General features: G+C 49.4%; 2 protein-coding genes across 9 annotated transcripts; one reads left to right on the top strand and one right to left on the bottom strand.

The window, feature by feature from the left end:
• Window positions 1-35,946: 35,946 nt before the first annotated feature.
• On the top strand, window positions 35,947-115,053 carry LOC308258273 (transmembrane protein 72-like; the record flags this gene model as incomplete). Of its 5 annotated transcripts, none has more annotated exons than XM_080688707.1 (14): window positions 35,947-35,965; window positions 55,110-55,176; window positions 58,824-58,895; window positions 59,598-59,737; window positions 96,753-96,846; window positions 98,825-98,900; window positions 106,678-106,817; window positions 107,826-107,914; window positions 108,502-108,659; window positions 110,430-110,531; window positions 110,804-110,855; window positions 111,416-111,537; window positions 112,197-112,294; window positions 113,722-115,053. In XM_080688707.1, the coding sequence occupies exons 5-14, from the start codon at window positions 96,785-96,787 to the stop codon at window positions 113,780-113,782; spliced, it is 960 nt and encodes a 319-aa protein (XP_080544833.1). In that variant the 5' UTR covers window positions 35,947-35,965; window positions 55,110-55,176; window positions 58,824-58,895; window positions 59,598-59,737; window positions 96,753-96,784. The 5 variants fall into 5 exon arrangements, with proteins under 5 accessions (XP_080544833.1, XP_080544829.1, XP_080544830.1 ...); XM_080688703.1 differs by lacking the exon at window positions 35,947-35,965 and adding an exon at window positions 35,995-36,219; XM_080688704.1 differs by lacking the exons at window positions 35,947-35,965; window positions 112,197-112,294 and adding an exon at window positions 35,995-36,219 and having other exon boundaries at window positions 113,722-115,039.
• DEPP1 (DEPP autophagy regulator 1) lies at window positions 78,255-105,838 on the bottom strand (the record flags this gene model as incomplete). 4 transcript variants are annotated; one of them, XR_013961667.1, is made up of 6 exons in its annotated part: window positions 105,593-105,774; window positions 98,304-98,400; window positions 96,720-96,765; window positions 83,771-83,906; window positions 83,187-83,389; window positions 78,255-78,702 (listed from the first exon to the last, which is right to left on the bottom strand). XR_013961667.1 is itself a non-coding variant. In XM_080688711.1 (2 exons), exon 2 carries the CDS (start codon window positions 105,040-105,042, stop codon window positions 104,428-104,430), a length of 615 nt encoding a protein of 204 aa, XP_080544837.1. In that variant the 5' UTR covers window positions 105,043-105,069; window positions 105,593-105,679. The 4 variants fall into 4 exon arrangements, 1 of the variants encoding a protein (XP_080544837.1); XR_013961668.1 differs by lacking the exon at window positions 78,255-78,702 and having other exon boundaries at window positions 82,227-83,389; window positions 105,593-105,838; XR_013961669.1 differs by lacking the exons at window positions 78,255-78,702; window positions 83,771-83,906 and having other exon boundaries at window positions 82,227-83,389.
• Window positions 115,054-143,165: the final 28,112 nt, after the last annotated feature.

Here is a 143,165-nt window from a genome sequence, read left to right on the forward strand (position 1 = left end):
ATGATCACAGGAAGCAACTCTGTTGCTGGGAGAAAAAGAGGTGGGCTGCCTAAGCCCAGAGCATGCCCCGTTAGTCTGATGCCTGAAGCACCGCCAGAAGCTGGATTAGATCCCTTTCCAGTTCCCTCCAACTGTCTCGAGTCTTTGTTTCAAGACATCCAATGTAGGTTTACAAGACATGTATGACCCACTCATGAAAAGCCCCCTATGTTTGGGGCAGAGCTCCTGGATGAGTCCATGCTCCAGTTCAGATGTGTGGAATTAGGCAAAGCCCTGCTCATTCCAGTCATTGTAATGACCTGCACTGGCCAAGAGCCTCCTGAGAAACCTTGGACCTCCATGTCTTTCGGCTGTGAGATAACTAAGTTACAAGGGCCACAGATCCCCTGGGAAAGACAGGCAAGGAAGTTGCTCGGACCAAGAAGACTGCCAGTGGCACAGATGTCCTGGAGAGGCCAGGGATGCTCCTACCTATAGGTGCGTGGGTCTGCGAGAGGCCTCCTTCCTGAGCCTGCACCAACTGTAGGCATTACCAGGCAGCCAGTTCTTTTGTGGCCCCAGGGGACAGCAGTTCTGTGATAAAAACTGCACAATCTGTTGTCAAATTGTCTGAGGCTATGGGGGCAATGCCAGCACTAGTTCTGGATTGAGGAGCTGGGTTCAAGGTCAGAACCAGAGGAACCAAGCATGAGAGGAGTGGAGGAGAGCAAAGAGGCAATAATACCTTCCCTAAGCACTTCCCTTGTGGGAAGTAAGGGCTGTATTCCTGGGAGGGAACCAACTTCTCCTCACTGACAGAAGGCCCAGACAAACAGACAGACAATCTCCCAAGCCAAGCAGTGTTCACCTCTGCTGCTTACCTGGTTGTTGCTCAGTATTTGCCCAAAGAATGAATCCATGAGTGAGCAGATCTCAGCTCATCTTGAAGCCAACCATGTGGTCTTGGGCAACCATTTGTTCTCTCTGCCATCCATTTCCTCATCTGTAAAATGGACGATGCTTCCCTTCTCTGGGATGGCTGGGGAGATTACATGAGCCTCATGCAGGCCTTGCATCCAGGAGGTTACCAAGAAATGTCCATTATCCTCCCACCCCTTCCTTCCTGGGCACAGTTCACCCATTTACAAACAGGGCCCATTACACTGGATGCTCTGCCTGGGGCCTTTTGATTCTGATGTTTCCATGTGTGTAAGGAAGACCCCGGGTCCAGCCAGGCTGGCCACTGGGCTGCATGGACACAGAAGAGTCTTTATTCTAGCCAACTCTTGATCCCTCACTCTGACTTGGCCCTTCGGTGCTCTGGGGGCAAGAGGGGATAAGAAGAAAGGTCTTGAGGAATGCAGGGAAGGAAGAGAAGCCAGTGTCTGGATCATGTGCCTCCGGGCTACAGCAGGAGAATGACTCTCAAAACATTCTCCTTTAGCAGGAAGCAGAGGATGAGTCACGCTCTGACTCCTCCATGGGTTTCTTTGCCAAGGTCTGCAAATTGCTCAGCTAATTAGGCTGCATTCTGAACTCAGCTCAGCCCAATGCAGAGCCAGACTCTGGCTCAGGGCACCCAAGGCCCCCAGGCAGGGGATGCTCCCACTGTGGTCAGGAGAGTTAGTTGAGGAAATCTTGAGTAAAAAGGGCACATGGACCAGCATGGTTCAGTTTACAAAGGATTTCATCTACAATGGCTGGATTATTAAAACAGTGCTGTGAATCCAGCAACTATCACTTCTTTGCACAGAAAGATGATGAGTCGGAAAGAAGGTGGACAATCCGCATGGCTGCAGAGTGGGGTGGGGGAGCTGAGGCAGGCCAGGGGCCAGCAGTGCAATCCCCACTTCACCACACTGCTTTCTGGGGACATTATTAACACTGAAGTTGAGCTTACAGATAGTTTTTTTAAAGTTATCCCTGGATTTGGATATATGTAATACTTTAAACAATAAAGAATTTTAAAAATAATAATCTATCCTATTAATAAAAGTCTATATGGTCGTCATGCCCTCACGCCATGATGCCCTCATGCCACAACGAGCAATCACCAGGAGGCTGCGTGCGACCATTTGACCTTTTGACCAGTAGCTATGATGCACACTGACCACCAGGGGCAGATGCTCAACACATAGGCATGGAAACATGGAACAGACTGATGAATCTCAGAGGAAAGGGGGGACAGAGGAGGGTGGGAAGAGATTAACCGAAGATCTTATATGCATACTAGAGGCCTGGTGCACAGATTCGTGCACCAGTGGGGTCCCTTGGCCTGGCCTGAGGGGACCAGGCTGAAACTGGCAGTTCAACATCCCCCAAGGGGTCCCGGATTGTGAGAGGGTGCAGGCCAGGCCGAGGGACCCCACCGGTGCACGAATCTGTGCACTGGGCCTCTAGTAAAAAAAAAAAATAAAAGCTCTTCCTGGTCTAAGATGGTTTATAAACATCCCTGGAGACAATGGGAAAGTCAGATGAGCTGTGGGGTCCTGGCAATTGCACTGGCTCCCGGCACTGTCTGCGGGGAAGGCTGCAGTCCACTTCCACAGGTGTCCACCCACCCAGCTAGCAGACACGGGCACCTTCTGTCTATGAGACAATAGAGAGAAATGTCATTTCTGAGTGTTTGTTTCCCACCACCCTTCCTGCAGGCCGCCTCACTGGGAGAAAATCAGGAGTGAGGCAGCAGGGAACACAAAGAATAAAATATTCAACATTCAGTTGTTTTGAACTCTCAAACTAGGTCTCAAAACTCACATATTAGACAACAGTGAGAAAAGCCAAAGTGTTTGCTTTGCAATAGCCAAGTTGTGAGACAATTTTGGACTCTAAAGCCCCCACCACCACCCCTGGAAACAGGGGTAACTTCTTTCCATAGCAGCAGATTGGAGAGAAAAGTGGTGGGCCTGGCCTGGGGCCATGGGTAGGCATCGGGACCTGGACTTGGAGAAATAAGGAATGTGGGGCCTGAGGACCACACCACTGAGAGAGAAAGGGTCATCATTGAAGGAACCCATCCAGCACCAGCAGCCATTGGCTGAACAGTCATCTCCAAGTGGCCTGCCAGCACTTTGTTGAAAGGCCAGGTGATTGCTATTTCCACTCCTGTTGATAAGGTCAGTCTCATGGCAGCTGTGTGCAGGCCACACACACAAGTACATGACAGATGATTTCTGCCAACCCGTGGAGGCTTCGCAGATTCTCATCCAGACTTTTCCAACCCTCAGAAGCCCCCTGGGACTGAGGCTGACCCCAGGAGGCAGTGGATGCAATGGAAATCCCCCAGCCCCTGAAATTGGTGGGACCGAACAGCAGTGATCTTCATCTCCCTGTCCCTTCATGATGCCATTCTACCCGCTCCACAGCAGAGTGGAAGTCGCAAAGGTTAGGTCCCAGTGTGCGCACCTGTAAGACAAAGTCAGTGATCAGACTGTGTCGTGTTCAGCTTGAGTTGTCCAGTCCCTACCACATGGACAGTCCAAGGAAAACTGTCTGTCCACAGTCCTTGAAGGGGTCAGGGGCCTCAGTCATGTCCTAGAAACACAAGTCCCAGTGCTGGGGATTGGCCAGACTTCTGGCAACAGAAGGGGTAGTGAGTCTGACTGCCTGGCAACTTCTCTCTGAGCTGTCTCTTCCCTGTGGCTACGATGGAGAGGAGGTCATGGACTGCCCTGTATCCCTTTGTTCATCTTCTCAGATGCCCTTTGCAGCATTCTGGAATAAGGCTATAAATTCAGGCCAAATAGGTCTTTCCTTAGGACAGAAGTGCTGCTGATAAAAGATAGCAGAAGGTGTTAAGCACTCTGAAATGGGGAAGCGGATGCCTGTACATGCACTGGACTGGGTTATCCTTGGAAAAGGAAAATTAGAAGGAGTGCTAGAAGTTGGGAGCCCGGGGAAGGAAACACTGAAAGAGCAAAAGGATGGCAAGCCCACCTCCTGGCAGCCCCTGTGTGATTGGACAGCTGGGCCCAACCTGTTCTTTCTTCCCATCTATGGGAGTCCTGCAGGGTCAGGACACTACCGCCAGGACTGGAGTCTAGGGTGGAGAGGAGAGAAGAAAGGGAGCTGGTCTTCTCCTGATGGCTTCCACCATCTCACTGATGAGCAGGCAAGCCCAGCCCGCACAGAGATGGCCAGCGGACCAGGAAAAGGGACACAAAAGAAACAGCCTGTGGTCACACTGAGTCCTTGCAAATCCTTGCAGAGTCTGTCATCTCCATGAGAACAATACCCTGCCTCGCTAGGGCATTTACCCTTCATGTGCTGCTTAGGCTGCCGCTGGGCACTGTGATGGAGGCCTGAAGTGAGCTGACACCTGTGGCCTGCCAAGGACAGGCCAAGCCTAATCAATGTTCTCTTGGCTCCTTCACTTCACCTTCAGAACACCCCTGAGAATAAGGAGCTTTTCAGATAAGGAAACAGAGTGTTGGAGCTAGGAGGCAGGCCTAATACATGGGCAATTCAGGAAACCACATTTGAGCTCCTTCAGAGGAAAGCTCTTGCAGATCCTTTGCAAGTTTGAAAGTCTGTGATGTGAAATCTGTGAGTGTGTGCGTGCATATGTGTATGTGCGTGTGTGTCTCTATGTATGTGCATGTGAGCGTGTGTGTGTGTGTGTGTGTGTGTGTGTGTGTGTCTGGGACTGCAGATGTGAACAGTAGTGTCCTGGTTACTAAATGCAGTAAAGTTGGAAAACACAGAGGCTTCATTTCTAATCGCTCAGGGGCAGCCCTGCCTCCATGGAAATAATAAAGAACAAATGAGTGAGCAGAAGGAATTCATTTTGTCCAAAGGTACTCGGTGTGTTCACATGTTTAGCTGCACCACCTCCAGAAACAGGGGTAACTGCTTTCCATAGCAGCAACCCCAGACCTTCATCCTGCAGGCTCAGCCCCCAGGACCGGGAAGCCCGCCGGCAAGATAAAAACTCTTGTGCGCGCGCGCGCGCGCGCACACACACACACACACACACACACAGTAAGTACTCAGGGTACGTCCAGCCCTGATCTTAGCCATCTTCAGAACCCCCCACCCCCTTCTCTAGATTGATTATCTTTTATGATAATGAGTGGTTCGAAGGCCCAGAGACTGCAGCAGGGCCTCTGAAGAGCGCTCACATCTCCCAGCTGCCCTCCAGATGAGCGTGAGAGCCTGGGATGAGAAAGTGCTCAGATGCATCTGCGGGGGAGCATGGTACCCGACACATCAGCCAGAGCCAGGCCACTGAGGACGCAGCCATCCAACTCCCCAGCTGTGTGACCTGAGGCAGGTGCCACAACCTCTGAGCCTCAGTTTCCTCATTTGTCCTGGAGACAATAGTAATAGCACCTGCTTCCTAGAGTTGATGTGGGGACCCAGGACCGGGAAGCCCGCGGGCAGCCACACTGCAGGTTGAGTCTGGACCCTTTAACTTTCTTGGCCTTCAGTTTCCATGTAGTTGGGCCTCTGTGCACTGATTTCTTTTTTTCAGTTTTCCAAGTGCAAGTTTCCTGTTGGGCCTGTGAACCTTGCCCTTGGACCTCTGCATATCTGTCTCAGCCCCAACTCCACACACACCCTGCTCAGGGGTCGGTCTCATTCCCACCCTTGTTCATGAGCTGTCCATGAGAAAGATTCTCACAGAATTCATTGCTACCATCCCCCAGCGTAGGAGTGCAGGCCCTGGTCAGAGGCTCCTGTGGCCCCACACCACCCCCAGATAAAGAAAGAAGTAGGCCCAGTTCAGAGACTAAGCAAACTCTGCTATTTGAACTCCATAGGGTTTCAGTAACAGTGGCCCCTGGAGGAAGGCAAATTCTCAATGGGTCAAAGCGGGGTAAACAGTCCCCCCACCCCACCCCACATGCATCGTAACTTGATAAGGATGTGGGAGCTCAACAGCCCAGTAGGATGTGCTCTGAGCCTCACCCTGGTGGTCTTGGCCACAGGCCAGTTAGCTCTGCCCATGCGTCCACTTGAACACTTTCAAGCTACTGCAACTTTTTAAAAAAATGAACATATTTCTATTCTGTTTTGAAACCCCTTTAGTCACTTTCAAAATATAATATCAAAAATACCACTAGCAATAATAATAAAACCACAAATCACTGACACCTGCATACTAACACTTTTAATTGTGTTACCTTATCTACTGTTTTATGACATTAAGCAGAGGAGGAAACTGAGGCCTGGAGATAGACATGTAGCCAGCAGTTGATAGAGGCAGGATGCAAACCAAGTTCGGTCTCCAAACTCGGTTTTTCTGGATTATTTGTTGTCATCAGCTTCTCCTTGTTCTTCTACACTGTCCTCAGGAATGTGCCTGGAGCCACGGAGCCGCTGTCCCACCTGGGTCCAGGTTAGACTTGGTCATGGGCACCGGCCCTGGGGTGGAGTGTGGAAGAGAGAAATTGCGTGTTTTTCCTCCCTGCAGTGCAGTGACTAGCCACCCAGGGCTTCTTCTGAGAATCACCCTCCGAATGATGCAAGCAGGTGCCATCTGTGGATGAGCAGCCTCCCAGTCCCCAGGGGTCCTCCTGAGAGCACCTGCTTTGGTCCTCTAGGTCGTGACTTCCCTTTGATTTCTGTGCTGGATGTCCTGAGGGAGTCTCCCTAACTCCCCTCCCCCAGGCTCCTCCCGCATGGTTGAAAAGCCCCCGTCCCCTGTATCCAATCTCTCTGCTCCAAATACCGAATGCAGTCTCTTCCCTACGAAACCGAAACCTGCGCTGAGCCCCTCAGCTACAGTTCGCAGGGTCCTGGGCGCCGCCAGCTCAGGAGGCTGCCCCCGCTCCATCCTGTGCACTCACTGCAGATGCCCCCCCTACAGTTGCCCCCCCCCGCAGATGCCCCCCTTGCAGTTGCCCCCCGCAGATGCCCCCCTTGCAGTTGCCCCCCGCAGAAGTCCCCCCTGCAGATGCCCCCCGCAGATGCCCCCCTGCAGATGCCCCCCTGCAGTTGCCCCCCCGCAGATGCCCCCCGCAGATGCCCCACCGCAGAATCCCCCTCCTGCAGATGCCCCCCCTGCAGATGCCCCCCCTGCAGATGCCCTCCTTGCAGTTGCCCCCCCGTAGGTCCCCCCCCCCCGCCGCAGAAGCCCCCCCTGCAGATGCCCCTCCTGCAGATGTCTGCGCTCACTAGGAAGACTTCCTTGACCTAGGACCCAGTTAGGTCCTCTGGCCTCATGCCCCCGCACCCGCACACCAGTGTGTTGACCCTCCTTGTTGATGTCAAGCTCCATGGACACAGCGATTATTTGTTTAGCGCACCACTGTGCCAGCACATGGCCTATAAGTATATTTACGTGGGTGAGTAAAAAAATGAAAAAGTGTTGAAAAGCCTTTGCGATCATGAATATATGCAGCTGTCATTCATTAAGTTTGATTAAAAATGCTCATTGGAACTGACTCTGAATTGAGTGAGCTCTGAGGGATACAAGGTGAGCCTGCAGGAGGCCAGACCTAGGAGATGTGAACACGCAGGTATGAGCCCAGTTTCTCCTGCAGCTGGTGACTCCTGCAGCTGGTGACTCCTGCTCCCCTTGTCCCCCTGGGCCTGCGCTTGCTCCTGGAGGAGGGACGCTGCTAAGATGTCAGAGAGGGTGCAACCATTCTGTGTTCCGGGAATGGCTGATTTAGTTCCAGAATTTTCAACAAGAGTAACCAATTGATACAGTTCCTTGAACAGCCTCCTTGAGGAATGAGTTTAGGGCATGTAACTATTTTTATATTTTTCATCAATGTCTAAGAAAGCAAACACTTTTTTTAAATAAGCAGAGTAATTGTCCCGCCTTGTCATCGCTGCAAGTGGGGAGTGGGGAGCGAGCAGCTAGACCACCAAGCCCGACTGGGGCGGTGTCAGGCATTAGTGTGTGCAAGTCTGCAAGCACGTTTTTGAACCCTGTACAGCTTTGAGTAAGTCACACTGGAGAGCGAGGGAAATTGGCTTTCCCACGCGGTGTGTCATCTGTGGTCGGCCTGACAGAGCTGCCCCCGGCTCCCCTTGCCCAGGCCGCTGTGATCTGCTGCCCTCAGGAGAGTGTTTCGGGGGCTTTATTCAGCCCACCATCCAAGAAGCAATGCTGTGGGGCAGCAAAGCTTGGAGTGGCCCCAGGGCTGTGGCAGGACAGGAGTCAAGAACAAGAAGCAAGTGAAAGAAGCCATGAAAAGGGGTGGGGGGCGGGTACCAGGTTTATCCAGACAAACTGGACCTGGACCACTGCTGCCCTCTAGCAGACACAGCATCCCCCCTCCTCCTGTGCTGGGGCGGGGCAGGGGCGAAAAGGGGTAGGGAGGGGGGAGAGGAAGGGGAAGAGGGGAGGAGGAGGGAGAGAAGGAGGAGGGAGGGGGAGAGGGCGCGGAACAGGGAGCACACCCTGGAGCTGGGGTCCCCTCAGACCCTGCCACTTTCCTGCGGGTGACCTTGGGAAGTTATTTAAGATAGAAGATAGCCCTGCAGACGTTTCCTTATTTGTAAAGTGGGGGAAATAATAATTCTAACCTGTAGCATTAAGAGGCTTGAATGGCCAAGATCGAGTGGCAGGCACCGTGTTAGCCTCCCACCTGAAAGAACCAGGGGGAACTGACAGAATATCTGAAATAACAGTTTTTCAATACTCAAAAGGCAGTGATCTCTGAGAGTCAGGAAACAAGCGGTCCCTATAATTTCCCATGTCGCTGCCGGAGTCTCCAGGCCGCAGTGGAGCGAGGGGACCCTGGCACCGCTGACAGAATACACACGTGGAGGAGACAAAGCGGAGAGGCCACGGAAACCGGGAGCGACAGAGTACCTGGAGGCAGAAGGAGCTGCACAGAGGCCGCTCCGGAAAACCACCGGGTGTGCAGCAGCAGGCCAGCCCACGTGTGCAGGGACCACTGGAGCCCAGAAACAACGCCCAGCTTCCACGGGGCCTTAGCACCGTCTCCTCCCCCAGCAAGACCTAACACTCACAAAGCACGAGGCATTAGGCAGTCTTGCTTCAGGGTGAGGAATAAGTACCTCCAGAGTAAACTCGGCTCCATCCACCTAAGAAAGTTTAAAGGCTCGACCTGAAAGACAAACTGTTCCTAAGTAATTTAACTGCGTCCTAAACAAAGCTCAAGATATACACAGGAACACGAGAGTGCCCAGCACAGAACAAGAAAAAAGTAATAGTGCATGCCATCCAATAAAAATGGCGCACACGCAAAGGCAGGGAGAATGGCTGGTAGTGAAAACAAAATAGTGACACATCTAAATAGGTGTGGTGTGGATGAAGCAATGCTTGAATGGAAATGTATAGACTAAACTAGGTTAGAAAGGAAGAAAAAGAAAGCTCAAGTCTATAATCTCAGCTTCACCTTAAACAAGAAAAGAAGGACAAGTTAAAACCAAAGTAAGCAGAAGAAATGAAATAATACGGTAAAGATCAGTGCATAAGTCAATGAGTAGAAAACAGAACAAGAAAGAAAAATCAATAAAATTAAAAGCTGAAGATATTTTAAGAAGATCAATAAAATTGATAAACCCCTGATCAGATTGATCACCAAAATAAAGAAAGACTCAAATTACTAATATCAGGAATGATAACTAATACCAGTTATGACATAATTATAGATTCTACAAATGTTAAAAATAAAATAAGTGTATATCACAACAACTTGAGGGCAATATATTCAACAAGTTAGACAAAAGGGGCATATTCCTTGAAAGACATTATTGAGGCTCACTCAAGAGTAAGCAGATAACCTGGATCTATATTTTAATTGAAGTTTTACTTTAAAATCTTCCCCAAAGAAAACTCCAGACCCAGGTGACTTTATTACTAACATTTAAGGAAAATTGAATACCAATTCTACATAAACTATTTCAGAAAATTGTAGAGAAAGAAATCCTTCTCAACCCATTTTAGGAGGTCAGTATTACCTGGATACCAAAGCCAGACAAAAGACAAACAAAATTTTAGCAAATCAAATCCAACAATATGAAAAGATAATACATCATGGCCAATGAGGTATATCCCAGGGATGCAGGATTGGTTTATGATTGGAAAGTCATTCACTGTAATTCACCATATTTGTAAATTAAAAAGGAAAAACCATATAGGCATCCCAATAGACATAGTAAAATAATAAAAAGATTTTTAAAAATCCAACATTCATTTCAGATAAAAACTCTCAGAATAGAAGGAACATTCTCAACCCGATAAAGGTTGCAACTAATAGTGAAAGACTGAATGTTTTCGCCCTAAGATCAAGATCAAAACAAGGATGTTCATTCTTACAACTTCTACTTAACATTTTGCTGGAGGTTCTGGCAAACACAACAAGGCAAGAGAAAGAAGTTAAAGACAGTGAAATTGGAAGGAAAAAGTAAAGCTCTCTTTATTTACAGATGACCTGCTAACCTATGTAAAAAATCCAGCGCACTCCCCTAAATCCTAATATATAAAAACCCTGGGTCAAAATGACCAGTAAAGACGGAGGCTCCACCCACCGGAAGTCGGTCCTGCAGTCAGCACTGGGTTGCCGTGGCAACCCAGAGCTGACTGCTTCCACTGCAGGTGAGGTGCCCCAGCACTGACTGCTGAGGGGTTGCAAATCAGGGCCAGAAAGAGGCCTGAAGAGAGAAGCAGGGACTGATCCATTGCCTCTGTGGCAGCTTTTGATCAGCACTTGCCTCTCTCTTTCTCTCCCAGTCTGGCCAGCAGCCATGCATCCATTTCTCTCCAGGCCTCTACCAGGGCTGCTGATCAGCCCCGCCTTTCTGATCAGGCCCCTTGATAGGCCCAGAGACACTAACTGGCTTAGGAACCAACCAATCAGAACCAAATCTGGGTCCTGTGGGGAGCCAATGGCTGCCTAGCAGGCAGAGCTTTTGACACTGACTGGCATTGACACTGACCAATCAGAACCAAATCTGGGTGCTGTGGGAAGCTAATGGCTGCCTAGGAGGCAGAGCTTTTGACACTGACTGGCATAGAAATCAACTAATCAGAACCAAATTGGCAAGCAGAGGAGGGCAGTTGGGGGTGAGATCAGGCCTGCAGGGGAGGGCAGTTGGGGGCGAGATCAGGCCAGCAGGGGAGGGCAGTTTGGGGCAACCAGGCCAGCAGGGGAGGGCAGTTAAGGGCGATCAGGCAGGCAGGCAGAGGTAGTTAGGGGCAACCAGGCTGGCAGGGGAGGGCAGTTAGGGGTGATCAGGCTGGCAGGCAGAGGCAGTTAGGGGCAATCAGGCAGGCAGGCAGGTGAGCAGTAAGGAGCCAGCAGTCCCAGATTGTGAGAGGGATGTCCAATTGCCAGTTTAGGCCCGGCAGTCAGACATCCCCCAAGGGGTCCCCAATTGGAGAGGGTGCAGGCTGGGCTGAGGGAACTCCCCCTCTGTGCACAAATTTTGTGCACTGGGCCTCTAGTAAATAAATAAGCTAGAATTAATAAGCAAGTTTTGAAAGGTTTCAGGCTAGAGAATCAATATATAAAATTAGATTGTTTCATATATTCTAGCAATTAACAATCAGAAATTTAAACACAATGCCATTTACAATAGCATCAAAAATATGAAATACTTAGGTGTTAGTTAACCTAACAATATATGTTGAAGACCTATATACAATAAAATATCACTGAGAAAAGTTTTAAAAGACCTCAAAAAATAGAGAGATATATTGCATTCATGAGTCAGAACGTAATACCACTAAGTCAGTTCTCTACAAATTCTTCTCTCTATTCAGTATAATCTCAATCCCAATGTAAACCCAAAAGGCAGGATTTTCTTTTTTGTCAAAATTGAGACACTGCTTCTAAAATTCAGATCCATCTAAATAAAAATTTGAAAAGGAAGAACAAATTTAAAGAATTAACACTGTATGATTTCAAGAATTATTATAAAACTACAGTAATCAAAATAATGTAGTATTTGGGCAAAAATATAAAAATAGGTAAATGGAAGAGAATGAAGCATCCAAAGATAAACCTGCACTGAAAAACCGAAGTTTGACAAAGGTGCAAAGAACGGCAAGTCAATGTCAGAAAAGCAGTCTATTCACAAATGACACTGAAACAATTCGGTATTCTTATGAACAACAAGAAATTCTAACACATACTCTGCACCAGCTGCCAAAATTAACTCAAAGTAAAACTAAGAAATTTCTAGAAGAAAACATAGGAGAAACCATTTGTGACCTTTGGGTTAGGCAAAAATTTCTTAGCTGTGATACCAAAAGCATGACTCACCCAAAGAGCAAAATGATAAATTAGACTTCATCAAAATTAAACCTTCTCTTTTTCAAACACTACAATGAGAATGAAAAGGCAAGCCTCAGAGTGGGAGGAAATATTTTCAAATTATGTATCTAATAAGGGCTTGTATACAGAATCGATAAAGAACTCTAAAAAACTTAATAATAAGAAAGCAAACAAGCCAATTTTTAAGTGGGCAAAAGATTTGTAAGACACATCACCATACGATATACAGGTGATGAATAAGCACATAAAAACATATTCAACACCATTAGTCACTATGGGAATGCAAATTAAAGCCATAATGAAACACCACTATGCACCTATTTGAATCACAGAAATAGAAAAGCCTAATCATTCTGAATGTGGGAGAGGGTGTGGAAACACTGGCACTCTTACAGGGCCAGAGGGAATGTGAAATGATGCAATCACATTGGAAACATTGTGGTAGTTTCTTAAAAAGTTAAACATTTGCCTATTATATGACCCAGCCGTTCTGTTTCTAGGTATTTTACTCCAGAGAAATGAAAGTTCACGTCTATAAAAAAACTTAAGCATAGATGCAGTAAATCAGGTAAACCTACAAAATGTTAAGCTCCTAGTTAATACTTTAAGTCCTGTTTTAACTCCTGCCTGATGAAAGTAGCTGTCTTGCACTAAGTAGGATTGTGCGGGTAAGTGTGGGCTAAGTGAGAAAGAGTAAAGAGATAGGATTCTAATGCTGTTTGTATTAGAGTTGTCCAGAGAAACAGAGCCAGTAGCCAGTAGGCTAGAGAGGAAGAGAGAGAGAGAGAGAGGGAGAGAGAGAGATTAGGGAATTGATTCCCATAGCTGTGGGAGTGGGCAAGTCTGAAGTGTGCAGGGCAGGCTGGCAGACTGGCACTCCCAGCAGGAGCTGATGTCTTGGTCTTGACTTCCAGGACAGTCTGGAGGCAGACTTCCTTTCTTCCCAGGGGAAATCAGTCTCTTCTCTTAAGTCCTTGAGCTGACTGGATGAGGGCTATGCACATGAAGAGTAATCTACTTTACCCAAAGTCTACTTATTTACATCTAAAATAAACTGCCTTCACAGCAACATCTAGACTGACCCATAAACTGGGCAGCAGAGCTAGCCAGGTGGACAGACAAAATTATCCATACACGTCACATGGACCTGGAAGACAATATTCTGTACAGCAGTAAGTCTCACACTGACGCATGGATGGGAGGACCCCGGAGGCCTTGCAGAAGCACAGGTTGCAGGGGCCATCCCTGAGCTGCTGAGTCAGCAGAGCAGGGCTGCCTTTGGAACAATTGCCGGTGATGCTGACCGCTGGTCCAGGCACCGCAGTGGGAGAACCCCTGCTGCTTACTGGGATGGCTCCTTGGCTCTAAATGATGACGCTGAAGCATCATGAATAATCATCACGGAATTCATTTCTGATCTGCATTCTCTGTATAATCATTTGAAATTTGTTTCAACATTTACGTTTTTAATAAGAAAGACTTTCTTTTAACCCCTTGAAAAATGTCCACTCAGCCCCCGGTCCCCATAATATTACATTAAAAAGTTGTAATCACATACCTTTAATAAATGTATCAATTAATAATGTAATCCATTTAAATTGATTTAATTAATATTTCAAAGCGATAGAGGCATGTCACTACTCGTCAGCCTGGACCGGGCTCAAGCACAGTGGGAGGGCACTCGGAGTTGGGACGCCTGGGCTTGGCAAGGTCATGGATCGCACAGTTTGTAGAACTGATCAAAGCCAGAGCTGTTTTCATATCCATAGAAAGAGAGAGCTAGCTCGAGTCCTCCCGACCTATAACTCTTTCACAGGTTTTGTGCATCTTGCTTCCGTTCAGGACAGACATTCAGATTGTGCTGTTGGAGGGAACGGGCTGCTCTGTGAGGTGGGAAGCTCCTGGGAACAGGGAGTCCAAGCTGAGGACCCTCAGTGGGAATTTCGTAGTGAGGACTCGAAGAGCAGGTGAGTCACGTCCTCCCTCTCACATTGAAGCCCTAAATTCCAGCCCAGATTCCTGGGATAAAGCCTAAAAGACTAAATAAACCTTAAATGTTAGATGCCATTTTATTGTAATTATTAAGAATATGCATTATAAAAATGAAATGAATCTTGCTAGTGTATCTTATGTGCAGAAATTCAAAACCATGTCCTTAAAGCTGTTCCAGGGTTTCAGAAAAATAAATAAATAAGTAAGTAATAGGCTCTGCGCCTTCAGCAGAGCTGTTCCAATGTGAATTAATCTGGAACTGAATGTCACATGTAATCCTGCCAAGCCTTGGCAAGACCCCGGGCAGGAAATGGTTTGCATTCCATCAAGAAAAGCAGCTTTGAGGGTTGAGGGACCAGAAGCCCTAGTGAGGCCCTACCTGGGTGGCTGGACAGCAGTGTCATCTGGGTGGGCTCAGGGAGCACAAGTGAGATGGGGTCACCCAGTCTGAGTCCCAAAGGGAGTTTTGTTTTGCTGTGTTTCTATTGATTCATCACAGCCCTGAGACTTGACCTTAACCAAGCAGCCCAGGCAATGCCTGGTGATCAGTGTGCTTTAGGGTAAAAGCGAGGACTCCTATATACATACATGTAGGTACAGTATTGGTATATAAAACGTCCTTGGCATTGCTATGTACTGTATCATTTCCAACATGGTCACCTAGTCAGTAAGCACAGTGGAGACCGTGGCCCTCTCAGAGTTCAATACTGAACAGAGAGGCCACTTCCTATGCAGAGTAACTCTAAGGATCCCGTGTCCAGTGAAAGCAGATGCGGGGAGCTGGGAGCCGTTTCACTGATGGGAAAGCTTTAGGTCACCTGCCTAAGCAAGATGAGAATGACACGGATTTCCAAGCCTGCACCATAGTCACGTTTGTGGGTGACAGGTCCTTACACACAGGTGTATACACACCCATATATTGCAGCTAACTAGACCCAGCCCTGCCTTGCTGGAGAGTGGCTTTGTCTCATGAACCCTGCCCTCCAGCATCCAGGGTGACCATGCATGCTGATGAATGAAGAGAATGGCACTGAGAAGATGGTGGGCTTCTCCTGTGCTTCCGGACTGTTGCATGCAAACAAAGCCATCCCCTGCATAGCGGCATGTTCAGTGGGGTGATGGGCTGGGGTTGGGGGGACCAGCACTGTAGAATAACACACTTTGGTTTCTCCATGTGCCTCGAGAGCACATCCCCAGAGGCCAGGGTTTGCAAAGGTAATTCAGTTGCGGGAAGGTGAGAGGGGGGAGATCTGGGGTGTGAAAGGCGGTGGAAACCAGGACCTCTAGCCGTGGGCTGTGGGCCCTTAGAATGTGGAGGACCAACCATCGACGTCCCTGCCAAGGGGCCAGGAGGGGAGATGAAATCAGTGGACACTGGGCCAGAGCCCTGGCCTGGAAATGAAACCTAAGACCGCACCTTTGTGAAAGGTGGCCTATCCTCCCAGTCAGGGTGGTGCCTGACAAACTCCCAGTATTCATCACCAGTTCTTGTTACTCCCTTCAAGTAAGGGGATTGTGAAACAAGAGCGAGAGAATGCACTGGGCAGGACTTACGCCACACACTGGTGGGCCCAGGTAAACGTGGAAGAGCGTGAAATACCAACAACTCCTGCATCTGTGGAGACGCTGTCACAGTTTGGGCCAGTGGAGCAAACAGCCCTACTGGATCAGGGGTCGGCCCTCAGCCCCCCACCTGCTGAGGGTGCTGTGTCCTTTTGCTCCTCTAAAGTCCCCAACCCCGCCAGTGTGGCACAGGGTCTAAAAGCTCGGTCACAACTCTGCCCACCACAGCTCACAGGTATCTCCCAAGTAGAAAGGCCTCTGCTCCAGGCTGCCCGCCCCTCCTCCAGTGAGTGACCAGGAGGCTCACTGCTCTCATGCTAGTCCTCAGAGCTACTGCACTCCTGCATGGAGCAGAGACCACTGGGGAAGTTCCTTCACTGCAGCGGGAGTGACAATGCTCTGTGCCACCAGGTCCAGTGTCATTTCCATATTCAAGGGCACGTGGGAAGCTAGCAGTTCCCACTCTCCTTCCAAAATGAAGAAGCTATCGATCTTCTCATTAATCAGAGCAACAGGGAAATCAGAGCATTCAGCAACCTACAGTGAAGGCAGAACTGTCACTCGTGAGAGGCTGGTACTCGATCTGACCACAGCAAACGAAGTAGCTGCATCATTTTCAAATGTTTATTCGCAGGGCTGGGCCAAGATCTAGGAAATATATCGATGAAAACAGACCCATCTGAACTTGGCATTTTCACTTGATCTAATGGCTCTTTGTATTCAATTCACTAATTAGGAAACAGCAAAGAATTCCAAGCCATAGTATCCTTTGTCTTGCAGAATGGTTACAGGATTGCCAGATGGCATATTGAAAGGTATGACAAATGGAGGCAGGCCTGCAAATTAAATTAAACAAGGGTGTTTGAAGGCCAAAATCCAATGCTGCGTGGCAAGGTTTGGGTTAATAGCAGTAATGGAAAACAAAACAAAACAGCCCCTTGTGACCAGGTTGAGAAAACAGCCAGGTCACAGGACCTATTCCCAAGGCCCTGGAGCAATCAGTGGGGAGTGTGCTGGCAACCTGGGAGGGAGCACATGGTGACATTGAAAGGCCAGTGTGGGGGGTGGGAAAGGGCCCTGCGCTCTCCACCCAGCTGAGTGAGGAGTTGTCCCAGGAGGGGTCTGGGTGCACCTGGCCCAGGTGGAAAAGTTGCCTTGAGGCAGCAGCACCTCTGCCCACCGCAAACGCCTCCTTACCCAAGAAGTTCCAAGCCCTCACCCCCTCCCCTGGCCCCCAGAGCCTCAAATCTGGGATCCATATTCAGAGTCCACATATGTAGTATGAACAAAACACATGTGCTTTCTTTTTATTTGGTTTGTTTTTTTTAATTTTTTATTGAGTATTAGAGAGAGGAAGAGAGAGGGAGAGAGAGAAACATCAATGTGAGAGCCAAACATCAATCGGCTGCCTCCTACACGCCCCCTACTAGGGATCAAACTCACAATCTGGGCATGTACCTTGATCAGGAATTGAAACATCAACCTTTCAGTGCACAGGATGATGCCCAACCAACTGAGCCACACCGGCCAGGGAAAAACACCGGTGCTTTGTAAGCAGACAAACCTATGTTCAGATCTCAGTGCTGCCTCTTTCCAGCTGGGTCACTTTCTAGCTGTGATATTGATAAAGCCTCTCAATCTCTCTGAGTCTGAATCAATGAGGGAGCACAGTGACATCCACCTTGCAGTGGACCTGGAACAGCCTGGCACCCACTAGCCTTAGCTGTTTGCATCCCCTCCTATTCCTGATTGTCTCCAATTCCCTAGCCTGTCTCAAGCCCCTGCCACTTACAGACACTGAGGACAGGCCTGTGGCTCATTGCTCTCCCGATGCTCAGAGCACCTCTGGGGTGTGTTCGCAGAGAATCGCTCTCTGCTCGCACTAGCCACAAAGCTTTCACCCAAAGCTCCAGAGGCCACTAGCACAGCTCAAGAATTTCCCAGGAGCCACCTCCCACCCTCTGCTCCAAACCTTCTGGCTAACTCCTGTCTGGACTTCCTAGATTCTAGCCACTGCCACTACCTCAGATCTCAAATCTCCTCTTTCTCCCTCCTTCTTTCTTTCCTTCTTTTTGTATTTATTTTCCTCTCTTCCTTTTTTGCCTCTTCTCTCCCTTTCTCCCTTCCACTCTCTCCTTGTCTTATTTCTTCCTTTGATGACTGTTTGCATGGCCTTCCATGCTTTGATTTCATTTTACTCCCAGACACTGCCCATCACCTAATTCCCTTACTCCCAAATTCTTCACAAAACCCAGGGAAGTCTCGCCCTCAACCAGACCCTGCTCCTTGCAGCTAGACACTATCACACATCTGGCAACTGTAATGGCATTTGATTTACAAAAATAAAGTAGTAGAGGTGAGTTTGTTCTCTTAGTGAGACCCTAGACATCTGCCTACTCTGGTCCTTGTTCTTCAGCCCTCCCTTCAATCCCATGGGCCAATTCACATCCCTCCAATGCATCCTCTCCTGTTTAAATTAACAGATTAGGCCCCTGTTGCTTCCAACCAAAGAACTGCATGAGCTAAAGAGGCCAAGGCACCCAGTAAACAGAGAGAGGGGACACTGGCCACAGGGAACGCTGCCTGAGACTATCCCAGTTGTCACGGTGAGAAATGACTAGTTCCTAAGCCAAGGCAGGAGCAGTGAGTGTGCAGAGAAGAGGATTAGTGAGCTAATGAGAAAGCAAAGACACTAGAATCAAATGTGGCAGATGAGCCCACCACCAGGCCTCCGGTGGGGTGTTGGACAGAAGATGGGGCCCTGGCCAAGGGAGCAGGTGTGGGAGAGTGAGATGACATGACCGGTTATGGGCACAGAAGGACTAATATACCTGTGGAACACCCAGGGAAGGTCATTCAGGAGGCAGTGGCTTCTGGAAATCACCCCAAAAACACATTATTCCCCAAGGACGGTAAGGAGATGCTCCTGCCTGGTCTTCTGGAGAGCAAGTCCCCAGTGGGGAACTTCGGGACAGAGACAGAAACCCTCATGGGGAAGTCTGAAAGCCTGGCCTCAGGCAGGCTCCCCACCATCCTGTGTCCTCAAAGGCAAGCCACTTACTATTTCTAAGCATCAGTCTGCCCATCTGCTTAATGGGGAGAGAACGGCTTCCTCATTCCTGCATCGGGGGAATCGTGAGTGTGAGAGGGCTTATTGGCTGCTCATGGTCATACAGATTGATATTGTAGGCAAGGCAGGCCATGGGTGAGGTTGGGCCACTTTAGATCAGGATCAAAGCTGCAGAGATGAAGAGGAGGAAGGCGAGGGCCCTGACACAGGTGCATTTTATTGGGTGTGGCCTACTTAGAGCCACCTAGCAGAGACTACTTCATCCTCTTAACCAAACGTGAAAGCCTCACCAAATACTTGCTCTTGCTTCCAAGCATTTGTGGGTCCAATATTTCCCTCTCCAGATCTTCAGATTTAAATCCAAGCTGTTAAAGGCCGGTTTGTGTTGGTCCCTGGAATGGAACTGTGAACGGAAAGGGTTCAGGACAGCCATGAGGGTTCATAGAGGGCCAGGGATGTTCTTCTGAGACTCAGAGACTTCCCAGGCCCATGCATGGCAAGGAGGCTCTGTGGAAGTCACAGAGCAAGCAACAGAACAGATGGTACCTCTTCCTTCAGCCACTGGGAAACAAAACCATGGACTAGACCAGTGGTCGGCAAACTGCGGCTCACGAGCCACATGTGGTTCCTTGGCCCTTTGAGTGTGTCTCTTCCACAAAATACCATGGCCTGGGCGAGTCTATTTTGAAGAAGTGGCATTAGAAGAAGTTTAAGTTTAAAAAATTTGGCTCTCAAAAGAAATTTCAATTGTTGTACTGTTGATATTTGGCTCTGTTGACTAATGAGTTTGCTGACCACTGGACTAGACCAAGGTAAAGCTGCAGACACTCGAGGTGAATAAAAGGCATAATTGAGTGTTGTCACCCCCGAGAACTGTAGTGTTTTGTTGTGGTGTCTCATTTTCAGAACTATAGGGAAACCCTGAGAAAATGGATGAATGTAATTCAGGACACAGCCTGAGCATCCTCCACAAGGACAATGGGGACGTGGTCCTTGGGTGAGCAGGGACCAGCCTTAGGAACATTAACAGCCTAAGAGCTGCCAGTGGGTTCTGGAATACTGAGGCTGGGAAGACCCCAAATCAAGGCATCATCTGGACAACAAGGAAAGTGAGACAACCTGAACCAGAGGGCGGTGTTTCCTACACTGGGCTGCTGTACCGTCCGCACCCCGTCCACATGGCCAATGCCCACTTGCGAGACCTTGGACTTTGGAAAATTGACTTTGCCTTTCCCAGGCTCAATGTCATTTTGTCCTGAGGGCTGGGATGCACATAAAACATTGAGAAAGCACTGACATGTGGTAAATGCTCAATAAATTGTAGCTTTCATTTCCCTAAGGCCCCACAACCTGCATCTCGCAAAGCAGCAAAAGCCCAAATAGATGGAGTTCTCCTCCTGCTGCTCTCAGCCACCAGCAGGACTTACACACGTACTTTCCCAATCCAGGGGTCAACTTCTCATCTGCCAGCAAGTGGTGAAAACAGACGAGGTGGAGGGTAGCTTCTTGCAAAATCTATGGAACTGGAAGTTCATGATTCTCAATAGATGCTCATGTACCCGTGTAGTCTCAATGCAGCTGCTTTTGTGGGCAGATCATGAGAAGGGTCACCTCAGCCGTTCGGGTTATTGCCCAGATGCTCTCACAATAGAGTCAGCTTCACAGTTGAAACTGCAATAGACTCCAGGCTCAGTCCGAGAGAGGAAGTCCTGGACACTCTGGGAAAACATCAGTTCCAAAAATATTAATGAATATTTTATTATGTATAATAGTAATGAAGAGAAATGTATAAATGTCCCTCCTTCTTGTTGTTAGTACTTTAAAATGCATAAAATAGAAAAAAACTCATAAAATATTCTGACATTATCACTTCAGGGCCATTTAGTTTTGCTCATTGGTAGCATTCCCATCTCCATTGAGGTCTTCTTGCAAGACTTCTCCGTGTCCTCTCCCTCATTTCACAGGGACAGTTTATGTTGTCTGCTTCCCCCCTTGCTTTGTGCTACATTCTAGAATCCAGTCTTTGTAAGAGTCTGTCTCTAGAAGCTTAATAAATAGTGTCTGGCAAATCCCTGGAGATGGACACTCACGTCATGAGACTGCCGGGGTGGGGAGTCTTTTGTTTTACTGTTTTTAAAATGTATTTTTCAATTACAGTTGACATACAATATTATATTAGTTTCAGATGTACAACATATCATGATTAGACATTTATACAACTTATGATCGCCCCAATAAGTCTAGTACCTGTCTGACATCATACGTAGTTATTGCAATATTACTATATGCCCTATGCTGTACTTTATGTCCCTATAATTATTTTTATAACTGTCAATTTGTATTTCTTATTCCCTGAATCTTTTTCATTATGTCCACACTATCCAAAACAATCTACAGATTTAATGTAATCCTTATTAAAATACCAATGGAATTTTCCACAGAACTAGCTGCAAATAGAGCCCCCAAACAACCTTCACTGCTGTCCATCTGACCAAAAATTTAGGGTACCCATAATTCCCCCTCATGTTTGATAATTTGCTAAAAAGATTCACAGAACTCGGGAAAGCAACTCTACTAAGAAGTATAGTTTTAATATAAAGACTATAAATAAATAGCCAAATGGAAGAAGTGCATAGAACAAATAATCCTAAAATCTATATGGAACCACAAAAGACTCCAAATAGCCGCAGCAATCTTAAGAAGAACAAAGTTTGAAGTATCATATTACCTAATATCAAACTATACTACAAGGCTATAGTAATCAAAACATCATGGTACTGGCATAAATGCAGACACATAGATCAATGTAATAGAGAGCCCAAAACTAAACCCATGCCTATCTGTTCAATTAATCTATGACAAAGAAGGCAAGAATATGCAATGGGCTAAAGACAGTCTCTTCAACAAATGGTGTTGGGTAAATTGGACAGATACATGGAAAAAAAAAAAAACTAGACCCACTTTCTTGCACCATATACAAAAAATAAACTCAAAATGGATCTAAGGTTTAAATGTAAGACCTGATGCCATAAAACTAGAAGAAAACACAGGAGTAAACTCTTTAACATCACTCTTAACAATATTTTTTATATGTCTCCTAAGGCAAGGGAAACAAACAAATGAGCCTGCCGTTTTCAGATAGGCATCAGCACATTTCCCATGGCTCAGAGGAAGGCTCTCTTGTCATTCTTCAGTCTTAACACTTGCAGGTGCTGCCATTTAAAGGACAACTGAGAATTATGTGCAGAAAACAGAGGGGAAGTGGGAGAGGGTAGCTAAGAATCAGCATCTGTAATTTTTACTGGCGTCACATACCTAGTTCCATCTCAAGTTTTTTAATTCTTCAACACCAACTAGGGGGCCAACAGCACAATTCATTTCTGACTCCTAACTACCTGGAGCTAAAGCAGACTCGAGAGGTTGAGGGCTCTGTCCCAATTCAGATACCAGTTGCAAATAGAGCCCCCAAACAACCTTCACTGCTGTCTATCTGATCAAAAATTTAGGGTACCCATAATTCCCCCTCAGGTTTGATCATTTGCTAAAAAGATTCACAGAACTCAGGAAAGCAACTCTACTAAGAAGTATAGTTTTAGTATAAAGACCATAAATAAATAGCCAAATGGAAGAAGTGGGTAAGGCTAGGTATAGGGTGGGATGTGCAGAGCTTCCACGCCCTCTTCCGGCGCCACCTTCCCGCACTTGGACGTGTTCACCAACTGGAAGTTCTGATAGCCTTGTTGTTTCTGAGTTTTTACACAAGTTTTTGTTGTTGTTGTTGTTGATTTAAAGGTAGATATGACATTAAATCATGGTCATTGGTGATTGAAGTCAATCTCAAGTCCCTCTCTCCTCCCAGGAGGTCAAGGGGTGTGGCTGAAAGTCCTAATCCTCTAATCCTGTGGTTGGTTCCTCCAGCAACCAGCTCTCCATCCTGAAGCTATCTAGGGGCCTACCAAGAACTACCCCATTAGCATAAACTCAGCTATGGTCTAAATCAGGGGTGGAGAACCTTTTTTCTGCCAAGGGCTATTTGGATATTTATAACATCATTCACAGGCCATACAAAATTATCAACTTAAAAATTAGTCTGCTATATTTGGTCAAACATTTAATTAACTTACCTCTAATGCCTTGGCAGGGCCAAACCAAATGATTTCTCAGGCCTTTGGCCGGACATTCTCCATCCCTGGTAAAGGGACTCCTTATGAGTAATAAAAGACACTCCCATCACTCAGGAAATTCCACGGGTTTTAGGACCACTCTGCCAGTAACCAGGGACAAAGACCAAATATCTATTTCTTATTATACCACAACCAGAACCAGGCTGAAATGCTGGCACCGCCATACATCAAGTGACTGGCTGAGTGAGTCACTCATGCACCTTGAGCATTGGGTTCCTGGTCCATAAACATCCCAAGACCGTCCCCCCCCTACCCAACACACACACACACACACACCTACCTAGCAGGTAGGCTGCCTGCATCCAGAAGAGTGTGAAAGTGGCAAACAAGTGTGAGTTTAAAACTCTCCACACACATTAGATTCTATTTCATACCCACTAGTGTTGCTAAAAATCAGGACCAGCCAGAGCTCTCACTCACAGCTGATGGGAGTGTCGATTGGCAAACACATTAAAAAGAATTGTTTGTTAGTTTCTATGAAGTTAAACATTCATCTAACCTATGACCCAGCAATTCCACTCTTAGGTATTTACCACAAGAAATAAAAACCCACGTCCACAAAAGAGAATTGTACCTGAGTGTTCAGAGCAGCTTTCTCCTTTTCCTTTTTCTCCAAAAAAAAAAGACCTGGAAACAATAATTGAATAGGTAAAGAAATTGTGATGTAATAAAAAGGAATGAACTACTTGTGGTCCCTGAGAAACAAGATACCTACTTAGAAAGGGCTCCTGGGGCAAATGGGGACATATGTAATACTTTCAACAATTTAAAAAATAAAATAAAATAAACATATCCTCAGTGAGGATTTTAAATAAATAAATAAATATTTTTAAAAAGCAGGGCCTAGCAGCCATTTCTACACTGGGGGCTCTCAAGCAAACTGCACTTCACAGAGCTGCCTGCACTGCTCCTGCCATCTGAGCCAGCCCTTATAAGGGAGTTCCTGGACTCCTATCTCAAAAATAGGACGGAGCTTTTCCTCACTCAGTCAGAGCTGTGCAGCCATGTTACTGGTGAGATGAATAGACCTCGGTTCTTGTCTTCTTGAAGGAAAGAGTTCAGTTAAGAGACAAAAGGCAGCAAAGAAAGCAAGAATTTATTGGTCGCAGCAAATGCATAGTCAGGACAGTGAAACAAGGGCGGGCATAGAAGAAGCAACAGGAGAGCCTCGGCTGGGCTGCTTTGGTTCACTGGGAAGTCAGAGAAAACAGAGCCTTGGTGCTGCTGCCCATGGCTCCCCTGGCTGCAAGTCTCTGGGGTCCCTTAGAATTTAGGAGACGCATGCCTGTGGGGGAAGGGAACAGCAAGGTTGTGCTCCCCAGAAAGAGAGCTCTCACTGGGTCCTTTGCTTTGATGGTGTTTATCTCTCTCTTGCAAGTTGGGAATCTTAGGGGAGCTCTCAGGGGAGGATCTCAATAGAATATTCATCAGCTTTTCAGGTGTGTCTTTTCAGGGTCTTGGTCTCCACTGATTGGTCAGTACCAGGTCTTAATCAATGGAGCTGGTCCTGAGGCAGCCACAGCATCACTTGTTTGGTTTTGCTGCTTTTCTGGGCCTGCAGCTGAAATACAACTGAGGCCTCGATGTTATCTTAAAGGGAGGAAAAGGTCAGGGGGTCTAAACGCCTGAGCATCAATATGGGGTCCAACCCACATGACCAGTGACATGCTAGGGGAGGAGAGATTACCCTGGGGCAAGGCCCTTATTTTCCCAGTTTTTCCCCTTGCTAAGTACCCGGGCTTTCTGCCCTGGTGACCTTCTGTACCTGGCCCATCGTCCTTGCTCTGCTCCTCTCTCTCTAACTGCCTGTTACAGCTACATTCCCTCAACTTCTTCACCAACCAATCAGAGCAGCTTCATTGTGACCAATCAGTACAGTACCTTTTGGACCAATCAAACTGCAAGGATTTGGAATCCTCATTTACAAGAGAATAAACCAATCAGAGACAAGGGGTGGAGAACTGTGTCTATAAATCAGTTCCCCTCTGACTCAGGGAGTACACTTTCCCTTTCCACTGAAGACTACAGACTGCATTTCCCTGACTGGAGGGCTGGAGCTGAAACACTAAAGATATCTATTTCTCTGGAGCAGAGCAGGCCAGACCAGAGCATAGCAGACCAGTGCAGGGCAGAGCAGACAGGCCCAGACCATCAAAGAGCAAAGCAGGGCTGTCTAGCTGGAGAGGGACCTGGCCCCAGGGCCTCCTAACAGCCATGCTGTATCACAGTTGAGCTGTTTGCACTGAATAAAGTTTGCTTCTTCACCACACCCCATATTGGGGATTCCTGTGGGTATCCAATTAACACCAATTACCATCAGTTGACATACTGATATAAAAATCCACATGGATAAATCTTAAAATTTTAAGAAGCTAGACACAACAGGGTACATACTTTATGGTTTTATTTATATTAAATCTAGAATAGTTAAACTAATCTAGAGAGACAAAAGTAAGAATACGGTTGTTAGGTGAATGATTAGAGAAGGGCATGAGGAACTTCTCTTGGAGACTGAAAATGATCTATATTTTGTTTCCACTGGTGGTTACACAGCATATATAGTTATCAAAATTCTCCAAACTGAAAGCTTCAAATCTTTCATGTTACTATATATTGGTTGTACCTCAATTTAAACAATTTTTAAAAGCCCTCTTAGGAAGGATCATGGGCCTAGGAACTGCATTGAGGTCTCTGGCTAGGAAAAGGGGCCCCTGGGCTGAAAGCATAAATCCCATCTCATCCTACAGGCCAACCCTGAATTCCTGAGTTGAATTAGTTCCTGAGGACTTGCTGAGGAAGAGTTTCGATGTCTATGTGAACACAGGTCTAAACTTAGCTCTCCCTGATTCCTACCGAGGATTCTATAAAGTGAATTTCCTGAGTCACAGTCTTTGCCTGCCTTCCCCAGTTCTGAGGTCCTAACCCAGAAACTCCCAAGACACAGCAAGGTGTGTCATTAATCTCGGATCCTCCATGCCTAGCAGAGCGAAAAGACCAGAGGTGCTCTATAAATTCTAAAGTGTACTAAGTTGATAAATACCAAGGTTGGCTATAGACAACTCAGAAAACCCAACCGTTGATGCCACAGTATCCAGTTAGTCAAAATGCATTGACTGTATTAACCATATAATTATGGAGTTTCTGCAACCCAACAGTGGTAGGGGTGAGATAGCATTCTCTTCATGTCACATACCAAAGAGACAACAAATGCAGACCACTCGCTTAGCAGCTGTGTTCTAAGGGGAGCAGAAGAGAAATGGGGCAATACCTCTCTCTCTCTCTCTCTCTCTCTCTCTCTCTCTCTCTCTCTCTCTCTCTCTCTCTCTCCATGTTGATGGGAATAATCACATGTGTATTTTGTGAAAAGATCTGTAAGGGGGGAGAAGAGCAACTTGAGTTCCTTCACTTTACTTCATCTCATCCATTCCTTTCTCAACTTTCTTCTACATTGAAGCACAGGGAGGAGACAGAAGGGGGTGGGGGACACAACTCCTGCGATCCAAGATAGACTCCCGGACACATCCCTTAGGGAGGTCAGAGTGAATTGCCTGCACCCGGCCCAGCATCACTGTGGAAACCAATCCGCCTCCAGGAAATAATGAAAACTGCTAGTGTAGAGTGAACTAGATTTTTTTTTTTTAAAGACAGAGTTACTTGGGGCTTTAAAAGGAGTGAACAAGGGTTGATTTTAGTTAAGAAGTAAGAGGTCATACCATTCACCAAGGGTATGAGGATGCACAGAAGCAACTGCTTATAAATCTCATGTTGAAGTTGGAGCTCTCCACTTTGAGCCTATTAACAACACTCTGTGACATTCACGTACATGGTGTGCAAACATTGCCTTCTGATTGTCCAAGTTTAACCCCTCAGCCACATGAGGGAGACCCAATGAGGGGCCGCGCTTCACAGCAGCAGGAACATGATCAGCGTGACTGCGCTGCGCAAGAAATAGCTTCTGGTTCCAGCCACAGAGTCCTCCCATCTCAGCCCCAGGGGGAAGAGAGGAGAAGTTCAGCTGAACTTGTGTCCTACAAATGAATTACATTTATTAATTACAGGAACTTGGACCTTGAGAAGAGAGAAGGACCTTCTTGCAAGACAGATGACAAAACCATTTCATTAAGTAGAAATGACTTTGATTTTTAAAAGACCTGGTTACAAATTGATTCTTACAATGTCTTTTAACAAATATGTATAGGATACCTACTATAAATCCAGCATGTTAGCCACTAGACCAAGGGGACTAAGGCATATTAAACATGAAGCTCAGAGAACAAGGGTAGAAGACAGAGACACATAAATAGCTCAAACTGTTCAGCCCTATGCCTAGCCCCTTGTAAGTATTCAGAAACAGTAGTAGCTATGATGATGATGGTAGCAGAGAGGTAAGGGCAACCTTAGAGGTACAAATGAGGTTTTCTGGCAGCACAGAAAATGAGTGGTTACCCTGGCCAGCGTGGCTCAGTAGTTGGAGTGTTGGCCTACATCGTGGGTTTGATTCAAGGGCACATACCTGGATTGCGGGTTTGAATCCCGTCCCCAGTAAGGGCATGTGTGGGAGGCAACCAGTGGATGTGTCTCTCTGACATCAATGTTTCTCTCTCTTTCTCTCCATCTCCTCCCTCCCTTCAACTCCCTGAAAAAAAAAAAAATATATATATATATATATATATATATATATATATATATATGGAAAAAATATCCTCACTCCTTGAGTGAGGATTTTAAAAAATCAATTAATCCATTATATCAACAGCATAAAAACAAAAAATCACATGATCATATCAATGGGTGTAGAAAAAGCATTTGACAAAATCCAAGACCCATTCATGATGAAGGAAGGAAGGAAGGAAGGAAGGAAGGAAGGAAGGAAGGGAGGGAGGGAGGGAGGGAGGGAGGGAGGGAGGGAGGGAGGGAGGGAGGGAGGAAGGGAGGAAGAAAATGAGTGACAAGCTTGTCCGGGTGATCAGGGAAGGGCCTGTAGAATGAAGGTTGCTCAAGCTTGGAGGCAGAGAAAGAGACAAGATGCAGAGGGCCAGGAAAAGGTCTGGGCAGGCAGCAAAGGGCTTCTGAGGATGCCTGGGCATTCAGAGACTCTTTTAGTGGGTTGCGGGGATGGGCTGAGCGCCAGAATCTTGGCCCAAGGATCAGGCAGTTCACACTGGAGCTTGCACCATGTTATTGCTGTGAGCAGACTTCAAGAAAAGCTATGTTGTTTGTTTGGTTTTCTCCCTCCCAGGAAGGGGCTCTTTCCCCTTTGAACTCCGAATATTTGAAATGCATATCAGAGAAAAGGACAACTGATGGCAAAGAAAAATTCTTCCACAGTGATCTATACCATGCCAGCCATAAACCATGCCAGCCATAAACCCTACCAGCCCTTGGACTTCTCGTAACGGAAAACCACAGAATGGTTTCAAGTGGCATTTCATTGGATCCTAGGGGCTTTCCAAAACTAGCTGTGCTTTGCTTCCCCTAAATGGAAAGAACTGTGGGTTAAAGACTGAATATTGAGTGTGTGCTGCTTTGTATTCCAATTCCATGGGTAGCTTTTTCCGTCCTGGGATTCTGGGGTGGACCCTCCCTCAGGTTCTCAGACTCTGGAATATGCCTCTAGCACTTCCTTCCATCTGGATCTAAACCAGAGGACAGCTTTCCCACGTGCACACGCTCCTTCTCCTGAGATAAGGAAGTGGTTTCTATTTTTAGGATCAACTCCACTCAGCTCCTTAGGTGGCCCGAAGGTCTCTGGGGCCTATTTTGATGCTATGAGCAGCACAGCCATCCTCCCTGAGACTGCTTTATAAGAGGATGGGCAGGAGGAGGGGTGGGAGGAGGGGCAGACCTCTCCCTCTCCCCTCTCCTTCTGCTCGGTAACCTCCCTGCCTGTTCCACTTCCTACACTCACAAAATACATGCAGCCTGGTATGCATGTTACCCTGATGCGCTCAGGACTTCTTTTGTTCCTGAGAAGCAGTCAAGTGACGTCAGATGATGTATACGCTGTGCAGCAAGAGGGCTGTCAGACAGAGCCCAGGCCACGGGCCGTCCCAGCCACTCCAGCGCACAGATCCAGAGCAGGGTGCCTGCCTTGTGCTCTGCAAGGAGGGTGCGGAGGATGTTGATGGTCAGGCAACTCCGAACCCACAGAGAGAGCTCCCTGGACTGCGTGCCCACAAGGGCCCACAGGAGGCGCTGCCCTGGCTGCTGTGCTTCCATTACGCCTCGACAGAGAGGGGCCTTTGGAGTGGGAAGGCACTAGACAACTGCAAGGCAGGACCACTCTGGGGAGACCGAGGTTCTCAGCAGGAGCTTGTCAAAACCCAGGAAGAAGCCATGTGCACACTGATGAGGTCCTTTGTCACAACCTCAGTCAACACGGAGACCACCGGGGTGACAGGCAGTTTGGTGCGGGGTCCACGCGTTTTGTCCAGTAAGAGCTGATTGTTAAACTTCAGGTATTTTAAGAGCCGGTTGTTAGGCAAAGCCATCATTAAAAATTAAATTATATCCAAGTAAATAAATTATATAGTAAAGTGTAATTTTCAAAACTCATCAGGCTGTAATTAATCTATTACACTTTACTCTTACTCCACTCTTGATGTCATTAGCACCCACTGGGTCTGCACAAGGGAAGCCCACGTCGCGTGCTCCTGCGTGTCTCCCAAGCTCTGCCCCCAGTGATGTTGTGGAAGCTTGAAATCAGCCACGGTGGGGAATTTACACCACAAAAATGGCAAACGCTACAGGTAAGGGCATTGCTCCTGGACAGCAATTAATGGCTTGCCAGCCAGCACACTCCTGTCCGGAGCCTGGCGAGGGTTGCGTCTGCCCCTGCAGGCCCTATTAACCTTTGTGGGCAGTGCCATGGTTCATTCTGTCTCAACACCCTCTGCGTCTGGGATAGTCAGAGGGGGTGCAAAAGGCAAAGAGGTCAGCTAGCAGTTGATGGCACAAGTCAGAGCATAAGCAGGCAGGCCCTGGGGTGGCCACAGCCACGGGGGTGGAAAGAAGGAGGCAGGTGAGGAGAGCAAGGCCAGGGAGGTAGAAACGGCGGGGCTGAGGCTGCCTGGGCAGGGCTGAGAGGAAACTAGAAGCAAAAGTCGGCTCTGAGATTTTAAGCCTGTGTGGTTGGTAGATCCGGTGTCACCTGCCAAGTTAGAAGTTGCAGAAGGAGGCTAAACTGATGCCCAGGAGTGAGAAAGAGAAGTCCCTCTGAGCTGTTTTGAAGCAGAAGTAGCTGGTGGTGCCCAGGACCCTGGATCCAGTGTTGCAGCTCAGTAGAGGTTAGAGGACAGATGTTTGTGCCGTTGGCTAACAGGCCATCCCCCTGCTAAAGTTTTCACCTTGTTTCACCATCTCCAGTGTCAGAGCTGGGAGGGTGCTTGTGACACCCAGCCTCTCTCACCTCATTGTACAGATCCCAGCCAGGGGGTTATGGGAGGCAAGCAGACCCCACACCTGTGCCTGTCACTCCCAGGCCCAGCCCCGCAACCTGGATACCTAGTAAATGGGTAAAGACAGGTCTGTTAGGGGCAGCACTTGCCCCTCAGCAGGGGCAACTTGATTTGCCTGACACTGACAAGGGAGTCTGCTGAAGACAGGTGAGGGGTGCAGGTGAGCCCCTGGGGCTCTGGGGGCGGGGGAAGCACTAAAGGTGGACTCATCTACTGCAAGGGCGGCTGTGGCTGACCCTGGAGTCGGCTTTCACCTCCTCACATAGGCCTCGGCCTCCATGAGAGGGACCGCACGACCTTCCCCCTCTGGCCCAGGACTAGAGAGGCAGAACAGCCTGGGTCCACCAGGGATGAGGAAGAGAAGAGGGCACACCTGGCCAGGGACTGGGGTGTGCTGGGACAGGGGCAGGGCAGGGTAAGCCTGGAGGCCAGAAAGAGTCCCAGCCAAGAAAAAGGTGACTTTCAGAGGGAGCCTCACAGCTATCTAAAGGGGCTCCCATTGCCCAGAACACAGCTATTCCGAGGCCATTCTCCTGGCTTAAAGCATGAAGGTCACCTCTCGGCCATCCGGGCAGCCTGAGTGTTGGAGGACACAGGGAGCCCGAGCCTGGAGGGCAAGGCCCGTGTTCTGTGTCTGTGCCGAGAGAAAGTGACCAAGGCAGTGTCTGATAGGCTACTCTAGGGGTGGCTACTCCCACTTCTGCTACGTGCAGCCACACAGACCACACTGTGCAGTATGTGCATGCCAGGAGGGGTGTCATTGTAACACCTGGAGGCTGCCAACCACAGAGCATCATGAGGGAAACAGCAAAGAACGGAGACTCAGTAAAGGACACATAGAAGAGAGAGCGCATGCCCTGCTGCCTGCAGGACGATCAACAGAGGACAATGTTGCAGGGAGAGTTTCAAAAGGAAAGAGCAGTTAACAGTTCCAAGTGCTACCAAGTCCAAGAGATGGAGCTGAGTGACTGAGTGAGCACAGAGATTAGGCTGCCAGGTCTGGGGGTCAGCTGCCAAGCCAGCATGATCACTCTGATGTGGGCGCAGGTAGAAACCACATGTTAGTAAATAGACAAGTGAACAGAAAATAAAGAAATAATGGGAGGGAGTGGACAACTAGACCATTTTCAAAAGCCTAAGGTGAGAAGAGAGGAGAGACCACGTGTGGTTTGCAGGGAAAGCGGGGTCCTGCAGGAAAGTTTTGCCCTGGGCTACAGGGTTGAGGTGGAGGGGACAGTTGGAAGACATCGGTCCCAGGTCCCAGGGGACAGGCAAGAAAGCGCGTGTAAGGATAATCCCTCTGCCCCCGCTGGGAGGAAAGGACAAGCAAGGGCAGGGTGCAGCTAAGAGGAACACATGGGGTTTGCATGGTGTAGGTCTGACGTCTCCATTTTATTCCCCAGACACTGAGACAAGGGGTGAGGGGACAGGGAGATCTGAAGAGGTCAAAGTCTTAGACCAGCTCCAGGGATTGGTTTCCAGGGCCCAGCATTTGCTTTGAGTGACACCCATGAGCTTCCTACTATTTTGTGCAAGTTTCCTCACAGCCAGCAGATGAAGATTGGCACATACCCACACTTCAGCTTTCCCTGGCTTCTCAAGCTCCCAGAGCCATCCTGGCTTCTGGAATTTGTGTGCTACTACTAATGGTGCACCAGGTGTGGCCAGGCCTGTGGCGGCGAGTACCTGTGATGCACCCATTCACAGCTTCACCCCGAAGCTCCAGGCAAGGCCAGGGGAGAGAGGCCACCGGGCCAGGCCCGCATTCCATGGGCCACCACCCAGAGAAGACAGGGGAGAGCTCCCTCACATCACCACTGCCTCCTCTGATCCCAGAGCTGTGAGCAAAGCAATGCCCAGTCCTACCTGAAGCCCCACCCCCCACCCCCCAATGCTGTGCGCCAGGGCCACAGGGTGGTCTCCTGTCACTGGGCAGCTTTATGATGGACGCACCTGAACACTAGAGGGCGCAGCGGAGGGGTGGGGCTGAGGCTGCTGATCCCTCATTCCTGCTTTGTGTGAGTCTGAACGAATGCATGTAACCTGCCCTGACGCTGCGCCCTCCTCTGTAAATGTGGATGCTGTGAGGAATAGGGCGTATATCGCACTCTGCACAGCACCTGCAATGCAATCAATGTTGAGCAAACACTGGTTATTATGACTGTCACTGACATCATCACTAGCACTAGTTGTCACAGCCCTAGAAACAAGACATTTTATTACCAAGTGGCTTGGGTTCCTGTAGGTTTATTGAGTGGCCCTGCCTTCCTGTGGCTGCAGCACACAGACATGCTGGTTGGTGTACTGTGAAATGAAACCATACAGAGAAGAAAGCTCTGGGTGAGCCCTGTCATTCCAAAGAGTAGCATTCCCTTCATCCTGGTTCTCCATGAGGTCAAGGCCCAGCTGTGCCCCAGTTCGCGTGCTGTTGGCTGTGAGTGGATCCTGTGGCAACTAAAGCTATCTAGGTTGGCCACAGAGAAGTCAGTTTTCTTTGTTCACTTGTAATATCAGCTCCCATTTTCCTGGCGTCTGCCCTAGGCAGGCACCTTTGACACAGTACTTCTGACCCAGGAAGACACTCTGTAGAGTGTAGACCCATTTTACAAGAGAAGACTAGGTTGGAGGGAGGATAAGGAATGTCTCAGGCCACACGTGTTACCTGCCAAGTGAGCCTGCCCCTCCCTCATCTCCCCACACCGCTTCTCTGCCCTGGCCCGGCACCTCGGTGACCATGGGCAGGGACCAGAAGAGGAGCCAGGCCAGGGAGGAAGCTCCAGCCCCAGCCTTCCTCACCCAGGGGGTGTCCCTGGCCCTTCTCAGAGCACTTGCCTGGACTCTTTTAGGAATCACAGCCACCTGGAATCCAGAACCCAGGTCTGAACCCTGTCCACAGTCCCCCACCCCCCATGTTCATAGGGCTCCTGCGAGTCATGGCCAACCACTACAGCCCTTCTTACCAGTGGGGAATGGTTGTTAGGACACCTTCCCCTGCTTAGAGCTAAGTTTCCCCCATAACTCCTACTCACTAGTGCAAGTTTGGACTCGTTAGGACACAATGAGAACTGAAAGGACATTTGCTCCATGTAGCACCCGCATGGCCCATGTGCAGAGCTTCCTATGCTGCTGTAATCTCAGACTCCCTCTGCGCACTCAGAGTGTTTTCCACTCTGTGAGGGTTTCACACAGCCACCCTCAGTTCTCTCTTCTTCCCTCTGTCCTACCCCTTCTCAGCTCCTCACCAGCTCCCTGGGCATCCGCGGGTTCCTCTAGGAAATGCTAGAGAGGTTCTCTTCTTCCCCAGGCCCAGCAGCCGCTGCAGGTCAGACGTGGGTACCCGGGCGCTTCACCACCTCCACAATCAGCTCCATTTCAGGGCTTCTGGCCCTTGGCTCCTGGCAACCTTCCCTCGGGATTCTGAGAGGTCAAGGCAACTCGTGTGCCCAGCCAGGTGCCTCCTCTCCCTGCAGAGCTCCACAGAAGGCTGACAGGGAGGAGGGGTCATGACCTTGGTCAGAGTCTGCAGTTTCTTCAAGATGTGCCCTCTCTGGGATTTCACCACATTTGCTTTTGCAATACGCCCTCCTCTCCTTCCACCACCAGCCCCACACCTCCTCTTCCTTCTACTTAGGGGCAGCCCTGGTGAGGCAGGGGCACCCTCAGGGATGGAAGAGCACCCCAGTCCCCAGCCTCTAGTCCTCCACCTGGGCCCAGCGCGCAGGAAAGAGCTTCGCGAGGAAAAGGCTGTGGAGAGAACTCGGTTCAGGCACCACCCCCTGTGTCAGGAGAGATGCTTCCAGCTGCGATGAAGCCTAAGGAAGGCCGCTGAACAACACAGAACAGGAAGTCCAGCAGCTCCGAGCCCACATGCCAGTGTCTCTCCCCATCTCCCCAGGCAGGCTCCAGGCGCTGCTCAGGCCCTTTGCCTCAGCCCCTCGCCCTCCCATCAGGAGCTAGCTGCCCCTCCAGCATAGGTGGCCCAAAGGGAGGAGCAAAGCCTGTCCTTGGGCCTTGTTAAAACCGAGGTTCACTTTTCCAGGAGCCAGCAGCACATGCTCCTCCCAGACCATTTGACAGAAGTAGGCCATTGTCTCATTCCTAAACCAAAGCCACTGGGAAGGTGAGGCTGAAGCCAGACCGGCCTCCCAAAGCCTAGAGGGGCTCCCTGTCTCCAGGGCCAAAGGCGTCAGGAACAACAGCTTTGTGCCCGAGGATGAAGCGAGGGATGCTGCGGACAGCCAGCGAGAACGGGCTTCCGGGCCCCAGAGCCTCGGCTGCCCCCACCCCAGCAGCTCCATCTGTGTCTGTGAGGTGCCAGGCATACCACAGAGACCCAGGTAGCAATGTTTGGGGGAGGGGGTTCAGGTGCCGAGATCTGTGGAAAATGGGAAGTTGAGGATGGATAAACACAGTCTGCTGTTAAACACATTCAGCTAACCCAAGAAATAAATAGTTATGTCAAATCATACATTTTAAAACTTGCTCTTAAAGGTCACATGAGCCCTGGCCGGTTGGTTGGAGCATCGTCCCATGTACCAAAGGGTTGTGGGTTTGATTCCCAGTCAGGGTATATACTTAGGTTATGGGTTCAATCCCCAGTTGGGACGCTTGTGGGAGGCATCTGATCAATGTGTGTGTGTGTGTGTGTGTGTGTGTGTGTGTGTGTGTGTGTGTTCTCTCTCTCCTTCTCCCTTCCTTTCTAAAATCAATACAAACTATTTTTAAGGGGGTAAAGATTTCAGAAAAAGCCTGGGAGAAAAGCTAACATTTGGCATCATTCAATCTCTTACATAATTTAGTAAATTAAGAATTAGTGAAAGCCCACAATTGCCAACCTTTAGAAGCCGGGCTTCTTGGCGCAGCTCTCAGATCTTACTTTAAGAACCACCAATCCAGTCAAACCCTCTCACTTATTTTCTGCAAGTTTCTGAGGCTCACAAATACTTTTGTGTTTCTCCAAGGTCACCAGTTAATTATTGTCATAGCAACTCCCCTCCCAAAGAATCATGGTGATTTCCCACATCACACGTCCAGAGACGTGTCAGGAATAAAGGAAGGTCCCATGTGACGTGGGTCTGAGCTTAGTGTTCCTGGCCAGAATCCAAACCTGCCACAGACTCAAAGCTTTCTAATCCACCTATATTCCAAAAAATGGGAGCTTAGAACTCATCTCAAAGGGTGTTTCTGCTGTTGATTTAGAGACACATCTCTCTCCCACTCCTGCACACTGCCACCTCCAGACACCACCTCTTCAGACCCCGCAGTCTGAGGTCCAGGTGGGACTGTCTCTGAGCTGCCCAGGACGAAAGAGCCCAGGCTGGCTCCTTGGCGGGCTCCCTCCTCCCAGACAGAAGCAGTTGATTGCCAGCTCCAGGCTGCCTGCCTCCAGCCCAGCCCTAATCGGCCTGATCTCAGGCTGCCACTGGGGCCATGGCAGCTGCTGAAAGCAGAGGGGACATTTCTTCAAGGTAATGATTAAGCTGAGTGCTGGCAAAGGCACAGGCAGCCGGCAGGAAGGTGAGTCCTATTCACACCTTGACCAGGCTGCAGTGGCTGGGACTGGTTTGGGACAGCAGGGCCCCAGGGCACAAGGGCCCCAAGCTGGCAGCCACAGCCTCCCTGGACAAGGGACGTCTGAGAGCATCTCGGGCCAGAGCCTCTGCTGCCTGCCCTGCTGGGCCGCTGCCCTTGCCCCAGCACCATGAAGCTGCAGGTGTTCTGGACGGGGCTGGAATACACCTGCCGGCTCCTGGGCATCACCACGGCTGCAGGTAGGACCCCACCTCCCTGCTGTAGTCCTCTGCGTGCTGGGCAGAACAGATGGGCTGGCCCAACAGTGGAAGCCAGCTGGCTGGGGATGAGCAGAGGCATCTGACCACATCTGCCCTTCACTTTCTTCCCCAAGACCCCCAAAAACAGTGCTCTGCAGGGCACAGCGGGTGCAGTGGGGTCAGCTGGGGAGTGGGAACCAAGGGCCTTGGGAGCCTTCAGCCTCCTCATCTTGGAAATGAGTGGAGGGTCAGCCCCACCTTCTGCAGGGCTGCTGCGAGGGGGCAGTGGCTGAAGGTGAAGGTGTAAAGGCTGATGCCTCGCTATAGAGTTAGCAGAGCACATCTGGCTTTATTCATACCACAGCCCCCCATCGTGGAGAGAGAATTCCCAGCTGAGCTGGAGGGCTGGTCATGGAGACCTCGGGCTTCCTTGATGCTCTGCAGGGTTCGGGGGGGAGTGGTTCCTGGGCTGGCTCCTCTCCCTCACCTGCCTAATCCCGGGGCTGCTCAACTTGCCGGGAGGACAGACGGAGCAGAACCAGTGGGACCACGGCCCTGAGTGCTGCCTTCTCACTTCCCTAGGGCAAACCCTACCCCAGCCCAGGCCCCGCACAGGGCCAGGATCTGTGTCAGGGAAGTGAGCAGCAGTGTTCTGAGCTCTGAGCACTGGGCCTCACTGTCCCTGGGGACAAGCAGGAGACGCCCACAACTCATTGAGTCCTTCTCCATCACTGGACCAAATCATGTGCATGGATCTCAGTAAATGGGAAATGTCCCCCAGCTCAGACTCAAACAGTGCTGCTTCCAGCCTCGGCCCACCTGCCACCGTGTGACCTTGGGAGAGCCATTGGGCCCTCTGGGACTGAGCTTTCTGGTCTGTGCAATGGAGATAACCGGCCCTGCTGGCCAGATTTTTGAAGGATCAACGATGCATGAACTGATCAGATAGCTGGACTGGGGATAAAGCCTCTTGGGAGAAGCTATGACATACTTCCGAGCTCAGGGGACCCATGTCACGCCCAGGCGCCGGGCCAGGCTCACTGGTAGACTAGCCAGTGGGGTCTGCAGCATGGAGGCCCTGCGTTAGCACAGCACCTGCCATTTGAGATGACCTAATCCCACAACTTCTGACATAAATGGAGCATCTGAGCTCAAATAGGGGCAGTGACTACCCAAGGTCACATTGCAGGTCAGAGGGACAGCTGGCCTGGAGCCCTGGTCCCTCGGCTTTTGAAAAGACTAAGACTCTTGCCAAAGAGTTCTCTGCCTTACAGGGTAGGAATCCCGCCCCACAGGCACCAGGAAGGTCTGGACCTGCTCTGCTGAGACCTGAGTAGATGAGCTGGTGGGGAGCCAGCTCCAGACACTGTCAGGGCCACCTGTCACCTGCACTCTGGGATTGACTGCCCACCCAGGGAGGGGTAGGGAACCCTAAATAGGTTTCCATGTCTGGGTTCAAGGTCTGGTCTACAACTGTTGATCTAGACTCCGCCCTGCCTCCTCTAAGCCCTGGTTCCCCAAAGCGGAAGCACACCCCTTTCCGCTCGCAGATGTCACAGCGACGGTCCCCACCACACCCTGCCCAGAGCCCGGGCTGCCTCCTGTCAGGAATCTGTTTTGATCTGTATCTACCCTAATGGGTTAGCTAGAGACTGTTTAAATCCAATTTACCTCAGCCAGAGGAAGGGGCTGCAGCCGTCACCTACACCACTGCTCCCCTTGGCCACATCCCTTACCTCTGCACAGAGGGCGCTGCTAACGCTGAGGGCAGGCCTCCCGCTTGGTTTTGAAAAGGATCCAGGCTGAAAGTAGGCCACGGACTGCCTTTTATTGGCCAGGCTTTTCAGTCGTCTTGTTGAGGCTTTCTAAAGTGCAGGAGATGGGGAAGCTAGAGAGAGGGCTTCGTCTCTTGGGCGTATCTCCAGTTTCCTTGCAGTATCAGGGAACTCCTGGCCTGTTTCCAGTGTATCAGGTTTGCAAATTCTTTATTCCCTTTGGCCTCCTTTTTGGTGAAATTCCTGTTGAGAAGCCCAGGCCTCATGTACAGGGGCATCGCTGCTGGAGAGGAAATAAGGCTTGAGAGAGAGGCTGTCAGTTTGCAGAAACTTTGGGAGACCCTGGCCCCACTGTGGGGAGGAGTGTGGTTCCCCAGAAGCTGGGGAAAGCATGTGATCCAAAGCCATCCAGACAGTCATCTGCAGGGACCAGGCAGCACCTACCAACTGGCGTGGCCTCTGGACCTCCTTCCCCTCTGCAGACAGGACCCATGACTGTCAGAGGCTCCAAAGGCACAGGCCCCAAGGGTCTCCCCCGATGGCACGGCCCAGCAGCTTGACCACCACGTGCCCTGCACAGCTGCACAGGGGCTGGCAGAGCTCACCCTCCCTCTTTACCCAGGCCTCTGTGGATGAAGCTGCTTTAGACGCCCAGTGGTCCCTGGGCCATGCTGCCCCACCCCATGGCCAGCCCCATACCACAGACTGGGCACAGACAGAGCCCTGCTACCACCAAATAGGAGGAGACCGGCATGGGCAGACTGCACCCAGCCAGATGTGTTTCAAAAACTAGAAAATTCTCTTCCTTTGAATCAATTATAAGGTTTCCAGGTCAGCACAAACCCACGCCTCCCCACTAGTCTCACACTTTGCTGGCTGCACGCATTTGCATGACCTCCCTGGCGGGGAAGGCGGTGTGTATGTGTTGTGTGTGTGTGTCCATGTGTGACCTCTCAGTGTCTGTTATGGAGATGTGGCCTCAGCAGCCACCCAGGGAAGCACACCAACGGGACCTGCACACAGACTGGGAGCCCTCGCACTCCCTGCACAGATGCCCACATCTGCCTGCTGCCCCAGAACTGGCCCGCTGGGTGTGCCTGGGAGGAGAGCTCCAGGGGGCCTTACCTTGTGGAGTTCTCACTGCAGACCAACCATCAGGAGGGCGCCTGGGAGAGGGGTTGTAACTGAGGTGGGAGCACCGCAGCCCAGGGCGTTCCTCCCCCACAAAGTGAGAACCGAGCCTGGGCGTGGGCTGGGCCCCATTCCTGCTCTGGGGAGGAGGGATTGATTTCCCTGTGAACTTTGCAGTCCTCCTCCTCCCCCACCTCTTAGGGTGACTCCCATGAATTTCCTCACCACTCCTGAGCCCTGCCCAACCCTGCCAGAAACAGGATGGGAAGAGTTCCCCGCGCCGGGTAGATGTTGCACCTTGAGGGTCCCAGACTTGAGTGGAGTGTGGAGGAAAGAGGGGAGACTAATTCCCCTAGGCCCTGACCACTGGGGAAAGCCCTCTTCTGCAGCCACGTCCTCGCCTATGAGTCTCCCCAAAAGAGGAGCTGCCAAGAAAATGTCTCTGAGCCCTTTGGTGAGGCCGCCTAACACTCCTCAGAGCAAAGGGCTCGAGCCTGAGGCTCCTTGCTGCCAGCACTCAAGGGCAGTTTTTCCTCTTCCAGCCTCGGCTCTGGGAGTCATAGCTGGCAGTGGACATTACTATGTGAGTACTTGCTGTGATCCGGGCTCTGCTGCATGTTTTAAATGTAGTGCCTCCTTTTATCCTCATAACCACCCTTTGGAGCACCGTTATGCTCATCCTCCTCCTCATTCTGTACAGGGGGAAACTGAGGCCTAGTTCAAGAGAGCCATTTTCTCCGGTCCTCACAACCAGAAAGCAGGGCGGCAAGATGTGAATGGATGGTGGTCCACTCCCGAGGCCCCACTCTTAGTCAGCGTGCCCTGCACCTAAGTCTCCATATCGTGGGTGTCCCAGGATGCAGGATGCAAAACACACAGAGGGTACCAAGGAGGCCTGACTAAAGCCACCATCATCTACCTGGCGCCCCCACCCCAGTCAGCTCTGTCAGGCAGGTGGGTCATGGCAACTGTGGACAGTTACCGTGACGTATAGTCAGGAATGACCAACACTTCCGAAACATAAAGACACTGATGTTTGACACTGCCGCTCATGCTCTCTGGATGGTTACATGCTTTGGCCACTCTCAGACCCGCTCCTGGACCTCATCCAAATCTGCACAGCTTTCCAGAAGGGACTGTCACAGCGGGCCCTTCCACTGACGGCCCAGTGCTGCATGACGACAATGTGCTATAAAGTCATCATCTTGCTGAAGCCCCGCCTGTGTCCGTGACGGCCAACCTGGGATTGCTTAGGGGTTTGCTTTATTCTAGGGTTTGACCCATTAACCTCTCCTCCACACCAAGGACAGAGCCAGATTTTCAGCAGCGCACTCCTGCCACATTCCATTTGAAATGGTGACTTATTAATGTAGACTAGGACGAAAGAAGCACTTAAACCCAGACGTCCTCATTATTTTTTAAAGGGCACAGCAAATGCATAGTTTGACCTCAGCCCTTTTCAAAGCCTTCAGAAACAAACTAATGCTTCTGAGACAACCATCCCGGGCTCTCCATGCTAATTTCCACCCTTCTGAAATGTTATCCCCATGACCACTTCCTGCCACAGAAGGAAGCTTCCTGCACCCCAACACATCCACAGGTGGGTTTTTAACCACATTGTTTTCAGATCCTCCAAGGGGATGTTGGCTGGTTTTTTTCCCAATCTGATTGTTTCAACAAGTAAATGAAATTTCCCCACCTCTGCTCCACCTGAAAGATAATGTGATTTGGCTCAAGCATTTTTTTTCCTTATTTCATTATACTTGTGCCCTTTTTCTTAGATTTAGAACAAGAAACCTAGAGCTCCACTTAAGATTCATTTACTCAGCAAACATTAGCAGAACTCCCACCCTGGGCCATATAGACACACATATTAGAATGGCACAACCTCCCTCTAGAGAAGCATATGGTGACGGAGGAGACAAGCTAGAAAGCACATGTCCTGGCACCAAGCACTGCAGCCCAGGGTTTGGGAGGGTGAAGCATGTCCTTCTCTACCACTGACAAGGTGTGTGCCTTCAGGCATGTTACCCAGCACATTAATGGTGGTGGAAGGAGACTTGAACACATGATACAACATGCAGATAATGTATTATAGAATTGTATACCTGAAGCCTGTATAATTTTTATTAACCAATGTCACCACAACAAATTCAACTTAAAAAATCAGTTTTCTCATCTATGAAATGGGGATAACAAATGCATCTACCCTTTGGGGTTGTGAGCATTCGATAAAACAATGCCTAAACCAGGGAAATGCCTGGCACATGGATTCTCATGCAGTGCTGGTTAACAGTGCTGGTTAATTTTAGAGGCATTTGCAGAACACGGGCTGTGCAGCATAAGTGATGGGCTCTTCCTGCAGTATGGGGGAAACGGGAGATCAGAGGAAAAGAACAAGGCAACATATGACCCTTGAAGCTGGAGAGGGAGAAAGGGGCTAGACTGTGAGAGATCTTACACTGACTAACATTTTCCTTCACAATTTGAGCTTGGGTTATTAAGATCAGCCCACAAGAACTTGGTTATTTCATATATATATATATATATATATATATATATATATATATATATATTTAGAGAGAGAGAAAGGGAGAGGAAGATGGAGAGAGAAACATCAATGTGCGAGCTCAACTTCCATCAGCTGCCTCTTGCAGCCCCCGCCCCCCCACACACACACACACACACACTGGGGATTGAGCCTGCAACCTGACATGTGCCCCAACTGAGAGTCAAACCAGCAACCTCTTGGTGCACAGGAGAATGCCTAACCAACTAAGCCACACCGGCCAAGGCTTGGTTATTTTTTATTATTATTAAATTTATTGGGGTGACATTGGGTGAGTTTCAAGTGTACAATTCTATGATACATCACCTGTATATAGCACTGTGTGCCCACTACCCAAAGTCAAGTTTCCATCACTATACACTCGATCCCCTCATGGTGATCCAACCAAAAGGAAGATGGTAGCCTTGTTTTATTTTCCAGGATGGCAGTTCTTTTAAGCTTGTCCTTAGTCTATGCAACCATCTGAATAGGGGTTATTATCAGAAAGAAATGTAGTCATACATAAGTGGCTGATGCTGGTACAAAGGAGCTCTCTTGGGGCTTCCCCATGAGCCTTCCTAGATTTCCATGGGCCAGGTAAAGGTCAGAGAAAGAAACATGGCATGTGCGGCATGGGCAGAAAACACCTGGAGGCATCACCATTGTTTTCTGGCACCTGGAAAGCTGCCATGTGGAAGAATGATCAGATGTGTTCTCTTTAAATGCAAGATAGAATAAGAATCAATTATCTAGGACAAATGCCTTGACCTGAAGTCAAGACCTAGAAGAAATTTTCCCCCATGGGTTACTACAAGGGAGATGCCACTCTGTGCTGGAGGCAAGATCCTCAATAGTATCTATCGGTGAATCCTGCAAGTCTGCAGAGTCCTCCATGTGAATAATGCCATCACCAGAAACTGGTGTAGCAGCCCAGGTGGCTTCACAGGTGAATTCTACCACATTCAAGGAAGAAATAGTCATATTCTATACAATCCTTCCAGAAATTTGAAAAGATGGGAATACGTCTTAATTCATTTTATAAAACTAGCATTACTCCAATACTAGACAAAGACGTCACAAGAAAGCTACAGATTAACATCCCCCATCAACACAGATGTAAAAATTCTTAACAAAGTTTTAGCAAATAAAATAAAAATATGTAAAAATGATAGCATCAAACTATGAAATACTATAGGATAGATCTGACAAAATTTATACATTGGAAACTAAAAAATATTGCTAAGGGATAGTAAGGAAGACCTAAGTATATGAGAGATATATCTTGTTCATGGGTGGGAAGACTCAGTATCATTAAGAAGTCAGTTCTCCCAAAAATTGTTCTATAGACTAACTGCAATCCCAGCCAAAATCCTAGCAGGTTTGTTTTGTGTGTGTGCATGTGTGTGTGTGTGTGTGTGTGTGCACGCGCGTGCGGGTGTGTGTTTCCTAAGAGTAGACAGGCTGTTTCTAAAATTTACCTGGAAATGTAAAGGTCCTGACATAACCAAAGCAACCTTGTACACAAAGAGCAAAATGAGAAATTTAACACTACCTGATTTTAAGACTTATAAAGCTACAGAAATCAAGACAGTGCAGTTTTGACACAAAGAAGACAAATTGATTAATGGAACACAATAGCATTCAGAAATAGAACTAGCCATATACTATGTACAACAGAATTTTGACTTAAGTACAAAGATAATTTAGTGTAGAAAGAATAACTTTTAACTTTTTAACTTGCTAACAATTGAATATTCGTTAATTTAAAAAATATTGATCTATATTTTGTACCATATACCAAAAAAAAAAAGACTCAAAATAGATTATGGACCTAAATGTAAAACTTACAACTATGAAATTCCTAGAAAACAGGATAAACTTCAGTAATGGGTTAGGCAGAGATTTCTTAGATACAATACCAAATTTCAATCCATAGAACAAATTAATAAATTGCACACCATCAAAATTTAACACTTTACTCTTCAAAATATAATTTTAAGAGAATGAAAAAAACAAGTTAACAAAGAGATGCAATGGCAAAACACACATGAAAAAATGTTCCATATCATTAGTCACTAGGGAAATGCACACCAAAACGACAATGAGGTACGACTACCTGCCTTTAGGATGGCTGAAAGACTCACCATGCCATGCGCTGAAGTGTCAGCAAGGGTGTGGAACTCTCAAACACTGCTGACCGAGATGTAAAATGGTACACTCACTTTGGAAATGGTTTGGCAGTTTCTTAAAAATGACCCACTCCTAGGTACTTACCCAAGGAAAAAGAAAGCATATGTTCATGAAAATATTGTACATGAGTGTTCATAGCATCTTTTTTGTAGTAGCCAAAACTAGAAACAATCCAAGTTCCCAGCAACAGATGGATTCTATCCATACTACTCAGCAAACAGAAGAGCTCATGCTGCCCTGGCAGGTGTGGCTCAGGTGGGCATCATCCCAGGCACCGAAAAGTTCCTGGTTGGATTTTGGTCAGGGCACATTCCTAGGTTGTGGGCTTGATCCCCTGTAGTGGGTGTGCAGGAGGTAGCCAATCACTGTTTCACTCTCTCCCTCTCCCTTTCACACTCTCTAAAAATTAATTAAAATATTTTTTTAAAAAGAAAGCATATGCTACAACATGGATGAATCTCAATAATCATCCTGAATTAAAGTAAACAGATGAAAAAGAGTACCATTTAAATATATTTTTAGAAAATGAAAACTAATCTCTATAACAGAACATAGATTAGTGGTTGTCAAGGGTGGATGGATGGGTAGGATGGTAGGTTTACAAATATATGAGGAGAGATATATTCATTATCCTGATTGTAGTGATGTTTTCTGGGTATATACATATGTCAATACTTATCAAACTGAACACTCTAAATAAGTGCAATTGTTATATATCAATTATCCTATATAATAAAGAGGTAATATGCAAATTGACCATCACACCCTCGCACAAGATGGCCACCCCCATGTGGTCACAAGATGGCCGCCACAAGATGGCCAGCAGGGGAGGGCAGTCGTGGGCGATCAGGCCAGCAGGAGAGGGCAGTTGGGGGCGACCGGGCCTGCAGGGGAGGGAGGGCAGTTGGAGGGGGGGGACGAGGCCTGCAGGGGAGGGCAGTTAGGGGCAACCAGGCTGGCAGCGGAGGGCAGTTAAGGGCGACCAGGCCGGCAGAGGAGGGCAGTTGGGGGAGACCAGGCCTGTAGGAGAGGGCAGTTGGGGGCGACCAGGTCAGCAGGGGAGGGCAGTTGGGGGTGACCAGGCCAGCAGGGGAGGGCAGTTGGGGGCAATCAGGCCGGCAGGGGAGCAGTTAGGCATCGATCAGGCTGGCAGGGGAGTGGTTAGGGGGTGATCAGGTTGGCAGGCAGAAGCAGTTAGGGGCAATCAGGCAGGCAGGCAGGCGAGTGGTTGGGAGACAGCAGTCTCGGATTGTGAGAGGGATGTCCAACTGCCAGTTTAGGCCCGATCCCACAGGCATCAGGCCTAAACTGGCAGTCGGACATCCCCCAAGGGGTCCCAGATTGGAGAGGGTGCAGGCTGGGCTGAGGGACACTCCCCTCCCCCAGTGCATGAATTTTGTGCACCGGGCCTCTAGTACTTCAATAAAACTGTTTCTAAAAGTGGATGTGCCAGTTATCTATTGCCAAAATAATGCTGTGTGACATCCGCAAACCTTCAGTGGGATAGAGCAACAAGCTTTTGTTATTCACACATCTGGGCAATCAGGCTGGGCAGCCCTGCTAATGTCGCTGGGTGTGCTTCCCTTGCTGGGGTTGTTGACTCGTCTAGACTGGCCGTGGCTGGGATGAAATGGGCCATTCTGCCTTCTGTGTCCCTGCTGCTCCAGCAGGCTGGCTCTGGCATGCGCCAAGAGAGAACATGCAAGTTTACGAGCCCATTTCATGCCTGTTCTTGTATGGTGCCCAAAACAGGCCACGTTGCTGATTCCAGATACAAGGGTTGGGGAAACAGACTTCACGGCAAACTCACTTAGCAGTGTGTGGATGCCGAGAGGGGTGAAGGTGGGGGCATCACAGCAATCCGCACAGGGGCTTTGCACAGGCAAAATCAGCCTCTTGGCTGGTCAGCTTCAGTCTGTGGCTCATGTTTGAAGAATCCAGCAGAGAACCAGTGGACTCTTGCCTCTGGGGAATTCTACCTAAACAGACTTGTGAGAGTGATTGGGTACTGAGTGCCGCGCTGTGCTCTAAAAGCTCTTCTTACTGAATTTCGGAAACTTTCTCCTATAAAACCTTGGCCTTTCATCACAGTGCCTCTGAACTCTGGCTCTTAGGTATCCACTGAACAGCTCTCCATACCCAGGTCAATGTTGCTGCCGTGTTAGAATCTGCCAGAACTTCTCCTGACTAAGAAGCCTGCAACCACTACCTTCTGTCTCAGAGGCTTCTTAGCAACTAGTTCCAATACCCCCACATTCTTAGCAGTAGTGGAGATGTAGCTTTCACCTCTGCAACCAGCTGTGCCCTCTTCTGACCCAAAGCCTTCTCCAGCCATCGACATCAACCCAGTGCATTCGCTCCTAAGGGGTCCTTACAGGCCGAAGACCAGCAGGAGACAGCCCCTCCCTGAGGAAGAGGGGCCGTCACTAAGACACAGGAGTTACAAGGCTGCCCTCGGCAGCAGCGACAATGACATTCTCATGCAACTACCTGGGCAGCCCAGGCCCAGATCACTGCCTGGCATGAAAAGCTGGTTAGTGCCCTGGCCCATGTGAGTCAATGTTTAGAGCGTCGGCTCGTGGACTGAAGGGTCCTGGGTTCAATTCCAGTCAAGGGCCTGGTTTGCAGGCTCGATCCCCAGCCCTGGTTGGGGCACGTGTGAGAGGCAACCAAATCAGTGTGTCTCTCTCGCATCACTGTTTCTCTCTCTTTGTCTATCCTCCTCCCTTCCACTCTCTCTAAAAATGAATGGAAAAAATATCCTCGGATAAGGGTTAACAAACAACAACAAAAAAGGCCAGTTAGTGTGGCCTCTAGTGACCTCTGTGAAGTGTCCTGTGTTGCCACCAGGGCACTGCACCAAACGCAAGACAGGCGTCAGAACTCAACCCAGCAACGGAGACAGAACAGACAAGCCGTCTTCAGCTGCGAGGTCTGTCTTGAGGCAAAAGCAGCACAAGGCTAAAGCCGGGGAGCTGGGCCCTGGGCAACCAGCTCCACACACAGGCCCCATCCTCACACATGCTGGCCCACACAGAGCGTGTTCCAAACGAGATGTGTGGTGGATGGGGCTTCAGACCACTTATATACTAGCCGGGCCTGCAGAAGGAACCTGAGACTAGAAAGTCAATGAGCAGCATCGGCACACAGAGAAGGGCTCTTAGTCCAATAAGCGTGTGCATTGATGGAGGGAAAGGTGGAAGTAAGCCCTCTTCTCCCATGAGAGCACTAACAGGAACACCCGCCTCTCCTAACAATACTCTGGCCATCAGCTATGTTTGCAGAGCATCCATCATACTAAGGCCGAACTCTCACAGCCAATGTGCACGTTTTATTCTCGTCATTTTCCAGAAGAGGAAACAGGTGAGAGAGGATGACTAGTTGGAGGAGCCGGGATCTGCCTTCCTGAGGCGCCTCCCTCCTGTCCGCTGCAGCTCAGCACCCTCCTACCTCTGCCCCCACACTCTGGATCCGAGCACCAGGGTGTCCGCAAGGTGCTCAGAAGGTGTCCACGGGCCCCGGCTACGCTGCAGCCTCAAGGTCCAGAATCTGACCACTGCTAAGCCGGTGTAAGCAGCGCAGGAAGACAGTGCAGAAGAACACCCTGGCCTCTGGGGGAAGAACACTCTGTGTGGGGTATGGACCCAGCCCAGACAGGAGGGACAGAGACTACAGGCTTTGGTGGGATGCAGTGGGGTGCGGGGGCCAGGATGGTCCACAAGGGCTTGAGGACGAAGAGCTGGCTCCAGCTGGTACCACCAGGGGGCCTTGCTGGGGACTGTGCAGGGCAGTGGGATGGAGGGGTGGCAATTGTCTCTGATGGACTGGGATAAGGGATAACAGGATCCTGAGGGACAGATAACAGGGAGGGATAGAGGACGGGCCCTAAACAGCTCTGTAAAAACACCCCGCCCACCGACAGCGGGCAGAACCGTGCAGCCGCATCAAGGCAGTTCTGGGGGCAAATCTTTCTTACATGAAGTCTGGTTCTGGGGTGAGCATGGCACTTGTCTCCTGTCTGCATGTCACACTATCAGCTCTCCTGACTTGGGGACAAGGCCTCAGGGTCACTGGTTGGGTGGGTTCCTGATGAAAGTCGCCCATTTTGTACTGAACTGGAGCCCCATGGGTGTAGTTTCAGACATTCTAGCCAGGACAGAGTGCAGGCCAACCTCCATGAGTAGCCAGAAGCCCACAAGCCATGGGCCGTGTACAGCGCTGGACGCCAGGGCTTGCGGCCGTCCTCGGAGTGAATGCCTCCTTCCGTTTAGAATTTAAATGTGTGCCCAGGTGCCTGGCTCAGCTCATCCTAGTCCCGGCTCCACTGGATAACTTCCCTATTGTCCAGACAGCCCTGCCTGCAGCTGAAAACCGGGCAGTTCCTCAGTCCATGCCACAAAGCGAGGACTGCGCTGTCCTCATTCCCACGGGTCCTGAGGCCTCTTAGCGAGCAGGTGCCCCCCTGCAGTCTGGGCAGACCGACACTCAGGAGGCAGGTCGGCCAATCTTCTCACACACCCATTCCACTCTTCACCCCCAATTTAAGGCTACACTCGATGTCCAATTTCTGGCTTCTGAAGTGTCTGGTTTTGAAGACTAGTCCATGCAAAGCACTTAGGAAGCTCCAGGCCCTCAGTGAGAACAGTTTTGGGGTGCTATATCTGTGTCATGGAGAACAGTGGTGCCTCCCAAGGATAGCTTGTCCCCAGCATGGGTCAGCAGGGGGTGGCTGTCCAGGGGGCACTGGGCGTAGGTCACAAACGCCCCTGTAGCAGGAGATCTCACTTTTGCTTTCCTCACTTTTTCAACTGAGCATCTCTGCGAAACGGAGCTGCTGGGGGGCCTGCTGTGGAAAGGCAGGCCCTCGTGGGTCCTCCAGGAAAGCCTCAGGCATGAGACCACCAGAGGACTCCGCGGCCCAAATGCAGGCCGGACACCAGCCTGTTGCTGGGAGACTGCACCCTGAGGCTGTGCACACATTTGGGCAGGGGACCGATGCTGCAGGATGTGGGATCCTGGAGGGGGAAGCCCCGGTGAGAGGTGCAGAGGCCCTGGGGCTGGGGATTTCACTGCTGAGAGTCAGAGCCCACAGGCCGGCACGGGAACCTCGGGCCCCCCTCCCAGGTAGTCAGAGGACAGGATTAGCTGCATTTCCAGTTATCTGCAGCTACATCTAAAGCCACTCAAAACTTAGCTGCTTAAGACTAAACTTCTCTTATGCTCAAACGTTGTGGCTAAGGAACACAGGCAGGGCACCGCGAGGATAGCATTTCTCCACTATGCGGGGCCTGGGTGGGTGCTGGGATGGCCACGTGTCCTGACTGCGAGCTCTGGTCAGCGGTTCTCCTTCACTTGGACCTTCTGGGGCTGGATGTCCAAGAACTTCACTCCCATGTCTCCTGCCCAACTCAAACCAGCTGGGGCGCTCTCGCTCTCTCCATGGTTATCTTGGGGTTCTTCAGGAGCGTCAGACTTCCACATAGCGAGTAGCTTCTCCCAGAACAAGCATTTTAGGAAGTCTCAGTAGAAGAAGCTCTTTGCGAATTAGCCATGCAAGTCCCCAAACTTTACTTGTACATCCTTCCTTCCATCAGACAGACCACACCCAGTGGGAGAGGTTACACTACACCTCTCAATGGGAAGAACTGCAAAGTTTTTTCCCAGCTTCCATCTAACATCTGCTGTAATGAAGCACCCCATCTTACATTGTTACAGTCAGGGTATCTCCTCACCGAACAGACTAAGTTTGTGGGGGGCAACTGTCTGTCATAGATCCAGCAATAATCTCTCCAGCTCTCTGGATGCGTTCCTGCTGGGTCAGTAGGAGAGTCCTCCCAGGAGATCACGCCTGGCTCACTGACTGAGAGATGGTACCTGGCCCAGCCTCGAGAAGCCTGGGAGACCTTCGGGAAGATGGCATTAGGGAATAGAGTAAGTCCTCGCAGAAGCAGTGGTCCCAGGGCACTTGGCTGCACCCAGACTGCCCATGGCAGGGTTTTCCCAGACCATGGGGCACAGCTTTCTCAGCCAGCGTGCCTCTCAGACGGCAGGAAGAGGTGAAAGAGGGTGAGGGTGTGGGCCCAGGAAGCCGCACTGTCTGCTCCAGTGCCACCCTGCGAACCTGCTCAGCCCTGGGAGCTGCACAGAGAGGCACCCAGAGACCAGGCCCCGCCCCTGACCTGTGCACAGAGTCACAGCATCACAGATCCAAGCCCTGAACTCGCGCTGCTCTGTCCGCCTGGCCTCACCTGGCCTGTCTCCACCGCAGGGACTTCCTGTCTCCTCTGCCTTCTTCCTGCTCCTCGTGCTTTGGCTTGTCCCCACCTTCGGCTTCCCCATTTCCTGGGGCTGGGGCCGTCTGCCCAGGCTGGGGCATGCATTTGCTTTGCACCCCTGTACTTTACCTGGACCTGGCTCATGTGCTGTGAGCAAGGGTGTGGACTCGCCCTGGGGACCCTGGGCCTTGATCAACCAGGGCAACCCTTGGTGGCTGGGGCAACAACCTGGTGGTGAGATTCAGGCTGGGACCACTTGTGACATTCAGCAGAGAGCTCTGCCCAGGCTGCGGGCCCTTTGCAACATGCCCAGGGTGAGGGGGTGATCACCACCCTGACCCACAGCTTGGGCACCAGCTGGTCGCTGAGGCAGTGCAGGGGGGCAGGTTCCTGCCTCTTTAAGATGAAGACATTGCAAAAATGTATGTACAGCTGCACGGGGCGATGCAATGGCCCACTGCCCGTGGTGACAAGGTCTCATTCACTTGACATCCCCATGCTTGTGAAGGGCCCCAGGAAACATCCTCCCCACCTGCACACTCTCTCTAGAGTCCTCCCCCAACGTCTGCCAGCAGGGAACTCAGAACCCTGCGAGGCGGTCCTGATCCCGTCGCCCTCTGCTCATCATGGCCGGCATGCTGGGCCAAGGTGCTCACCTCCCAGGCTCTGGTTGGGATTTTTTCATAATAACATGTGGCTGGCAATCCCCACCTTGAGGAATATTGTGCACAGTAGCAGGATGTGTGCAGGGGCCTGCTTCAGTCTACAGCACGTGGTGGGACCTCCCTGTGGGGCAGCTGGGCTGGCACACCCAGAGAGCTTTTAACCACAATGTCTTGTGGTCACCTGTGACCACCTCACACAACTGCTTCCTCCACCCAGAAAAGGGCCATCATGCGACAGCAGGGCATGCCCTTCTCCCCTGCCCCCCTCTCCCGGGTGCCCTGCCTGCAGACAGGTGAACAGAGTCACCCACGTTAGGAGCCATGACAAGAACTTGCTCCAAGCCAGACCCACAAAGGAACTGGAGGCTGGCGGTGTGCTTGGGGAGGGAAGGCCAGGCACCCGGAGCAGGTCCTGGACCTCCACCACCACCTCTCTTCCGCCAGGCAGTCTTAGCCAGTATCACCAAAGCCTCCTACCCTCTGCCTGAGGGTAGGGAGCTTTCTGAGATGCCAATCTGAACACATCACTCAGCTGCTCCCAGCGCCCGAGTGCCCCCACCCTCTGCCCAGGCCGTGGAGCCTGCTATTTAAAGAGCCACAGTCTGGCCTCGGCCCATAGGCACTGCCCATGCCCCTCCCGTGCCCCGGTTCCAGAGGAAATCACTTGCTGTTACACTTGCAGGGCGCTGCCCCTCCGCTTGCTCAGGTCCATCTCCTGCCTGCCTGCCAGTCCTTCTTGGTTCAACACCTTCAGGAATGGCCCTTCTTTCTCTGGATCTCTGAGCACTTAGGTGAGCCTCTCTTACAATCTGGGTCATAGTACTTTGTCAGTCTGTACAAACCACGTGTCTCCCCCTGGACCAAGCATGCCCCGGAGAGGAGCACATGCCTGACTCCAGCCCACCGCTGGGCTTCACCCCAACAGGAAAACCCAGAAGATGAGCTAGAAGCACAGTCTAGGAAGAGCTGCCAGGAGACCAAGGAGTCAGCCAAGTAGCTCTAGGGCAGAAATAGGATCATGGGTCGAGGCCACAGGTAGAGGCGGATGCAGGGGACACAAGGAAGGACTTGATGTTGTCTCGGCCTTGCATGGTCTGCCTCTGAGCACGGGAGTCCAGAACTGGGATGATCAAGCAGAAAGCAGGTGACTCCGTGGCCCCAGTGTCAAAGAACCTTTGGCTCCCAGGAGAATCCCACTGGATCCCCTTAGGGATCTCCTGGCCTTGGAACCTACACTCCTCACTCCATCACCTGTCCTCCTCCAGCCAAAGGGCACCCTTGTGGCTGGGCTTGCTGAGCTTCTGCGTGGGGACTCCACCTCCCTGGACGGGCTAGATGGAGGCTGGGAAAGCTGCCCAGGTCAAATAGGGGGGAGGAAGGAGCTCGTGTTCACAGTCCTCTGACCTCACCACACACAGAGCCCTGCGTCTCAGCTTTGTCAATTTCCTCAAGCCCAGCAACAACTCTGAGGTATAACTTATTCTCCCCTTTCAGAGAGAACTCAGCGCAGTTAGTACACACCCACTGCACCCAGGTCTCATGTACCCACTCCACCCAGGTCACGTGTGACCACTCCACCCAGGTCACATGTACCCACTCCACCCAGGTCACGTGTACTCACTCCACCAAGGTCATGTGTACCCACTCCACCCAGGTCTCATGTACTCACTCCACCAAGGTCACGTGTACCCACTCCACCAAGGTCACGTGTACCCACTCCACCCAGGTCACGTGTACCCACTCCACCAAGGTCATGTGTACCCACTCCACCCAGGTCTCATGTACTCACTCTACCCAGGTCATGTGTGACCACTCCACCCAGGTCACATGTATCCACTCCACCCAGGTCACGTGTACTCACTCCACCAAGGTCATGTGTACCCACTCCACCCAGGTCTCATGTACTCACTCCACCAAGGTCATGTGTACCCACTCCACCCAGGTATCATGTACTCACTCTACCCAGGTCACGTGTGACCACTCCACCCAGGTCACATGTATCCACTCCACCCAGGTCTCATGTACTCACTCCACCAAGGTCACGTGTACCCACTCCACCAAGGTCACATCACCTAGAACTGGAAATCTAAGCCAGCTCTCTTATTTCTGTTGCCACTTTGATTTTTAGATTGCAAACCCGTTCTGCCTCTGGTGCTTCTCCAATGCCCCTTTGACCACTGACCTTTGTTTCAGTCAATAGGTATTAAAATAGTTCTCCGGGGGCCTAATGGTGCAAGGTAGGGAACCGGGCTGTTCCCAAGGCCCTCTCCTGCCATCTGCTGGCCATTTGCCACAAGCGCATGGAAATCTACAAAGACTCTGATCAAAATGACACCCCACCATAAAATAACAAGCTATTTCATTGAGCAACTGTGATGTGCTTGGGACCAATTAGCCTACTAAATCCTCATAATCATTATGTTCCAGAGGGACCATGAGGAAACTGAGGCTAGAGAGATGAGTGACTCAGCTATCAACTAGCAAATATGAGGCTGAAATGCAGGATCTGACCTAGGCAGCCGTGGCCGGTTGGTTTATTTGTTTTGCTGACACTCCCTGTACCTCAGTTTCCTCTCCTGGAAAATGAGGTTGGCATGCTACTTTCACATGGAACATTGTGATCATTAAATAAGTTAATAAATGCTAAGTGCTGAGAACAGGGCAGGATACACAGTGAAAATTAAATAAATGACCATTAAATAAATTACACATACCACACACAACACACATGCCAACACATATGCATACCACACACACAACACATGGGCATGCACGCACACACACACATACACTGGTATGCAGTGGAAACCAGGAAACTGCTCACCACCTGCAGCCAGAAACCTCACGTTTGCTCCTTCACGTTCTGGCACGTGTGTGTCCTGTGAGCACAACACCAGCCTCATTTTCCTCCCTGCAAAATGGGGCGTGCAGAGCTCACTGTGTCACAGGGATGCTATGAGGAGCTGGGACATGTGTAACGATCGTGTGTAAACCAATGAGTGCTCTGCAGGTGATGCTGACAATCATCCCCAGCTCCTCACCTGGGCTGATCCTGCAGAGGACAGAGACGCTGTCCCTGCTGCTCTCGAGCACAGAGCTCCATCAGCGAGACAACCTGGGTGGCTGGGTGCCTCCCCTCCCTTTGTAGGTCAAGGCACCCCCTCCTGTCTCCCTGCAGCACTTCCACCTCCCCCAGAAGTGAGGGTGGAGGTGTTGGTGGCCTAAGCGAGGGACTCCACACTGCATTTCAGTAGGCAGCCCTTCTGCCCAGACAAAGGGCTGGGGCCACCCAGGGGCAGAAGCTTACACAGCATCTCCGCCCAGGAGGAGAGGAGGCCTCAGGCCCAGGGAAGCAGCCCACCCGTGCGCAGCAGACATGAGCCATTCAGCCCATGTTGACAACCCAAGCTGCCGTCTTTGAGTTTCAGAAGAGGGGGGAGGATAAGGTGGCAAACACCACAGTGGAAACACCGGGGTATGTCACCTGAACCCAGAGAGACATGTAGGTGCAAGGAGTATGATCGATCAGGTCCAGAAAGAGGTCTGACCCGGGGCCACTGTGGTCCTGCAGGCCTGGGACATCTGCGTGCCGCCTGTGACCTGTTTCCATCAGCGAGTGGATGGGGTCAGAGCGTGGCTGGGGCAGTGAAGCTGTTAGAGCAGGGAGTCCCGGGAGGAGATGACGGTGAGCCAGCGAGTCTGCAAAGGTGGCTCCAAGGCAAAGTGCACCCTGGGGAAGGGAGGTTAAGTGTTCGAGTACCAACTGCCAAGAAAGGGCAAGAGGGAGACGGGGCTGAGCGGCATCTGTGTCAGGGCTCGATGGGCCCTGGGGCCAGAGCCGTGAGTGTGAGGCAGCTGCCAAACCAGCAAGTGAAACGGGGCCTTTGAACAGCAAGAGCAGGCAGGTGCCACCCGGCCACGCACTGACGCCCAGACACAGCACCCTGGCACGGGCCTGCGGGCAGCCAGGGCCCTTGGAGCCAGGACACGTGCAGGACAGCGACAGCAGAGCAGAGGTGTCCTGGCGTGGTGGCTGTTCCTGGGGCACTCGGGTGGGTGGCGTCTGTGCTCTGGGGAGACTGCACTGAACACCTCTGGGGCTCTGCCTGGTGCCACCCTGGTTTCTGAGACGAGTTAGGAGGCTCCTGCTCTCTCCATCTTCCCAGCCGCCCATCTCTGTGCCACATGGGAAGAGCCTCCCCGGCTCTCAGTCCCAGGGACAGGCTGGCTCCTGGCCACGGCCCCTGCTCAGGGCAGGGGTGTGGTGGGAGCACCTGGGCCACTGTCCCCTCCTCTTCCCTCTCAGTGTTGATCGGCGTGGGCACCGAGACCTTCCTCCAGGGGCACTTCAAGAGCCTGGCGTTCTACCTGCTGTGAGTATGCACTGCTCTCCCTGGGCGTGTTCAGCTTTCTCCTCAGGTTAACACGGAGCAGCCCAGCCTCTCCTGTTACGTCCATCCTGTCCCAGAGGTGGAAGGGCTAGAGGGCACCTTAGAGCATCCTCAGCTTTGGAAAGGGCTGTAATCAAACCATCCCATAAACCAACCAATCATCCTCCCATCCACCCCCCCCACCCATCCATTCATCCACCCACCCACCCAGCCATCCATTCATCCACCCACCCACTCACCATCTACCATCCACATCCATCCATCCGTCTATTCACATGGCCACCTATCCACCCATTCATCTCTTCAAGAGTTTCTTAGGGAGCAAACATTAACTGAGCTCTTGTTTTAGAGAGAGGGGAATCTCAAAGGACTATAAACTTGCGCCATCTTCCTGCCAAGCAGTTAAAGGTTTTCCTTACACTGTGTCCTTTAGCTCAGACAGCCCTGGAGAAGCGACCAGTGTCCTGGTTTTGCAGATGAGAAATTCAGTGTGAGTGAGCAGCTCAGCCACATCACCAAGTTCCTGAGCAGCCTCTGTCCTTTCTTCTCTGCCCGCTGTCTCTGCAAATGCCCCTGGCATGGGGAAAGCACTGTGCAGTGAGTCCCCAAGGGTGAGGGAAGCCTGGCACCCCTGCAGCTCTGACCACCAGCTCTCGGCAGCCCTTCCCAAGGGGAGCCCAGCAGGATGCCTCCTCTGCCCCCACTCTCCCCTCCACATCCACACTCAGCACGTGGCCTTGTTGGCACCCTAAGGAGCCCCCCTGCCTCAGACAAGCTCTCCGGTGTGCGAGGTGGGTCCATCCACCATCTCCCAGCCAGGCTCCGACCCCGCAGGGCATGTTCACACTGCCACAATGTCAGCCACCTGGACACACGGTTCCCTTTGGCGACTTTCATGGCTGCCACAGCCTCCAGGCCACACTCTTTGTCATCCCTGACCTCCACCTTATTTCTAGTCACTCAGTTTACCCCCCAAGCAGCTCTTCCCTACACTCACCCACCTCCCCTCTGAGCCTTTGCTCGTCCTGTCAGGTACCCAGGGTGCCTTTCCATCCACTTCACCTGAGTCCCAGGATCCTTCCTGGCATCCAGCCCTGAGACCCCTGCCCAGGCCGGACCCCCACCGGCTGGGAGTGACCTCCTGCTCCAAAGGTCCCCTGGGTCTTACTGAGTGTCCCAGCCACTGTGCACGGTCTCCCTGAAATCCAGAGCAGGCCTGGGCTTCCTCCTCTCTGTGGCTGCCTAGTTCACCCACAGACATTACTTTGGGCAGGAACTGAGGGTTACTACCCTCACAGCCGTGGGCAAACTATGGCCCGCGGGCCGGATCCGGCTGTTCTATCCGGTTCTCTTGCTCTCCCCTTCGCTCCTTTACTTTGAATTTATATTAGTTCACACAAACACTCCATCCATGCTTTTGTTCCGGCCCTCCGGTCCAGTTTAAGAACCCATGTGGCCCTTGAGTCAAAAAGTTTGCCCACCCCTGCATCTAGCAGGTCCCGTCCGTAGCCAGTTCATGCTGCCTATGGCCTGCCCAGCCCTGCCTCTTCCTGGCCGCTCTGCCTGTCTTAAGGGAATGCTGTGCCCTCCTGGTCACCCTGTGGTCACCCTAGAAGGAGTTCTTTTGAGCCTCGGGTCCCCCGCTCCTCACCGTGAACTTGTTGATGTTCCCCACCCATGCCCTGCTCTCCTCCTTGAGGGATTAGCACCCAGCCCACCCTGCCCATCCTTCCTGCACTTGTGCCCACTGGTTCTTCAGGGGCCACCCAAATGTCCCACCTCCCTCTTTGCACCCTTCCTTCCTCCCATCCTCTCCCACACACACGCAATCTCCCCCGCACAGATCTTGAGTTCCTGCCACTGTGGTCCCTCACACTCAACGCATTCATCGAGTGCAGCGCACACCTGGCCCATGAATCACTGCCATCTCTGTGTCCTCAGACCAAGCAGGGCCATGGTCAAGGGCAGACACTGACAGGAACTGACCTGACATTGGCGATCCCTTGTTCTTTCCACTTCCCCTCGCTCTACTTGCTTCTTCACCCATCTTCCTCCTTCCCATGAGGCCTCTCACTGCCGCCCCCACTCTCACCCACAAAGCGGCCACACCACCGACGGAAGGGCATTGCCACTTAAACGCTGAGGAGGAAGAGTTTGGGAGACACTGGGAGAAAGTACACGTTAAGTATTAGATGGTCACAGTGAGAGAGGGAGAGAGAGAGAGAGCAATGATAGTGACTAATACATACAAGAGTGGGCAAAGATAGGTTTACAGTTGGGAGTATGCAGAACACAGCTTATTCTTCTATTATTATTATTTATTAATTTGTATTTTTCCATATGCACAACTGTAAACCTACTTTTGCCCACCCTGCATATGTATAATGAGCACTACGTGCCATGCACATTCCAAGAGCTTTACAAATAACAACTCATTTAGTCCTTGTAACAATTTATTGTTGAAGCACAATATTTACTCTCAGTTTACAGCTGAGAAAACTGAGACTCAGAGAGGTCAAGCCTCTTGCCTATGGTTACACAGCTGATCAGGAGCAATGCCCAGGACCCCAAGGAAACCGTGACCCCGAGTTCCCTGCCCTGTAAGGCAGCATCTCCTCTCACTCATCCATTCCCTCCAATGCAAGTCCATGAAACACTTAACACTAAGCCTTTCCCAGAGTGGGCCAGGCTGCATAGAAGAATTAGAGGCCACCAGACAGACAGGGGGAGAAAGGAAGAGTCCTTGTAAGAAGGGCTAGCCTGTGCAAAGGCCCTGTGGCACCTGGCAGCTTCCCATGTAGTCAGAGAAATGTGGAAGGGCTTTAAAAGGTGTGCTAAGGAAGTTCAATCCTATTGGCCAGTGAGACTCTCCAATAAGAAATGTGAGTCCCATTCCCAAAGATTGTGATGCCTGATGCAGGAATCGATAATTTTACATATTCCCAGGAAATTCTGACTGGAGGGTCTCCGGACCACAACTGAAGCATGAGGAGGATTTAAAGAATTCTAGACTGGGAAGAGTATGATCAGATTCAGGTGTCAGAAGGAGCCCTTGGGGCAGCTGGTGTGACCATGTGGAGGGAGGAGCAGGTACAGGTGGTGAGGGCCAGGCAGTGGGGTAGACCAAAAAGGAAAAGTGGTACAGGTGTCTGTGGGCAAGGCCCAAGCTCAGGCTCTCTGGGTGAGTCCAGAGAGAACGGGACAGATTCTGAGATGATTTCAGGACACCATCAGCCCATCCTGGTGACCTTTTGCATGATGAGAAAAGCGGGAGAAGAAAAGGGTTCGGAAATGGGTCCAGATTTAAGCCTCTCAGTCGGGCAGTGGGTGTCCATCCTGGTGACAGTAGGGAGAACATCTGCCAGTGTCCCCACAGGGGTGGCCCTTCCTGCTGGCCTGCAGCTCCCTCCTCATCTATCTGTGAGCCCCAGGCCCCAACCCCTCCACCACCACAGCCCAACCTCGTGCAGGCCCTGGCATCAAGACCCGCCTGTGGGATGCTGGCTGGGTGACAGGATCAGGTTAAGAAGCTTCTGGTCAGGAGGTCAAGGTGCAGTGAGAAGATGACCTGCAAGAAGGGGAAGGGAGAGCCGGAGGAGGCCCAGCCTCCCTCACCTGTCTCCACACAGGTTCACAGGAGCCACCGTCGCCGTGTGCGAAGGGGCCTACTTCGTGGCTCAGCTGCTGGCCATCTGCTTCCAGTGAGTAGCTCCCACTGCCGAGGGATCCTTGCAACTTCTGGGGGCAGGTGAGGGAGGAGCCCTAGGCTTGCAGGGGCATTTTACCAGTTCTGGATGGCTCCACCCCAACTAGGACATGGGCACAAAAGAATGACCACCAGGGGGAACCAAAGAGCCATGGCAGTGGGTGTGGAAGAGGCCATGTCTGGGCCAACACACCATCCGCCAGTCCCGCTGCTCCCCAGAGCCAGCCTGGCAGGATGAGACATGCAGATCCCTGCTCCAAGTCAGTGTAGAGGGCGAAGGAGCTGGGCCTAAGGGCAAGTGCTTTTCTCCTTTGAACCTGGAGGCAGCAGCCCTGAAGGAATCAGGCGGGTGTGGACTCTGCGTGCCCGTCAAGAAGCCCCTCTGGGCCATGTCATCGTACACCCAGGCAAGACCCTAAGCAGCCAGACCCTTGTGCAGGGCATGAACCGCACAACCGCCCAGCCCATGTCCCACACTGCACGCCTGCTCCACTTTGCTGTGGCCCCCAGTGGACCCCTGAGACTCCTGCTCCCTTTCTCCTGCCTTTGCAGAGCCTCTGGGGGCAAGGGGCACAGCAAGACCCCTAACTGAGGACTCCCACCCGGGGTGCCTGCAGAGAACATGGCCTCGGCAGAGCCTCCCACAGCCTTATGAGTTGCTGCCTGCTCCCTGCTCATCCGGACTCCTTCCTCCCAGGTGTCAGCCAGGGTCCCTGGCCGCCAGAGCAAGGGAGAAGGCTCGCTGGCTGGGCTGCTTCCAGAAGTTCCTGGCCTACCTGCTGCTGTCCGTGGCCTGCTTCCTCCACCCCGTCCTGGTCTGGCACGTGACCATCCCAGGTAGGACTCCAGGGCGAGTGGAGGCAGGCAGCCCACACTGGGAGGCTCTGAGCACGAGGGCTGGGTCAGCCTCACTCAGCCTGCGGTGACGTAGCTGCAGGGTCCCGAGCCCACTGCCCTCTCTGGCTCAGGCCGTGGGGATGAGGACCTGTCAGACCCTCCACGCTGATTCAGCGGCAGGCATGTGCCGGAAGTGCATCTTTCGTGTAGGTGTCCAGAGGCTGCACACCAAAGGACGTGGCCTTTCTGTCGAAGCCTGTGTGTGGACTGAGCTTTCAGAGGGTGACGGTCATTTCTCTGCCCAAATCCATCCCATCTCCCAGTGTCCTGACTCAGCACCACACTCTCGGCCTGAGGTGGGAGCACAGCAGGAAGGGACCAAAGACCCTCACAAGCCGCAGCACATCCTGCTCCTCAGGCCCTGAGCCAGTGGCTCCTGGCCGTGGAGGCAGGACTCTGTGCTCCCACCTCCCGGGTTCTGTTTATGGCTTTTCTGCTAATACCCTCCTCATGACCCACCTAAAATCCAGAAAGCAAACCGCACAGGGAAACAAGACTGAAGGCAGAGCCTCCTTTCCTTCTTGCAGTCCCTGTCATAGCCCCCAGGACCACCCCCTTCCCTCCCCCCCCCCACCCCTGCCCTTGTGGGTGACTGAGCAGGACAGAGCCCTGCAATGCTAGAGCAAGCCACGGCCTCCAGCCCCGGGAAAGCAAGGGAGGCCCAGGAGGCTCTGGCCCCGGAGGCAGGACTGGGTCCCCTCTTCCTCTGCACAGGGCAGGAGTCCCAGCAGGGAAGCCAGAGCAGCAGGTCCCAGCCTGGGACCGAGGGTCCTCTGCCTGGAGGCCTTGGGAGGGGCCAAGAAGGGGCGATGCTATGCTGGCCCTACCCAAGAATGTCTACACTTGCTTCTGTTTACTGGGGAGGCTACAGTGAAGGCGGTCTCCTGCTTCTGGGATGGGAAGTCCCAGCAGGTGGGGCCTGGTATCCAACATAGACCCCAGACCCATTGACGGGGTCACAGGTCCAGCTCCAATAAGCCGTAGTGAGGAGAGGCTGAGTGCGGTGATGGAGGCTGTTCAGGCAGCACCAGGGGGGGCTGTGACCAGGAAGGGAGCCTCGGGCACAGGGTCCCCTAGCTCACGGTCGGGGCGGGGCCCTAGCACGGCATCAGGCTGCCCCCGGCTCTGCTGTGTTGTGTGAGGAGTGAGGAGTGAGGGCTGGAGCAGCAGCCTGAGCGTGGCCACACAGGTGTGCGCCGTGGCCTTTGGGAACGGTGGGCCTGGGCAGCCTCTGGCTTTTCTCCAGGACACTTCCAGCAGCCTGACTGCCCAGCTCTCTCCCAGGCTCCATGCTCGTCCTCACTGGCCTGGCCTACTTCCTGCTCAGCAAGCGGAAGAAGAGCAGAGCTGCGCCCACGGTGCTGGCCGCCCAGGAGCAGTACACGGACCCCTCCAGCAGTGCCAGGAGCACCACCGGCTCCGGGGACACTGAGCAAACCTACACCTTCCACGGAGCCCTCAAGCAGGGGCCCAGCTCCCTCCTCACCCACATGAGGTGCATCCTGAAGGGGCCCAGGAAGCCCAGTGCCCCCCAGCGCCCCGAGGCCCCCACCGAGCTGACTCTGAAGCCAGCTGCCTCGCTGGCCACAAAGAAGCAGGTGCACTTTGAAGACAATGTGGTTAGGATCATCCCCACCCTCGCCGACGGCCTGGACAGCGAGGACAGCGAGCCAGAGCCAGAGGAAGCCAGCTCTGACACCACCCCCATCATCCCTCCCCCGCCGGCTCCACTCTTCCTGTCTTCTCTCTCAGGCAGCAGCCTCTTCTGACCTGCGGGCTCCAGCATGGAAGAGGCTCAGCAAGGGGTCTGCGCGGATTGATGGCCCTGCCTGGAGCTCCCTGACATCATGGCCCTCCAGAGAGCCTGGTCTTCATAGGCCGGCTCTTCAAGGCGTGACCAGACATCCTCCACTGGGCCACAGGGCCATCGAGTGTCATGAGAGGTCCCGAAACAGCCTTAAGGGGGTGCAAACGAAGCCATGCTGGCATAGGTCCTTCCTCCTGGACACAGAGTGAGGAAATCCTTGTGCTTTCCCCAAAAAGACCATCACTCCCGCTTCCTGCTGCTCCAGACACAGGGCCCAGCACTCAGCAAGCCCTCGGGCTCATCACCCAGCTCTGAAGACCAAGGATGTGCTGGCAACTTAGCCATGTCCACAGGCAGGTGTTGAAGGCACCATGGGCCCCAACCCTGAACTGAGATTGTGTGGATGGGGAGGGAAGGCCAGGCCGCAGGCCCTCGAGGCAGAGAGCAGTGCCCAGCAGCGGCCTGCGTTCTCTGCTCTGGGCTGGCGCTGGGCAGCAGGCATCACAGAGCCCCTCAGGGAAACAGCCACTCTGCCCACCATAGGGAGAGCCGGCCAGGTGGGCGTGCTTACTCTGAGTGCACCGCTGAGGGCTCTCTGCATAGCCACCACACCAACCTTGCCAAGCCCCAAGTAGACAGTGTAAACAAAAAGATCCTGGAAGCCATCGACAGCTTCAGCAGTGAATGCCGCTGCAGGAGGCAGCACCTGCTGCACACAAGGGCCAGCCAGAGGCTGTGCCCTGAGATGCACACAGCACAGAGTAGTGGCTCTGCCACACGGAGGCGCCTGGCAGCAGAATAGGTGGTAGCGACAGGTTTTAAGGGGGAGCGGGGGTGGGGCGGGGGGGCGGTGGCAGGAAAGTGAGCAGGCAGACCAGCTCTCTGCCAGCAGCCCATGGAAGCCACAGTTAATCCAGATGGAGTGAAGACATTAATCAGATATTCCTCAGTTAAGGATTTGTAATACAGCTTTCATTTCTAAAAAGTGTTCTTGGTCCATGGGATTGTTGCAAGGAGAACAAACACACTCTTCTTCATAGACCATCGCAATTAACGAGCAACCCAGAGAGACAGTTAACCGCTCCCGAGTTCCTCTGTGACCAGCCAGGGCTCCACAGAGCCTGCCTCGGACCACGTGCCCTACAGTCCAGAGGAGAAATGTGTTCTTTCTTATATGCTTTTCAAACCCTGCCCCCCCCCCACCCCCTTACAGGTTAGTTTGCAAATGTATGGAAATAGCCAACCAGAAGCTAGGATCAGTTTGGTGCCTCAATGCAGCAAGTGTCCCAAATAAGTGGATCTCTTCCTGCAATAACTCACTTCTTGTGTGAAACCAAGTGGAAAAAAAGACAAACACATTTCTATAAGGCCTCCATGGTGGAAGTAGTGGAGCTGTTTCTTTAACTGCAAGAGGAGGGACTTCGGGATTTGAGAGTCAGACAGAGGAGAGTGAATAATATGGAACATGGGTTTGGGTAGGGGGAACTGTGCCCAATTCCTAATGGGGAGGTGGCCTAGACAGGAGCCCAAGTCGGGGAGGTGGTGAGGGGATGGGGGGAAGCCGGGCTCTGTGCCTGTCCTGTGAGAGGGGTGGTGATGAGCACAGCGGGACACGGACAGCCTCTGCGGACCCGGTGCTCCCACTCCATTCTCAGAAGCCCAGGCAGCAGAGCTGGGTAGGTGGCCAGGTCATGTGCAAGAAGCACACCCAGAGTGGAATGTCAATAAACATTTCTGTACACCCCGAGCATTGTCTCGGCTGTGTCTTAGAGGCGGGGACACGGGAGATCCAGGTGATGTGATGTGCATGTGACTGAGACGTCTAGGCTTCCCGGTGCCTACCAGGTAAGGGAGAGTCTGCTCTGAAGGCCCAGGGACGTGCCGGCAACTTACCCATGGCCATAGAGGCCCGAATGATTCTGATTGTACTGAGATTAGCAAAGTGAAGTTTTCAAACTCTGTTATTGCTGGAAAAGCTAAGAAGGCTGAGATGAGATGGTTAAATAGACCAGAGCCCTTACCTCTGTCGCTGGACCAAGCAGGAAATGCCCCTCCTCATGAGCAGGTGGACACCAGGTGTCTCCATTTGAGTCTCAGACCAAGACAGCCACATTCTACCCTCTGCTGCCCTCACGGCGGCAGTGGTGGCCCTCATCCCTGCTAAGAGCAAACCACAAGGGCTGACCCGAGCGTGGCCCGGCTCCCTTTCTCTGCAGAAGGCAGACTAGACATCTTGTAGATGTGAAGCAGTATTGGTAGTAGAAAGAACACTGGCTGGGACTCGCTAAATCTTCCACTAACATGCTGACTGACCTTGGCCAACCCTTTTCACCTCTCGGGCCTCAGTTTCCCCTGTTAAGTGGAATTAAGAGAATTCCTCTCAAGATTGGTGCGATCACTGAAGCAAGAGAGATGTGGAAAGTGCTCCTCAGATCACAAGTCACCCCAGTCAGTGTTGAGAGCACTTCTCTGCTACCGTGGGGGCCTAACTCTGAGGAAACCCCAAAGTAAGGAAGCACTGAGGAGACACCACCCAGACTTTCCTCCAGGGCAAGGCCAGTGCAGACCCAAGCTTCTTTCTCAACTCCAGGTGCACCATCCAGCTTAGAGAGCATGGTGGAGCCCGTCACAAGGAGTCCCTGGAGGTCCCCCAGTATAACTGCTCTCTCCCATCAGTCCTAGGGATTTTTTTTTTTTTTTTTTTTTTAGTTTTTAAAATATTTTATTGAGATATAATTCATATCCCATAAAATTCACCAATTCAAATGGTTTTTGGTATATTTATTATCAAGTTCATCACAATCTAAGTTCACAACATTTTCATCACCCCCCCCCAAAAAAAAAAACCACACACACATTAAGTCACTCTCCATCCTACCCCAATCCAACCATACCCCTAAGCAATCACTAATCAACTTTATGTCTTTATAGATTACTCTTCTGGACATTTCATATAATGGAATCATATAAGATATGGCCTTTTGTGACTTGCTTTGTTCACTTAGCATAATGTTTTTTTTATTGTTTTTGTTTTTGGGTTTTTTTGTTTGTTTTTTTAGTTTTTTGTTGTTGTTAATCCTTACCCGAGGATATTTTTCCATTGATCTTTTAGACAGAGTGGAAGAGAGAGGGAAAGACAGAGAAAAACATTGATGTGAAAGAAACACATCGATTGGTTGCCTCCTGCACTTGCCCTGACCAGGGCCTGGGTCGGGGAGGAGCCTGCAACCAAGGTATGTGCCCTTGACCAGAATGGAACTCAGGACCCTTTGGTCTGCAGGCCAACGCTCTATCCACTGAATCAAACCAGCTAGGGCTTAGCAAAATGTTTTTTAAGATTCATTCATGTTTTGACATGTATCTTTATTTCATTTCTTTTTGTGGCTGAATAATATTCCATTACATGGATATACTACATGTGCTTATCTATTCATCTGTTGAGAGGCATTTGGGTTGTTTCTACTTTGTGCCTACAATGAATAATGCAGCTATGAGAATTCATGTTATGTGGACATATATTTTCATTTCTCTTAGATATATACCTTGGGGTGGAATTGCAGGGTTAAATGGTAACTCAATATGTAACTTCTTGTTAAACTGTTTTCCAAAGGGGGTGCACCATTTTACGTTCCCACCAATACTGTATGAGTGTTCTGACTTTCCATATCCTTGCCAACACTTGCTATTGTCTGTCTTTTTATTATAGTCATCCATTTATTATGGTTTTGATATGTATTTTTGTGGTGACTAATGGTATTGAGCATTTTTATTTTTTCATGTAATTATTGACCATTTGTTCATATATCTTCTTTAGAAATGTCTATTTAAATGCTTTGCCTATTTTTCAATAAGAATTTTTTTGTCTTTTTTTTTTTTTTTTTTTTTTTTACTTATAAGAGGTTTTTTATATACATTCTGGATATCAGACCCTTACCAGATATATAATATGCAAATATTTTCACCCATTCTGTGGGTTGCCTTTTACTTTTTTTGATAGTGTCCTTTGAAGCACAAAGGATTTAATTTTGGTAAAATCTAATTTATCTACTTTTTTCTTTTGTTGCTTTTTCTTTTGTGGTCAAATCTAAGAAACCATTGCCTAACCAAAGGTCATTAAGATTTATTTCTATGTTTCCTTCTAAGAGTTTTAGAGTAAATGTTAGTTCTCACAATGAGAGTCTAACTTAACTCTTTTACATGTCATCCTATTGTTCCAGCACCATTCTTTGAATTATCTTGGCACCTTTGTCAAAAACTTATAGATCATAAATTTCCCTTTCAACCTATTGCATTCATCTGTATGTCTGTCCTTACCACATTACCACACTGTTTTGATTATATAGCTTTGTAATGAATACATTTTGAAGCCAGGATGTGTGAGCCCCCAACTTTGTTCTTCTTTTTCAAGACTATTTGTCTATCCGAGGTCCCTCCCACTTCCATATGAATTTTAGGATCAACTTGTCTGCAAAAAAGCAATCTTGGATTTCGATAGACATTTAATTGACTCTCTAGATCCGGCATGTCAAACTCGCTGCCCATGGGCTGCATGTAGCCCACAATGAATATTTTTGCAGTCCAGCCTATATAACGGCATGTAAGAAAACAGTAATTTTATCATTGCTCTTGTTCTATTTTAAACTACACTTTTCTAAATAAATCTACGTTTCTATGAAAATTGAAGCTTGTGGTTTTTTGTGGCCCACATAAACTTAAACCTTGTTTATTTGGCCTGTGTTAGCCTTTGAGTTTGACATGCTTGTTCTAGATCACATTGTGGGCATTCCCATCTTGACAATGTTAAATCTTCCAATCCATGACTATAGGGTGCCCTTCCTTTTATATAGATCTTTAATTTCTTTCAATAATGTTTTATAGTTTTCTATGTACAAGTCTTACAGTTCTTTTGTTAAAATTATTTCTAAGTATTTTATTCCTTTTTATGGTTTTGTAAATGGAATGGTTCTTCGTTTTCCAGCTTTATTGAGGTATAATTGACAAATAAATTATATCCATTTAAGTGTACAATGTGATGATTTGATATACATATACATTGTGAAATGATTTCCACAGTCAAGTTAATTAATGTACCTATCACCTCACATAGCTTTCTCTAAAACTTCATTTCAGATGCTAGTGTGTAGCTTCCATTTCTTGTATTTGTGATATGTTCTTTGTCTCTGCCTTTTGGCTTTTTCCCTGTGTTTGTTTCTATGTATCAGGTAGAGCTGCTATGTCTCCCGGAATTGGTAGAGTGACCTTTTGCAGCAGGTGTTCTGTAGGACCCCATGGCTCAGCCTCCCCAGTCACCTGAGCTGGGCACTCTAAGTGCACCCCTGTGTGGGCTGGGCCCCCTAAGTGTGCCCCTGTGTGGTGCACAGTCTTCTTGTAGTTGAGCCTTGATTGCTGCTCCTTCTTTACTGCTTTCTTTTATATTAAGTATATATTTTCTAGTGTAAAAACTTGATTTATTTTCCTGGCCCATGTGGCTCAGTGGTTGAGCATCAACCTATGAACCAGGAGGTCATGGTCAGATTCCTGGTCAGGGCACATGCCCGGTTGTGGGCTTGCTCCACAGTAGGGGGCATGCAGGAGGCAGCCAATCAGTGATTCTTTCTCATCATTGATGTTTTTATCTCTCTCCCTCTCCCTTCCTCTTTGAAGTCAATTTTAAAAATATTGATTTATTTAACAAGTTTTTAATTACATTTTGAATGGTTTTCTTAGTGGTTGCCATAGGGATTACAATATGCACTTTAAAATATCAAAATTTAGCCCTAACCGGTTTGGCTCAGTGGATAGAGCGTCGGCCTGTGGACTGAAGGGTCCCAGGTTCGATTCCGGTCAAGGGCATGTACCTGGGTTGCGGGCACATCCCCAGTAGGGGGCGTGCAGGAGGCAGCTGATCGATGTCTCTCTCTCATCGATGTTTCTAACTCTCTATCCCTCTCTCTTCCTCTCTGTAAAAAATCAATAAAATATATTTTAAAAAATATCAAAATTTAGTTTACATTTATACTAACTTTAATTCCATTGAAACAGAGAAAGGTTACTTACTTCTATATACCTCCATTTTGCCCCACTTTTTTGTGGCATTATTATTACAGGTCTATAAATGCAATAAACACAATAATACACTGTTGTAATTATAACTTTTGCAATCTTAATGTCTTTTAAAGAAACTGAGGGAAGAAAATATATCATATATAATAAAGAGGTAATATGCAAATTGACTGTCACACCCTCGCACAAGATGGTCGCACCATGTGGTCACAAGATGGCCGCCACAAGATGGCTGGCAGGGGAGGGCAGTTGTGGGCGATCAGGCCAGCAGGGGAGGGAGGGCAGTTGTGGGGGACCAGGCCTGCAGGAGAGGGCAGTTAGGGGTGACCAGGCCAGCAGGGGAGGGCTGTTGGGGGGGACCAGGCCTGCAGGGGAAGGCAGTTGGGGGCAATCGGGCCGGCAGGGGAGCAGTTAGGCGTCAATCAGGCTGGCAGGGGAGTGGTTAGGGGGTGATCAGGTTGGCAGGCAGAAGCAGTTAGGGGCAATCAGGAAGGCAGGCAGGCGAGCAGTTGGGAGCCAGCAGTACCGGATTGTGAGAGGAATGTCTGACTGCCGGTTTAGGCTCTATTCCTGTAGGATCGGGCCTAAACTGGCAGCCAGACATCCCCCAAGGGGTCCCAGATTGGAGAGGGTGCAGGCTGGGCTGAGGGACACCTACCTCCAGTGCACGAATTTCGTGCACTGGGCCTCTACTCAAGTATATATTTATCATTTTCTGTATTAACCTTTTAATCTGCCATTTCATTTTCCCTTTAGGTTCAAGTTACCATCTGGTGTCATGTCTTTACTTCAAAAGAGCTTTGTTTCCAACTGCCTCTCTTGTGCTATTATTGTCAGTGCCTGAAGAACTTCCTTTAGTATTTCTTGTTAGGCAGATCTGGTAGTTAATTCTCTCAGATTTTGTTTGTCTGGGAGTGTCTTTTTTTAATTTAGTTTAGAAAGATAGTTTTGCTGGATATAATGTTTTTGGTTGACAGTTTAATATTTTTACATTTTGGGTCAACTTTAAATATGTCCTCACAATGCCCTGGCCAGTTTTTCTCAGTAATTAGAATGTCAGCAAAAGGCTGTTGGAATCTAGTCATGTACCTCAGTTGCAGTCTTAATCCCTGGCCTAGTAGGGGCACGTGTGGGAGGTAACCAAATGATGTGTCTCACATCAATATTTCTCTCTCTTCCTCTCCCCTTCTCCCCCCGTTCTACTCTATCTAAAAGCAATGGAAAAATATCCTCGGGTGAGAATATATATATGTGTGTGTGTGTGTGTGTGTGTGTGTGTGTGTGTGTGTGTGTCCTCACACTGCCTCTGGCCTCCATTGTCTCTGATGGAAAGTAAGCTGTTATTTTTATTGAGCTTCTCTAATAGTTTTCAAGATTTTCTCTTCATTTTTATCTTTCAACCTTTTGGCTATGATCTGCCTGAATGTAAGTTATTTGAATTATTTTACTTGGAATTGATTGATTTTCTTGCATGTGCACATTGATGTTTTTCATCAAACTTGTGAATTTCTTAGCCATTATTTCTTAGAATATTTCTTCCTCCCCCTTTTCTCTCTCCTCCCCTTCTGGTAGTCTCATTATACATATGTTGGTGTGCATAATGGTTCTCCACATTAGTATGGGGTTCTGTTAATTTTTTCTTTATTCCTTTTTCTTCTCTTTTCTTCAGATTGCATAATCTTTAAAATCAGATTGCATAATCTTTATTAATATTCAAGTTTGCTTATTCTTTCATCCTCTATGTTAAATCTCCTTTTGAGTCTAGTTAATTTTTTTGCTTATTGTACTTTTCAACTCTAGAATTTCCATTTGGTTCTTTTTTAAAAATAATTTATCTTGCTTTGCTTTATTTTTTATATTTATTCTTATTCTCTATTTGGTAAGATATCATTATATTTTCCTTTCATTCTTTAAATATGGTTTTCTTTAGTTCTTTGAACTAAAAAAGAAAGAAAGAAAGAAAGAAAACTGCCTTGAAGTTTTTGTCAACTAAGCCTCATTTCTGGGCCACCTCAAACACTGTGTCTACTGCCTGCTTCTTTCCACTGTGTATCACGTTCTTTTTCTGTATATCTCTAAACTGGACATTTTAGATGATATATGATAGCTACTCTAAATACTAGTTTTCCCCTCATCCCTGCCTGGGTCTCTTGTTATTTGTTTATTCATTTGTTTGCTTACTGACTTGGCTGGGCCAAGTCTCTGATGTCAGTCAATTTGCCCCAGTGTTCAGCCTCCAGTATCTTTGCTCAGACTTGTGTTTAATATTTTAGCCTGGTTACCTAGGTTTTTTCCCCAGCATCAGCATAGCCACTTATTTGTCCAAAATTGTGATTAAGGCCTTTGACAAGTTAATGTATTTACCCCTTACCATTGCAACGTGTGTGTGTGTTTGTGTGTGTGTGTGTGTGTGTGTGTGTGAGAGAGAGAGAGAGAGAGAGAGAGAGAGAGAGAGAGAGGAACTTGGAGACTTGTACCATGATTCCAAGAATTTATATTTCCCTCTACCTTCAGCCAGGAACTAGTAACTTGGATTTTCTTCTCTAAAATAACTCCAGAGAGGGCACAGCCTTAGGCACATGAAATTTGTGATTTAATTTTTAACCTGGATTTCTGAGAGTTGCCCTGGCCCAGTATTTGGCCAGAGTGTGATTAAGCCCTTTGTGACAGTTAGGCATTACCCTTTGCTGATGAACCTGTGTGTGGACTGGATGTTTTCAAGTCTGTCCCACATGTGCTGACTGTTCCTGTTGCTCCTGGTGGATGCAGCCTGGCCCTTGCACACAACCTTCCTGATCCCCAGAGTTGATCTCAAGAGGACTCTTCCTGGCTGTCACTTTACCCAGTTCTCTAGTAAATTTCTGCTATTCTACCCTTTGCTTGTTGTTACGAGCACCAGGGAGTTATGAGCATCCTTTTACTTGATCTCCACAAAGATTTCCACTGTTTTTAGCAACTTCCTGATATATAGAATTCTCCACATTCTGTTCTAGGTAAAATTAGCCTCCTCAGGCCAGACTGTGGGCTCTTTATCCTTACTGTCTGCGTTTCCCTCGGGCAGAACCTTTGCAGCACTGCACAGGAGCCAGAGATGGGGACAGACATCTGCTTTCCTGGAGTGACACCCCTGCTGTACTAGTGGGTACTGGGGTGTGGGATAGCCTTTCTATTCTCAGCTGGTCCCTCCCAGCTTGAAACTCCCAGCATTCTCAGCTGGCTGCATGTGGACCAGAGCTTCTGCTGCATGAGTAAGGGTGCAGTAAGAAGGGGTCTCAGTCATCTTGGTTAGGTCCCCCAAGAATAGAATTTCCTCAACACAGGGACTCAGGGGATGAGAAATACTAGCATCTTGCCCCTCTTGCAGCTGTAGGGAGTGAGAGCCCCCGTGTTACTGGCCATACCAGCCCAGAGTAGAGTGCCTGGAGTAATTTCCAAGAGACAGAGCTAAGGAGGAATAAGGAAATGGAAGATAGTTCAAATGCCACAACTTCCCTGTTCTTAGACAAGGTTTAGTAGATTTTCTTAAATAAATGTCTCCATTTGCTATATGCCCTTAGGACAATTGACAGAATAACTGGTATTTAAATGTTCTCTAAAAAAGCTGTTTTGTTGGAAATAGCCCCCAAGCTCCTTGGCCTGCCAGTCTGGAAGTCTTATTCCTACTTTTTTTTTTTTTTTTTTTTTTTTTTTTGCCATTAACATGAAGAAATGGAGTGCATTTAGGGATAATTTTGGCCATCAAATGCACAAGACCTTGACTTGAGCTATAGTTCTGTTCTTCACCACCTGGGTGGTCAGAGCTCATGCAGCACCCCAGAGCCTGTCACTTCCCCATTTGTAAAGAGAGTATAATAAGAATTAACTGAGGGTTAAAAATGATGATACAAGTAAAGGACAGCACCTGGTCGCTGGCAGGGACTCAGTTAACGCCAGCCCCCTGGTCCACCTGGCCCCTGAACGCTCCTTCCTGGACATGAGGGCCTACAGCCAGTCTGGAATCTTTCCTTTCTCCTTGGTCAGTTCTCCTGGGATGCAGATCTCTCTGCCAAGTCCCACCCGCTCCTTTTTGCTCAGCCTGGAGCCAATTCCTTGCTGACAGCATGTTTGTCTCAGGAATACACTTGAGCCTCTTTTCCTAGGATTCTACCCATCCCACACTTCACTGATCTCTCAAAGGAAACTAGCATTTTGTGTGTTAAAATGGGAAAGCCCCCTCCTCTGCCTGTCCAAAATTTCTAGCTTTCTCTTTAAATTAGTCAGTCATCCAGGCTGCGTTTTCCCCTTAGAGTCCTGGGCCCATCTGGAGTCAATAGCTGCTGGCCAGCCAGTTAACAGCCATCTGGTTGACCCCCTGGGAGGGGAAGAAATGTCTTGAGAGACAAGGAGGGACTGTCCCCATTGACTGGATATGGGCTGCTTCCATAGAGTCTGCCTGGCTGGTTATCTCACCATTGTCCCAAGAAGAAGGAAGAACTGATAAGCCGAGACCTTTGCACAGGGGAAATGTGGAATTCCCAGAGGCTGAGTTTCATTTGAGTGTAACATTATGTTCTGAGTCTCTTTCACATTATGACGAGTAAAAACAACTTCACAGAGAGAAGCTTCCAAGAGCCCAACTATATGGTCTCCCTGGCTCTGCTGAGCTTCGGGCCACAGATCATTCCTCAAATGCAGCCTGTGGGAATGAGGTCACTTCTAAAGGACATGCCAGCTCTAAGGCTTAGAGACAGATGTCCAGCTGTGCACACCAACAGGGAGCGTTTGCCCAGACTTCAGAGCAGGCCCAGGGAAAACCCAATACTGAGTTAAAAATAGGCTGCACATTTTTCTTATAGCATGAGATCCTGGGAAATTTGCATAGTTTCTTGGGACAGTGATCTGGGAAAGCAGGGAGCATTACAGCTGGAGAAATATCCTGGGGTGGGTGCAAAAGCCCAGCCAATGGGTTGCGTAACACCTTATGTATATGAAAAGCCTCTGTGAGTCTCAAATCAAATTTCCCTTCAAAGAGAGGATAACAAGTAACGCAAATGGGCAGTGCCTGTGCTGATTCATTTGTCCCTACACAGCTGCTTCTGCCTGAGCTGCACGTGGCCCAGGCTGGGGTGAGGGCGCCACCAGCTTCAGTTGTCAGTTTCCAGGAAACTCAGTAAGATGTTTACAGGCCCCAAGTCTTGGTTCCTCTTTCCAGAGTAGAACACCTTCCTTTCTTTCACACGAGGAGCACCAGTGCAAACTTAGAGAACAGGTTGCCAGGAACAAGGTCCATTTAACTCAACAAATATTCATTAATCACCTACAAGGGGGCCGGGAGCCATGCCAGGATCTGGCTGGAGGGTGAATCAGGCATGCTGTCTGATCCCATAGGATAGATGGGCAGTTAAGTGTGGCTGACACGAGGCAGGAATAAGCGTTACAGTAAAATTGTAATGTGCCCGGCATGCAGTGCTGTGCGGGTTCTGGCGTTTCTAGTCTTCCAGCCTATGAGTCGGGAGCTATTATGACCACATTTATAGATGAGAAGCCATAGAATGGAGAAGTTAGTAACTTGAACACTGCACACAGCTAAAGAGCAGGAGGGCCAGTATTTAACACAGGCTCCTGGGGTTCTTAACGCCATCAGTCCAAGATCTGATACGGGCCACATACCTCACCAGCCCATGACCTTGGCCACATCACTTTCTCTGGGCTTCTCTCTCCTCATCTTTTGAATGAGAAGGGTGTCGACCATTGACCCTAAGGACCCTCCTAACAAAAGCATCTGAGATTCTAATTTTTCTCAGGAGTAAATGGAGAGGAAGACAGGGTATAAGAGCATGGGGAAAGCTAGCTTAGGTGGAACAAGGCAGAAGACCAGCGCCCCACTTTGGTTGTGAATATGTTTGCCTCATTTTTCACTCTTGTGCTCAAATGCCCAGGGTCAGTTTCTATCCTGAGCACCAGGCACCCCTACCTGCCCCAACACACACAGCCCAGGTAGTGCTGCCTGCTCTCCCGCCCCGGCTCCGTCCATGCCTGTGCTGATCGCTCATCCTGCCAGAGGCCCGGTGTCTTGAGTTCCCCCTGAGTTGCTGATGGGCCTGAGCAGAGCTGGACCCAGTGGAGCCTGGGAATTGGGCCCAGCCCTCCCACATGGCCAGCCTCCAAGCCCAGAACAAAAATCCCAGCCTCAGCAGGGTCTTCCCTGCGCCAGTGCAAGTAAGTTTCATTCTCGGGCCCAGGTCTCCTGCGGATCCTACTTGCTGTGCTCCAGTCCCTGGAGCTCTTGGAAGGTTAGCAGAGAGCCCAGCCAGAGCTCTGTGGACAAAAGGGGCCACATGCTAACCCAGGGGTGGGCAAACTTTGTGACTCGAGGGCCACAATGGGTTCTTAAACTGGACCGGAGGGCTGGAACAAAAGCATGGATGGAGTGTTTGTGTGAACTAATATAAATTCAAAGTAAAGGAGAGGAGGGGAGAGCAAGAGAACCGGATAGAACAGCCGGATCCGGCCCGCGGGCCGTAGTTTGCCCACGGCTGTGACAAGCTCAGGGGAGGCCTGCATGGCGGTCTTGCAAACTCAGAGACCTAAAATCACCACAAAGGATGGTCTGGAATTAAACTTGAACTAAAAGCAGTTATGGTGGGTAGTCACCTCCTAGGCAGGTATCTTCCCTGACAAGGTCAGCCTTTACCATAACTGAGCCTATCTGTCTTTTTGCATCTATGGTAACATACCCTTGAAGTGTCTGGGTAACTTGTAACTTCCCTTTTTCTGGAACCCCTGGGGCACAACCAAATGTGCCTGCACGCCAGGACAGGAGACCATAAACTCCTTCATTGTTATTGTTATCATGTTAATTATTGACTGTTATGTGTCTATCATTTTACTTTTTATCCAGTCCCAGAGGTTTCCCTGCTTTGCTTTCTCCCGCCTCTCTAATCTATCACCAATGTATTACGTCTCCTCCTTTGATTGCAATGTATAAAAATAGATGAAAAAAAGCCGCCATTCTCTGGAGCATTTTCTCAATCCATTGAGATTCTGCTTCCCAGCAATTGTCGTCAGTTTGGCTCAAATAAACTAAAAAACTTTCTTTACAGGTTTGAATGTTTTTACGTTAACAGCTCCTTGACTGAGGCCTGGGCCCAGCAGCTGGGGGTGAGGGCCTCTCTGACCTCAGGCCCCTGCAGCAGCTCTGCATTTCTTCTGGGCATTTGCAGTTCCCGTTTGTCTGGTGGGGCGGGGGCGTGGGGAGGGGGGCGCGTGGCTGGAGCAACTCTCCATGCTCAGGGTCTCACTACTTTCCTCTTGTCGGGTATTCTCAGTTGCCCAGAGCCTCCTACCTGGCACTCAACAGGGGACACTGCTCTCCTGAACTCTCTTCCGCCTGCTGCCCTCCCTCCCTGCAGACCTGCTCACGTCCCGGGTGTGGGCCACCTAGAATGATGAGCCACCTCGGCTGTGAGGGCTCTGCAGTTAGGGCGGCATTGCTGGGGCTTCTTCCCAGGGCACACTGAGCTTTGCTTGCTGTCACAGCCTGAATTTTCATGGCTGATCTACCATCTTCCGCTTGGCCAGCCAAACACTTCTCCCAGCCAGTCACAGCGGTCCATCCTCTGCAGCACCCACACCCTAGTTCTGGCCAAAAAGTGAGGGGAGATGGCCCAGTGCCTTCTGGGAAAGGATTTCTTGCTACTAAAATGAATCTCAGCGGGGCACACTCTTCCTCTTCTGCTACTGAATGTGATCATGTCTCCCAAGAAATACAGGAACTCTTTTGAAGTACCTGGGTGCACTAAACCAACCTGCTGAAGATGCCGGAGCACAGACCTGGAGAGAACCAGCCCTTGAAAATGTCTTTGAGACATTGACTTACCCAACCTGGAAGTTCCAAGTCCCAGGCTTTTTACTGTGTGAGATAGCAAAGCTCCCTTTGGGCTTTTCATCCCCCACAGATGCAAGAACCCCAACCCAGAGTATAGCTTAGCCACTCCCTTTGCCAGGTTTGGCAGGGAGAAAAGGTCTGATATCACCCCAGATTCTCCCTTTACCCATGGACCAAATCAGGCCCTCTGCCTGTTTGCATAAATAAAGTTTTATCGGAACACAGCAATGTCAGTCATTTACAGATTGCCTATGGCTGCTTTTGCTTGAGTGGTAGCAAGAGAGATGAAAATATGTACTATCTGGCCAACCCCCAATTTACACCCAGTAGGCCGGTAGACAACAGAAGTTCCTCAGAAATTGCCACAGATTATATAGGTATATGCAAACATGGAATCTCTGAATGCCTAGTATCAGGCCATACCCTGCCATGGAGTCATTCTCTCCTGAGAGGGGCATGCCAGGGACAAGCTATTGGTCAAACTCACTGGTTGTGATGTTTCATGTTATGAGTGCCTTGGTTAAGCCATGGTGCCCAGCTGTTTGATCAAATACCAGTCCAGAGGTTGCTGGCAGGGTATTATTTAGATGTGGTTAGTCATTTAAGCCAGTATTGAAAGGAATTCTAAGGACAAAATAGTCGGGTTTAGGGAATACTAGTAAAGAGAGTCCATGGGGGAGGAATGCATATATGAAGAACAGGGTGTCTCTGGCCTGAGCAATTACAAAGGATGGAAAAGGCCACAGGATAAGGGGGGAGGAAGACATATATTCACAGAGGATAAAGAAAAATCACAGAATGATGGGAAAAAGAGACATTTTTACAGAAAATAGAGGAATGTTTTAAGATAAGGGGAGAGAAAGAAGAGGGTACCACATGGGCTTTGGCCTTTGAAACTGATATTATGTAACAAATAACCAATGAGGAGAGTATGGGGGCCCTAAGTTAATGAAAGGTCCAATTAGAAAGGGTCAGGTTCAAACAAAGAGCTGCAGCATCTATAAACTGGAGACAAAGGGACATGAGGAGGATTTTTTTTTCCCCATAAGAGAGAGAGAGAGCAGGCTTTTCCCATTTAGGGACCTCTTCCCAGGGGGTTCCCTTTGGGGACACCTCAGCCCAGATGAAGTTTGTATCTGCTTCCAATAAACTTCTATGTTTTTATTAAAGAAATTTTTAGTCCACAAATTTATTCTTCATCTTTGTCAGACAAGAACCCATGCGAAGTCTGTACCCAGATCCCCGAGTTTCAGTAGGCTTTGAGTAAAGCAAGTTACCCTCCATAATGTGGTGGGTGGCCCTCCTCCAATCAGTTGGAAGCCATAAAAGGGTAGACTGAGATTTCCCAAAGAAGAAGCAATTCTGCCCCAATATTCAACAGAGAACCCTGCCTGTTTCCAGCGAAACTGGCTTGCAGATTCCAGATACGATTGCAACATCCACTGCTACCTGAATCTTCAGACTGCTGCATAGTCCAAAAGAATCCGGACCTGTCAGCCCCCACAGTCACATGAGCCAGTTTCTTAATCTCTCTCAATCTCTCTCTCTCTCTCTCTCTCTCTCTCTCTCTCTCTCTCTCTCTCTCTCTCAATAGGAGATAGCCTATTGATTCTGTTTAGCTGGAGAACCCTAATACACTGGTTATTCTAATTCTGTCCCAGCTTCACTTGAACACTGTTTCCTAAATGGACACAAAATTTAAGTTTAGCAATTATATGAGACTCTCCTTCCTTAAATACACAGGCCCTTAGTTTGTAGTTACAAAGGTTGGAAGGCAACGTGGGGGTGGCAGCCCCTGTCCCACCAGGGGCTGAATAGAGGCAGCTTGGTTCAGAGTTGAGGTCGACTCAGCTGAAACATCGTTTTAAACACAGGGTTAACAGGTCAAGTCTGGCAGCTTGCCCTTTCCCGCTGGGCATGTCTTGCAACCCTCCAGAAGCTGCTTGTGGAAGAAGAGGTGGAGAGACTGCTCTTCCCTCCAGGACGCAGCGCAGCCACATTCTGGGAGGCTGACCTGTTTTGAAATACACAGCCCAGAAACTGGACAAATGGCCCTTGTTTTGCAAATGCTCTGGGCATTCTCAAAGTTCCTCTATTTTCCATCTGGAAGGTTTCCACTTCCTTTGGGTGTTTAACATCTGGCTTGAGGGAAGGTCCTAATCACTTATGAGTTCTCAGCCTTGAATCTCAGTATCTCACTATTCATAGAAATTCTGGCTCCCAGGCCAGACCAGACTCTTTGTGCAGATAAATCCTTACTTAAAACATTCTCCTTTGAGAAGCACCATCCCATAAATTCTCCTGCCCTTGTACTGTTTCATGCTTAGCTCCCTATACCCAGTAAACAATCCTGCTATTTGTTAAATTAATCAAGATATTAAACATCATTTTCTATTATTAAAATTGTAGTTACATTGAAAAAAGTTTGTTCAGGAATATTTTATCGCCATAATTATTTTCATATTATTTTTAAATCCATTCATAATAATGGACTTTCTAGCAGCTGCCGTTGTAGGCATCCTCTGGGAGCACGGCCACGTAGAAGATGGAAGGATGCATGAAGCGTGCCTGGGTGGGGACTCAGGTCTGGGGGAGGCTTGAGAAGGCAGGAACGCCCGAGGAAGTGTGCCCCGGCCCGCGGGGCAGCAACGAGGGCACACAGGAACCACCTAAGAGAATGAAACAAACAAGGAACTCGAAGAACGGAGGCAAGCAAGGTTCTGATCAAGCCTCGTTTTTTTATTCGAGTGTTGCGGTATATAAGCACTCAGGAGGGGAGGGGTAGGATAAGGAGTTGCCATGGGATGATTGGTTGGGGACTGGGTATCTGTCCTAGCTGATCGGTTATTCTGATGTGGGGGGTTCTTCTGGCCCTTGGGCGCGTGGGCTTTCTTTGTCCTTGCTCTTTGTCCTTGCTCAATCAGGAAGTAGGGCTGACCAGGAAGTAAGACCAAATTCTTCTTTTATGGCTCCCGGCATCTCCTCCCTTTCTGTTTTTAAGCAGGAGTGGGCTTTAACCGAGCGAGGGAGTAGTGACCCGGCTCCTCCCGTGGGTTTCCCAAGCCCACAGGTAACGACTGTCTCCTCTTGTCTTCATGGCTGAATTATTTCCTGCTAATTCCTCTCTGTTGCAGGAATCCACATGGTCCTGGAGTTTTGTTTTTTTTTCTGAAAATATACAAACATATTCTCGACCAAAAGTTAATAAAGGTGTCTTTTCTATACATTTGACTTGGGATCCTTTTTATTTTTGTCCAACTAATTTTCCTTTGGCTTATTTTGACACCATGTGTGTTTTTCATGGGTGTCTTGCTGTTAGCATAACAAATGAAAATTAATTTTCAAAGTAAAAATTTTTCTAGATGTAATTTACTTACAAGGTATTTTTCCTTACATAATATTACTCCACTATCCCCCCTTTTTTTGATTTAATTATTAGGAGGCTTTTGGAAAATATATAATGCAGTCTTGATAACTTTAAATTTTAATTTTTTGCACAAAAATATGACTGCTTTAGGTTCATTGCATGTTAAGCAATTTTACCATGAAATGAACTACAAATAGAAATTTTGGTTAATACTTTAGGAACAGCCTTTTGTACAATTAGATTTTCTTGAATATTCCCTTATTTCATTTAGCCAATTTAAATTAATCTGAAAACTTGACCATTTTACTGTCAAATTTAATACTTTAACAACAATTTTAGTTAATGGAAAGGATTATATGCATCCTTGAGAAAGCCCTGAGCACTCCTGGATTTAGGCTAGATTTAGGTATAGGGCAGCTGCCATCAACCACTTCTCTGTTGCCTGGGTCTCAGTCTTAGCTGGGCCAAGTCTCTTGTTTGTAACTAGGTCTCAGTCTTAGCTGGGCCAAATCTGTTTGTTGCCTGGGTCCCAATCTGAGCTGGGCATGGGAAGCACGAAGCAGCCATGGGGCAGGAGACCTCCCTCAGACGGGGTGAGGGTTCAGGCCCCTGTAATGTTGCGGGGGGTGAGGATCTGTGCCACACCTCTGTTGACCCCCAAGTTCTCTCCTGATGGCCCCCTGCGACTGTGCCTGTCTTAGGTTGCCCCTCCCTTGAGGAGTCTTACCCGTCATTGACTAACCAGCCATCCTCTGGGGCCAAGCAGGGTGATGTAAGGTTCAGTTCTGTCTCCTTGGTAGCCTATGCCCCTATGGCCTCCATGCCCAGCACCTGCCTTGGGATCCCCCCACTGGTGGGGGGCCCCGGCATTGATCATATATCTTGGGGAACCCAGGTTTCTTCTCCAGGGAGGGCCCAGCTCACACCATTGTGCGAGAGACAGATCTATGGTACCATCCAACATGAGGTTTCAACCTAAAGCTCAGGCAACAGCTGTGGGCAATTGGATTGTGAGAAGAGGGTTCCTTTTGACAAAAAGGGCCAATATAGAATGCTCAAGTACCTTCCCAAGGGGCCTTTCACACAGTGGAAGGAATTGAATCCTTTCATGTCCCTTTTAAATTGCTGCCAAACATTAAAAAAATTTTAGATTTTTAAGTTTGTTTGGATTAATTGTACAATATGCTGTTTGTAAAATATCAAAAATTATAATGACATTGTAGAATAATATCATGTAAGGATATTCTTTGCTTTAGGCCATGGCAATTCAATTTCAAACTGGTCAATTTCTTTTTGTATAGACAAGGTCTAGTTACATTTTCTGTGCCTCTCAAATTTCTCCTTTTTTATTAAGCTGGAATTTTATTTTTTAAGAGTATCCCCATTAGCTAATTTGCATATACAGAGGGATCATGGGAAGCCTTCAGTAACTTTCTTAGAATACTTAATCAAATTGCTTACAAAGACATGGCTTATTCCAAAGGAAAGGGTTGGCCCCTATGGCTTCCAAGGAGACCAGCAAGCCATGTGGCCATCATGGCGGCTGTCTAATCTGTTCTTTTAAAAGACAGTCAAATTTATATTGCAGACAAACAAAAATCTCACTAGCTGTTTCTGGTCTTTATTAGAATTGTTTATAAAAATATTGGCTTTTTATTTAGCTGAAAACCTTGATTATAATTTAAAAAGCTAATTTATTTAAGTAATTAAAGTAGGTATCTTCATTTAAAAAGCAAAGCAAATTTAGTAAATGTTTTTGTCTGATTCACAAGCAGCAAATGTTGCCCCGCCTCTTAGTTTAATTAAGAATGCAGGCAGCTATGGGCATTTTGTCATTTTAAATTCTGCTGTTGGATTATAAGAAATATTTAGTTACTTCATTTCGCCCTTCTTAGAGGACAAAACCTTCATAACATTTAAAATAAATTTATTAATTTTTATTTGATAAGGCTTTCCATGCAATTTCAAGTATATTAGATCTGTTAAATTTAAAAAGATTTCCTTTAAGAAGAGAATAAATTTCTTGTATTACTCCGGGCCCTTGGAGCTTTCCAAGAATCATCTCTGTTAAAGCCTTGAAATTTTAACATGGAAAAAATGATCAAATATATATATATCCATATATGATTTAAAGATTATAATACTTTTTATAATTATCTTAAGATATCAATTAGATTTTAAACTAGTTTTTGCATAGAAAAATTTGAATTAATCCTCTTTTTTAATTAGACCAATAATAAGCAACTTATTTTGAATTCCTAATTATTAGAGAAAACACAACATTTTATTTTCTCAAAAATAAGTTCTTATACTTTAGACATTTAATTACCACAACTATATAATTTCTCCCAATTTAATTTGCACTTTGAACTTTTAAAGCTGGCAAGTCAAATATATTTAGCATTTCCTAGATTAATAACACTTTACATTTTTAAGAAAAATACAAGACATAATCAATTAATAGATTCAATTCTGTCCTCTAGGTTTTTTATGAGGCAAATTTAAACTTTACTTTTTATTTGCCAGTAGCTCTGTAAAACTCGGTTTGGTTTATTCTAATGTAAATTACCACATTTTTCAAAGATGGTTCATGGCAGGAAACTAGATTACCTGTCTTCTGGGGGAAGGGCGTCTACCCCTTCCTCCATTAACAAAGGGCATAGCCAGTTACCTGGGCTACTTAGCTCTTTATAATTATTACATTATTTATCTATATTTCAACAATTTCTTTGAGATTCTAGAGTCAATTATAATTATTTTCAAGCATTCACTTTGGATAAATTCTATAACAGAGACAAATTTATTTTCTCGTAGGCCTTAAAAGTTAACTTTTTTAACAAGGTTCATTAGCATTGTATTTTAGCCGATAGGGCCTGGGGCGGGGCTTTAGTTTTAGTTTTTCGTCTGTTGGGGGTGATTTTGTTGAGGGAGGAGTATTCTGTTGGGTAGGACTTAGGGTGGAAAGCTCAGCCTCGAGGGCTTGAATTTATTTAATAAGTTGGACATGCTCTCGTTTCTGCTGTAAAATTTCCTTTAAAGAAGAAACTTCTCGAGCAAGGGTTATTTTAGCTTGTCTGATGGGGTCAGATGGACGGGAGTTAAAATCTGGAAGAGGAGAAGGATGAACTAGGGAATTGGGATTATAGGGTGGGGGTCTATGAAGCACCGGGGCAGTTGGGCGCCAAGGGTCATCATGATAGCGAGCCGCCTCCTCATCTAAGGTTTCTTGTTCTTCGGGGGTTAGGTGATCTGAATGATCTCTTTTAAAGGTAAGCGAGGGGTAGATACTGGGGATTTTTTCTTGTGGCTTTTCTGGTTCTTTTTTAATATTTAAAGGTTTTTGGTCTTTAGGGGTCTCTGGGGGTTCTCCTGGGAGATCTATAACGACTGAAGGGCATGTTGAGGGGGGACGGGAGTTTTCCTTAAGAATCTCCTCTCCTGTTTTGATGACCTCTTTAACATCAGGGTCTTGAGGATGGATTTTTAGAATGTCATGAATTAAGTTCCAATAAGAAAAGGCATTAACGGGAATCTTCTCAGGGCCAAGGGCCCGATAAAAATCCTGTAGGGCATCTCCTACCCGTTCCCAGCGTTTTTGATTAATAGTTCCTTCTAGGGGGAACCAAGGGCAGGTATCATGAACAAACTCAAAGAACTGCCTAAGGTCTTTTCTTTTAACCCTTATTCCTCGTGCTCTGAGGGATATCTTGACACCGTCAAGGAACATTTCATGGGCACTCAAAGAATTCCCCATTATTGGTCGACTGGATGGCTCTCCGAGTGACTCCTTCCCCCACGTAAGCCTCTGGGACGTATAATCCCCGTTCCAGGTCAGCCTGAATTTTCCCGTCAACCCAGGGATTCAGGCGGAATTACTCTCTTTTCGACTCTACCCTTTACTCCCTTGCTTGCGTGAAACAGTCGGTAGGTATAATCCGCCTACACGGATCCACACAGACGGGAAGATCCCTTTTGCCCTTGTCAGGGAGTAGGAATTCCCTTTGTTGAGTCTGTGAGGTGAACGACCTTTTGTTCAAAGCAAGCTCAAGGTTTTAAGAGTAGATCTAATTGGAGAGAATTCGCGACAAGAAAGCCGGGCAACGATACTAATTCAAGTGAATCAGAGTTCTCACAGCCAGAGATGGGTACCTTTCATTCTTCCCCAAATCGGTAAATGAGTGCTTATTAGTGGGCAGGAAAGAATCGACCAAGAGAGCCAATAATAGCAGTCGAGCAAAAAGGGGTGAAATGTTCTGAAATCTTGTTTGAAAAATCGTCTACCTACCTTCCTCCGATCTGTCTCACGGCGGGTGGGACCGTGGCGATCTAATGCTGAGTCTTCACTCGCGGGTCCTCGCGGCGACTCTGGGGGGGTGCCTGGCCAGGGCTTCTCCGGTAGACGTTCTCGTCGGGGGTCCCCAGGTCGCCCCACGTTGGGCGCCAGATGCCCCGGCCCGCGGGGCAGCAACGAGGGCACGCAGGAACCACCTAAGAGAATGAAACAAACAAGGAACGCGAAGAACGGAGGCAAGACAAGGTTCTGATCAAGCCTCGTTTTTTTATTCGAGTGTTGCGGTATATAAGCACTCAGGAGGGGAGGGGTAGGATAAGGAGTTGCCATGGGATGATTGGTTGGGGACTGGGTATCTGTCCTAGCTGATCGGTTATTCTGATGTGGGGGGTTCTTCTGGCCCTTGGGCGCGTGGGCTTTCTTTGTCCTTGCTCTTTGTCCTTGCTCAATCAGGAAGTAGGGCTGACCAGGAAGTAAGACCAAATTCTTCTTTTATGGCTCCCGGCAGAAGTGGAAGATGTCTTTCCCCTAGCATTTTAATCTGTTCTGTTGGGGAAAAAAACCTCCAAAAAAATTACCTATGTCCAGTGCCAGGAAGAAGAGGAGTGGATGAAGAGAAAGGCCTGGGACTCGTCAGCCAACCAGGTCTGTTTCTGCTCTCTGCCTGTAGCTGTCCATGCCATCCGCATCCTCACTCATGCTTTCGGAGCAGACCTTGGGACAGTCACATCCTTTTCTCAATAACGAGTGGGGGAAGCCCTTGAGCTAAGCAGTTATTTTCCCCCAAAGGAAGTTTCAGCAACAATTTTTAGCAATATCACTTATTTTAAAAATGTATTTATTGATTTCAGAGAGAGGAAGGGAGATGGAGAGAGAGAGAACTATTGATCAGCTGCCTTCTGCATGGCCCCTACTGGGGATGAGCCAAAACAGGTCTTGGCATGAGCCCTGACCAGGAATCAAACAGTGCCTTCGTGGTTCATGGGTTGATGCTCAACCACTGAGCCACACTGACCAGGCGCTATGTCACCTTTTAAAGCAAGCTCTCTCCCCCCTAGGAAACCCTGTGCCTAAACACGTATTCGTTCTACAAGGTAGGATACAAAAGCTTTTCCAAAGCACAACCATAAAGAACAAATCACACATAAAGTGTGTGTGTGTGTGTGTGTGTGTGTGTGTGTAATAAAAAAGCACCCTGAGAGGCATACATCATTGGAATTTATGTCCATTTGGAGATAAATTCTCCTCTGGTGTGGGTTAAAGAGTTCCATATATTAACAAGTTATTATTTATATGCTAATAAATGGAGTTAATGCAAACCATTTCACATAGGAAAGAAGAATCAATGGTACGCAGATTATTTGAGAAAGCATCTGAAAGCCGATGGCAAATATTTCTACATGATAAGATCACGCATTGGGGTGACCTCACTCCTCAAGGATTCCACCAAAGAACTGGTGCAAGAAGCTTCTGTAAGTGGCCTCTTCCTGTGGGTCAGTTTCCTACAACAGAGCCCATTAAAAGCAAAGACACGCTGTTTGGTTTAAACTGGATCTTAAAGATCGCAATCAAATTCAATCATTCAATTGTTTTCTAAAGAATTTCATTTGGAATCATGCAGACATTTTTTAAAAAATTGCTTTAAAAAGTCATTTGTTCTAAATCTGATGTCAGACAGTGAAGGAAAAAATCATACAAAGTTATCCATTAAAGGCCTTAGGCAAGTAACCAGTAATTTTAACTCAAACTCCCCTTTGCTGTGTAAAGAAATGGCCTTGAAAATGACCCTCATAAATAATACTATTTATGTTAAAATACATAGCCTTGTTTTGGAAGACGCAGTGAAATCCAAATTGCACCTCACCATATGATTATACCTCGGCATTTTCAGGGCTCGCCCCTCAAAGCAGCAGAGGAAGAAGGTAATTTCTCGGGCTCTTTAGGAGCAGCGCCTGGTGCCGAGAAGCCTCGAGCAAAAGCCATCAGAACACCTGGCCCGGTGTCCTGACCCAATATGTCAGTGTGTTTTATGCACTATTAGGCTCCTTTAGGTTCCCCCACTTGTAAATCAAATATAAATTCACTCTTTGTGGGTTTTCTTGACTAAAAATGTTGAATTGTAAGTGTTTCCATTTGGCTTTTTATGATCTTGCAAGTCAGTCTGGACTGTTCACCAAATAATGACTTTACTAAAGACTCTCTGATGTGGGAATGCTGTAAACAGTGAGCCTGCCCTAGATGAACTGGATAACGCCTGGTTCCCTTAATGGACTCCCAGAGGCCTCCTTTACTGGGCGATGCCCCAGGGCAAGGAGTCATGCAGGAATCTCTATGTGGCTTCAGGCCCCTAACGCCTAATTGCCTAATTGCCTAATCGCCCAATGGAAGTTGCTGTTCTCCCTCTCTCCCTGGTGCCACAAACAGGACTGCCCAGGGCCCCAAGGGTGCAAACCCAGATTCCACCGCTTTACCCACTGTGCCCCTGTGGATGGGATAATGAGCCTCCCTGAGTCTGTTTTCTTACCTGAATCTGGCAGAAAGGGAAAAAATCAATTATATACCAAATATTGATCAAACACTATGACATTGCAGGCAGACACAGTTTCCCTCCTTCAAAAAGCTCACAAAAAGAAGTGAAATATACAGCACGCCACAGAATAGTGCCTGTGGGCCAGCGGGGGGCACTTTAGTTAGGGAACCAGGGAAGGCCTTGAAAAGAGGTAATTTGTGAGTCAAGATCGGAAGGAGGTGAAGGAACAAGTCCTGTGGACATTTGGGGGAAGAGCCTTCAGGCTGAGGGAACAGCAAGTGCAAAGGCCCTCAGGAGGGAGAGGGCCTGATGTGTGGGAAGAAGAGTGTGGCCAGAGCAGAGAGGAGACGATGGGAGAGAGGCAATAAAGGCAGCAAGATCACCCAGGGAAAGAGCCAGCAAACAGCCCATGGGTTACATGTGGCACCACAGCCATGGCTTTGGTTTACACATTGTCTATGGAAGCTTCCAAATCACAGCAACAAGCTAAGTAGAAAAGACTTATCAACCTCTGGTTTAAACAATAGGGGCTTTTCTCTGTGGCAAAATGTCTAGAGTACACAGCCAGGGCGCAGCAGCCCATGGTGTTAATATCTATATGCTCCCAGCCTGTGCTCTCACATGACTGCCAGTGCATCAGCCATTACACGTTGTATCCACCTTTGAGACAGAAGGCAAGAGAAAGGAGCAACTGTTCCTCCTACCGGGAAAGCAGAAGTTGTGTTCTCTCCTTCAAGTCTCCCCTCAGCCCCCACATTCTTCCCTATTTCTTTGCCCAGAAGTGGGTCATATGGCCACTTCTAGTATCAAAGGAAGCTGGGAAAGCCATGAAAAGAATTGTCAAGATCGATTTAGAGAATGGCCTTCCAACATTTCTGACTGTGGCCCACAGTAAGAAACACATTTTCTATCACAGCCTAATACTAACCTAATTTCATGACTCACTATTGAGCTCTGAGCACAGCATGAAAAATACAAGTGATCATCTGTCAGGAGGGGCCTGCACGTTGCTGCTCCAACAAGCTTCTCTCTCTCCTCTCTTTCTCCCCCTTCTCTTTTCTCTCTCTCTCTCTTTTCCTATCTCTTCTTTTCCTTTCCTTTCCCTTTCTTCTTTCCTCCCTCTCTTCCTTTTTCCCAAAGAAGGAAATAGATATTGGGTTTGCAACTAACAGTATCCACAACACCCACCACAAATGAGCTGGGGCCACTTAGAGTTCCATGAAAATTGAAGGCAAGGGTGATCATCTTTCTGAAGGAATGAGGACCCTGGTGACGGGCACTGTGTTCCATGTAAAACTCAGGTAGATGCACCCCCTCCCCAGGACTGAGGAGGAGATTGCTTGGTGTCCCTGATGGAAGGCACTTAGCACAGTGCGGACACACCGGGCTTGCAGGACATATTGGGTCGCTTCCTCAAATCCATTCCTCACTCCAGACTAGGCCTGGCCATGGGGCAGCACCAACTAGATGAAAGACTGATTCACTTTCAAGAGCTGGAAAGCCCCAGGGAATTGTATGTTACCTTGGTGCTGTTTAATTACCCTACTAGTGGGGGTAAATGCTCACAGGTGGAGGGTTGGGTTGCATCTGCCCACTGTTTTAAAAGCCCTTTTAGAGGCACCCAATTATTGACCTCAGCCTTGATGACCAGATCTTTGGCCTATGCAAGAGGTCCGGAACCACAGGGACACCGAGCTGGGCCATTCTCCATGAATTGACACAAAGGTAGAGCTGAAGGACCCCGGGGCTGGTCATCTTTACCCCCTCATTTTGGCGGGTGGGGAAACTGAAGCCCAGAGGAGCTGCATACAGGAAGTAGATGGCAGAGCCCAGTCTCTTTACCCCAAACCCAGCAGTCTTAGCAATGATTAGCGCAGCCCCTCTGAAGTGGGGTGCAGGCCCAGAGACTTCACTGACCTGATTTTTGCCTCTGTGGGTGCCTGCATTTTTCTAGAAGATCCAGATTCTAAAATGGCCATGTGACGCTAAAAAGATCAAGAGCCACAGATTGAATGAAACTGAAGTGATTTATGTTGGGGATAGGAAAGAGGAGGTCCATCCCGAAGTCAGGATTGGGAATCGGGAGAGAAAACAGAAATCGCAAATGTTTCCATTAACCCCTTCCCCTCCCTGCCACTCACAGGACCCGGAAAGACTGAGCTGTTCCGAGTTCCCCCAAAGGCCTGTGGTCTCTGTCCCCTCTGCCTCCGCGCAGGCAAATAATACTCAGCGCAGGCGGTGACGAGGAGAGAAGTTTATCTTTCCCTCTTTATCATCGGATCCGATTTCTTAAACCCAGTGGAGCCCTGAGAGGCCACCTCAGGTACACAGCCGAATACAACCGGTGCCCCTGGAGCAAAAATTAACAATGCTCGGGCCTTACAGATCCCCACCCTCCCTCCCCCACCTTCCCCAGCGCACTAGTGACCGCAGCGCCCACGCAGCGGCCTGGGTTGGAAAACCAAGGAATTTGGACCCTCCCAGTCAATAACTCGCAGGGCTGCTTCCTCCGTGAGACTCCGGGCGCCCTGGTGGTGGCCCGAGGACACCCCGCAGCCCCACGCCCCAACCTGCTCGGCTGCACCTGGGGTGCCACCTAAAGCCGACCCTTCCCTGTGCGCCCGGGCGCGGCGGGCGGGACGAGCTGGTGCCATTGGCCCGCGCAGGGCGCGGGCGGGCCTCACCATTGGCCAGAGCGGCGAGGGGTGGGGAGAGGCGGCCAGACGCACCGAACCCGGGAGGCCCAGGGCAGTGGGCGACCAGGACGCGGCGCGGTGCCGGCGAGGGCACAGCTCTGACAGTGATCTCCGGTCTGCGCCACGGGAGGACGGTGAGTGACACGTGGACAGGAGAGTTCGGGGCGTCCGGCTCGCACTGACACCTCCACCCCCCAGCCTGCCCTAGCCGTGAGCGCTGGCACCTGGGCACTGATGCCCGCGGCTGGTGCAGCAGGGTCCCCTCCCTCTGCCAGCTTGGCTCCTCCGGAGCCCGTGGCCCAGAGCTGAGTTGGGAGTAGGCATTGCGCCAGGCACCTCCTCCACGGGGAGGGCACTGTAGGGGCTAAACAAAGCCTGAGCACGACAGGTGACGCAACCTCAGGCTACACCTGCCCGCACTGGCGCTCTTCTTAGCCAGTTAAGGGGTTTAGTGTAGTATGTCCTCTACTTCTTACAGCCCCAATACTTTTATTAAACCCATTTTCAGATGAGAAAACTGATGTTCAAACACTTTTGGAATTATCCAGTTTTACCCAGATGAGTCAGTAGTGGAATCAGGATTCGAACCCAGGTCCCATTCACTTCGCCCACTAATGTCAGAGCTCACTCTGCTCTCCCCCGAGCTCCCGACTCTCAGTCCTATGCTTGGGACTGTGAGATGCCTCCGTGTTTTCACTCTGCACAGCCCTGTTTACTTATCCCATTGGGCATGAATACCAGGCCAGGGCCAGTGCTATCTTAAAACACTGTAAGAAGAGCCTCACAAAAGAGTTAAATCAGGTCACAGCAAACAAAGACTGCAATTCTGTCATTTGAATCCAAGCAGGTTAGACTACAAAGCCAGGCACTTGTGCTTGCAGAAGAGACCCTCACTGGCTACTTATAGTTTAACTGTTCACAGCACAATCAAGATGTGCTGCCAGAAGCCATGTCTTTTTTAAAAAAAATAAATAAATAAATAAAAGAGAGGTAAATGAATTGGTAGAACTAACAGGTACCTGCAGGTCTGTCTGCCTCCTACTCCCCTGTGTCATTCCTGAGCCGCTGCTGGCACCAGGATGGGAGATACTAGGGAGAAGGAGGGAGCTGGGGGGAAGGAAAGAAGGGAAAGTGAGAGAAGAGAAAAGGGAACATGTTAAACTGAGGTCAAAATCCTGCCTGCTGGAAGTAGTAATGGGTGTGTCTCAATACTTTGTCAATGTTTAAGTCTGTTTCATTAGTTCTCCTCGTGATTCTCTCCGCGTGTAATGCTGATAGTTCGACCTGACAGTGAAAATGAGGTGGACGCCACAGATGACAGTGTCAGTGTGAAAGGTGGGAGGTGGGGTTGTAGTTCCACCCTGAGACTCCAGTGGGTAGCCTGGAGGTCAAGAACAGTGAAGGGCCAGAGTCCTCCTGCGTCAGGCAGCTAGACAACGACTCATAACAAAGAACATGAACGGAACAGCACTCAGATCCTGTTAAAGGCAAAGCCTCAAAGGGGAGACCCTGGCTATGGGGTTGACCAGAAAGCCCTCTGGAGTGTACCTCTGGGGGCTAGGGCCAGGTTTTGAGAGTAAACTTGGTCATATGTCCTCACTCATAGCTGCTCCTCCTGGGAGGACTGCCATCCCCTTTTGGTCCCACATTCCCATCCCCAGAGCCTTGTGGTCTCTCCAGAGCCACTGACCCTTTGTGACCTATAACTGGAGCTTCTGTTTATCACATGTGAGCTCATGTGAGGCCCAGCTCACATGTCTCTTCACTCACCTTCAGTCAGTGATTCAACTAATGAGGAACCTAAGGCTGAGAGAGGGAAGGGACTCGCCTAAGGTCACGCAGCTCAAGAATCAAGGAGCAGAGCTTGAAACCCAGATCCTTGGGAAGGCTGGGGGTTATCCCGTTGCACAGTGCTTGGAAGAAAATACTTTGAAATTGCTATATTGTAAAATAAAATCAAATAGGAAGTGGCTGCACTTCCCAAAGCCTCTGCAGTGTTTTCACTCTGGTTAAAGGGGAACTTGCAGATTGCTCAGTCTCCTAGCCGTCTGACCTCCTTCCCAGGATGTACTGCTGAGGGAGATTAACAGCCCTTCTCTTTGCCCTGCCTGACCTTGGGGGGGGGGGGGTGGAGTGTCATGAGGCCTGTGGCCCCCAGAGTGGAAAGAGCCCTGAGGACACTCTAGACCAGCTGCCAATACAATCCCGGCTAAACCAATGCCAAAGAGATGGCACAACATGCTGAAGTCACGCACTAAACTGATTCTCCAGCAAAACTCACTCCCAGACTTCTGTCCACGACACCCCTGCTTCGTGTCTTTTGCTGCAACATGTTTCAGCAGAAGTTCTTAACTGGGATCTGAGGAGCTTCTTGACCCCCTGCAGTGGTGTGCAAATTCAATGTGTGCACAGCCGTGTGCGCACACACACATGCGCACACACGCATCTTTCTGGGGATCGTATGTTAAACTCTCAAGACTCCAAAGGGTTCCATGGCCCAGAAGTATTAAGGCACACCATGTCTCACAGGGAACCAGCCCGGAGCTGCAGTGGCCCTCAGGCCTGGCACAGTGGGTGGCATGGTGGAGGCAGCTGTGGAGAGCACCCAGTGCAGACTGGCAGCAGTAGGCACTGAGGCTGCACTCCTGCTCCAGGCCTCAGTGGTCGTTCTGAGCTTCTCTTTGGCCCAAAAAGCACAGCTGAGAGGATTCCTGTTTCCCTATCCCCCTTCATAGGAGAGGGGAGCCCAGTTTGGGGGGAGGGTCCCGCGGGGCCAGGGGTGTACAGATGTGAGGGAGAGCAGGACTGTGGGCAGCTTTGTGGCCCAGCCTGCCATGCCTTGGAAGCAAGGCCAGAATGGGCTCAGGGAGACCTGTCAGTGGGACCCGAAACACAGTGGGGAGGTGTAGCAAAGGCCAGCCCTGGGGAAAGTGGGGATGGAGGTGCTGGTGGCTCTGCAGCCACCTCTCCTGCTGGGCAGTGTTCTCCCAGGCCTTCCTAGCCATCAGCACTGGGGCAGGGAGGTCTGTGGCTGAGCCACAGGGATGGGGGAGGGCGTACCATTGTGGGGAGGGGGGAGGAGAGCAGCTTGGAAGCCTGTGGGATCTGCAGCTGCTGAGCTGTTGCCTGCCATCCACATCCCAACATCTGGCTTGCTCAGCCAAAATGTGTCGCTGAGGAGCAGCCTCTGTCCAGCCAGACCCCTCTGGAGGCAGCTGGTGCCAGCACGTTCCTGGCCTGGCTCCTGCCACTTGCTGGCCAGCCTGTGCCAGGGAGGCCCATTGACAGGGCATTGTTTTCCATGCCTTCCTGCTGGCCCTGCCTGGCAGCTGAAGCTGTGGCCCAGGATGCGGCTCCCAGGAATGCCCAGCAGTGTCCCCGCACCTGCCCTCCCTCGGAGCCTCCGTCCCTCCTAGTGAGAGAGCCCGGGTCCCACGTGCTCTGTCCTTTCTGCTGTTCCCCCACCACTTCTGTTGCGCATTTGACTTTAATCAGGCCTAAATAAGAAAATAAGAATCATAACTTTTTAAAATGTTAGAACAGAGGTTACCAAGCTTTCAGATTGCCCAGACATCCTCAGGACATTTTAATGTGGATACTGACACATTTTCCATTTGGCCGAGTAAGGATCGCAGTAGCCAGCTTTTGTGCCATTATTTTACAAGAGGGGGCATTGTGAGACCAAAGAGCAGGCAGCTCACAGCCTGGAGTAAAGGCTTTCCAGTGCATTCAGTTGGCTTTATGATATTGCCCCAGCATTAGCCTTCTTTTGCTCCTCTGCCATCAGGCTGCCGTGGTGACCTGAAGAGCCACAGAGCTCGTGACCCCGGAAGAGGAAAGATGGGCCACACCTTGCAGTGGTAAAGGCTTCAGTGCCCTTTGTCCCAAACCACAGGCCAGGGACAATAGCAAGGGCGGCTGTGATGCCGCTGCCGCCAGCAGCCCCTGCTCAGGGCCCCGCGCAGCCACTGAAGTGGAAAGCTGAAACAATTCACTGCCTGTGCACTGCGCAGGTGACCCAGGCTGGCACACTCCCGCCCCTCCTCGGTGGGCAGGGAACACTGGCTGAAGCTGGGCCTTTGGTTGAGGATGGGAGCTGCTAACTGGGAAGCCAGCCCAGAGGCCTACATGCCCTGGGGCTGGGGGAGGGGAGCAGATCCAGACAAAGAAGGCTGGACTTCCAGAGCTGGGGGTTGGCCTTCCCAGCTGCATCTGTCACTCTGCAGTTTCCAGGCTGTGTCTGAGAGGCAGGCCAGCCCCAGTGCATCGCCCCAGTCCTGCTTCAGCCAAGGCACTTCAATCCATTCAAGCATGTCAAACTCGTGACTGGCGGGCGAAGCATGTGGCCTGCCGGCTGTGAGTTTGACATGCTTGATCCATTTGTATACTGGGTTTCTGCCTTGGTTTTATTTAAAGATACAATTGTGCTTTTTTATAAAATATTGAAAAACACTCCGAAGAGATTCTCTATGGCCAGCCAAATGCGCCAGGAGAGGCAGAGTTTAAGGGGCAGTTTCCAGAACATGTCCACAGGGAGGAAAAGCCCCCTTCGCTTTCTGGCTAGGGTGGTGTGTTCACCCTCTCTCCCTTGAAGCTCTCATTCAGGTATCTCTGGGACACCCCTGAGGTATGTGTACAGCTCAGAACACTGGGATTATTCAGATGAGTGAAAAGCTCCCACCCTTCAGTCTAGTACGCGACACAAACGCACAGTGCACAGATTCCAAGTGGAAATCGGGAGTGACCCCAGAGCTCAGGACTGGAACTCCAGGAGCAGAGATGTGGCCTACTTGGGGTGAAGGGTTGGGACAGGTGAGAACCAGAGAGACCATGTGATTTGCTTAGGCCCCACAGCGGGTGAGCGCCAGAGGACACAGAAGTAGGTGTTCTCTCAAAGGAGGGGCTGCTTCTCCGTGGGGCCACGGTTCCCGCCCATAAGGCTGGAGACCCAGCCTGGCATGTTGGAAGAGCCCCCTTTGCTGAAGTTGGCCCTTCATGGCCTCCCCTGCCTCGCTCACCTCCCGCCCTCACCTGAGATGGCATACCTCATTCTGTCCCGCCAAGCTCAGCGATGTACCCTTTGCCCCTTTCTTCCTTCACTTCCCCACTGCAATCCAGGGCCCTCCTTCTCTCTCCTTCAGACTCCCTCCTCTCGCAGCTCCCCTGCTGATGCTCCTGCCTCCACCCAGAGACCCTCAGCACCTTAGTTACATCCTTTGAATTAGGCTCTTGGGGGCAAAACACTCCTGAAGGCCAATGTGGGAAGATCTCACGTGCTACGCAGCATGGGGCCTGTCCTTGGATGGGGCTCCCCACCACCCACCCCGTGTGGCTTCTTGTCATCCTGCAATGCGCCAGGCTTGTGTTCCATGCAGGGAAACGGGTGGTGAGGCAGCACCACAGAGTCCCTGAGGCTCCTCCTCTTGGTGGTGGTGGGGGGGGGGCGGGCTGCGGTATCAGAGGGGGCTCCTGCGGGGTAGCAGAGGGGTAGCAGAGCGGGAGCCTGGAGCAGGAGCAGGCCCAGGGGGGCTGCTCTGGCGAGCGTCGCCTGAGCCAACATTGGGGTACAGGACAGGGAGAAGGCCACGCTCTGAGTAGAGGACAGCACCACCGTTAAAGCCCAAATGGAGGAAAGAGCACCGAGCCCTTGAGGGGGCTGTGGGCAGTCAGGAGGCTGGAGTCTGAGCAGGGAGTGGGAGAGAGCAGAAAAGAGGAAGGCAGGAGAAGAGCAGCCCTGTTAGTTCTGGGTAAATGCAGCCCTTCCTGTAACTGGCTGCAAGGCATCCCTGTGCCCTGAGCCACAGGACAGTGTGAGGGGGAGCCAGCCACCAGCCTTACCCGGCTCCGTTGAGCCAGCTTCTGTGTGGGCAGGATTTGAGGAAGGGCCTGAGGCAGAGCCTGGCGGTCACTTTTCCGCGGGAGCTGAGGTGCTGAGGAACTGAAACCCTCTTTTGAAATGGCCTAGAGTGCAGCAGGAGGTCCCTCCCCAGGCCCAAGGTGCCCACCCTGTGCCCACGGGTAGGGCCTGTGCTGGCTATGGGGGCCTGCCTCAGGGAGCCTGACCTCTCCCAGCTGAGATTACCTCATGCAAAGGCAGAAGGAGGTATTTATAGGACAATTCTGGGGTAGCTGGGAGGCCCACCTCCCTCCTTCAAACAATTCCCCTTCTCCATACCTACTGTGTCCCTGCCTCCCGAATCAAGCGCTCCTGCCAGCACAGAGGCCCTGCTCCTCTGTGAGTGGTGTCCAGCAAGCAGGGAGGGAGTGCATGAACAGGCAGCCGTGCCCAAGGGACAGAGCACTCCCCTCCCAGGATTAACAGAACAGCAGGGGCCCCATCTGTGTGCGCGCACGCACACACGCACACACATACACTCGCACATGCACACACACGCACACACGCACGCACACACACACACACACACACACACACACACACACACACACACGGGGCAGGAAGGTGTGACTGAGCCAGGTTTGTGTGAACCGACTTTGGGGTTTGTGAAGGAGCCGCCCCGGTGGGTGAAAGAAGGCCGTGCACCCTATCTGTGCCACCTCCCAGTATAACTTAACCCCTTGGACTGCTGGCTGCAACTTGGGAGAAGGGAGGAGGAGGCCGGGTCAAGGGTAGAGAGTGAATTTTGAAGTGTGGCTCGCTGATTAACACACAAAAGGCCTTGATAGGAGAGTCCTCCCTAGGGTGGCGTGGAGGGAGTTAGAAGTAGGAACCGTGTGGGAGATGCCTGTGCCATAGGGAGCGCCCCAGTGGAGTTACCGTTGGTCCGTCAGAGGCCGGGACTGCGAGAAGCTGCACAGACCTCGCTGGGCTGAGTGGGAAGAGATACAGGCAGTTTCCTATGGGAACCCACTATCCCCTGGAGGGCGGGTACCCCACTGTACCGATGAGAAAGGATGGTCCAGAGGCACCAAACAACTCTGGGAGCCTGGAGGCTGTGCTAGGCAAAAGGACAGAGACTCATTCCAGGGCCTTGGAGTTTGCAAACTGGAAACACAGCGAAGTGAAAACCCAGGAGTGTTTCAAAGAAGAAAGAAAAGTTAAAAGTTCTTGTAGCAACAAGTGCATTCTTGACCAGTATCAGCCCTGCATTCTTGCCCCAGGATTGCTCCAGGAGGGTCACCAGTTGGAGGTATGTCAGGTGATCCGGAACAGTGGTGCCAGGAGGTCTGGTCATGTCCCAGGGGTCTGGATAGCAGCTCTCAGGTGGATGCATCTGAGTCCTCAGGGGGTAATTAGAGGCTTACCCGGGGCCCAGATGTCTATCCAGGCACTGACGCAAGGCTGGAAAGTTCAGAGTTTTAGATCCCAGACAAGCTAGAAAGAGGATGGTCCTTCCTGTGCCCCAGCTGTCATAATGCGAACAATTTTAGCTGCTTATATAGTCCTTACTTCACTCTTTCCTCAGGGGTGTGAGCCACTGTTCAAGGTCAATGCAGAAAGGGCTAAAGGACAGTATCTGGGTGCTAAGTGCTGGCATTCACAGGGGCTTTGGCACTTCTTTGCTGGGAATCTTGGGCAAAGTGCCTGCCTTCTGTCCCTGTTTTCTCACCCACAAAATGGGAACAGGATGGCATTTACCTAATAATGTTGTGAGGAGTAAATGAAATACAGTAAGCCCTCCCAATGTTGGCAATGGGTTCTGTGACTTTAAGTAAAATGACATCTAAAGAAACCGGTTTACAATAGGCTAAATGATATGCGGGAGTTAAGTTCCTGCAGCATCTCATCACCATGGTAACAAAACAGCTGTAACCATAGAAAATGCTCAACACAGTCTGTGGCACGTAATGAGCATGGTACCTGTCATCCCGTCCCTCGGTGAGCTGGCCAGGGGTGCGGACTCCAGGGGCAGCCCAGTTCCGCCCTGGGCTCAGCGGGAATGGAGGAGACAGGCCCAGGCTACTTCGGAAGTTTGGAGGAGTAATCGGGACAGAAACATTATTCAGGGTGTCCCAGCAGAGGGAAGAAAGCACCTGCCCTGAAACATGTAGTAGATTGAGCCTGACTCCTAGGGATTGTGGAGAGGTTCTGGGAATGGGGCTGGATCGAGCTGGCAACTGCTGACTCAGCAGTTCTGGCCTTGGCCCACCAGGCGGCGCTTGGCTGACACGTGTAGGTGTGGAACCCCTTAAGTCCTCTGGTCCTGACCTTCCGCTGGCTGTCCTGTGCCAGGGAGTGGGAGTGAGGAGGGGCCTGGGGATGCAGGATTGGGAGAACGGAGGTGGAAGGTGAGGCCCGGCAGCCAGTTCTGGGTGCCACACTGGCCAGCTCCTCCTGCTTACCTGTCTGTGTGCACTTCCTGGTCTTGCTGGCAGGTAGCTTCTGGGTCTGCAGACAGGAGGAGAAGATGAAGGAAGATTGTGCACCCAGTTCTCATGTGCCCATCAGCGACAGCAAATCCATTCTGAAGTAAGCCTGTGTGTGCTGGGAGGGGTGCATGCCTGAGGTCTTCTCCATGGGCAGCCTTTGGGTGGAAGGTTCCGGGCACTTTTCCTAGATGGGAGGTGTGCCTGCCCCAGGGACAGTGATGGGGGCCTGTCATGGTCTTGGTTGTCTTTGGAGCCTGTCTCTTTGGAGGTGGAGGATCTCCTCATGGTGTGGGTTTGACCTCTGCCCCCTCTGGCCCACAAAAGCAGGAAAGCCCCACAGTGCCCATGTGACTCTGCAGAAATGGTATTTATTTAAAAGCTAGAGCAATACTGAAAAACAAACAAACGAACAAAAATAACTAGAGCAATACTAACACTCTTATTGTTGTGTTAAATAGTTAAGGAAAAAACCCTCAATACTGGTTTTGAGTTTTTACTGAAAAAGTATATTTTATTGACATATGATTTTTAGCTTTGCTTATTTTTATTTTAGGATACTCTAAATGTTTATTCTAGGATACTTTTTAAATGTTTAGGATACTTTTTAAAATTTATTTCTGAACTAAAGAAAAGTATAGTTGTGATTTTATCTTGCTCTTTGAGTTCTGAGTTTAAACATTGCCTACTTTGGGCAGCTCCTACCTGCCATCCGAAGACAAGCCAGTCCTGTGGGGTGGGCTAGCTTTTGTAGAGACGGCGCCCTGGGTCCTCCTGCGAGAGACCCTGAGAGCAGACGGCATTCCCTTGTATCGTTCTCAGTGTTACCCATACCATCATGTTCTTATTTACATTTTATAATAAGAACAATATTAGATATCATTTTTGAAAAGTCATAATCACCATAACATATAATATATAATTTCATATATATGTGTGTGTGTGTATCCTAATAATTTTGTGTTTAGCATTTACACACTTATAAGCCCAGTGAACATGCAACATTGAATGCTGCTTTGTCAATGCCATGAAGTTGTAAATCACTTCCCCTGTCAGTTACCGTCATCCCCACGTTGCAGAGTGGGTGCTGCTCACCCACAGCCTGGGGTTGATGCAGTGCCAGTGCTGGCGCTGCCTGAAGAAGATACAGGGCAGCCCTGTCTAGGAGGGAGCCGCCAGCAAGTGTGGCTCCCAGCACGGGCCTTGTGGCTGGAGAGGAGAAGTTAATATAAAAGATGCTCCAGGTGGCAAACACTTCTTACAAAATTAAATAATGAGCAAGGTCTCATTAATATTTTATACAGGTTACATGCTGACATGATAATATTTTAGATATACTGGGTTCAATGAAGAGTGTTATTAAGATGAATTTCACCTGTTTCATTTTCCTCTTGCATAAATGTGACTCGCATTTTGTATCTGTTGGATGGAGCTGCCCTGCAGGGCCCCGCTTGGGCACAGGCAGCTGTCACTGTCTTCTCTCTGCCACACCAGCCAAGCTCAGTGTGTTTCCCTTTTATTCTGGGGAGAAAACATTTGGGCCTTCGGGGTCTTACTCACCGCTGCCACCTTCATTCCCTGGTCACACCTCCAGGAGGTCAGGATGGGAAAGAGGCAGGTCGCCCTCATGGTGCCCACACAGCAGCCATGCCAGGCCCTGGTAGGAAGTAATGTGGGGGGAAAGCAGGAGTTTTCAAAATGCCAATAATCTGAGCCCCAGGGATTTATTTGAGGAAGTGACTCAGCAGTAAAGTATAGGGAGGCCATCAGGAACTTTTATCCACAGTAGTGAACATGTGCAAACACCCTCACTGTATAATGATGGGGTCCATCTGTGCGTTTTCACTTCTCTCTAAATCCCACCCCTATGCCTCCCATGAAGGCTGATATGTGGAACCCTCAAGAAGACTGAAGGGAGCGTGTCCAATGGCAGTCTGGTCTCTTAACCAATTGTGCGTGGCCAGAAAGATGTGTGCTGTTATGCCCGTTCTGCAGATGAGGAAACTGAGGCCAAGGAGGACAAACACCTTGTCCGAGGTCTGCCACACTCAGAGAGGATGCACCTGTCCTTCCCTTCTCAGGTCGGAGCTCTTAAACCTGCTGAAAACCTACAACTGCTACCACGAGGGCAGGAGCTTTCAGCTGAGACACCGAGAGGTAAGGCCTGTTCTCTTCTTTATGCAAAGTCACCATTTATCTGCCACTTGCAACAGACAGTCCAGTTTACACCTATTTTCCAGGGTAATTATTATTTTTTTAAATTTATTTTATTGATTTTTTACAGAGAGGAAGGAAGAGGGATAGATAGTCAGAAACATCGATGAGAGAGAAGCATCAATCAGTTGCCTCTTGCACACCTCCTACTGGGGATGTGCCCGCAACCAAGGTACATGCCCTTGACCGGAATCGAACCTGGGACCTTTCAGTCCTCAGGCCGACGCTCTATCCACTGAGCCAAACTAGGTAGGGCTTCAGGGTAATTATTAAGCCCACGTCCCTCACTCTCGGAAGTGTCCCCATTTGGGTAATGAATTATAAGGTCACCCATCCTCTGAGTGGGGCACCAGGTGACAGCAGCCAGGATCTCTTCTTGAGGCCCCTGTCAGGGGTGCAGAGGTTCAGACTATCCCCATGAGAATTCAGAGCCAGCAGGAGTCTTCCCATGGGCCTTCTCCTTCCAGCTGGGACTTTTGTCCCAGTGCATTGCCAGGACTTTGGAGTTTGAAATCTGTGAGACCACCCATCCCACAGCACAAATGGGCTCAGCACAGGCTCTGGCGCAGGGCAATTGAGGAGTGAAAGGAGATTACTCTGTCAATCAGAATGAACAGAGGGAAGGGCTTGAAAGGGAGAAGAACTCCCCAGAGGTGCTCCCAGGGCCAGGCCGGCCCGAAAATGAAAGACAGGGCTGGCGGAGGGCGTGGAGGACAGAGCACCGTCCCACCTACAGGCCGCTGCTGCCCACTCGTCAGGCCATGTGCTGTGCAGGAGTGTGGACTGGCCCACACGGACCCTTCCTGGTATTTCAACGGAATCCAGACACCTGGGATTTCATGTGGAATCTCGCAAACCTCGAAACCCCATGTGAGCTAAACAAAGCATGTCTGTAGGCCATCCAGAGGCTGTGGCACCAGCCAGACTCTGGGGAATGGCTAGCAGGGCCCAGGCTCGGGGGTCACTCACTGAGCAGATCAAGCAGAAGCCTGGCCCTCCCACCATCTGAAACCCTCCGATCGTTCACCTGGGACCCAGGCTGGGGCACTGGCCCCACCTCGGTCTCATTCAATTCACTTGTAAAGCCCACTGGAGAGACTTGTTGTGTAAGGTTTTATTTGGGGGGTTCCCACGGTTGAGATCGGGTGACTCCTGGACTCCCTCGGGCCTGTCAGTGTCTGTAAGAGCCAGCAGCCTCTGAGTCCCCTTCTGTTGCTGAGCAACAGAATGGGCAGTTCACACCCCATCCACCCACAGACCACTTCTCCAGGTGGAGGCAGGCCACTGCTCATCAATCTTCATTCCCTTTAGCTATTCAAACAGCCATGCATCCTCCTGCAGTTCCCAGACCAGAGGGTGAGCCCAGTGTCCAGGCAGCTGTGGGCTGCTGGGGGTCCTGTCGGCAACTGGGGGTCACCTGTCAGTGGCATGAAGGAGGGCCAACTAAAACCCACCTGCCAGACCGAATTGCTGGGCCACCTGGATCCCCGGTCAGGCAGTGCTGGGCTGCTGTGATGGCACACACTCTCGGGGCCTGGGCCACGCCTGACACCTTGTTCCCCACCCCGCTCTACCGAGTGCTCCTTCCCTCACGCTCTCCCTCTGCCGAGTGGCCTCTAGCACCTGTCCCACCAGCCCACCTGTCCCAGCTCCTTACTGCAAGGGGCTCTGATCCCACAGCCCTGCGAAGTCTGGCATCACCGTCTTGTCCTTACTCTAGTGGGAGCCCCGATGCCTGCCTGGTTCTGCAGCCCCTGGGCCAGGCAGTGTGGTCCTGGGCACAGGGGTTGGATGAGTCCTCCCCCAGGCCCGCTGCGTAGAAGCTCTGCATCCCCCCTTGCGTGTGACAGGGCCCCGGGTCTCCTGAGGAAGGCCATTCTGAGACCACTAGTCCTAGCACTTGGTGTTGTCACTTGGGATTCCCCAGGACAAACCCCTCTGTAGGAACAGCTGTGTGGGGAACAGGGCTGGGGAACTGGAGAGCCAGGAACCTGTGCCCTGTGCTTGTGTGTGACCGGACAGTCCACATGGAGACGTGGGGCACCTCACAATGGTGACAGCCCCCAGCGGTGGGAAGTTTACATCCCGCAGCAGGGGTTTTCCTGTTCCAACCCTAAAACACGTGTGAGGGTCTGACTTGATCTCCCTGGAGCCAGAACGTACTTTTCAGGAACCTCCTGCAGCCCAGCCCGAGGGAGTGTGCCTCTTTGGGAGGTGACAGCCACCAAAAAGTTCAGCTGCAGGCATGGGAGGCCTGGGGTTCTGACCGGAATGTGTGGCTGGTTCCCGGGACACCACGTCCCCCCACCACCCAGCAGCTGGGCCTCTGCAGGTTCTCAGCGTGAGACGGGGCGCCTGGGTTCCGGGGACTCGTGGTTCCAGGCACTTGCTACAGGGCTGCCTGAGGTCGGGCAGCCAGGCGCCAGGCACTTTGCCTCTTTTTATTTTTTGTAACACAAGAGCTTTGCAACAAAGGAGCCACCATTTTCCAGACAAAGGGATGGAGGCTCTCACGCATATGCCTCTAAGCCAGGCGACTCTGCAGAGTGCAAGGTGCTGGTGTGGCTTCGAGGCCTGCCTGAGCACAGGTGTTAATATAGCAACACCTTCGCCAGCATCGAGCAGGGACACCCACCTGAGCTGCCCTCCGGCCGCCAAGGGGCTCAGCACCAGGTGCGCCTCACAGGGCCATAGGGGCCCTAAAGAGACCCCTCCCCTTTTGTCACCCGGCCTCCCCTGGAGCTCTTGCGGCCCCAGCGCTACTGTTGGGGGCACCTTCTCCTCCACCATCCCACCAGGTGCATAGAACTTGGAGAGATGAAGGTGTCAGTGGTCAGGGACCAGGGGCCATGACTGGGGCACGTGTTTGGAGAGCTGGGTGCAAGGGACTCCCCACTGAGGAGGCCAAGGCACAAGCTTCCTCTGTTGTGAGCCTTGCCTTTGGGATAATTTTGCTTGTGCTACAGTGAAAAGCGAAAGCAACTGGGAGCAATCTGCCTTTTAAAGACAGCAGAGCATTTGTTGGCGTCTCAAGAGAAAAATGGGCAACTTGTGGGTACATTCTTCACTAATTACTCATTGTGTGAGCAAGAGGCAGCAGGACCCCCATGTCCTGGTGGGTGCATTGTGGCCCCTCCAAGACCTGGCCTCCCACCCAACCTTGTGCTCAGCTCTCATGGGCTCAGGGCTCCCCCTGGTGGCCCTGACCAGGCAGTGAGCCTGACAGAACACTGGCCCCTGGGCGGGTGAGCGCCTGAGCATGTTCCCGCCTGTCACCACCCTGGGTGGGACAGTGTGTCCTCCCAGCTCCGACCATGAGTGGGAGGAGAGTGAGCCCCAGTACAGGCCCTCCCCCATCAAGGACCTTCCCCTTCCCCGAGGCTGTCGGTGCAGGAGGGTGGACACTGCCTGCCAGAGCCCCTGCCCAGCCCTTCACTCTAGTTGTTATTTTAGCACCTTCTGAAAGTGCCATTAATTTCTTTCACGTTGAGAGGTGTTAGCAGAGGAGACCAGAGCCCTGGGTCCCCTCACTGCTGCCTGACCCCACACACAGCAGCATGGCTCCTGAGCTGGGGGGACTGGCCAGGTCATCCTCGTACCTCCCTCTGACCCGCGTTCCTGCTGCTCCGCAAAGGGGCTGAGTGAGGCTGAGCCCAGTGGGCCCCCGGGCACCCCCTGGGCAGGGCAGCCCTCCCGCCACCTCCCAAGGGTGCTCTGGCTGAGGCCCTCCCACACGTTCTTGCCAGGCAGTCAGGAACCCGCAAGTTGGAGCCACACAGTGTAACAGATACAGACAATGTATGCAGCGCTTGCTACTCCATCTCCAAGCGGCTGTCCAGTTCCCTCTCCTCCGGTGTGAGGGCAGGTGTTGGTGTCCCCGCTGAAAAGATGGGGAAACTGAGAAATTGCTGGTCTGAAACTTTCTCTTTTGAATGTATAGTTTACATTCTGCCTCCCCCAGAAGGCATAAAAGAAGGCATAAAAATGTAAAAGTCCAAACCAATTTTAAAAGAGCTTTTAAAAAGGGAAGAGCCCTAGCCGGCTTGACTCAGTGGATAGAGCCTTGGCCTGTGGACCGAAGGGTCTGGGGTTGGATTCAGGCCAAGGGCACAAACCTCGTTGCAGGCTCCTCCCCGGTCTGGGCCCTGGTCGGGGCTCGTGCAGGAGGCAACCAATCAATGTGTTTCTCACACATCGATGTTTCTCTCTGTTTTTTCCTCTCTTTTCCACTCTCCCTAAAAATCAATGGAAAAAATATCCTGGTGAGGATTAACAACAACAACTACAATTTTTTTGAAAGAAAGAAAAGAACATTTGATGGTCCACAGAGCAAGGAGGTGGGGGATGTGAAGCAGGCTGTGGGCTCGGTTGCAGCCCTACTCAGTCCTTCTCTCTTCTCTGTCCCCTTCCTCTGCCTGGCCAGCCAGCGCTGCCAGCCCAGGGAGCAGGTGGCAGGTTCTCAGGCCTGATCCTTTTGGTTCTCTGACGCTTCACTTGCCTCTCTGAGAGGGAAACCCTCCCTCGCCCCTAATCTTCACCCTCACCTCCTTGCTTGCCAGATGCCTCGAGGAAACGGGGTTTTGTCCGTCTCTGGGGGACCCAGGAATGGCCCAGGCTGACCTGGGCCTGAGGATATGTGGAGTGAGGCCTTGACCCGTGGACTTGTCTGCTAACAGGGTAGCCAGACAGTACCCTGCACTTCACCCCCCACAGCTGAGGTCCCCTGGGTGGAGGCAGGCAGGGGTAGGGATGGGTGGGGCAGGATCACCTGGTGCAGTCACTTGGCATCCTGCAGGCTGAGCTGGTGCAGGTTCTGTCCTGGCGCTCAGCCTGGGGAAAACTCTCCTGATAATACAACAGGACTTGTGAGCTGGAGCCACTGAGGTACCCCCGATGCCGCCGTGACAGCACCACTGAAACAGTGGGGCTACTTACTGAGACCACGTTTTCCCCTGAGGCTCATGGAACCTGGGCTCTGAAAGTGGGGCCAAGGAGCTGACTTGGGAGCGCCCAGGGCCTCGCTCGGAAACCACTGGAGCGGGGCAGGGGGGCGGGGAGATCTCGCTTCTCCTCGCCCCCCAACCTCGTTTCCCACTCAGGCAGCAGCTACGTCGTGTATGGGCTCCCAGCATGTGCCCCATGACATGTGTGACTTTTATCTCATTTGCTCATTGGAGCAGCCAGGAAGCAGGTCCCATGAATTGTCCTCTTCTGCCATGAGAAAACCGAGAAACTATTCAGTAACGTGCCCAAGTGGTCAGCAAGGGAGGAGCAATGTTCGTGGGACCCACAGCACTACACCCCGGGAGGGAGGCTGTTACTGTTCAGGGTAGGGGTCCCAGAGCAGGCAGCCCCTGCAGAAACCCATTCCCTCCAAGGCCTGCCAGGGGCAGTGCCCATCGCGGGGGAGGCAAAGTGGAGAGGTGACACGGCCAGCTTGCTCTGTACAGAAGCCTTTATTGGGGAGGGGTCAGAGTTCATGGATCACTGGGAGGTGCAAATATAGAGTTCTGAGAACGCTGCTGGGGCGCGAGCTTGGCGGGGAGGCTGCGGCCCGGATGGGTTGCCGGGAAGCCCAGGAGCCCTGGTGCCAGTCCCTTAATGGTCCCACCGAATAGTGCCCTGGTGCCCTGGCATCATAGAGCTTCCCTCTGGGGCACCCCCTAGGCTTGCTGCTCTCCATCTCTCTGTGAGGACCCCAGGGGTCCACAGAGGGACCAGTCCTCCTTGGCAGGTCCCTGCATCGTGGCTGCTTTTCCTGGGACTGCCCAAAGAGCCACCCCAGGGGGTCAGCAGTGTTCGGGGGCTGCTGGCCGCTGAAGTGAGTGGTGATGTCCTGGAGGGACCCTGGGGGGCTGCTCTTCTCGCCAGCCCGGGCTTGCCAGGGGCGTCTGCTGGGTCGGGCCCTGGCTGCAGCCTCGGTCAGCGCTGAGGTGGGCTGGGCCAGCTGACAAATGGACCTCCTGTAGTCATCCAGGCTCGGGGAAGCAAGGGGATCCTGCCTGGGCCCCCCAGGCAGTACCTCCTCCCAGCTTTCCCGGATTGTGGGCAGACGGGCCACAGAAAGCAGAAGCCGGGACCTCATGGCTGCCTACGGCTGGGAAGCAGCCACCTGTTGGTTGACAGAGAACTAGGGGTGAGGGTCTGCCATGCCCCTCCTGCCCCCCGCCCCGCCCCGCCCCGCCCCACCCCAGCTGAGCCTGCCTGTGTGAGTCATGGGCCTGAGAACAGTCTGCAGAGCCCCTCCTCTCTGCTAACATTAAAAGCCCATGCGAATAAGAGAACCCAGCCTAGGACTGCAGTCAGAGGGAACTGGGTTTACAACCAGACTCTGCCACTTCCTGACTTGGGGACCTTTGGCAGCGTCACCTCTCCAAGCCTCTACTTACTCATCCATAAAATGGGGCTGTAGATACCTGCTTCACAGGGGTGTGTGGTGTGAGAATCACATGAATGTCATCTCATGTGAAACCCTTTGTGGTATAAAGCCCTCTACAGCCACTGTCACTGCCACTGGCTGCACCCAGTCTCTCACCCACCCTGAGGCTGTGCAGTCCCCAGCTGAGGACTACCCGGGAAGATACACAAAGCCATTTTGTTTTATCTCAAACCAGGAGACAGTGGCTCTCTCTTACCTGTGGCTGAGGGGCAAGGCCAGGCTCGGGAAGCCCCACGAAGTTTGGGGCAGCTGATGCGGGTCCAGCGGTCGGAGCCCCGTGTCTGGTGACAGACAGTCGGGATGAGGGTAAGGACAGTGTGCCACGGCCTCTGTCCGATGTGCCACTGTCCAGAGCAGAACCCTCCGTGATGGTCTGGCAAACCCAGAGGCCCCTCAGCGGCTTTTATACCTTCCCACTAATCAGCTACTGTCACGAGGGCCCAAAATAGCCGTTCAGGAAGGCTCTCAGGAAAACAGCTCGGGGGGGGGGGGGGGGGGGGGGGCGGGCCTGGCCTAGCGCCGACCAGGAGCAAGTGTTTGTGCCTGTGGGAGGCACTGGAAGTGTTTACTCTGCAGGGAAGGGGCGGGGTGGGGCGGGCACCACTGCTGTCACCTCAGCCCAGGCCATGGGAGAGGCTGCCCTCCGGGCTGCTACCACCACCTAGAAGCGTCCCCACTGTGGGTTACACCAGCCCCCTGAGCCTCAGACACTCCAGCCTAGAGCCGGTGTGGCAGAGCCAGAGCCTGCCCACCCCCTCCTCGCAGGAGGCCCTGCCCTGGAGGCGGCCGAGGCCTGCTACTTAAGCCTGCGCCAAGGTGACAGTGCCCACCCTGGTCTGGGACCAAGGGCAGCGTCCAGGGTCCTGGTTTTACTACTTCCCAGATGTAGAACTTTCCAATGGTGACATGGGGCTGCCACCCAGGCGCAGTGTGGGTGGAAAGGCACCCTATATTGCGCTGATGGTGCGGCCGCGGCCCCCAGACCGAGTTTCCTGGCTGCTGTGTGGACAGCGGCTGGGTTCCCAGGGGACAACCGTCTCAGCCACTCTGTCCCCCACTGTGCCCCCGCCAGGTGTGGGCCAAGCAGGCCTCATCTGGCTGGCCTGGCCTTGCACCTAGGTTTTCCCCAGGGAAGTCCCCAAGGAGGAGGGTGCGTGTTTGGGGGTTTGAGTGTCTGGGGAGTCCCATGTCCGAAGGGCTGAGTCCTGGGGGACTGAGGGAGGTGGGCAGTGACTCTGAGGGCCGGCCCCAAGGCAGAGGCTGACTGTGCGGGTCCCACAGGAGGAAGGGGCTCTGGTCATCGAGGGGCTCCTCAACATCGCCTGGGGGCTGAGGCGGCCCATCCGCCTCCAGATGCAGGACGACCGGGAGCCGGCGCCTCTCCTCGGCCGCCTGGACGCCGGGCAGCCCAGCTGCCGCCTGTGAGTGCTGGGCTCGGGTGGCCGGGTGGCCTCCGTGGCACCTGGTCAACCTGAGCTTACTGTTTGGGGTGTTGGTGGGGGGTCCTGGGCCTCAGGGCAAAGCCCTGCTCCTGTAGGGGCACAACAATGCAGGCTCAGCCCTGTCCCCTCCCGATGGCATCAGCCCACAGCCTCCCCTGCCCGCGGGCAGCTTCGCCCCAGGGGGTCTCTCTAGGTGGCAGCCGAGGCGCTATCCTCCTGGAGAATGTCCCAGCGTCCACCCCTCCAGTTGTGCTTCTCACACCCACATGAGCCACCTGGTCTGCAGGGAGGGCTGTAGATGGGAGGGCCCTCTGCAAGACAGGCATTTCTCAGCAACTCTGGTTCTGTCTTAAAGGTGCACACAGATTTCGCCTCCTACTGCTCTGTTTTATTTTAATGTCAGAATTTATAAATTTATCAACATTTAATATCATTTCCCCCCTCAAATATTCAAATCAAGGCGCTGCTGCGAGGACCCTTAGCACATTGACCCACTAGCACACCCGCGAGGGGGCCCAGTCACGCGTAGCAAATTCTGAGCAGCTCAGGCTTGCCGCACGAAGCTCATTCACGCGCGCAGTTAGGGGCTAGTTCCCATCACACCTATTCCTCTCCAGCCCAGAGGCCAGGGGTCGGCCCCCTGAAGGTTGCCCTGCCCGGCTCTCCTCCAGGCCTGAGGGATGCCCGAGCCCACGTGGCACGTGGCAACGGACTCGGCCCGCCTTAGCCCGGTGGCCCGGTGCACACGAGCACCGTGGTGTCCCTTGTTTTGCAGTGTGGCAAAGCAGAGCCACGGGCCCTCAGAACAGACACCCTTGGCCCAGCAGACAATTGGCCATATTGTGCTTTTCTTTCAATATTTACCCTGACTCTGGTGTGAAATCCCAGCCTCCCCTCAGCCTGTCTGGCATCTGGCCTGTGTGCCGTCCACGCAGGCAGCCCCTCGTGGCTACTCTTCTGTGCCGCATCGCACTCATGTCTTTCCAGAAAGGAGCCGCTTCTGCAGGGGGGCACTGCCCCGCAGCCAGGCCTTCAGCCCTCCGAGCACAGGCCTGAGAGTGCCAGCGACAACTCAGGTAAGCCGGCCCAGCTCCCGGGGCCCTGCGCTCAGTCTGGTAGGAGGGGGCTTGGTCCGTGGCCCCCGCCTCTGAAAGCAGCTCCGAGGAGTAGCGAGGCGACCCACTTGTCTTCAGGAGCAATACAGGGTCCTCGTTGACTCCTCACTCAACAGAAGGGAGCAGGGGTGACGTGGTTCCTTAGTGACTGGCCCCCTCGCCGGGCAGTGTTGTGGGAAGAGGGAACAGTTCGCAGAGGGCCTGGAGCCCTCCTGGCCGTGCAGGCCTGGGGCCTCATCCTCACACTTGGGGTCCATAACTGCCCCCCTGTCCTCCGTGCCCCCCCCCCATACCCAGTGAGGGGCCTGTTCAGAGCAGGGGCTGAGCTGCCAAAGACCTGCTCTGGGTGCCCGGAGATGAGGCCCGCAGCTGCGGCGTGTGATGTGGTCACACAGGTAGTCCTATCTGGGGGTCACCTTTCCTGCCGGCACTCGCCTCCACACAGGGACAGCATCAAGCAGATCTGCTGCCACACACACCGCGCGACCGCAGTGCCCTGTCACCGGTGTTCCACCTAGGCCTGACCCCGGCATCCCTTCCCACCGCAGGGCCCCTGGAGGAGGGCGAGGAGACCCCACAGCTGATGCGCACCAAGAGCGACGCAGCCTGTGTGATCCAGCGGAGGCCCCGGTGCCGCGCACCCAGCGAGACCCAGAGGACCCGGCGACACCGCTTCTCCATCAATGGGCACTTTTACAACCACAAGGTGACGTCCCAGCCTCGCCTCTGCCCAGGGCCCTGATGCTGACCACAGAACCAGCCCCAAGCACCCACAAAACCCCTGGGCCTGCCACACGCCAGGCCAGGGTGGCCATGTCAGAGTTACCCTCACCACCTCCCTGTGTGCAGGTGGCCGTGTGGTGTGGAGAAACAGGGTCAGGGCAAGCCCAGAGTCCCATCAAATTAATATCCCAGTTCACGACCCCAAAGGCTGTATTTTCTTCACCACAGACTCACTGTCCATCCACTCTCACAAGCTGCGTGGATGTGGGGCAAGTCTGTCTTTGGTCTGTGCAGGTCTTAGTTAGGCAGTGTTCTCTAAGGTTCATCTGGGCTCAGTTTCCTGGGGACCATGCACCTTGCTGTCACTTTGCTGGGTGAGTGAGTCAGCGAGGCCAAGGTGTGCCAGGCACATGTGGCTGTGTGAGAGAACACGCACTGCCCCTCGTTCCCAGCACGCAGCATGTATTGTACCAAGCTCAGGAAGTGACATCATTCCATAAACACACTGAACAGCAAGAGGAGAAGCTGGTTGTTGCTGCAAAGGGCACGAGTGGCAGTTTGGGTGAGGCCTGGATGGAGTGTCCTGTACCAGGCACATCCTAGAGCCCTGGGAATGCAGCAGGGGCTTCCAGTTCAAGCAGCAGCCCAGGAGCCAGTGGGAGCGGGAGGAGGTCCCGGGGTCAGATCTGCAGAGCAGCAGCCCAGGCGAGGCCTGCCCGGAGCCATTCAGGCCACGTACCTCCCAGTGCCCCACCCCACCCTCCCCCTAGGATCACAGTGAGTGTTGAGTGACAGCGGCTATCAGTATCTTTGCTCCGCCCAGGAAAACCCAGGACTGCTTGAGAGGACAGTTTCCTGAAGGAGTGAAGAGGACCCAGGACTGAACTGAAGGGGAGATTAAGAATGGTTTAGTTACCAAGAGCACTACATGTAGTAAATCCTTCTAAGGATTCGGTGTTCTTTAAGTCTTTCTTCTCCTTGACATGGCCTGGCTCCTCTATTCATTCCATGCTTATTGGGAACTGACGGCCGAGGCTGGCTTCTGTGTCACCCAGAGTCATTCCACGTCTTCTCCGTGGAAAAGGCAAGTCCAGGCCAAGTCTGGCCTTGGGACTGGGGACCAGCTGGGAACACACTGTAAGTCCCAGTTACCTACTGAGGAAAGCTGAGCGAGGGCAGACAGAAGGATGTGCGAATCTGAATGTGGGGAGTGGGGCACCCAGAAGTGGGGTGCACGAGGGGCCCTGGTGCGAAGCGGGTGAAGCAGGGGGCTAGTTCAGAGCATGCTTTGTGGCGCAGGGTTTTTGGAAGGTTATTCCTGGGCACCGGTATGTGGAAGAATTGAAAGGGCCGAGCCTGGAAGGGGAAAGTGGGAAGCTAGCGCACCACTGGGACAGTGGAGAGGCGTGGAATCAGCAAACACCTGGTGCATTGATGGATAGAAAGAGGAGGGAGAGACCATCCCCTGTCCCTTGTGAGTTTCCTCGGCCCACTGAGTCCTAGGAGCAGAGGCTGCCCTGGTAGCTCTGCAGGCGACTTTCTCAGTGAGACGTGAATTGTCACAGCCTCCCCCCGTGTGCCCAGGTCTGGGCACGGCCTGTACGTGGGTCTGTGTGTGAGATCAGGCGCCGGTGTTCCCAGAGCCCCATTCGCCTGCTGCTCCACGCTCGCAGCACATGGCTGACAGTGTGCCCTGGCCCTGAGCGCGCCAGCCCTGTCCCCAGCCTGCCTTGACCTCCCCCTCCCTGTGCAGACCTCCGTGTTTACGCCTGCGTACGGGTCCGTGACCAACGTGAGGGTCAACAGCACCATGACCACCCTGCATGTGCTCAGCCTGCTGCTCAGCAAGTTCCGAGTAAGTCTGGCGCCAGCGCCTTGTCCCCGAGCCGGTGGCCTTCCAGCTGTTGCTGCGTCAGGGGTGGGTGACGGCAGGGAGTTGTCTGTGGCCCCTGGTAGAAGGCCTAGCAAGGTTCTCTCTGCTGAGCTGGGCTCTGGGGTTTGAAGCAGAGACGGGTGGCGGGTGGTCCGGGGATTTGTGTGTGTGGCACCGGGTGTGTGGGTGCTGCCAGGAGTCCCTCTGTCTCTGGTCTCGGAAGCCAGGTCTGAGTTCTGTCTCTGCCGCTGCAGGTGGAGAACGGCCCCAGTGAGTTCGCACTCTACGTTGTTCACGAGTCGGGGGGTGAGTGTCAGCCTTTGCCCCAGATCATAAAAACAAAAGGCAGGCTCGCCCACCATGTTCCTTCTCCGAGGGCTGTGCTGGCTTGTACAGTGCCCTCCTGACCTTGGGACCCACTGTGCCTGCACCCTGAATGCCTCTCCCAGTCCCGACCAGGGCACAACTGTCCCTTTGAGAACCACCACCCCCCTCCTCCCCATGGGAAGCTACCATCCTAGCTCACTTACTGGGAGGGTTACCAGGGTCTGCGAGCTGGAGTGAAGCCCTCAGCCCTGAGCAGTGCAGTGGCCGAGCCTGCGTCCTCTTGGCAGCCCCTGCCCAGCACCGGAAGATGACTGTGGGCCCAGCCTCCTGGGTCCGCTTTCCTCCCCACTCCCCGGGGGGGTCTCTGTCCAAGTGGGTCTTTGTCATTGACATGGTCACACACCACTCAGGGCTATCGTCTCAGCCAGGCCTGGAGGAGGACCCGTGCAGCCCCTGACAGCTGTCGTCCATCCTGGCACTGTCCGGGAACAAGGCGATCCTTGTGCCCCCTGAATTTTGTAAACCACCTTTCTTTTCAGAGCGGACAAAATTAAAAGACTATGAGTACCCGCTGATTTCCAGGATCCTGCATGGGCCTAGTGAGAAAATTGCCAGGATATTCCTGATGGAAGCCGACCTGGGCGAGGAGGTTCCCCATGACGTGAGTGGGGCCGAAGTTTGGGAGGCCTGCTCCTGAGGGCGGGCTGGCGGACAGCGTGGGGACTCTCAGGGCTCCAAAGGTGTCCTTGGCCGCAGCCCTCTCGGACATGGTCTCCAGGGACCGCATGGCTGTCCCAAAGGGCCCCAAGCAAGGGTGATGATGGCTCCAGCCCCCACCCCTCGGTGCCACCACCAGCTCCATGGGCTGGCTCAGAGGGAGAAGAAGTTGGTTCCAGGAAGCCACTGCCTGGGCTTTCCCTCCTGCAGGTGGAGCCTTTTCCTTCATTACAGAGTCTGTTGTCATTGCACTAAAGGTCCACACAAGGGTTTCTGAGCGAGGGCCTGGCTGGGTCTGTGGACAGGCATCTAAGTCCACAGGCATCTAAGTCCATAGGCCGGTACAGTGTCCTGCCACTGTGAGAAACAGTGTGTCCCACCTGCACCCCAGACCACACCCCGTGTGCCTCTGATCACTGTCTAACGCTTTTCCTAATACTTAGCCCACCCTGGAACACACAGAACAGTGTTGGGGGTGGGAAGAGGGCAGCCATCTCCATGGGCGTAAGACGTTGCTGAGTTGGACCTATGAAAACCATGAGGAAAAGAAAACGTGTTTGGCTTCTAATTTAAAGCACAATAAAATGTTCTTGGATTTTCTAGGTTGCTCAGTACATTAAGTTTGAAATGCCGGTGCTGGACAGTTTTATTGAAAAATTAAAAGAAGAGGAGCAAAGAGAAATAATCAAACTGACCATGAAGTAAGCAGCACTTAAAGGGCCAGTCGTGGGTCCTAATCATCAGGCAAGCCTACAGGGTAGAGCATCCAGGGCCAGTGCTTAAAGGGCCAGTCCTGGGCCCTGTCCATCAGGCAAGTCTGCAGGGTAGAGCATCTAGGGCCAGTACTTAAAGGGCCAGTCCTGGGCCCTGTCCATCAGGCAAGCCTGCAGGGTAGAGCATCTAGGGCCAGTGCTTAAAGGGCCAGTTGTGGGCCCTGTCCATCAGGCAAGCCTGCAGGGTAGAGCAGCAGGACCAGGGCTGGGAGAGCTCTCTCCTCCAGACATGCCAGGTGCCCTTGCATGGCTCAGGGAAGCCTGCCAACCCTGGTTTTCCAGCCCAGCCCTCTGGCCCCCTGCTTGGCATTGATACCAAATTGGGTGGCAACTTGCCAAAACAGCAGGAGGCAGCCCAGACCCCCATCCAGCACCTCACCAGAAGAGAGGGACGCAAGCTGCTGAAAACTGGGCAGCAGAGTCAGGCAGGAGCATGGGTGGACCCTGGACCAGGGCTGGGAGTTCTGTTGCTGATCCAGCTCTGGAGGAGCCGCGGAGAGGGCCTGCTCTGCTCACAGTCAGCCTGCTCAGGGCTTTCGAGCTAGCGGGAGTCTGAGCCTGCCAAAAAGGGTGGTTGTTATAACTCAGGTGCAGGGAACCAGTTCAGTGGAAAGGTGAGCAAGTGTCACCTGACAGCCTGGGGAAGCTACACTGGGCCCAGCTGTGTGAGGTTAGCCAGGTTACATGTCCCTCTGCAGAGCCAAGCATGAAGAGGACACATGCAAGGTGCCATGCCAGGGCCGGGGTCAGAATCCCTCTTAGAAAGGGAAGTGGGGGTAGGGGGGCTGCTCCCTGCTAGGGCCTGAAGTTGAGGACTGGCTAGGATTCTGGCTGAATGACCTGTGGAAGCCACACCCCCTCTACCCCTCTCCCCCACACTTCCATCTGTGCAGCTGAGCCCCATGTGGGCAGTCAGCAGGGTCACTGTAGGATTTGGGACCTGAAAAGGATGTGGGGCCACCTGGTCAGTCTTTTCAGGGTGCAGAGAGGAAACAGGCCCAAGGCGAGGAAGCTTACAGCACAGGTGACTTCAGAGCCCAGGCTTGAACCCAGGGCTCTGATCCTGGCTCTGTGCTCTGTCCACTCCAGCACGCGCCTGTCCATACTGGACAGTCTTTGGCATGGAAATGGCAGCACGAGGCTTGGCAGTGTGTGCAGCCCTGTTTGCCTGCCTCTGGCAGCCTGTGGTCCCACAGGGTGTACGCCTGGCTCTTCCCTCCTTGGCAGAAGGCAGGCAGTGGCACTAATCAGCCAGTCAGGAGCCCTGTGTCTCCTGGCCCAAGCATCTGTAGCTCCCCTCCCCCGCCCCGTCCCTTGCAGTGTCGGTGAGTCTGCTTGGCTGTGTCTCCCTCCAGGTTCCAAGCCCTGCGTCTGACGATGCTGCAGCGCCTGGAGCAGTTGGTGGAGGCCAAGTAGCCAGCCAGAGCCCACCTCTTCTGAAGCCACCAGCAGCCAATGCATACCCAGTGCCTGCAAGTGGGCCCTGACTGGTGGCCCCACCTGAGGAATCACCACCTATCTACCTGCCTAAGTACCACGAATCCCATATCCCTGGTTCTTATCTCCAAGGTGAGCACTCGCAGGACCCAGGCACTGGCCTGAGTAGCAAGAACTTGCTGATGGGGTTTCCTGCTGGTTTAGTGGGAGCTGCGTGAAAGGGTGCTCTAGGCATTGAACAGCCCTGGCGCTGACACCTGGTGGCTGGATGGCGTGGCTAGTCCTGTTCACGCCACACCTCCTGCTTAGGAGAGTAGTACCTACCCGAGCCCCTGGAGCTGGCTCAGCCCCTGCGTCCACGTGAGCCACCTTGTGCTGCGCTCAGGAGCTCTGCCGGGAAGGCGGGGGCTGCCTGCAGGGATGGAATGTGCCTACTCCCAGCATCACTTCACCGTGGTGTCTCCTGGCCTCCAAACATCTGATGTCACTCCATGAGCCTCACACAGCCCAGCACACCAGAGGCAGAGGCTGGACAGGAATAAGACCACGAGCACCTCACCTTCTCTCTGCAGCACTAACTCTAACCTTCCTCAGCAAGACCTGAAGGAATTCTTATGAGGAACTCACTGCAAAAACATGCCAATTTGGTCAAGTGGAGGAGGTGGCCCACATGGCGTTGGGTGTACAACACCTTGTGGGAGAGTCCTGGGTCCAGGGGTTGCTGTCAATGGCTCGAGAAGGCAGTGCCCAGGCCCCACCACACTGTCCCTCTCTGGGCTGCAGTCTCCATGCGAAGTACTTCCCTCAAAGGCATGCAATGAGGAGAAATGTCAGCCTGAGGAGAAATGGCTTTGAATTCATTGGGGCCAGACACTGAACCATTTGGGTTTGTCAGCTGATGGAGAGTTTCTGGAAGGAATAAGAAGTCTTTTGCAAAACTATGCAACAGTTGATGTCAGTCGTGGTGTTTGTCAGCAAGTTAAAGACCAAATTTCTTCCCACTGCTGGTAGGTGGCAGACTTCAAGGGAAGAACCAGCGAGGCCTCCAAATGCAGGCGGTGGGATTTCCCCTCCGCCTCGGCAGCAGCTCCTCAGCAGCGCTCCTCAGCAGCACCCACAGGAGCAGAGCTGGGGAGCAGCCAGGCTATGCAGTTTGCTGTCTGCTTCCCTTGGCGGCACAGTTTCTGAAGTGCTCAATAAAGGTGTGCTCCCCTGAGCTGGAGGAGTCAGGACCACACCTCCTTTTTGCTAATGTGTGTCACCTGCCACCCAGCTATATTTCTGAGATTCTTACCCTGGAGAGTGTGTGGCTGAATTTGGCAGAATGAGCCAGAGCTGACCTTGCACAGACATAACTCCTTCATTGTGTGCATATCCTGGGGATTGGTGTGGGGCCTGAGGACAGAGGTGGCTGCAGGACATGGAGGAGTCATCATTGTGGGGGTCTGTGGCACTATGTTCACCTGGCCGGTGAACATAGTGCCATCCCGAATCACAGATTCTCAGCATCAGGAATCTTCCAGGTACAGGCTCAGGTGGGATGGCGGCAAGACCGAGGCGAGGGTAGAAAAGAAATCAAACAGGTCATTTTACTCCCCAGCCCCTATTTACAACCTCGGGTCTAGCAGAGCTGCCATCCAGTGTTCAGCAGTAATTGAGTGACTTCTTGTGAAAGGCCTCTGCTCAGCCCTGGAGGGACAAAGTCAGAGCCCCAGTCCACCGCAGTTCAGGGCTCCCTCATCGGGAGACACCCTGAGAGCAGAGAGCCAGTGAAGGGCCCTGGGACGAGGCCCAAGCTGAGCCTGAGTGGTTACAACTGTGTGTGGCATTCCAGCCCGAGGCAGGCCAGGCCTGGCACGTGGGGAGCCATAGGATCAGGAGCCCTCTGTAAATACTCACCTGTTTGTGGGTTTGTTAGTGTAGGCACCTGGAGATATATAATATATATATATATATATATATATATATATATATATATATATATGTATATATCTCCTATATATATATATATATATCCTTAGCAGAGGATATGCTTTATTGATTTTTAAAGAGAGGAAGGGAGACAAAGAGAGAGAAACATCGATGTGAGAGAGAAACATCGATCGGTCACCTCATAAGTGCTCTGACCAGGAATCGAACCCATAACCTTTTTGGTGTATGTGCAAATGCTCTAACCAACTGAGCCAGCTGGCCAGGGCCATAGCTAGATATTAATAAAGGAAGGGAGCAAAGGGAATCAGATGTTATTAAGCATAATAAACTGGGAAGCTGAATCAGACAGTCTGCTTGCTCCACTAGGCAGCGACAGCTTCACACTCCCTCAGCGGACCTCTAATTCCCAAAGGAAGCAGGAAGGTTGTTACTGGTCATTACCAAGGGAGGAATAAAAGCAGCAGGAGAAATTCCCCTGCTGGGCACATGCACAGTAGAAGCCAAGATGAGGATGGATGACTCAGGAGAGGTGCTTCTACTGTGAGGTATGCGCAGTAGGAGCCAAGATGACACTTAGAGGCCTGTCAATCTAGCCTGGGAAAAGGATTGGATTGGATAAGAGCTAGGAAATGAATTGGTTAGGGGGAGGATCCAATACAAGCCCAGCAAAGATTGGGAAGTTGATTGGTTAGTTTGAAAGGATGCATGTCCTTCCCCAAGGCCAAAATAATATAATCCAAACTTAACAAAGCTCACTTGCTGGGTAACAGTGCTGGCCTGTTGGTTCCTGCGTTCTCTCTCCATAGTTACCATGCAGCCCTAGCCGCCGCTCTGGCCTGGCGCACTGCAGTAGCAGGATGGCATAAAATCTCTGGACATTGGCCCTATTTCTGGGCCTGAAGAGCAAGGTTGGATTTTTTTATGGTGGGACAGACGGATGAGACATTGGGAACCCAGGGGCAGTTCTTTGATTTTGCATCTGACGCCACACTAAATCTTGCATATCACAACCTCCCATACTCGGTTTCCAGAATGCTTTCCTTGCGAGTCCGTGAAAGAACCCCATTCCACCGACAAGAGATTGGGGGTGTTTTTTGCACTTCTTACAATATTATTTAATTTAATGCTTGTCTAGATAAGTGTCACTTTTAAAATAGACATTATCAAAACTAACTTCTGAATACCATGGCTAACAAAAGCCACTAGCACAGGAAAAGGGAAATGGGCACTTCTGTAATTATCTGAGGGCTTCACAAACCTTTTCATCGATGCCACCTTTACTCTTCAGAGGCCATTTGAAAACCTGCTCAATTCAGCTCCCTGTGACACCTCCGTTTCAGGCTCTGTGGTTTCCTGCTGGTTTGTGTGGAAGCTCCATGTTCCTCTCTCCACAGACCTTATGGTATTTCTCAGATGCCCGTTCACTAACTAGTGTCTCAGGCAATAAGTGTATCCAAAGATTAAGTGAAGATGCTGGTGAGAGCATGTCCTCTTCTACGGAAGGACTGTCTTCCCGGGCCCGGGCTCAGGAACCAGAGAAAATAATAAACAGGATGAAATCAACATGATTGCAACATAGCAAGTGGACTCAGGAAAAACAGGGTGGTTTGGCCAGAACAAATAGGCATTGAAAAACAGCTTGTTTTTCCCCTGGTAACAACCATATGCTACCTGCTTGGGATGTTTACCAGAAAATGGATTAAAGACCTTCCCACTGTCAAAATAAAACTGGGCCTTTCACCCAGGAACATCTGGTCCCTTAGTCTCAGAGAAACAAAGCACAGGGCAGGCCAGGTGAATGGTGGAGGCCCTGGCAATGCACACCGTGCCCGTGTGGGCGGCACAGAGGTGCCCTGCAGCTGCAGAACAGGAGCAGGTTGTCCTTAGCAGGTGTCCTGGTGGGCAGCAGCCGCTGCCTCAGTCCTGCAGCCACAATCAGCCAGGAGGTGCGATCAGAGCCAACCCGTTCCCAGTGTAAAAACAGCTCAATGCACACACTGTATTTAGACGCCACAAGTTGTAATTGGGAGAAAGCCAGCTGCTGACCTGCTCCTGGACTCACAGCTTGCAGGGTGGGGCTCTGCTCCCTCCTGGCTGTACTTTTAAATGAGATGTTTTTCTGCAAACTTAGGAATGGGAATTCCCAGAGTTTCCTTTCCCAGAGAACTCAAAGGAAACAGAAAGCCAAGTCTCAGGCTTGGTGCACAGACCATTGTTCAGGGTGCTTTCATGGGAGGTGGCCCACATGTTACCGTACTTGAGCCACACATGTGACCAGCATCCCTTGCATTATTTCCAAATGCAGCGCTCCCTCCCTTCCTTCCTCCCTCCTTCCTTCCTCCCTCTTCTCTCTCCTCTCTCTCTCTCTCTCTCTCTCTCTCTCTCTCTCTCTCTCTCTCTCTCTGAGTGAGATGCAGGGAACAAAACCATTGTAAAAGGAAGCTGTCTTGCCAGGACTTTTCTCATCCCAGAAGACTGTTCTTCTTAGAAGGAGCCTTTCAAATACCACAGAGCCCAGGGACACACTGCTGGGCACTCTTTCCAGAGAAACCCCAGCCATTAAGGGGTCTGGTCTCAGCCCAGTTTCCCTAGAAAGATGTGCTGTTGGGAGGAGGTGGTGGCATAGCATGTCTTTGCTGCCCTGTCTATCCCTCCCAATCTCTCCCGCTTTGTCCTTTTTGTTTTGTAAATATGTGTCCCATTTTCAATAATTTAATTTATTTAAAAATAACCTGGAACCCCATTTGAGAGATGCTATCATATAGAGGTTACAAGCACAGCCGGGATGGATTCCAAGGGGGCAGCAGAGTAAGTGGATGCTGCACAGACATGCTCCCAGGACCGAACTGGAAATACAACTAAAATATAGACAAACCATCCTGAATAACCAACTGAGGACTAGCTGGAGAGAACTTTGACAACCAAGGATGGAAAGTGGAGACCTCATAGAGAGTGATAGGAAGGGCGGAGGCACAAGAGGGCTGGTGGGGCTCCAACCTACAGCAGCTGAAGTTATGGAAAGAAATCTCAACTGTGGGGGGTTCCCACTGAGAACTCTGGGGTCTTAACCCCAAGCTTGGACCCCCCGCAGAGAGTACCAGAACTGAGAAAGATGCCCTCATAACATCTGGCTGTGAAAAGCAGTGGGGCTGCTGCCTGCTAGGGAGAGATGTCTAGAAATGCAGGCATCCTCTTAAAGAGCCAACACAAAAATTTTCATGTGCAGCCACTCACCTTGGGCTCTGGCAGAGGAAAGACAAAGTGGACCAGGGCTATGTGAGGTGCATCCAGGGTTGGGGGCTCTGAGCATAGAGCTTGGAGGGCAGCCACCTGGATTCCTGTGCTGAGTCATTCCCCCATAATGCAGAGCACATATTTCTCCAGCACATGCTTTACTAGCCAGGCAGCTTTTGCCTAGGTAGGGGGCAAGAGGTTACCCATTGGGAAACCTCTTGCCCACCCTGTGGAGTTTATGCCTTGCTATGGTCTCAGCCTGAGGCTCACTAAGAGACTGAGAATAGCCCTAGCCAGTTTGGCTCAGTGGATAGAGTGTCAGCTCTCAGATTGAAGGGTCCCGGGTTTGATTCCAGTCAAGGGCACATACCTTGGTTGCAAGCTCCATCCTGGCCCTGGTCAGGGTGCATGCGGGAGGCAACCAATCGATGTGTCTCTTTTCACAACAATGTTTCTCTCTATGTCTCTCCCCCTCCCTTCCACTTTCTCTATAAAACAATGGAAAAATATCCTTGGGTGAGGGTTAAAAATAAATAAATAATAATTTTTAAAAAGAGACTGAGAATAACAATCAGTCAAAAGGCAGAGGCAGATCTCTGGGTGCATTGAGTCTTTGACTGATCTGCTTCTGGGCCCAGGCAAGGAAACACAGGCCTTGCTGCACATCTTGGTCCTTTCTAAATGCATCAACCCCAGCAGAGGGAGCCACAAGCTGTGGATCTCTGATAGCTCCGAACAAGGTACTCAGAGCCAGTCACAAACAACATCTGATGTTGTCCTGCATCAGAGACCCTCCAAAAAGACTGGGAGCCATAGCAGATATACCTAATACATAGAAACAAACCCAAACCAGCAGCCAAAAGGGGGAGACAAAAAAAAATTCCCCAAATGAAAGAACTAGAGAATTCTCCAGAAGAACAGCTAAATGAAATGGAGATTAGCAATTTATCAGATAGAAAGTTCAGATTAAAAATTATAAGAATGCTCAACAGCATGAGAAAAGATAGAAACTATGAAAAATGACCAGTTGGAAATGAAGAGTGACATAGCAGAAATAAAAAACAAAATGGAAGGAATAAACAGAAGATTAGAAGAAGCCCAGGATTTGATCAGCGAATTAGAAGACAGGGTAGAAAAAATCACTCCATCAGAGAATCAAAAAGAAGCAGCAATTAAAAATCAGGAGGACAGTTTAAGGGAGTAATAGGGCACCATGAAACATAACGATATCCATATTATAGGAGTACTAAAAGAAGAAGAAAGTGAGCAAGGGATAGAGAACCTGTCTGAAGAAATAATGGCAGAAAACTTTCCTAACCTGGTGAAGGAAAAAGTCACACAAGTTCAGGAGGCACAGAGAATCCCAAGCAAGAAAAACCCAAAATTAGCAAGGATGCTCAATAGCATGAGAAAAAAACACATCATAATTAAAATGCCAAAAATTAAACACAAAGAGAGAATCTTAAAGGCAGTAAGAAAGAAGCAATTTGTTACATACAAAGGAGCTTCATAAGGCTATCAGTTGATTAATCATCAGAAACTCTACAGGCCACATGGGAATTCAAACTAAAGAAAAACAAGGACCTAAAACCAAGAATACTCTATCCAACAAGACTATCATTCAAAATAGACAATAAAATAAAGAGCTTCTCAGACAAAAAAAAAAAAAAAAAAGACTAAAGGAGATTATCACCACCAAACCAGCATTGCAAGGCATGTTAAAGACTGCTGTAATAAGCCCAGCCTGTATGACACAGTGGTTGAGATTCGACCCATGAACAAGAAGGTCATCGTTCAATTCCCGGTCAAGGCACATGCCCGGGTTGTGGCACGGTCACCAGTAGGGGGCATGTAGGAGGCAGCTAATCAATGATTCTCATCAGTAATGTTTCTATCTCCCTCTCCCTCTCCCTTCCTCTCTGAAATCAATTATATATATATATATATATATATATATATATATATATATATAATTTTTTTAAAGATTGCTGGAGTAATAAGAAATATAGAGAGAAACATAGGCATAAAGAAATAAAATGGCAAAAATAGCACCTATTATAATAATCTTAAATGTAAATGTATTGAATGTTCCAATCAAAAGACATAGGGTAGGTTGAATGGATTAGAAAACATGACCCATATATATGCTGTCTATAAGAGACCCACCTCAGAACAAAAGACTCACACAGGATGAGAGTGAAGGGATGGGTAAAATAATTTTTCATGCAAATGACAACAAAGAAAAAGCTGAGGTAGCAATACTCATATCTGACAAAATAGAAGGCCATAAAAATAGACAATAAAGGTCACTACATAATACTAAAGGGATCGATACAACAAGAGGATATAACCCTAGCACACATATATGCACCCATATAGGAGCACTAAATATATTTTAAAAAAACTTCTGGAGGACTTTAAGAGAGAGGTTGACAGAAATATAGTCATAGTAGGGGACTTTAATACCCCACTGACATCACTGGAGCTGTAGAATATACATTCTCCTCAAGTACCCATGGGACATTCTCAAAGATAGACCACATGTTAGGACACAAATAAGTCTCTACAATTGAAGAAGATTGAAATTATATCAAGTATCTTCTCAGATCACAATGGAATTAAAAATCAACTACAACAAAAACACTCAAAAACATGCAAACACATGGAGGCTAAATAGCATATTAAATAATGAATGGGTTACCAATGAGATCAAAGAAGAAATCAAAACTTCCTAGAAACAAATGAAAATGAACACACAAGAACCCAAAATCTATGGGACACAGCAAAAGCAGTTCTGAGAGGGAAGTTAACAGCACTACAGCCTACCTCAAAAAATCAAGAACACATTTTAATAAACTATAAAAACTACAACTTAAAAAAAAATAGAAAGAGAACAACAAGGCCCTAGCCTGTTTGGCTCAGTGGATAGAGCATCAGCCTGTGGACTAAAGGGTCCTGGGTTCAATTCCGGTCAAGGCATGTACCTTGGTTGCAGGCTCCTCTCCAGCCTGAGCCTTGGTAAGGGCTCATGCAGGAGGCAACCAATCGATCTGTTTCTCTCACATCAGTGTTTCTCTCTGTCTTTCCCTCTCTCTTCCACTCTCCCTAAAAATTAATAGAAAAATATCCTTGGGTGAGCATCAACAACAACCATAACAATAACAATATATATTATATAATAATAATAATAATAATAATAATAATAATAATAATAATGAAAGAGAACAACAAGAAAATCCCAGAGTAAGGGAAGGAAGGAAATAATAAAGTTCACAGCAGAATAAATGACATAGAGACTAAAAAACAATACAAAAGATTAATAAAACCAAGAGCTAGTTCTTTGAAAAGATAAACAAGAATGATGAACCATTAGCCAGACCCATCAAGCAACAAACAGAGAGGACCCAAATAAATAAAATCAGAAATGAAAGAGGTGAAGTAACAGCTGACACTACAGAAATGCAAGGATTATAAGAAAATACTATGAATAGCCACATGCCAACAAGCTGGATAATGTGGGTGAAATGGGCAAGTTTCTAGAAAAATACAATCTTCCAAAACTGAATCAGAAAGAATCAGAAAACCTGAATAGGCTGATAACAACTGATGAAATTGAAGCAGTAATAAAAAATAAAAAAAGAACACTCCCAGCAAACAAAAGGTTAGGTACAAAGAGCTTCACAGGGGAGTTTTACCAAACAGTCAGAGAAGAACTAACACGTAACCTCCTCAAACTATTCCAAAATATCCAAGAGGAAGGGACATTCCCAAACTCTTTTTATGAGGCCAACACTATCCTAATTCCAAAGCCAGATAAAACCACTACAAAGAAAGAGAATTATACAGGTCAGAATCCCTGATGAACCAGGAAGCTACAATCCTCACCAAATATTAGCAAATTAGATTCCGAAATATATTTAAAAGATCATACACCATGACCAAGTGGGATTTATTCCAGGGATGCAAAGCTGGTACAATATTTGCAAATCAATAAACGTGATACATCACATAAACAAGTTAAAAGATAAAAATCACATGATCATATCAAGAGATGCAGAAAAAGCATTTGACAAAATCCAACACCCATTTTTTTTTTATTTTTTAAAAAGCCTCTCAGCAAAGTGGAACTAGAGGGATCACACTTTAACAAAATAAAGGCCACATATGACAAACCTACAGTCAACATTGTACTCAATGGGCAAAAACTAAAACCATTTCCCCTACAAACAGGAACAAGACAGGGATGTCCACTTTCACCACTCTTATTCAACATAGTATTGGAAGTCCCAGCCACAGCCATCAGACAAGAAGAAAACATAAACGGTATCCATATTGGAAAGAAGGAAGTAAAACTGTCATTATTCACAGATGACATCATGTTGTTCATAAAAAACCCTAAAGACTCCACCAAAAACTACTAGGTTTAATAAATGAATTTGACAACATAGCAGGATACAAAATTAACATCCAGAAATTGATGGCATTTTTATACACCAATAATGAACTCTCAGAAAGAAAAACTAAAAAAAAAAAAAAAAAAAAAAAGACCATTTACCACTGCAACAACAACAACAAAAAAAAAATTAAGATACTTAGGAATAAACTTAACCAATAAGGTAAAAGACTTGTACTTGAAAAACTACAGGATGTTGACAAGATATAAACAAGTGGAAGAATGTATCATGATAATAGATTGGTAGAATTAACATCATTAAAGTGTCCATACTACGCAAAGCAATCTATAAAGTCAATACAATCCCTATTGAAATACTAACGGCATATTTCACAGATCTAGAACAAATACTCGAAAGTTTATATGGAACCAAAAAAGACCCCAAATAGTTGCAGCAATCTTGAGAAAGAAGAAAAAAGTTGGAGGAATAACAATACCAGATATCTACAAAGCCACTCTAATAAAAACAGCCTGGTACTGGCACAAGAACAGACATATAGATCAATGAAACAGAACGGAGATCCCAGAAATTGACCCAAGCCATTACACTCAATTAATATTTGACAAAGGAGGCAAGAGCATACAATGGAGTAAAGACAGTCTCCTCAATAAATGGTGTTGGGACAATTGGACAGGTACATGCAAACAAATGAAACTAGACCACCAGCTTACATTTTACACAAAAATAAACTCAAAATGGATAAAGGACTTAAATGTAAGATGTGAAACCACAAAAATCCTCAGAGAAACCATAGTCAGCAAAATCTCAGATATCTCTCATAGCAATATTTTTGCAGACAAACAATCCAATTAAAAAATGGTCAAAGGACCTAAATAGACACTTCTCCAAAGTGGACATGCAGATGGCCAAGAGACATAATGAAAAAATGTTCGAAGTCACTGATCATCACAGAGATGCAAATTAAAACAACAATGAGGTATCACCTCATACCTGTCATAATGGCTACCATCAACAAATCAACAAATGACAAGTGTTAGTGAGAATGTGGAGATAAGGGAACCTTTGTGCACTGCTGGTGGGAATGCAGACTGGTGCAGCCACTGTGGAAAAAAGTATGGAGTTTCCTCAAAAAATTAAATACGGAACTGCCATTAGATCCAGTGATTCCACTTCTAGGAATATATCCTAAGAAACTCGAAACACCAGTCAGAAAGAATATATGCACCCCTATGTTCATAGCAGCACAATTTACAATAGCTATGATCTGGAAACAGCCCAAGTGCCCATCAGCAGATGAATGGATAAAAAAGCTGTGGTACATTTACACCATGGAATACTATGCAGCAGTAAAAAAAGAAGGATCTCTTACCCTTTGAGATAGCATGGAGGGACCTGGAGAGTATTATGCTAAGGGAAATAAGCCAGTCAGAGAAAGACAAGTATCACATGATCTCACTCATATGTGGAATCCAATGAACAAAATAAACTGATGAACAAAACAGATCCAGAGAAATTGAAGCATGGAACAGACTGATGAGTCTCAGAATGGATGTGGTGTTGCTGGTTTGGGTGCTGAGAGATTAACCAAAGAACTTATATGCATATATGCATAACCCATGGACACTTCTAGTAGTATGGTGAAGGCCGGGAGTGGGAGGGTGGCTGCTGTGGGGTGGAGCGGGTCAATGGGGAAAAAAAGGGGACATCTCTAATACTTTCAACAATAAAGATAACTTTTATTACAAAAACACACACACACAAAAAAAACAACAAAACAAAGCCAGTTACTTGTGCCCATTTTCTCATTTGTAAAATAAGGATAATAACAGTTCCTATCTCTTAAAGTTGTGGGAGGTTTTTTAGTCAACTTTGTTACAGAAACAAATAACACCAAAAATCTCAGTGACTACAACCAGAGCATTTATTTGTCGTTACATGGGACTATAGGTGGCTGCAGGTGGGCATATGTATCTCTGCTCCACATGTCTTCTCGCAGGTCCTACTGAAGGAGCAGCCCCCACTTGGCACACAGTATTCTCAAGGCAGAGGCAAGAACAGAGTGGAGGCAGAAACAATGCTTTAAAGCCTCTCTGGGACATGATATACTTCATGTCCACTCACTCACACGCAGTTGGCCAATGCTATTCACACATAAAATCAACATTAGTGGGATGGGGTGTCATTCTCTAGGAGGCACTGAAAGTCACACAGCAATAGGCAGGGATGTAAAAGACAAAAAGGGTCAGTAAGTGATTGGAAACAATCATATCACAGGAATATGGAATGAGATGCTTCAAACAGTGCCTGGCACATGGTAAGTGTTCAGTAAGAATTGACTATAATTATACTAATAAGTAGAAGGCATAAAACCCTGCTTGTTTTCTCTCCCTCTTTCTCCTTTTTCTTTTAATCTTCCTCCTCCTCCCCACCCCATATCCTTTTCTGTTTCTTGCCCCTCTCCATCCTTACCTCCTACTCTGTCCATTCTTGGCTACCTACACACCTTTGTTTCATGACTTTCATCTCTCTCTCTCCTTTTTAAAATTCATTTTTCTTTCTCTAAATCTCTACTTCTCTAATCTACACATTTCTGGGCCTTCTATAGTTGGCCAAATTGTTTTCAGGTAAGCTAAAAGAGGTAATTCACCTTTATGTGGGACATGGAAGTAGTTAGTCCTAATTAATGACTGTCTTACTAATAACATGTTTTTAAATAAATGTTATCTTATTTTAATGTACATAGAGCAAACAGTCCCAGCAGGTCATTTTTGCTCTTGAAACTGTCAAACGGAGTACGGCTATGAAACAGCTGTGTGGTTACAGCTCAATTATGAAGCAGCATGGCTGTAAGGCAGCCCTGGAGTGAGACAGCCGCAGGGTGAGAGGGCCATGGGGCTGGACAGCTCTGCTCTACCCCACTCTGCTACTCCAGCGAAACTTCTTCAGTGTTTCAGCACCAGCAGAGGGAACACAACCTTCAGTCATTAGTGGAAAGGGGCAGGTTACTGTCTCAGCTAGAGGGGAGCTGGCTTATATACACAGCCTGGTCCCTGATTGGTCATCTTCATGCAAATGAGGACTCCAAATACTTGCAGTTTGATTGGTCCAAAAGGCACTGTCCTGAGTGGTCAAAATGGAGCTGCTCTGATTGATCGGTGAAGATGTTGGTGATATAGCTGCTCAGCTCTGACTGGATGGGGAAAGCCTCAGTCCTATTAGCTGAAATTCCAGGAATTCCTTTATAAGGAAGATCAGGAACACAGTGCAGGCAGCTAGGTCAGGGCAGGCTTCTCCCTGCTGTGTGGCTTGTATGAAAGGCCCCTATTTAGAAAGGGCCGCTAGGCTCTCCTTTTAAATTTGAATCCAGTTAGCCAACTGGGCCCTTCTTGGTCCACACAACTTTTCCTATACTATCTCTGGCCATTGCTCCCTACCACCACACCCTTCAACTACCAGCATCAACTTCTAATAATGATTTAATAATACTAGTAAAAGTAATAGCAACACCTCATATTTTTGTATTATACACTGTGCTAAATCCCTTACATTTATCTCATTTAAATCTTTAAAACAGTCTAGCTACTATCCAGATTATTGAGTTGGCATTCCTTGTCCAGGCCTTAGCCCACCTGGAGCTACTCTGGCCTCTACCATCAACGCACTGTGTTACCTCAGGAAAGTCTCCCTCCCTCAGCCTTATTTTACTGATCTGTAAGACAGACATAACTATCCCTGCATCATGAGGCTGTAGTAAAGATGAATGACCTGAGAATAGATGTAAACGCACTTGTAAACAATGAGGTATCTTACAAATTCATTCATTCAACAAATACTTGCTGAGTGCCGGTACCTGCTAAGCCCTGTTCTTAGCAATGCAGACACAAAAAAGAGCAAGAAACAGACCAGGACAGCTGTGTGCACCACTGTGAGGCCATGGGCTTTTTCTAATGACATTGGAAACCTATGGAGGTTTTGAACAAAAGCAATGTCATGGTCTGACTTGGATTCTAAGAGGATCTTTCTGGGGCTGTGAGTAGACTTTGGGGAGACAAGTGAGGAAGCCAAAGCAATAATCAATATATCCAGACAGGAGATGAGAGTGGCTTGCTAGAGGTTATAGCAGTGGGGGTAAAAGAGGTTCATTTCCGGATATATTCTGAGAATAAAGCCAATATAATTTCAATGGATTAGATTTGGGTTTTGCATGAAAAAGAGTCAACAATGACATCAAGAGTTTGGACCTGAGCACCTGGAAAGATGGAGTTGCCATCAGTTTGTTGGGATGGCGACTTTTGAAGGAATATGTTAGGTGAATATCATAAATTCACTCAGTCAAGTTTGCAATGTCCGTCACACAAGCAAGTAGTGCTGAGTACTCAAGTGGGCAGACAAGTCTGGAGTTCAGTAATATTTGCATCTCAGGTGGGCCTGGAGTTCACAATCCAGGAGTCTTCAGCACCTATGAATGGTATCTGAAGCCACTGGACCGGAGGAGTTGGCAGAGGAAAGAGGGTACCCAGAGGACAGGTCGGATGGCCCAGCGCAGGCCAGCTTGGCTGAGGAGGAGGATCGGTAGGAGAGGAGAACCAGGAGAGACCATTACTAAGGAGAAATAAGGGGGTGTGGAAAATCGGGAGACTTCCATGGGAAAAACCCGCCCCAATCCTTGATCATCCACTTTCACGGTGCACACTGGAGCAAACTTCTTCTACGCCTTGGTTTCCTTACGGGTGAAATGAGTTATGACCATTCCGGCCCTATGGGGGCGTTTTGGTGAGAATGAAACAAGGTGACTCGTGAAAAAGATCGGGGACAGTTGGGCTCCCCGAAAGCACCCCTTACAATGAGTCAATGCGCGAGATGTGCAGAAAAAAGTCTGGAGCTGGGGGGCTGGGTTATGGCCCCTAAACCCTGACGGGAAGCACCGGACTGCAGGTTGCTCCTCCGCCACAAGGGGCGGGGGCGGGACGCCTTCGGAGGAGCGGGAGGAGGAACCCATTGGGAGAAGGGGGCCGCGACCATAGAGTTGCTCCGCCGCGTTCCTAGAGTGGCGGCGGCGGCGGGGCCTGTACTTCCGGTGTCTGGAGGGCTCCGAGCTGGGGAGCTGGGGCGGTGGGCTTGGTGAGCGGGGCGGCAGGGGGTCGGCCGGGGTCCGAGAGGCGCAGTGAGCGGGGCGGCAGGGGGGCGGCCGGGGTCCGGGAGGCGCGGTGAGTGGGGCCCCGGGGGTGCGGGAAGCGGACCCCGGCGGGGTGGGTGGGCGCGGGGAATGAGGGCCCGAGAGACGCGGGGAGCGGGCGGCAGGCGGGAGTGGGGGGTGCGTGGGCCTGGGCAGGCTGGGGATGGTGGCCTTGGTCTTGGCCTCCGCTCCCCGCGCCGCTGGAGGACGCCGGGCTGGGGGCGGAGGAGGCGGCGGGCGGCGTGTGCGGAGCGGGCCGGCGGAGGCCCTGAGGGGCCTGCAGTGGGGCCGTAGGCGGGCGGCCGGACGGCTTCCTGTGCCTCAGTCGCTCCGCGTGTTGGGAACTGATGTCCGGGTAGCACCGGGCGGTTCTGAAGGACTTAGCGACTTTTACTCTCTAAACCTAGCCGCTGTTGGTGTAGCTGCTTTATTGTCCTCCCAGTTTTATGTGTGAAAACAGGCACGTTCCTGTTACGCGTGTTCCCAGACCAGCGGACACTGCCACTACCACCCAAGGCTCACCCTAATGCCTGCACCTGAGGGCCGTGATGCCAACCTGCCTGAGGCTGAAAGCTCTGGCTGCACGAACATCAGTTCCGCCACAGCAGTACAGGCTGGGGCCAGGTTGGCAGGCGGAGGTGATCGCCTAGAACTGCTATGTGAATTGAATAAGATGGCACGTGTCTGGCATACAGGCTGCCTATAGTATGATTTCCTCATTTCCAGTGTTTTAGGTGGATTAGGTAGTCTCTTGAGTTTCCTGCCAGGTCTCACTTCTATAGTATTAAAAAGTAAATGCGTTTTTTCAGTGTATAATTACTATTAAAGCTATTTTTTGAACTCCAGTACCATGGACCTAACAAATGTCTCCTTGTAAGATGTTCTATAAATATTTACTACAGTTAAAGACTGAGTAGCCGTATTGCTGTAATTTTGTTTTGAATGCAGTTTGCTCTTTCTGATACCATAATTGCAGCAGATATAATTATTGAATATCCAGATAAATTCCCCAGTGCTCTCAAGCCTGAACTCTCAGTTATACAGTAAGATGAAGGAACGGCAGAACAATGATGTCATTTGTGTTTTCATTATTTGTTTCAGAAGCCTGTTTGCAGAGACCCAGCGTAATTTTTTAAAGTCTACTTCCTGACATCTGATGTGAAAAATAGTTCAAATAATTGTATTATTTTTGAAGCCTAGCTTCTCGTACATTTTCACCTATTTGGAGTTTGTGGCTTGTTTATGCCCTTTTTAAAAAATAACTTTATATGTAAATAAATTGATTTATTTGAAATTTTGAGTTTATTTGGCATTTGGGTATTTTTTAAATTCCAACCCTATTTTTATATGTAAACTTTCTCCTCTGCACCCTTTTTCTTACTGTTTCTTTCGCTATCCTGTAAAAGTTCTTTAAAAATATTTATCTTTCAAAACACAATCCTCAAGTTTTCAAACAATTGTCCTCTTTGATCATTCAAATCTAGAAAAAAATAAAGCATCTCTTTATGGGCATTTTTCTCATCCAGCATTTGTTTAATTAACTCACAGAAACTTAGTGCTCCTTACAGAGTAGTTCCTACTTTCAAAACAGTTTATGCTAAAAACTAGAGCAAAGTTGTTATCTATAGCTGTGAAAGTAGAATGGCTAAATGAATAAGGACAAATATAGGTGTCCCAAAAAGTGTATACACACACTTTCAATAAATATAAAGGCAGTGTTTATTAAAATACATTTCATTTTCAAAATTGAGCTATCAGCTGTTAAAGTGTATATACATTTTTTGAGGTACTCTGTAGTTAATGAAAGCATGATTTGTCATGTTTTTCTAATTTGGACTCCTTAATTAGATAGCTACTAGTGAGAAGTTTAACATGGGAGTAAATATTAAAACGATATTTATTTGCTAATATTAAGTTTAAACTCTGAAATTATTAGAATTACTTTACAAGTATTTTCTGCAGAATTGTTTTTGTTTTCATATGTATTGAATACTTCTTAAATTTAAAAATGGAAGCAATTTTGATGGATCTAAAGAGATATAAAGTTGAATAATTAACAAATCATCTGTAATTTATTTTTGTTTTTTCTTCTACACCCAGAAAATTCTGAGCTCTAGCTATAGGAAGAGAAGCATTAGTTCAGAAGAAGCAAGTGGACTCTGTTAAGAACACATTTGATTCCCACAATGCGGTTAGGAAAACTGAAGGGAGGTATTTCTCGGAGCGCAAGCCAAGGAAAGACCTCTGAGAACCAGCGCAAAAGAGGCTGGCAGCGACAGAAATGGGGAATGACTATTCGCTTTGACTCAAGCTTGAGTAGACGGAGAAGAGGCTTGGATGAGAAGCCCTATAAATGTAAAGAATGTGAAAAAAGTTTCAGTCAGAGCTCAACCCTTTTTCAACACCAGAAGATCCATACTGGAAAGAAATCCCATAAATGTGCTGATTGTGGGAAAAGTTTCTTTCAGAGTTCTAATCTCATACAGCATCGACGGATCCATACTGGGGAAAAGCCCTATAAATGTGATGAGTGTGGAGAAAGGTTTAAACAGAGCTCAAATCTCATTCAGCACCAGAGAATTCATACTGGAGAAAAACCCTATCAGTGTGATCAATGCGGCCGATGTTTCAGCCAGAGCTCCCACCTTATTCAGCATCAGAGAACCCACACGGGGGAGAAGCCCTACCAGTGCAGTGAATGTGGCAAATGCTTCAGCCAGAGCTCTCACCTCAGACAGCATATGAAGGTGCACAAAGAGAAGGCGCGCAAAACTCCAGGCAAAAACATTAGGGCAAAAACTCACTTAGTCTCTTGGAAAACTGGCACAAAAAGGAAGTCGGTGGCTCGCCTCCGCTAAGGGCAAAAGAAAAAGGAAAAGCTCTCTTAGAACTAGAGATACTTAACAATAGAGCACGTAAACACTGTCCTTTCCTAGCATGGAGACATTGAAACACGGGGGTTTAATGCCATCAGGCGGTGGAAAGAAATGACCTGAGTCCCACTGTTCTCGTTTCTTTTTTATGTAACCTGGAGTACAGAGAACTGAAAACATTTTTTGCGAGAATATGAACTTCTTGACCTTATTTGAAAGTATTTCCTGCATAATTTTGACAAGAACAATCATGTTTTAATGACGTATAAAAATGTAGGAATTTCAGAAACCAGTTTTAAGACTTTCTGTTGAAGGAATAATTAAAAAGGAAAAGAAGTTAATTCCATTGGTTTTGGAGTTCTGTAACATGAAGTTTTATGTTTGTAAAGTCTTGTAGTATATAAATCATCAGTTTGTAAGTATGACTCAAGATTCACTATATTAAAATATATTGATTGTTCACTGATTCTTAAGGCCCATCACTATCTATTAACTTTCTTTTGTTTCCTTCTTATGGACAGCTGTTAAATCAGTAGAATTTTCCTGTTTTTCACCAAATTCTTATTAAAAGATACTCTAAAAGTCAAAGTGAAAACTGAATTAAACCATAAGTTCTTTGTGATGGTATTACACTGTGTTAGTTGTTTTCCAGAAGTTAGAATGGATTTATCCATCTCTAAGCCTTTGACTTCTTTTGAAGTTCTCTTGTGCTCTGACAAACTGAAATAGCATTTTAGACCTACATTAATAATTAAACCATATGTAACCAAAACAATCTCAACTTGTTAATTAAAAATTTGCAATGCCCATACCTCCCTGCCTTCCCCTTGGAGAACTTTAATAGCAAATTACCTAAAGCAAAAATTACTTAATCCAAATGCAGCTCAATGTAGATTTTGAAATCTAAGTTAAACTTTCTGAGTGAAATTATTTACAATCTAGCAAACAGCTATGCAGCCTTCAGCTCAAATTTTAATTCTATTAAATGTTAACATTCTGATTTCTTTTTGTATCTTTTATAATCATGTCCGTTTCTGGTGTATTAATGACAATTATTCATAAAAATTAAAAAATGGAATATTTTGCATACTACCACCTTTTATTTTTCTCCCAGGAAATTATTTTCAGGATTTAAGCAACATCTAAAAGCACAGCTTTGGAAGAATCATTTGTTTTGCCTGTTTTTTATTTTCTCAAACTTGAACTTTGTCTTCCTCCTGGCCTTGTACTTAGTGTAGAGTCTTAGAAGATGGCCTTGCTGGCAATAGTTTCATCCAGCGGGATATCCACAGAGTGTTGTGTGACTATGAGGTGATTGCAGTTATCTTTCACAAAAGACTTGATCTTTGCTTAGCAAGTGTCCTGTTAACCGGCCAAGTCACTTGGAAGCAGGGCCATTTTGAGGATCTGCCATTAGTGTGTAGCAGTTTTGTGTCTGGAGTAACTTCTGACTGGACCAACACCACTTTCTTAAATGTAATGAGTTTTGCAATTTTGACAGCAACCACAGGGTCCTGCAACAGACCTTTGTATGTTGTTAAATTTCATAGTTTACATTTTTATCCTGAATAAACTTCTCTGTTCTCTATAAAAATAAAGCAAATACTCCAGAGTGTGATGTATTCTCAGTTTGTGGTTTGCATTTCGTAGAGCCATAAAACCGGGAGCAAATAGGTCAGTACATTTGGTAGCATGTGGTAACCAACATGTGGCACTGCAGCCTTTTCCTCCTTTTAGGAGCGCCTTAGGACCGTGGTCGGCAAACTGCGGCTCGCAAGCCACATGCGGCTCTTTGGCCCGTTGAGTGTGGCTCTTCCACAAAATACCATGGCCTGGGCGAGTCTGTTTTGAAGAAGTGGCATTAGAAGAAGTTTAAGTTTAAAAATTTTGGCTCTCAAAAGAAATTTCAATTGTACTGTTGATATTTGGCTCTGTTGACTAATGAGTTTGCCGACCACTGCCTTAGGAGAAGAAATTACAACTGCTTTACATTAGTTTGTGAATGGAATTAATTTGTGTTAGAAATTGACTAACAGTGGAACATGAGTCTATAAGCACTGCTTCTGAATACACTCTTGTATGAAAATACGCTGGCCCTCAATGTTCTGCTGAATTTCCACCATAACAGGTTTACCACGCTGAATCCTTTTATTCTTCTGGCTCCTTATACAACCTCTGGATTTTTTATTTAGGGGAAGGGGAGCTCCAAGTCTTTTTTTTTTTTTTTTTTTTAATACTGTTGAGACTTCTGTCCTACACCAATGAATAAGATACGTTGTTTAAAACCTTTGGCTTCCACATTCTTTATTAATTTATTCAATCTAAGTGCGGTAGAAATAAAATGGGTAAGACAGCCTTAGCTTGAAGGAACTAAGGTTAAGTGGGTAGTCAAGTAGAGGAATTGGAATGTAAATGAGTAAAGCAAACGGTACTGTGAGAGACCCAGTGGTCTCAATTTCAGCATGCATCAAAATCACCTGGAAGGCTTGTTAAAACATTCCCAGAATGGCTTTCCAGAGGTCTGGGCTGTAGCCAAATAATTTCTATTTCTAACCAGCTCCCAGGTGATGGTGATATGCTGGTCCAGGACCCTCTTGCAGGACCACTGCTATAACCTATTTACTGGGGGCAGTGTGTGCTATGTGAGACAGTGTCTAAGTCAGATGCATACATAATACTAATCTTTGATAAGGATAGGCAGGATTTAATGATGAAGACTTTGGGCCCTAGGGCAGTGGTCGGCAAACTCATTAGTCAACAGAGCCAAATATCAACAGTACAACAACTGAAATTTCTTTTGAGAGCCAAAAACCGACTTCTGCGCATGGGCCACGAAGTTTCAATCGCACTGTACATGCGCGCCCGCACGTGGTATTTTGTGGAAGAGCCACACTCAAGGGGCCAAAAAGCCACATGTGGCTCACGAGCCGCAGTTTGCCGACCACTGCCCTAGGACAACATACTTGGGTTTGCATCTTGGTCACCTAGCAACTGGTCAATTTGAATTTTGCTCTTAAGTTGGATAAAATACTTGTGGTTGAGTTGTGGGGGGAATTACATGAAATAATGCAGGCAGAGAGCTTAGCAGAGTCTGGGACATACAGGGGTCCTCAAACTTTTTAAACAGGGGGCCAGTTCACTGTCCCTCAGACCGTTGGAGGGCCGGACTATAGTTTTAAAAAAAACTATGAACAAATTCCTATGCGCACTGCGGGCCCGGGACGAGTCGGCTGCTAAGCAGGACAGGCAGCGGCACCCGGCGAGCCGTATAAATGTCCTCGGCGGGCCGCATGTGGCCCGCGGGCCGTAGTTTGAGGACGCCTGGCAATGTACTCTTTGACTTAGGTCATGAGAGGCAGAGAAGCTATTGAACCAAATCTGAAATTGTCAGTGGCAAAAATAATACTTTCCATAAATTTAAAGGTGAGTTCTAATTTTCCCCCAGAACCATCTAATAAGTTCCTAAGGGAAATTTAAGAACCTTTACGGCCCTGGCCAGTGTGGCTCAGTTGATTGGAGTGTTGTTCCATACACCAAAGGTGGCAGGTTTTATTCCTGCTCAGGGTACATACCCAGGTTGCGGGTTTGATCCCCATCAGGGTTGTGTGTGGGAGGCAACAGATCGATATTTCTCTCACATTAATCTTTTCCCTTCCTCTCTAAAACCAATATAAATAAATAAACCTATATGAATTTTTTGACAGGTAGTAGGAGTACCTCTTCTAAATAGAAGTACATGGCCATTATATTTATTCCCCATGTTAGGGAGACAAAGTAGTTTCATTTTGTTGAAGAAGTAAGTATCTGGGTTGTTTCTCTAGGCTTAGTTGGAAACACCCCAGCTTAATGAGGGCACTGCATGGACAAAGGCCTCAGTCATACAAGTCTTGTTCTGGACCCTGGGCTTCTTACACTTCTTTACGTTGCTTAGAACTGTCACTAGATGGCAGCAAAGGGGATATAATGGAAACATGCCTGTCTATTTTGTGTATTCAGCTTGTATCTTCCTTTGAAAATATCATACTCAAAATGTGGAGAATTTGAGGTCACCCTCTACAGTCAGATGGGACTCAGTAACATGTCTTTGGAGATGCAAGCATAATTTTTTAAAGTGAGCACATTTAGTCAAATTACCTGCATATTCTTTCCAGTTCTACTGTAACTTAGATATTAACAACTTACAAGGCACAGGAAAATAAGTCTTTTTTTCTGCCACTTAGTCCCTTCCTGCTAGAAAACGAAAAGAAATCAATTTTTTATTTAAAAACAAACAAACTAGTTATTTTCTCTGCTTCCCTCTTAGTTTGCTCTCCTCTATAGCCAACTCCTTGAAAGATTGCTTTCCTTCCCTGGCGCTGTCCCCTCAGTCCATTCCCATCCAGGTTTAATCCACCCCTCTGCTCAGAAACACTCTTTCCCAGGGTTCCGCGGGAACATGTGTGCACACAGTGTGCAAAGGCCATTGAGAGGAAGGCGTAGGGGTGAGGCGAAGAAGCAGCGTGGAGCTTTCTGGTCTCTGCGCTGGGGTGCTGCTAGGCTGGCCTGCAGCCCCTGCGTGGCGGGGGCTCTGTGGGTGCGGCCGGCCGCGTGGCCTCTGCCGTAGGGGGGTTTTGTGAAAGGGAACGGCCTCATGTAAATCGACCCATGTCACGTGTGAAATCAGTCCACGTAGAAGTGCAAGTTAAGGTTTAGATCCTGACCGCCGTGTCCAGGTGCAGAACCCGGCGGAAATTGAATGAGTATCGCCTACTGGGCGAGGGAAAGATGGATGCTTGAAGCATAGACTGCTGCTACCTGAGTACTACCTGCGAGCACACGTGACCTAAGGATGTCCTTGGTGAAGAATTTGAAAACTTGATCTTCACAGGAGTTGCCCGGATCATTTAAAATTTTCATGAGTCTGAGAGAGACCAAAACTGTCTCTGGACAGTTCATAATGCAATGGGACTGTGAATAAATATTTAAATATGAAAAAAAAGAGAGAAGCAGTTATGAGAACCGTTTGCTTTCCATAGTTTGAACTTTTTATCATGTGTATGTGTTATATTTATAATTAAAATATAAATTTAAGGCCAGTTTTATTCCTTAGCAAGACAGAGATTGGGGACAGGCTGGGAAACAGGAGATGGGGCTGCACTGCAATGACTGGTGCTCTGTCCCCTTTCCTGTCGGTGAGAAGTCCTTGGTAGCGCTGCATTTCATAACCTTGCTGTCTCCTCTGGTACTTATTCCTCTAGTCCTCCTCCAGGTGTGTTTTTTTTTTTAAAATATATTTTATTGATATTCTACAGAGAGGAAGGGAGAGGGATAGAGATTTAGAAACATCGATGAGAGAGAAACATCGATCAGCTGCCTCCTGCACACCACCTACTGGGGATGTGCCCGCAACCAAAGTACGTGCCCTTGACCGGAATCGAACCTGGGACCTTTCAGTCCGCAGGCTGACGCTCTATCCACTGAGCCAAACCAGTTTCGGCTCTCCTCCAGATGTTTTGCTTTTCGCTACTTCCAAAGGCTGGATTATATCACAGAGTCTACGTATGGGAACATACTGTAGGCAGTATTTATCTTACTTCAAATTGCCACAGTTATTTGGGTCTATATTTATACTTTTAATTCATGTCTGTTTATCTCTTCTTCATTATCAAGCTTCTAATTATTGTAGCATAATAATATGTTTTATTCTAGTTTCCAAAATGTTTTTATTATTACCTAAACTTTATCCCAGGCGAATTTTATTTTTTTTTAATATATTTTTTATTGATTTTTTACAGAGAGTACGGGAGAGGGATAGAGAGCTAGAAACATTGATGAGAGAGAAACATCGATCAGCTGCCTCCTGCACACCCCCTACTGGGGATGTGCCTGCAACCAAGGTACATGCCCTTGACTGGAATCGAACCTGGGACACTTCAGTCCGCAGGCCGACGCTCTGTCCACTGAGCCAAACCCGTCAGGGCTCCCAGGTGAATTTTAAAATCAGCTTGTACAATTCCAAAAATACTCTTGATATGTTCCAAAATATAAAATTGATATTTTATTAGCTTATGGATTAATTTAGGATCATTAGACATCTTTACAACATTTATCCTCTTCTCTAAGGATGAGCTGGCCTTGCAGTTTAGTGTCTTGTTTTATATTTCTTAGTAAAAGAATAAAGGTTATTTTACATATAAATCTTACACATATATTACCAGATACATTTCTAGTTATTTTTTTTGTGTGTGTGACTGCTAAAATAGGTCTTTTCTCTACCACCATCCTTATTTAATTTTGTAAACATTACACTTATTAATTCCTATATAATTTCTAATAAATGAGTTAAATTTATCTGTTTATTTATCTTATGTTTCTTGTAATTTTTGCCTTGTGTAATTTGGTGTGTATTAGTACATTTTATTAGTCAGGTAGGGCTGCCATACAAAATGCCATAGATTGGTGGCTTAACAACCGAAACTTATTTTCTCATAGTTCAGGAGGCTGGGAAGTCCAAGGTCAAGGTGCCAGTTCTGTCTCTAGTGAGGACTCTCTTCCTGGCTTGTATATGGCCACCTTCTCACTGTGTCCTCACCAGGCAGGAAAGGGAAAGAGAGAAATCTCTTTTCCTTCTTATAAGTTCGCAATCCTAACAGATTAGGGTCCTACTCTTGTAAGCTACTTAACCTTTTCTTAAATTTTATTTTTCAATTACAGTTGACATCTAATATTATTTTATACTAGAGGCCCGGTGCACAGAATTCGTGCATGGGGAGGAGTGTGTGTGTGTGTGTGTGTGTCCCACAGCCAAGCCTGCACCCTCTCCAATCTGGGGCCCCTTGAGGGCAGTCGAACATCCCTCTCACAATCCAGGACTGCTGGCTCCCAACTGCTCACCTGCCTGCCTGCCTGCCTCTCTGATTGCCCCTAACCGCTTCTGCCTACCAGCCTGATCACTCCCTAACCACTCCCCTGTCAGCCTGAACAATTCCTAACTGCTCCCCTGCCAGCCTGATTGCCCCTAATTGCCCTCCCCTGCAGGCCTGGTCTACCCCAACTGATTGCCCCTAATTGCCCTCCCCTGCAGGCCTGGTCACCCCTAACTGCCCTCCCCTCCAGGCTTTATCGCCCCCAACTGTCCTCCCTTGCAGGCATGGTCCCTCCCAACTGCCCTCCCCTTCTGGCCATCTTGTGGTGGCCATCTTGTGTCCACATGGGGGCAGGATCTTTGACCACATGGGGGCAGCCATCTTGTGTGCTGGAGTGATGGTCAATCTGCATATTACTCTTTTATTAGATAGGATAGAGGCCTGGTGCATGGGTGGGGGCCAGCTGGTTTGCCCTGAAGGGTGTCCTGGATCAGGGTGGGGATTCCCTTGGGGCTTGGGGTGGCCTGGGCGAGGGGCCTGTGGTTTGCAGGCTGGCCACGCCCCCCGGCAACCCAAGTGGAGGCCCTGGTATCTGAGATTTATTTATCTTCTACAATTGAAACTTTGTAGCCTGAAGCAGAGCCAAGCCTTCTGCTCGCTCCGTGGCAGCAACCATTTTTGTTGGGATTTATTTATCTTCTATAATTGAAACTTTGTAGCCTTAAGCAGAGGCCAAGGCAGGCCAGGGCTGTGGAAACTTGGCTTCCTCCATCACCGGGGGCAACCCTAGCCTCCTGCTCTCTCCAGCTCTGCAGCTGCTGCCATTTTTGTTGGGATTTATTTACCTTCTATAATTGAAACTTTGTAGCCTGGAGTGGGCCGGCAAGGGTGTGCGGAAAGCTTGGCTTCCTCCATCGCCAGGGAAACCCAAGCCTCCCTCCTGCTCTCTCTGTGGCTGCAGCCATCTTGGTTGGGTTAATTTGCATACTTGCTCCTGATTGGCTGGTGGGTGTGGCTGGTGGGCATGGCTTGTGGGTGTAGCAGAGTGATGGTTAATTTCCATATTACTCTTTTATTAGATAGGATGATTTCTGTAATGAGCAGATGTTTTTCATTTTGGTGAAGTACAATAAACACAAATTTTATTCTTTTATGGGCTGTGCTTTTGGTATTACAGCTAAAAAATTTTTTTGCCTAACCAAGAGTCACCAAGAATTTTTTTTTTTTTGCAAGAAGAGACTATGTAATTAAAGATCTGGCGTGATGTACATATCAGTGGGAAAGGAAGACTATGACACATCTTGTTCTGTGACAATTGGCACCAATATGGATAGAAATGAATTGCATTCCTATCTCACACCATATGCTAAAGTCAATTTTAATTTTAAAAATTTAAATAATCAAATTATAACTTTTTATAAGATAATAAATTTGTAGGATAATACATTTATAGGATAATCCTAATATATAAAAACCCTGGGTCATAACGACCAGTAACAACTGAGGCTCCACCAACTGGAAGTCAGTCCTGCAGTCAGCTCTGGGTTGCCGTGGTAACCCAGAACTGTGGTGCCCCAGCACTGACGAATTAGGGCCAGAGAGATGGCTGAGAAGAGAAGCAGGGACTTATCCGTAGCCGCTGAGGCAGCTTTTGATCAGCACTTGCCTCTCTCTTTCTCTTCCAGTCTGGCCAACAGCTGCACCTCCACCGGGGCTGCTGATCAGCCCCGCCTTTCTGATCAGGCCCCGTTGATAGGCCCAGAGACGCTGACTGGCATAGGATCCGACTAATCAGAACCAAATCTGGGTGCTGTGAAGAACCAATGGCTGCCTAGGAGGTGAAGCTTTTGACGCTGACTGGCATAGAAACCAACCGATCAGAACCAAATCTGGGTTCTGTGGGGAGCCAATGGCTGCCTAGGAGGTGGAGCTTTTGACATTGACTGGCATAGGAACCAACCAATCAGAACCAAATGTGGGTGCTGTGAAGAGCCAATGACTGCCTAGGAGGTGGAGCTTTTGATGCTGACTGTCATAGACACCAATCAATCAGAACCAAATGTGGGTGCTGTGCGGAGCCAATGGCTGCCTAGGAGGTAGAGCTTTTGACACTGATTGGCATTGAAACTGACCAATCAGAACCAAATTGGTTAGCAGAGGAGAGCCGTTGTGGGCGAGATCAGGTCAGCAGGGGTGGGCAGTTGGGGGGGACCAGGCCTGCAGCAGAGGGCAGTTGGGGGCGACCAGGCCTGCAGGGGAGGGCAGTTGGGGGCACCAGGCCTGCAGGGGAGGGCAGTTGGGGGCAACCAGGCCTGCAGCGGAGGGCAGATGGGGCATTCGGGCCAGCAGGGGAGCAGTTAGGTGTCAATCAGGCTGGCAGGTTAGGGGGTGATCAGGCTGACAGGCAGAAGCGGTTAGGGGCAATCAGGCAGGCAGGCAGGCGAGCAGTTGGTAGCCAGTAGTCGCAGATGTCCGACTGCCGGTTTAGGCCCGATCCCCTAGGGGTCCCAGATTGGAGAGGGTGCAGGCTGGGCTGAGGGACAGCCCCCCCTCCCCATGCACAAATTTTGTGCACCAGGCCTCTGGTATAATATAACTGACGATCCTTAACTATAGACTATGTCCCCTCACAATTCTTATGTTGAAACCAAGTCCCCAATGTGATGGTATTGGAGGTAGGGTCTTGGGAGATAATTAGGTCATGGGTGTGCTCATGGGTGGGATTAGTGCCCTTATAAAAGATACCCAGAGAGCTCTCTTACCCCTTCCTCCTGTAAACACACAGTTAAAAGATGGCCATCTATGAACCAGGAAGTGGTGCCAGGATCTTGCACTTCCCAGCCTCTAGAACTGTGAGAAATGAACGTCTGTGGTTTATAAGCCACTCAGTCTATGGTATTTTTGTTATAACAGGGCAAACAGACTAAGACAATCCCGGAATTTAATTTTTAAAAAAATCAGTTTAAAAAATGGGCAAAAAGTTGAAAATATATATCTTCAAGAAGTAAATAAAAATTACTACTAAACACATGAAATTACTCAATTTCATTAGTAACTGGTGAAATAAAAATTAAAACCAAACCGTGATACCATTTAACACCCACCAGATTGGGCTTTCAAATACTCACTGTGTATCTAAGATGGAATGGGCTGCCTGGATTTCAAATTCCCAGAAGTGTTCAAGCATGTTGTAGGCAGACTGTTATTGGAGATTTTATAGAAGACATTGAATTTGGTGAAGATGGTGAAATTAAATGATTCTTACAGTTCCTTATGTCCTAGGACCTCAAATTCCTGCTACTGGTTGCAGGTGAGGGAGATAGTTCTGGAGTGGTGTAGTATATGTAGGCAGTTAGGTTTTATTTTAAATCACTATAAAAACTGGTGTAGCTCACTTTATTATTTTTCCTTAATCACTTGTTTTCAGAATAATAACTAGGTGCCCTAGCAACCAGTTGCTTTTATTTTGTATCATTCCTTTCAGTTACTTTTTGATTCCCAAATGACCCTGAATGACTGTCTTGAAGTTGGGCTAGGGGTCTCTGATATAATCCCAGTGGCCAGATAGCTTTCTTTCATTCTGACCCCACAACTGTTCCAGGTTTATCTTGAAGATTCCCTGACCCGGGCATGGAATTAACCATTTCTCCAAAGACCTCTGTGGCCTTTTAGTGAGAAAAGGTGTCCTTCACATTAAAAAATCTGGATTCAGACAGCTCATACCTGGATGGTGCATTGACCATCTACAAACTGAATCACAAGACTATAACAGTGACTGAGCATGTACTGTTGTCAGCTCACAAGCCCATAAGTAAAATATCAGGGCTTATTAGACAAGATTAAATGGGATGTGACAAAGTGCAAAATAATCAAAGCACAGAGTGGTTTGCCTGGTTACAAAAATCAGGATTTAAAGGAGAAGCAAACACGTTGACTCAGCATTTATTAAGCACCTACTAAGTGCAAATCCCAGTGCTGAGCACCAAGTGGTTGGTGACGGAGTAAGCCTCTTCTCAAAGACAGAAAGCCTCAGACATTTCTAAAAACCTCCAAGAAGGACCTGGCTTGGTGAGGAAACCTTGTGGCCCATGATACCATAAATTCATCCTCGTGCCCTTTTGCTACCACCACTTGGGAATCTACTATTGAGATAAAAACCAGGAGTATTAGTCTCTTAAATTATGCCCCTCCTCCTCCTCCCTACTCACTCTGGAGCAGTTCTTAACTCTGCCACCAGCCCAGTACCGCAGGGTTGTGGCCACACCAGCCCTCAAAGACCAAAGATGTAAAGTGCTTTACCACAAAGCTGGGTGGGGAAAGCGTACACCCTTCCTTATCCACCTCCTCCCACCTCCGGCTTCCCTCCTCCCAAGCAGGATCTTTAGTTCCAGACTTGCCTCCCACCCAGGAAGCTGGCATCTGGTGTCAAATCCCACCAGCCTCCAGTCCTGCAGCGGCAAGAAGCTAAATGAGAGCCACCGTGGCCGCCTCATGGAACAGACTCACTGAGCAAGTCATTTCACCTCCTGAGCTCCTCCTCCCAGCTGTCAGCTGAGAGTAACAGCTTAACACACACCTCGCCTGCCTCTCAGAGTCATTGTGGGAAGCACAAAGAAGTCAGAGGAGATGCTTTGTGATGTGCAAAGTGCTGTGCAAAGGTTAGTTGATACTGTTATCATGATTCTCATGGAACAAAGAGGCTTACACTCTAAATCTAAGCCTTGCGGGGAGGAAAAAAGTATTGGTTTTGTTTTGTTTTGTTTTCATTCATTTTACAAATCACATCTCCCTTCCCCCCACATCTCTGGTTAAAATTTGGGGCCCTATAGTTAGATTGCCAAGATTCAAATCCCAACTCCACTACTTGCTAGCTATGTAGAATATTAC

Source organism: Plecotus auritus (genome assembly GCF_963455305.1).
Source record: "Plecotus auritus genome assembly, chromosome: 9".
In the NCBI taxonomy this organism is placed as follows: Eukaryota; Metazoa; Chordata; class Mammalia; order Chiroptera; family Vespertilionidae; genus Plecotus; species Plecotus auritus.